Source organism: Hypanus sabinus, chromosome 1 (assembly GCF_030144855.1).
Source record: "Hypanus sabinus isolate sHypSab1 chromosome 1, sHypSab1.hap1, whole genome shotgun sequence".
Lineage (NCBI taxonomy): Eukaryota > Metazoa > Chordata > Chondrichthyes > Myliobatiformes > Dasyatidae > Hypanus > Hypanus sabinus.
The window spans coordinates 172,455,055-172,599,233 of record NC_082706.1 but is presented as its reverse complement, the minus strand read 5'-3'; the positions used below and the strand labels follow the sequence as shown (position 1 = coordinate 172,599,233).

Here is a 144,179-nt window from a genome sequence, read left to right as displayed (position 1 = left end):
CACAACAACCATATCTACCTCAGCATGTATGAACTGAACTGAACTGTATACTTTTATATTACAATTCATTATCGTCTAGACATCGATAGAGCTTGTATATTATTGCTTATTATTATTTCCACACTTTTACGTTTATTATTGCTAACGTGTATTATCTATATATTTGCATTATTGATATTGATTTGCTTTTTTTTACTAATAAACACTTTTGAATATAGTACCACCAGACTCCAACGGATTCTTCTTTCTCAGCTGGTTAGACACCCAGTTACAGGGTACGTAACAGTTTCTACATCGGCCATTTTAGTAAACATTCAAAGATCTACCTACAGATCTACTTACTTACAGATTTAAAAGAAATCAAATTCAGTGAGTTTCTCTTTGTAACTGAAATATTTAAATTCCAACTATATGACATATTGGATTCCAACAATAGCTTTTGAAGGTAAAGTTTCCAAAATTCTACTCAATGTAATCTCACCCAAAGCATCACCAAGTTAAAAATATAGACAAGATTATATGAAATTCAGATGAAGTTCCTTATGTAATTCAGAGTCTGTTCATGGTCATTATCAACACATACAGTGAAAAGAATTCTTCTTAAAATACAGTAGCAGACAAAGGGAACTTAGTTTATCCTACTTCTAATCTCCTCAAAGAATTCCAACAGATTCGTCGGGCAGTATTTTCCCTGAAGGAAACCATGCTGACTTTGTCCTATCTTGTCCTGTGACACCAAGAAATCCATCACCTCATCCCTAATAATTTACTCCAACATCTTCCAACCACTGAGGTCAGGCTAACTGGTCTATAATTTCCTTTCTGCTGCCTTCCTCCTTTTTTAAAGAGTGGAGTGACATTTGCAGTTTTCCAACCCTCTACACCACACAGTCCAATGATTTTTAAATGATCATTACTAATGTTTCCACAATCTCTATTGCTACTTCATTCAGAACCTGGTTGTAGTTCAACTGGTCTGGGTAACTTATGTACCCTTAGTTTTTTCAGCTTTTTGAGCAACTTCTCCCTTGTAATAGTAACTGCACTCACTTCTCTTCCCTCACACCCTTCTACATTTGGCACACTGCTGGTGTGTTGCACAGTGAAGTAAATTTTGTCAGTATTCAGTCGATTGGCCATCATTGACCACAGTCACTTGGAATCAGTTGAAATTCTGTGCCTACAAGTTATCCTGTGGTGAAGGACTCATCTCTTGTCATCTACAAGGAACAAGGCAGGGCTATGATGAAATCATCTTCCCTTACCTGGATGAGTTCAGCCAAAACAACACTCAGGAAGCTCAAAACTATTTAGAACAAAGCAACCTGGTTGATGGGCACCCCATGAAACACTTAAAATATTCATTCCCTCCACTTACAAATTCCTGTAGCTGCGGATTATACAGTAATATCTGCAGAAGTTCTATGGTTACTCTCCTTGGCCTCTCCAGAAACACTTCTCAAATCAGTGACCTCTTTCATCATGGAAAGTATCAGGAGCATGAGAACATCATGTGTACTGAACGTTATGCTTCACACTGCCCTGACTTAAAAATATATCGCTGTTATCTTTACCATCTTGGAGTCTAAATTCTGGAACTCCCAACCATTGGCATTGTGGGAGTAGCTTTATGGGAAGGACTATAGATTCAAGAAAGCAACTTATCAGCATCTTCTCAGGGGCCACAAAGAATAAGCAATAAGTATTGGCCTTGCAGTGACACTGTGAGAAATATTCTCAGCTCAAGCCATCCAACCATACTGTGTCATCACCTGCAGTTCTCAACATCTGCACTAATGTGGGTTAGATCTAAGTGTCTTTTTCAATGGATTTCTGAATCATGCAGCTTGCTCTCAGGTACGGCTGTGTTTCTGACTGTGTGAAGGCAAGGACCCTAATCCAAATCACTGTCAAGACAACTTCAAGACCTGGAACAGTTTGGAGAGGAACATTGCCAACTATAACAGTTGTAGTTGGTTTAACTATTTCACAAGTAACGTACATTCAGAGACATTTAAAAATAAATAAATGGTTAAATTAGAAAATAAAATGACATAAAATTATTATTAAAAAAATGAAGTATTAAAGTAGAAAGGTATAATTTTAAAGCTAACAGCTTCTCCTTTGCCTTCTAAATCATTCTCAGCTATGTGGAGTGCAATGATGGAGCACATTAATTGACTTGGCCTTCTACATCTGTTAATAACTTCCAGACTTCATGTCAGTCCTTACATGCACATAAGCCCATGACTTATTGCAGTTTCAACAGCTCAACAACAACATGAGCAAGCAAGATCCAGCCCATAATATTCCTAAAATGGTACCGAATAGAATCCAGTATTCTGCAGATAACAACATCGTCAGAGATTCACTAAGTTTGCCCAAGCATACTTCATTCCAGATTGAGTGGAAACTTTCATCCCCTATCTGGGTGCACAAATAACAGAAAGCTGATTAAGTCATTTTCTTCATATTTGTTTTCTGAGTTGTTGATTCATTCAAGTATCTTATTTCTTTCAATAGTTTTTGCAACTAACAGCTGATATTTGCCTCAGTTTACAAATCATCTTTCATTTGAATTATCCATTTCACAAATACATATTTAACATAATTGCTTTTTTCTTGTAAACAGAAAGAAATACATTTTCTGAAATTATCATATCAGGAATCAAGATGTCATTATGCTTTTAATACCAAAATGTAAATTAGGAAGCATAACTTATGGAATCCATTAACTACCCAGAGAATGAGGCCCAGCAGGCATTATTCAATAAGCATTTGGAAATGTGATCTATTTTACATCCATTGGTCCAAAGAATAAAGCACAATATTGTTAAAGTGAGTTTGCATTTAATCTCACTTGATGATTACAAATATTACTTCCAATACTTCCTCGACATTCAGAGTTCATCAGACTTATGCATCTACATTAATGTCCACAACAGCCAATTTTCATTTCTTATCTCCTCTACTCCTTACTGAAATTGTCAGTGTTAAAACTCTCTTTTTTTTCTGATTATTCCCACTTTCACTCAGTAGCGGTAGCAGGATGGGTACAGTATGAGGCAGGTGGAAGCAAAGCTCTCAACGTAAACTCAGCAAAGTATTAGTATTTGGAGAGATACATAGAAATGACCTTCTATGATATAACCCTCTGAGAGTGTGTGAGTGTGTGTCAGAGAGAGAGAGAGCACTTTAGCCTACCTAGTCCATGCTGAAACCATTTAAACTGGCTACTCCCATCGACCTGCACTGGGACCATAGTCCTCCATACCACGACTATCCACCAACCTGTCTAAACTTCTCTTAAACGTTGAAATCTAGCCTGCAAGCACCATTTGTGCTCTCACAACTCCCTGAGTGAAGAAGTTTCCCCTCATGTACCTCTTAAACTTTTCCCCTTTCACCCTTAACCTATGACCTCTGGCTGTAGTTCCATGTTGTTCTTGTCCAGGATGTATTGTGGAAAATTATCTCTGCTTCCCCACAAAGCAAAGGAAATTGAGCACAGAAAAAAGATCCTGAATAGACTGAAAAAGATATCAAATCATTATGTATACAATCATTTACAACCAATCCTAGGAAAAAACACCTGGATCTTATTTGAGGAAACTAGAATATCAAACTCAGAAATTCTCTGTGTATTTATGGTAACACTGACTGGATATTACAATTTGAAAATACCATATACCAAAACCAAGATCATTATGCAAGATACCATTTTGAAAATCCATTCTACTCATGCATTACTGTCTTCACATTTCGCTCTCTTTGGCTGAACATGACTATTCATTCCCAGGACACTCAGGACACAATAAACACTCTGCAAATACACATGCTCAGAATATCATGTCTGGAATTATAGCTAGCTGATTAAAAGCTACCCCAATTCCCAGAGGTGCATTTTCTAGGAACAGAATGAAAATAGAAGATATCAAAGTCTGGTATGTTCACGACTAATATCCACTGAACACACATTAGACAGGACAACATCATCTCTTCGTGCCCTCTGTTCAGCACTCATAGAATCAGGCTGCACTGATATCTCTCAGATACCAGAGGGCAAAGTTGTTACACAGAGCCTATCAGACATTACCCTCATGAAGAGAGAGCATCTGACTATAACGTCTTTAGAAAAGCATTAAGGTATACTATTTATGAGGCAGTAATTTATTTATAAAACAGAACATTTTACATGTACTGTCTTCAAGTCTCCTGATACACTAACATTATTGCATTATCACAGTACATGTGTGTCAAAAGGAACCAGTATGTCCATACACATAGATGTACAAAACATACATGCATTCTGAAGCACAGCAAAGCCAAATGACAATGATGAATATGGTGAAGCCTGAACAGATTGCGAGTGGGATTCAGCAGATGCAACTTTCTCAATGAAGACACATGGCCTCTACACAATCAACTACAGGAGCTCCCTGTGTTATAAATGACTTCACTTAGGGAAATCCAACTTTACACTAATTCTCCTGTACATTTGAAAGCACTTTTCAAGATAGTGATAATAATAATAGTAGTGGCAGTAATAATTAAAGGTTTTGTAGAATTCAGTAATCTCTGGATGCAATAATATGTTCTGTTACTTTAATTAATGTTAGCGTGATTATTCAATGGAATGAATGTATGTGTAGAGTGATGCAATATGGGTTACTATAAATACTGGACAATTCTGACCTATGGAAAAATGGTATATAGCATTTACCAGGAATAGAACCCTTATGCGACCCAGTGACTGCCTGCAGTGTGTATGCCAGCAGAATCAAACGATCAATCCTCCTAGAGATGCAATGCAGTATCATAATCTACTCTGAAAGATTCAATTCCTGAAGCATTAGTTGTTTATAATATTGGGTGAGGGTCCAATCAAGTCAAGATGAAAAGGATGTAAATGTCTTGAACATAATTGAAAAGAGAAATTGCAAACTCTACTGCTTTCACTTTAAGACCTGGGTGTGACCTCCTAAACAGAGAGATACTGTAGATGTTGATTCTTCAGAATGAACAGGGTGAATGTTCTCTGAAAAGGTATGTATTACATTCGTACAATGAGACATTAAGCAGTGGAAGACATCTGGGCCAGCTCAATGCGCCGTGGCAGATTCACTTTGACAAGAAAATTGCAGCCAGGACCTGCAGTATAGTTACTTTGCTATTTGGCAAAGAGAGGTTGTAACTTATTGCAGAGGCTCAATAAATGTCAGTGATGCAGCAGTTGAACTTTACTCTTCAAATGCAGACCATAAAAATAATGGAAAATAGACAAACAGATGAAGCTGAACAATACTTGTTATTGAAATTAGCAAATAAACTGGGGACTGTAGGGCAGTATTTGAATTTTGTACAAAGGCTAATGCTAACACCAACAAAGCAAACTATTATTTTGGAGTCATCTGATTACTCACTTCTATGGCCTAAATATTCAAATCATGAAGGTACTGGCTCATTTACCCTGCTCTAATATAACAGCAACATCTTTCCAATAATCGGCACTGAAGTCCATGCACAAGAAGCACTTCTCATATTCACCTATTAGTTAGCCACTAAACATGTCAGAAAATTAAGCTGGTGCATCAGGTCAAAATGAATATTTTACAAAGTCATAAAATATTTCCTGCCTTCTTTGCATGGAAAATTGGAGAATATATGATAGGAAGGCTGTCAGAGTTTGCAGCGGGAATTGGACCAGCTGAAAGAACTGGCTGAAAAATGGCAGATTGAATTTAATGAAGTGGTGTCCTTTGGAAGGACAAACCAGGGAGGACGAACAGCAGGACGCAGAAGAGTGCAGTAAACAGAGGAATCTGGGAATTCAGATCCATAATTCATTGAAAGAGGCATCACAGATAGATAGGGTTGTAAAGAGAGCTTTTGCCACATTGGTCTTAATAAATCAACCTATTAAGTGCAGGAATTGAGATCTTATGTTGAAGTTGTATAAGGTGTAATGCTGAGGCTTTGTAAGGCATTGGTTGGACTGTATTTGCAGTATTGTGAGCTGTTTTCAGCCCCTTGTCTAAGAAAGAATGTGCTGACTCTGGAGAGGGTCCGGAAAATGCTCAGGAGAATGGTCCTGGGAATGAAAGTGTTAACATATGATAGCATTTGATGGCTCTGGGTCTATACTCACTGGAATTCAGAAAAATGAGGGTTGTTCTCATACAAAACCTATCAAATATTGAAAGGCATAGATAGAGCGGACATCGAGAGGATGTTTCCTACAACAGGGGAATCTAGGATCTGAAGGCACAGACTCAGATCAGAACGGCAAACCTTTAGAAGAGAGATGAGGAGGAATTTTGTTAATAGAGTGTCATAGATGGCTATGGAGGTCAAGCTATTAGATGTATTTAAAGCAGAAGTTCATAGCTTCTAGAGTAGTAAGATTATCAAAGTTTACGGGGAGAAGGCAGGAGAATGCGGTTGAGGGGACTTGATAGCCCAACTGCCTAATTCTGCTGTGAGTCTTATGGTCTATGATGTTGGTAAGGCCAAATTTAGAGTATTATGTACAGTTTTATCAAAATCAATAAGATTGAAAGAGATTTACCAAAATTATGAGCAGTATCGATAAAGTTAATGCCGCAGGTTTTTTCCACTGAGGTTCTGTGAGACTAGAATGAGAGCACATAGGTTAAGGGTGAAATGTGAGGGAATCTGAGGGGAACTTCTTCACTCAGAGGGTGGCGCGAGTGCAGAACGAGCTGTCAGCGGAGGTGCTGGAAATGAGTTCGATAGCAGCATTCAAGAGAAGTTTGGATGGGAGGATGGGAGGAGGATGGAGAGCTAAGATCCAGATGCGGATCGATGGGACTAAGCAAATAATGGATCAGCATGGATGGGATGGACCAAAGGAGCTTCTTCTATGCTATAGTGCTTTATGACTCTATGACTGTAATGGAAATCAATCACTCATGTCACACCTGTTAACTTCTCCCCATGTCCCGCAGTCTCATAGTCAATGGGAGTAGGAAGAAAAATAGTTCTGCATGGGCCTGTTTCTGAGCTGTAATGCTCTATGACTTCATAATGTAATAGTTCTTATTCTTTCAGCATATATTAATTGTTGGAGTCCTGGAATCAATTAAATATTCCGATTTATACTTCATGGTACTGACTCTGAGGGGTAGAAATTCTTCTACAGTTGATTGTCCTAAATGCACAATATGACAACGGGCTGTTTATTTAGTCTCATTCACTTCATATAACCATATAACAATTACAGCATGGAAACAGGCCATCTCAGCCCTTCTAGTCCGTGCCGAACGCTTACTCTCACCTAGTCCCACATATCTGCACTCAGCCCATAACCCTCCATTCCTTTCCTGTCCATATACCTATCCAATTTTTTTTAAATGACAAAATCGAACCTGCCTCTACCACTGCTACTGGAAGCTCGTTCCACACAGCTACCACTCTCTGAGTAAAGAAGTTCCCCCTGGTGTTACCCCTAAACGTTTGCCTTTGAACTCTCAACTCATGTCCTCTTGTTTGAATCTCCCCTACTCTCAATGGAAAAAGCCTATCCACGTCAACTCTATCTATCCCCCTCATAATTTTAAATACCTCTATCAAGTCCCCCTCAACCTTCTACACTCCAAAGGAGAAAGACCTAACTTGTTCAGCCTAAAACTTCAAGACAATAGGTGACTGGAAATGCAGGGTCCATTCCTACACCAACTGCGATAAAATGCAGGGTCATCTGAAACCTCAGAAGAAAAAGTGTGCAGAGGAATCAATGGGCAATAGAGTATAGGTAGCAACAAAGAGCGACAGCATAAAGAAATGTGTTCAGTTATTTAGAGACACAGAGCTGAACTGGCCTTTCTGGCTCAATGAGTCGTGCCACCCAGCAACCTGCCTATTTAACACTAGCTTATTCACAGGACAATTTACGTACATCTTTGTACCATGGGAGGAAACCGGAACACCCGGATGAAACTCATGTCGTCACGGGGAAAATGTAGAAACTCCTTACAGACTGCACCAAAACTGAATACCAAGCTCCAACACCCCAAGCTGTAGTAGCAATGCTCTAACCACTATGGCACCCTGGGAGAGGACATTTATTTAAAACTAAAACTGAATACAAATATTATTCATTATCTGTGGTCAAAAATATAGCGGGAGTGAAAGGATAGAAGACCGTTAAGTTTTTTAAGTTCAGTTGAACGTGGATCTGTTTTCACGCATGACGGAGTCATATATGCTCTATATATTTGGAATACTCCAGACAACATGTCAAACCATAAAGATAGAGTTTATAGCAACTACTCTATACCTCTGTGTGGACACATTTATCCATGCTAGTTCTGAAAAGCAAGTAATCTTTTAACCCTGTTTTTCTAAAGATGACAAAGCTTGTCAGCCTTTCCTAGCTGATAGAACGTGGCAGAATTCTGGTCTTCAGCTCCTAAAGGAGCCTCATGAAGATAGATAATCTTTGTTTGGGAACATCTTGGGTCCTTGCCAAATTTCAACCTTCAGATGGAAAGATTTTCAGTGAAGGTTTACAGGAAATAATATGGATAGTCCTGGATATTACTCAGATAAACCATCCACGTTGAGAGAACTGAAGACTGCATTCGTCCACCTTTCTCTGTTAAAGGTAGAAGGGATGGAATCTGAAGCAGGTTAGACTTATGTTGCAAAACATTTCTGTTTTATCACCAAGACTGTCAACCTGGTATTTCAAATGTAATTTTAAGATTGTGTGGGGGTGTTTATTGTTATTGTCTAAAGTTTGTCTTGACCGACCAGGAAGGAATGTTCTAAGTACCTCCCCACAGTCACTGTGACCCATCAAAGTTAAGAGCATGTTCTGAAATTCCAGTCATTGTACTTATCAGCTGGCCCTAGGGTTATGACTACCCCTGAAGTGGATTCCAATCAGGGCCACCAGCTCAGTTCTCAAGCTGGAAAATTAAAAAGGAAAAATGCGTCTCATCAAATTCAGAGCAAAGCAACCAAGCTCCTACATAAATACCAAGTGTGTAGTGCGGTATCGGAGTGTTAGCAGAGCTGCTCCCCCTTCTAGGTCCCTGTCTTTTTCCTATCACCCTTCCTCACCTGCTCCCCTCCTCCCCTTCTCCTGCCTTTCCTTATTGACTCCCTCTCTTCCTGCTTTTCCTCTTCTCTCCCAGGGAATGATATGGCTTCATATGGATGTAGTCCAGGGGCAACGTTTGCTATTGGGAGTAATTTTGTGGGCCGGGCTTTTATGGGTGTACGGGGTGTCTAGGGAGGGGTAGCTCCTCTGGTGGGGGGGGGGGTCTGCTGTGCCCTTTTTCAGGGCAGCTCGTCTACTTTGGTCCCCACCTGGCGCTCAGCTCTCACCTGTGGCTCCGAGTAGCTGTAGCACGTACAGTGGCCACACCCCGGTGAACCGTCTCGGCGGACGGGCCAAACCAGGTGAGGGTAGCCATTGGGTCTTCGACCCTCGGTGAGGTAGGGGATCTGCCTATCCCAGCGTGTGAAGTCTGGCCCTGGCAGATCGAGCAGAAGAGACTGACTAATGTTCCAACGGTAAAGAAGGCAGGCTCGCAGGCGTTGGAACGCTAAGAGCACGACAAGGCACTTAGACGTCCTGGTCAGCCACCGCAAGAGGTAGTGATTGCTTTAAATTCACCTGGCAGAAGGCAAAGGCAAACCACTGCTGTAACCTGCCACGTACACAATTTCCCAGTATGTTAGAGCGACGTGGAGGGAAATTGTCCACCAACTGGAAATTCCAGATGCAACCTAACGATGGGCTTTTATGAGCAGAGATTACCATGTGTATATTTTTGGTGTAAGTGTTTTTAGTTGGTAAGGTTGTTGGAGCAAGGATCATTGGGTGCAGTGAGACTGTGCTTGAGGCTTCTCATAGCCAAGGCTTGTAGTAGGCAGCTCTTTTGTGGATGAGGTGTTGTTGTGGGCCTGAGCTTATGGCCATGGATTAATATAAGAGCTTTCGTAAAAGTGAATTGTTTTGGGAAAGGCTTACTGCAGACAAGATCTTGTGGCAGGGATCTCTATGGGCAACTGAAAACCAAAAGACTGCAGACACTGGAAATCTAAAATAAAAACACCCAGCAAATCAGGCACCACATGTGAAAAAGATGTAGATATATCACTGATCTGATGAAGGACATTCAACCTGGAATGTTAAATGCTACTCTTTCCCCAGATGCTGTTTGATGTTCAAAGTGTTTTCAGCATTTTATGTTTTTGTTCCCTATGACAAAGATTGTTTTGGCAAGGATTGTTGTGAGCAGGGAATACTTTGTCTTGCTGAGCAGTTCCTCTCCAGCAGATCCCCCCTGTTAGCTATAAGCAGATTTTGATCTCTGACTGGAAAATCCCAGGCCAAAGACTCCTTCCAGGCTCAGGGTTTGACCTTGTGTGCCAGGATGCAAAAACTCATCATTGAAATACAGAAGGGAAACAGGCCCTTTGGCCCAGCAAGCTTGTACAGATCATCAACTACTTATTTACATCAACCCTGCATTAATCCCCATTTGTTATTCACACATGCTCATTGTCTCCCCAGAACTCTAACCCCACACCAATATGTTACTGGGGCTGATTAACCTGTCAAGCTGCATGTCTTTGTGATGTGGGTGGAAACCGGAACACTGGGCAGAAATCCACAGTCACAGCACGTGCAAACGCTACACAGACAGCACCCGAGGCTGGTATTGAACTTAGATCTCCTGGGCTTCAAGGCAGCAGTGCCACTGTGCTATTTAATTAAGGGATACCCATTCCAGATCAGACTGTTGCCAATCATACACATTGTCCTTCCATCTTGGGGAGTTAGGACACAAGTCTATTAATAGTTTTGCTCTGCATATTCATCTTCTGACATGATGTAAAACTCCAGGACTTCTGTTTTTTTTCCCCAGATTTCCATTAGCTACGATGTTTGCTTTTGCCTTTATGATTTATTCCCTAGTTTGCTTTTCCCATCACTTTTTAAATAGATTGAGTTTTTTTATTTTCACCTGTGTAGATCCCTCTCACTTTCTCATTGCAGAATTTAATAACCTATTTTTGATCTTTATTTCAATTCCAATTAAATTGATAAAATATTTTTGTTTTGTATGCATTTGATTATTCTATTTATATCTTCATTCCAAATAAAAAACATTATGCTTTTAAGTATACTGCTTTGGAGATGTTCAGAGAACAAATTTCTTCTAAATGCTTACATTTGTTCCCTTATTCCATTGTACTTAACCTTTGAAATGACATATTCTGCCCCTGGTCTTTGAGATTAAGAATCCTACCTCATAAAATTATATAGTTTTTCATGATGATTAGATTATTTCAAAGTCAAACGGTAATGATGACCCTGCATAAAATTTTAATGAAGTTTGAGTTCTGTATAGCACCAGCCTCCGTAAAATTGAGGCTTGAGAGTAGATATAGTGTGGATTCATTTAACTTTCCAAGATTTTAAAAGATCTAATCTACACACTTGCACAGGCAAGAATATTGAATTCTACATTATCCAGCATTTGGCTTTTGAAGATCTGTCTGCAGTGGCCATTTATCGTAGTTAACTCACTTTTTAGTACCTTCACTGGCGATTGCCAAGACATTGCACTCGAGACTTCCGCACTTACGGACTGTGGCGTGGAACTGTAAAACATGACAGCCAAATGCAGGCACATCTGCTTAATTTCCAGGTTTGTTCCCTCAACTGGCACATCCAGCACTGCTCTTAGAAAAGATCAGCAAAGGTAAGTGATTGTTTCTCTTCTGCTTTCTTTCATTTGATTTTATTATTTTGACTAACTTACATAAATTAATTGTAAACACGAGGAAATCTGCAGATGCTGGAAATTCAAGCAACACACGCAAAATGCTGGTGGAATGCAACAGGCCAGGCAGGATCAATAGGAAGGAGTACAGTCGACGTTTCGGGCCAAGACCCTTCGCCAGGACTAACTGAAAGAAGAGATAGCAAGAGCTTTGAAAGTGGGAGGGGGAGGGGGAGGGGGAGATCCGAAATGGTAGGAGAAGACCGGAAGGGTTGGGGTGAAGCTAAGAGTTCGGAAGGTGATTGGCAAAAGGGATACAGAGCTGGAGAAGGGAGAGGATCGTTGGACGGGAAGCCTAGGGAGAAAGAAATGGGGAGGGGAGCACCAGAGGGAGATGGAGATTAGGCAGGGAGTGTCTTCTCCTATCATTTTGGATCTCCCCTTCCCCTCCCACTTTCAAATCTCTTGCTATCTCTTCTTTCAGATAGTCCTGACGAAGGGTCTTGGCCTGAAACGTTGACTGTACTCCTTCCTATTGATGTTGCCTGGCCTGCTGCATTCCACCAGCATTTTGAGTGTGTTGCTTAAATTAATTGTACTTGAGGATAACTTACTTTGTTTTCAGTTCTGCGTTAATAGATTTTAATTTCTTAAATTACTTCATTTCTTTCCTAAATGTTTCTGATTATTGAAAAGATAAAGGAACTGCATTAACTTTCAGAAGGCCAACTAGGGCAACCTAGTCCCAGTCAATACCAGTGGACAGCTTCAATTCACAGGCAGTCGCAGTGGTGTCACCTCGAATTCACTGGCAACCCCACACAATAGTTGGTGCAGATGTGGAGCTAGCCTGGGGTATGGGGGTGACTGCAAGGCAAATTCTGGGACCCAAGTGCGACCCAGCCCAGTGAAGCAGAGATGCAGCAAGAAGTAGTCTGTGAGTTTACAGCCAGAAACTTTGTCAGTGCAGAGATTGAGCTTTCATTAATGTTCAGACAGTGAAAGCAAATGCAAAACAATACCAAAGAATAACTCCTAATAGACAAACAGGGTCTAGTATTTTCCCAGCATATATGATGAATAAACTCTTCTCTGGCTTCCAGCTGGATACAGGTATGGACTTTAACTGTCATTTCAAAGACAAACTCTGAAGATGGCAGAGTTTGTCATCAAAACGTTGGTTAAAATTAATACCTGTACCCAGCTGGAAGCCCAAGAAGAGCTTATTCATCCTAACAGACAATTCCAATACCAGATATTCTTTCTTCTCACTTCACAAATCAGGCAGAAAACCACAAATTTCTCAAAATACTGAATGTCCGTGGCATTAAACCTGATTATGATCCTGATAAGAAATACAAAAGCGCGGAAGCACGTACAGTACCTTCAGCCCCAGGACAGCTTCTATCTTGCTGCTATCAGACTCTTGATTGGACCTAATTCAATGGAGCTGGGGACGAATTTCTTTCGCCAGAGTGGTGAATTTGTGGAATTCAGCGGTGGAGGTCAAGTCATTGACTATATTTAAGGTGAGGTTAACAGGTTCTTGATTGGTTGGGACATGAAGGGATATGCTGAGTAGGCTGGAGACTGGGGCTGAGAGTGAAAGCGGATCAGTCATGCTGAAATGGAGGAGCAGACTCGATGGGCCAAACGGCCTAATTCTGCTCCTATATCTTACGGTCTTATGATATGCTGTATGATGACATGGACTTGACCTCACAACCCACCTTGTTGTGAACGTCCACTTTATTATTTACCTGCACTGCACTTTTTCTGTAGTTTTGACACTTTATTCTGTATTGGTATTGTTTTACCTTTTTCTACCTCAATGCACCGTGTCTGGACTTGATGTGGATGAACAGTATGCAGGACAAGCATTTCACTGTGTCTTGGTACATGTGATAATAACAATCCAATACCAATACCATACACCTTCCAGGTCTGGATAAAGACCCAGGTGTAGTAACTGTTCTTGGAAGCAAAAACCCAATGAGGAAGGAGTCTTGGATGTCTGTGATCCCCAGAAGCTCACTCTTGCTGTGTGGAGATCAAAGTGTGTGTTTAAATCATTCTTCAGGTCAATTCCTCAGCTCTCTATCATGACAACAGAAGTTCAAAGTAAAATTATTACCGAAGTACATATTGTATATGTCACTATATACAACCCTGAGATTTCCTTTCCTGTGGGAGTACTGAATAAATCCAATAATCATAATGGAATCAATAAAAGATCACACCCATCAAGGCAGACGACAAACATACAAAAGACAACAAACTATGTAAATACATAGTTTGGCAGCTGTTGGAAATCAGAATGTAAGTGCAGGGATTAAGGTAGAAGGACAAGGACATGATGCTAAGAGTTCTGAGTTGATGAGGAAGGACAGGCAGGGACAGAAGATAATTGCAACCAGTTAAAGGGGTTGAAATGTGTCTATTTCAATGCAAGGAGTATTAGGAACAAGGAGGATGAACTTAGAGCATGGATTAGTACATGGAATTATGATGCTGTGGCCATTACTGAAACATAGTTAGACGAAGGGCGGGATTGGATGATGCAGGTCCCGGGGTTCAGGTGTTTTAAAAGGAATAGGATGGGGGGTAGATAAGGGGGGGAGTGGCATTTCTGGTCAGGAGTAGTTTCACGGCTGTAGAAAGGGAGGATGCTGCAGAAGGAATGTCCACGGAGTCAGTCTGGGTGGAAGTCAGGAATAGGAAGGGATCAATCACTGTGCCGGGAGTAGTCTATAGGCCCCCAAATAGCCCTCGGGACACCGAGGAGCAGATAAGCAGGCAGACAAGCAGGCTGACTTTAGGATGGTGCAGAAAATACAGGGCAGTAGTTATGAGTGATTTCAACTTCCCTCATATTGACAGGCACCTCCTGAGTGCAAGGGGGATAGATGGGGCTAAATTTGTCAGGTGTGTTCAAGAAGGATTCCTGACACAGTATGTGGACCGGCCAACGAGAGGAGAGGCTAAGAGGCTATACTGGATCTAGTTCTGGGTAATGAACCTGGTCAGGTGACAGACCTCCTGGTGGGGGAGCATTTTGGTGAAAGTGACCACAACTCCCTTAGCTTCAGCATAGCTATGGAAAGGGATAAAATCAGACAAAATGATAAAGTGCTTAACTGGGGAAGGGCTAACTTTGAAGGGATGAGGCAGGAACTAGCTAGAGTAAATTGGAGAGTAAATGGTAGGAAAAGGGAACTGTGACTGACAAAACATGTGAGGCAACTCTTCAAGAGGAAAAAGGAAGCATATGTTAGATATAAGAAGCAGGAAGTAGGTTTATGAGAAATATAGGTTAGCCAGGAAGGAGCTAAAGAAAGGACTTAGGAGAGCTCAAAGGGGGCATGAGAAAGCCTTGGCATGTAGAATTAAGGAGAACCCCAAGGCTTTCTATGCGTGTGTGAGAATCGGAGGATGACGAGAACGGAAGTGGGACTGCTAAAGAATAAAGAGGGCAACATGTGCCTGAAGGCGGAGAAGGTTGGGGAGGTCTTAAATGAATACTTTGCTTCAGTATTCACAAGTGAAAAGGATCTTGATCAGGATGAGGTCGAAGTAGAGCGGGCCTGTGTGCTGGACAATGTGGAGATTAAGGAAGAAGAAGTGCTGGATCTTCTTAAAAACATTAAGATTGATAAAACCCCAGGGCTGGATATGATACACCCCAGGTTGTTGTGGGAATTGAGAGAAGAGATTGCAGGAGCATTGGCCATGATCTTTGAATTCTCTTTGGCTGCAGGGGAAGTGCCAGAGGACTGGAGAATGGCAAATGTAGTTCCCTTGTTTAAAAAAGGTAATAGGGAGACACCTGGGAACTATAGACTGGCGAGTCTTGTGTCGGTGGTATGCAAACTACTAGAAAGGATTCTTAAGGATAGGTTCTATGAGGATTTAGAGAAGTACAGTCTACTTATGGAGTGTCAACGTGGCTTTGTGAAGGGAAGATTGTGCCTCACGAGCCTGATGGAGTTTTTTGAAGAGGTAACAAAAGAAATTGATGAGGGTAGGGCAGTGGATGTGGTCTACATGGACTTTAGCAAAGCATTTGACAAGGTCCCTCATGAGAGACTCATCCAGGAAGTCATGAGGCATGGGATAAGTAGAAACTTGGCTGTTTGGACAAAAAATTGGCTTGGGTTTCAAATCCATACATCCCCCAAGGTCGCTGCACAGGTTGATAGGGTAGTTAAGAAGGCCTATGTATTGCTAGGCTTCATTAACAGGGGCATTGAGTTCTAGAGTAGAGAGGTCATGTTTCCCAGGGCACCAATATCAAATACAGAGGGCATAGGTACAAAATTAAGGGAGGGAACTTTAGGGGAGACATCAGGGGTAAGTTTTTTACACAGAGGGTTGTGAGTGCCTGGAATGACTTGCCAGGGATGGTGGTGGAGGCTAAAACATTAGGGGTATTTAAGAGCCTCTTGGACAGGCACATGGATGAAAGAAAAATGGAGGGTTATGGGATAGTGTGGGTTTAGTACTTTTTTTTAAGGATTATATGGGTCGGCACAACATGGAGGGCTGAAGGGCCTGTACTGTGCCGTAGTGTTCTGTGGTTCTATGGTACAAAAGAAAAGAAAGAAATAATAATAACAAATAAATAACCAGTAAATATCGAGAACATGAGACAAGAGGTCCTGAAAAGTGTGTCCATAGGTTGTGGCAAGTTCAGTGATGGGGCAAGTGAAGTTGAGTGAAGTTCTCCTCTATGGTTCAAGAGCCTTGTAGTTGAGGGGTAATAACTGCTTCTGAACCTGGTGGTGTGAGCCTTGATGGCAACAGCGAGAGGAGATGGGATTCCTGATGATGGATGCTGCTTTCTTGCGACAATGCTCCTGTTGTGTCTGTGCACAACAACATATCAATTAAATAAGAGCATGCACACGGGAGATGGCTCTATAGGTAAATGATGATGATGATGTTGACTCAGGCCTGAGAGGCCAGCATTGGGCATTTTCATGCCTTACAAGGCACGGAACGAAAAAATGTGCAGCACGCCACTCCTCACACAGACACCTCGCAGTATATTTCTTTATTTTACGAGATTGAGTTGTGAGCTCAACACTCAACCCAGCAGGGATGGAAAGTGTACTCGGGAACAGCCCCACTGGATTTGAACCCAGGAACCTCTGTTCCAGAGTCCAGCGCTGATGTCGCTGCGCCACCGGCCAACCAAAAAGTGGCATCAAATCAGTAGAAAGATGTGACATAGGATCAGAAGATATCGAATCTGTGGGTTGAGTTAAGAAACAGCGAGGGTTAAAAGATCCTGATGGCAGTTATATAAAGGCCTCCAAACAGTAGCTGGGATATGGACCACAGATTACAATAGGAAATAGGAAAGGCATGTAAAAAAGGCAATGTTATGATAGATATGTTTAATATGCAGGGTGATTGGGAAAATCAAGTTGGTAATGGATCTCAAGAGAGAAAGTTTGTTGAATGCCTAAGAGATGGCTTGTTAGAGCAGTTTGTTGTTGAGCCTACTAGGGGATCAGCTATACGGGATTGAGTGTATGAACCAGAGGCGATTAGGGAGCTTAAGGTAAAAGAACCCTTAGGAGACACTAATCACAATATGCTTGAGTTCAACTTGAAACTTGATTGGGAGAAAGTAACGTCTAATGTAGCAGTATTTCAGTGGAGTAAGTGAATTTAAAATGAAAAGAGAGGATCTCACCGAAACCTTTCAAATGCTGAAAGGCCTAGACAGAGTTGATGTGGAAAGGATGTTTCCCATGGTGGGGGAGTCTAGGACAAGACGGCAGAGCTTCAGAATAGAGGGGTATCCATTTAAAACAGAGGTGCAGAGAAATTTCTTTAGCCAAAAGGTGGTGAATTTGGGGAATTTGTTACCACAGACAGCAGTGGAGACCAGGTCATTGGGTGTATTTAAGGCAGAGATTGAAAGATTCTTGATTGGACATGGTGTCAGAGGTTACAGGGAGAAGGCCAGGAAGAGGGGCTGAGGAGGGGATAAAGGATCAGCCATGACTGAATAGTGGAGCAAACTCAATGAGCCAATGGCCTAATTCAGCTCCTTTGTCTTATGATCTATGGTCTTTAACTGGGTGTATTCACATTGCAACGAGAGAATGAAAGAGCAATGCATATATGTAGACAACACATCAATACTTAATGCTAAGGGGGGTGTGGTCATTGCTTTAAAAAAATTGATTCATACATTACACTTCCTCCTTAAATAAATGCAACATAAAATGGTATATGTACGAAACACTGAATTTCCCTTTCACAACCCATATTCCAAATAAATATGCTTACACAGTAACAGTCTTTCACTAACTTTACAGTTCTACAGATTCAGTCTTTTGGTTGGCGCTCTGTTTCTTTCAGGATAGCACCTGTGGACCAGTGGAGTGGCATCAGGTGTGGTTGGTGTCTTGTCTATGACAATATTCTCAGGCTCTGATGTCATGTTGCTGGAAGTGACATCATCTCTGAGAGGTAAGTCCAGTGACTATATGTGTCTAGCTTGTTGGATGCAGTCGACTCGGGTGTATTCTTTGGTTGAGCATCCTGTATCTGGTCCATGTGATTTCTCCATGTCTAATCTCAACATCCACCGTGTAGATTAGTGGTCTGATTCTTGTAGCTATCCTACCTGGTGTCCATTTGTCTTCTCGGTAATCACATGCTAGAACTTCTTGTCCAGTCTCAAAACTCTTTGCTGCATCACTTGGCAACTGGATGAACTGTTTATTCTGCACTTACCTCCATAGGTCTGGTTTCAGGGTGTCAATGCAAGATCTCAGACTCCTGTTCATGAACAGCATTGCAGGAATTTGACGTGTCATTGCATGAACAGAGTTCTGATAGACAAAAAGGAAGTTGTGCACTTTGTATTGTAGAGAAATATCTGCCTTGTCCATCACTTTAATGGACTTTGTTACAAAGCCCCGTAACTGGGTCACTTACCAGCAAAGATAGAGAGGTCTGTTGAAGTCTGATGGTACTATTTTTATAAGTATTTATTGATAAAGGGGCACAAAAATAAGATGAATGTAAACATACAGATAATATACGTCGTCAATACCAAATCTAAAAACGCGGGTATAATAATAACCAATAAGAAATAGCTCTGTCGTTGTCTAGGGGATAATGTATTGTCCGATGGAAATATAAAAGTCACTGTTAGTTCATTCAAGCTGCAGCATTTTGGGTTTAAGAGAGAGACGGTTTAACTTGCCCAGGTCTTTTATGATGCCAATCCTTTGAGTCAGGGAGTTGGTTTCCCCGTTGTTAGCTAAAAGCCGTTTTCCGTGTTACAAGCCACCAGTCCCAAGCAACGGAACTGAACGCATATGGCCTCCTTCAAATGGCTTCCCGTTATCACGAGAGTGCTAGCATTTCTTCTGGTGCGTCTGAGGGGCCGTTCCCCCAGACCCTCTTTTATCCTGACTCATAGGGTCGTAGATGTCAATAAGGTTGGAGGTGATGCAATCTCTCCCTCAACCAGCCCACTTTGCCTGAGGGCATCCACGTAGTACAGTCCCCAATCCACAAAATTGGCCTTCCGGAGACAATGATCATGTCATTGTAAAGCCCCGGCTTTACATCGCCGGGGGAACGAGACATTCCGCATGTCTCTCTCTTATTCTCCTGGGCCCCCTGACCCAACCCAACAGTGATCTTGCGATCCTCACAAAGGAGGGGGCTGCAGGCATAACACCCCCTTTCTTCAATGCATTTTTACCAGTGGTTAAAACGAAGTAGTCCAGAGTCTTACAGGATTGTGGAATCTAACACCATACAAAAGCTTTTCCATTTCACTACAGAGGAATACAGTTATACAGTCAATTCAGCATCTAAACAGTTAATGATTACAGTGTCACTTCCTTTAATATCTTAACATCTTGTACCTTACTAAAGTCTTGTAGTATCAGACTTCAATTTAATAATCACCTATTTTATTTCCTCCCCTCAGCAACAAAACTAAGGAGTTGTGATCTTAGCTTACGTGCATCTACAAAAGTTTATGTAAATACTAATCTTTCGGTCGCTTTCAAACTTAACAGGCAGGCTTCCATGGGGTTGTCTTTATATTCACATGCTTTGTCGAAATCCCGTACAACTGGCTTTGCTATTTAAAAATGGCGTCCCCATTAACCGTCGCCTCTTTTCAGGTTAGTTCCCACGTGGGGAGCTTGGGTACTTTGGCGAACTAAACTCTCGCCCGCTTTTTCCATAGGAATTATTTTATCAACACCGTGTCCCAAACTTAGACCATCTTCTGAATTTCCACCCAACTCTTTAATTTTACACAGGTGGCTAGCCCTCTCATCAGGACCCTTCAGGCCATGTGTTTTCAGTTCGAACTCTTTGTTCAAGCAGCATTTCAAATTCTGCCTTTTCACACCACACTCAGGAATAACAATAGCACGGGGGGGGGGGGGGGGGGGGGCCCTGTCATCTCCTGGCTTAATCTGTAGGCAATCTGCAGGGTTTAAAATTTCTTTGTTCAATTTGGGAACTACAGATTTTCCGTTTCCTTCAATAATATTATTTAACTCCCCATTTTTGAGCTCCACATTAACTTTTAACACACCTTCGAGCACAAACACCTGGGAACTCTCACTTCCCACTATTACCAAGGTTAACCCTTTCTTCACTGAACCAAGTCTATCTGACTCACAAGGACGGCCGTCTCGTTCCATTGAATCAAATACCCCAGACTTTTTCTGAGCTCTGTTACTAGGTTCAGTACCACGTACATCCCCACCTTGGACACACTCAAACGGGACATTGGCCTCTTCCCGGTTTTCAATACCCGTACCCTTTTCAAATTCTAAGTTCCCCCGATCCTCCCAGTTACTCTCTGGGCGACTCCCTTCCGGAGTAAACTCAACCCCGCGGGCTGAAACAACCTCATCTGCCAATCCAGCAGACTTCTTCAAAGCAATGGCATCCTTTTCATCTAGGACTGCCCTCATTTCATTATCGGGAACACCTTTAGAATTTTCAACTTCTTCAAACAGTTTTGCCAAACCAGACAGATCTTTATTTTATTCTTTATTTTCTGCCTCTAGAACCTTTCTCCTCGCTAAGAGCAGATCTACCTCCTCTCCCTCTTTCACTTTACTACTCTTCGTTTTACCACCCTCTAAACCCTCGTGGTACAGGGTCAGTAGAAGGGTCTCTGCCAAATCGAAACTGGCCGGATTTAAACTGCTCTCGTTCTCGGCTGCCTCTCTCGGCAGGCTGCGAGTGACCTCGCATGCGGGATAGATCTTGGAATCTAGGGGCGGGACCGCAACACTCACCAGCCGGCTTGTCATTGTCATTGCTGCCCAAACCTTACCACCTGCTAAATCGTTACTGAGAAGGATGTCCGCGTCAGTTCTCGGGAAGTCTGATCGCACCCCTATTTCAACCGGTCCAGATACCAGCTTACAATCCATAATGACCTTATGTAAGGGCACCATTTCAGTCCCTTTACTCATTCCCTTCACAGCTACCATTCTCGTCTTGCGACCAAACTCTAGTACCTTACTGCTGATCAACGACAGCTCAGCCCCCGTGTCTCTCCAGATCCGTACTGGAACTGGTGTGTCTCCCTCCCTCACAGACACGGTTCCGTGTGACAGACAAGTCTCAGACCCTTCCCGTACTCTGTCTACCTGGGGCTCTCTTGTTGATTTACTGATTACCACGGCACATCCGACAGGGACTGCTGCTTTCCCTTTCCCTGTCTCTTTCCTCGGAGCAAAGCACCGAGTTGCAATATGCCCCCCCCCTTTCCACAATTAAAACAGGTCAAGCCCGGAAATCTCTGGCCGTCTGTCCTTTCCCCCTCAACCTTACCACTAGCTCCCGGCGGGACCTCTGCCTCAGCCGGCGGACTTTCTCGATCGTTCCCACGGTCTCTCTGGGAACTTTTATTCAAGGAAAACTTTGTCTTGTGGGTTAGGGCATATTCATCTGCGAACCTAGCAAATTCTGAGATGGACTTATTCGGCTTCTCATTCAAATACATCTGGATATCCTCCAAAACACAACCTTTAAATTCCTCAATCAGAATTAACTCCCTGAGACGCCCATAATCCTCTGCCACTATCTCTGCTGTGCACCAACGGTCCAAGAGCACACCCTTCTCATAGGCAAACTCGGTATACGTCTGATTCCACCCTTTCTTTAAATTTCTAAACTTTTGTCTATAAGCCTCAGGTACTAGCTCATAACTCCAGAGAATGGCCGCCTTTACTTTGTCATAACTCTCCTCCTCTTCCTCCTCCATGGCCAACGCTGTGCCCGCTGTGCCTTCCCTTTTAACACACTTTGTAACAGCGCCACCCACTGATCTCTGGGCCACTTCTGATTCACTGCCACCTTTTCAAAAAGCAAGAAATAACTATCAACATCCGTCTCCTCGAACGGAGGTACTAACCTCAACTCTCGACTAACATTGAACCGCTCCTCTCGGTCTGACCCCGGAACTCGTGGCTCTTGCCATAACTTCTCCATCTCCAAGTCATGTTTCCTCTGTTTCTCTCTCTCAGCTGCTTCCAGCTGTTTTAACAGCATTTCCTGCTCTCGTTTCACCTCTAACTCCTTTAGCTGGAGCGCATACTCCCTCTCTTTCTCTCTCTCAGCTCGTTCATTCTCCTTCTCAGCTGCCGACAGCTGCTTTAACTGAATTGCCTGTTCCAACTTTAATTTCTCCAACTCTAACTGAGCCGTCCCACTATCTGGTACCTTTTCAGGGATATTTTCGAATACATCAGCTGTAAACACATTCTTCCCAACATAATACTGAGTTATTGCCCTTTGCACCTCCCGCTTTTTCATTGACAACCTCACCTCTACGAGGTTTAACCCCTTCGCCAAACTTATCAAGTCTGATTTGGTGGCCGCCGTTAGCGCTTCCAGAGTCGGGTTTTCTATAAATTCTCCCACATCCATCTTTGCTGGTTTCCTGTCTGGCTACCCTCGTAACCAGATCCAAGTTTCGACTTACAAGCCCGATTCACTGCCCCCCCCCCCCAATTTGTTGTCAAATCCCGAGACGAGAACGCCACTTTGTTATGAAGCCCTGTAACTGGGTCACTTACCAGCAAAGATAGAGAGGTCCATTGAAGTCTGATGGTACTATTTTTAAAATTATTATTGATAAAGGGGCACAAAAATAAGATTAATGCAAAAATACAGATAATATACGTCGTCAATACTAAATCTAAAAGCGCGGGTATAATAATAACCAATAAGAAATAGCTCTGTCGTTGTCTAGGGGATAATGTATTGTCCGATGGAAATATAAAAGTCACTGTTAGTTCATTCAAGCTGCAGCGTTTTGGGTTTAAGAGAGAGATGGTTTAACTTGCCCAGGTCTTTTATGATGCCAATCCTTTGAGTCGGGGAGTTGGTTTCCCCGTTGTTAGCTAAAAGCCATTTTCCGTGTTACAAGCCACCAGTCCCAGGCAACGGAACTGAACGCACGTGGCCTCCTTCAAATGGCTTCCCGTTATCACGGGAGTGCTAGCGTTTCTTCTGGTGCATCTTTTATCCTGACTCGCAGGGTCGTAGATGTCAATCAGGTTGGGGGTGATCCAATCTCTGCCTCAACCAGCCCACTTTGCCTGAGGGCATCCACGTAGTACAGTCCCCAATCCACAAAATTGGCCTTCCGGAGACAATGACCATGTCCCGTAGCTTTACATCGCCGGGGGAACGAGACATTCCGCACGTCTCTCTCTCATTCTCCTGGGCCTCCTGACCCAACCCAACAGTGATCTTGTGATTCTCACAAAGGAGGGGGCTGCAGGCATAATGATTTCTTGAAGGTTTGGATAAACCTTTCAGCTAACCCATTCATTGCTGGGTGGTGAGGAGCTGACTTGAAATGTCTGATGCCATTTTTCTTCATGGAAGGTTGGAATTCTTCTGACATCTATTGTGGTCCGTTGTCACTCACAATTTGTTCTGGTAAGACACTTCTGGTGAAGATAGTCCTCAGAGCAGATACAGTCTTTGTTGAGGTGGTGGACTTCATTGGTATAACATCCAGCCACTTCAAACGAGCATCCACAGCAATCAGAAACATGGTGTCCAAGGGAGGCCCAGCAAAGTCAATATCTACTCTTTTCCATGATGACAGCGGCTACTCCCACAGATGCAACAGTACATGAGGGGGTGCATTTTGATCGTTTTGGCAACCCAAACAGCTTTTGGCTAAGTTTTGAAAGAATACTCTAAAGTAAAGCGAGTACTAAAGCAAAATAAGATTAGATTTCAAACTCCGTACCCTGCTGAACTTCAAGTGTTTTATGACAACAGGGCACGGTTGTACCCCAGACAGTGGAAGAGGTGACTACAGACATGAAGGCCAGAGGGTTGCCTGTCAGCATGACCAAAATGAGGGAAAGGCTGACTGAGGAATTATCCCCCTCCGCTTGGGAAATAGTGCGAGAATCGAGAAGGCAGGAGACGGGAGGAGGCTGTGAGAAATATATCAGGAAGAGCCCAGGAGTTTCCCAAAGACAGTCCTCACCCCCTTCAGAAGAGCCATAAGGTTTGGCTAACTTTAAAAATGTTGAGAATCTAAATGGAAGCAAAAGTACACGGTGATATACCTATCTCAAGAAATACTTATTATAATGTGGATTTTATATTACTTAATTGTTATTCTTTATTCGTTCACTTACTCCTTTTCCCCCCACCAAAATGTGTATATATATATATATATATATATATATGTGTGTGTGTGTGTGTGTGTGTGTGTGTATATATATATATATATAGTGCCCAGGGAAATCTTTTCTGTGTAATGGATTTGTTCACTGACTTTTATGAATACTGCAATGGGGTCCCTCAACTCACAAGTAGGAGGGGTTATCTCCCACAGCTAGACATTTCCTCTAGCTCAACGCAGGGTCATCTACTAGAGACCTCAGCCTTGGAATTACCCCTTTGTTGCCATTTTTGTTGTTTGCATTTCTTGGTTCTTATTTGTTCAGGGAGTAGATCAATTAAGTTTTATTCTAATTCCAATGATACATTGACAGATAAGTACAGATGGCTAAGGACAAGGTAAAATTCATTTCTTTTAATGTCAATGGGCTATTAAATCCAATCAAAATTAAGAGAATTTTATCCAAAATGAAAAAAGAATAAGCCCATGTAGTATATTTACAGGAAACTCATTTAAGTGATAATGAGCATAAAAAACTAAAGAAAATGGGTTTCATTAATCTGTTTTTCTCATATAAATCAGGACATAGGAGAGGAGTTGCTATTCTTATCTCAAGTAAGCTAAATTTTAAAAAAGTATTCAAAATGGGAAAAAAAAGAGGGCAGATATATTCTGGTAAGGGGGAATATAGATGGCAATTCAGTTACTCTATTGAATATATATGCACCCCTGGGAAGTGATATTGGTTTCTTTCAGAAAATTATTGATATTATGGTAACAGAAACAAAAGGTCTCCTGATATGTGGGGGAGACTTAAATTTACAATTACAACCAAACGTAGACTCTTCCAATAGAAAAACCTATGAAACAAAATCTTTACATAAGAAAGTTAATACACTTTTTGAGGATGTTGGTTTAATTGATATATGGAAGGACCTTTTCCCTGACAGAAGGGATTACACTCATTATTCTGCTCCCCATTTTATATACACAAGAATAGACTATTTCATAACATTTGGAAAAGACAAACACAAAATAAACACCTGTGGAATTGGGACAATAGATGTAAGTGACCATGCATCTATATATTTATCTATTGATTTTGACCTACAACCAAAGAATACTATTTGGAAACTAAATTCAAGTCTACTCAATGATCCGTACTTGAAGGAACAAATTAAAAAAGAAATTGGTCCCTCCCATTTTATGGGATACTCTGAAGGCGGTCTGAAGAGGGGAAATTATAGCAATATCTTCATATAAGAAAAAAATAAGGAATAAAACATTAGAGGAATTACAAAATAGGCTGAAGGAACTAGAGAAAAAAACCAAATTGAATTTGGCACAGGATACATTAAGGAAATTCAAAGAATTAGGAATGAAATAAATAATTTGGCTACACAAGAAATCAGGAAAAACTTAATGTTTCTGATCAGAGGCATTATGAAAGTAGATTGAAATCTATGAAAATACTGGTGTGGAAACTGAAAAAAAAAGATAGCAGAAAATACAATTCATAGAATTAGGGACCCAAGAATGAAAATGATAAAAAATAAGCTAAGTGAAATTCAAGAAGCTTTTGAAGTGTTTTACAAAACTCTATATTCCAAAGTTCCAGGGGGAAGCATAACCCAAATTGACACCTTCTTGAATTCTCTAGAGTTAACCACTTTAAGCGAAGAACAAAATAGAATGATGACTGCTGACATAACTGAAGTTGAATTAAAAGCTGCAATTAGTAGGCTTAAATTAAGCAAGTCACCAAGATCAGATGGGTATACGACAGAGTGGTACAAAGAATTAAAAAATGAGTTAATTCCTGTTTTACTCCCCACTCTGAACTGGGCTCTAAAAAAGGCACAAATGCCACCCAGTTGGAAGGAAATGATAATCTCAGCTATACCGAAAGAAGGCAAGGATAAAATGGAATGCGGGTCATTTAGACCAATATCTGTTCTTAATGTAGATTATAGGTTATTTACCTCCATCATGGCCAAATGATTAGAGGATTTTCTACCCACACTGATACATAACGATCAGACAGGTTTTATACGGCAATGCCAGACACAAGACAAAATACCAAGGATACTTCACATTATGGATCATATACAAAAAAAATAAAATCGAACCAATAGTGATAAGCGTGGATGTTGAAAAAGCATTTGATTCGGTTAATTGGAATTTTCTTTACAGAGTTTTACATAGATTTGGTTTCCAAGACACAATTATTAAAACTTTACAGACACTATATGACAATCCTACTGCTAGGATTAAAATCAATGGATATTTATCAAACAGTCTTACCTTAGAAAGGGGCACGAGACAGTGTTGTGCATGGTCACCACTACTCTTTGCATTATATCTGGAACCATTAGCTCAATACATCAGACAAAATGCAGATATCAGGCGAATTACTATTAAAGGGACAGAGCATAAATTGGCTTGTTACATGGATGACATTTTGATCTATCTAGGGCAACCAACATACTCTTTGCCTAAATTGATGGAATCCTTTGAACAATATGGTCAATTATCAGGATAGAAGATCAACATAGATAAAACCCAATTATTTTCATATTACTATAGCCCACCAAAAGAAATTGAAAGTCAATACCACTTGACATGGCACACAGAATCTTTCAAATATTTGGGCATCATTATGCCAAAAGATTTGGCAAAATTATCAGAATGTAATTATCAGCCTTTAGATATAAAAAAATAAGGAAGATGTGGCAAGATGGAGCCTGATTCCTTTTTTCAGTCTCAGTTCAAGGATTGAGTCTATTAAAATGAATATACTGCCCAGACTGTTATATCTCTTTCAGACCCAACCAATAGAGATTAATCAAAATCAATTCAATGAATGGAACAAGATGTAATCAAGGTATATTTGGCAGGGTAAAAGGCCTAGAGTTAGTCTCAAAACTTTGCAATTAGCAAAGGAAAAGAGGGGATGGGGCCTACCTTCTCTTAGAGATTATTATTTTGCAGCACAGTTGAGAGCTGTGATATGATGGTGCAACCCATCATATGACGTTCAATGGAAAAACATTGAGGAGTGGGTACTTCCCATCCCCATACAAGCAATTTTGGCTGATAACAACCTGCAAAGGTACACAAATACTATTGATAACCCATGGGTGAAATTGATTCTTAAAATATGGAAAACTACTATAAAAGAATATAATCTAGAGGGAGATATTGAAATTCTTCAATGGTGTGCATATGACTCAGATTTTACACCAAATAAATTAGATGCTAGATTTAAGAACTGGATAGCTAAAAGAAAAAAAGTTCTTTGCAACATAAGGAAAGAAGGAACACTGTTCAGTTTTTGAAATGCTTAAAGAGAAACTCTTATTAGAAAAACAAGAATTTTTATCGGTATTTACAGATGTGACAAAATGTTAATAAGATGCTCCAAGGCAAATACATGCTTGATAGAGCTCTTTAGAAAAACATATAATTCAGATAATGGTAGTAGAATCATTTCAAGCATGTATAAGGGGTTGTCAAATCTTAAAACACATTCCACTTTATACATTAAAACAAAATGGGAGAAGGAGGGATAATTATATCTGAGGAAGAATGGAAAACCATATGGAGATATCAATGGAAGTGTACCAGTTCACAGAAATGGAGGGAGTTTGGATGGAAAAACTTGATATTTTATTACACCCTCTCAGAAATCCCATTATGATAGTAACCTCCCTGTTTGCTGGAGAAATTGTGGAAATCAAAATGCAAATTATTATCATATTTTTTGGGACTGCCCTGTTATCAAAAACGATTGGAGGGGGATACACAATACCCTACAAGACATCTTTAAATGTGAAATACCCTTAGAGAGTAAGACCATATATTTTGGATATATAGCTCAAGAATGGTTGAAAAGAGATAAATATTTAATGAATATACTGTTGGTGGCTGGTAAAAAGACTCTTACTAGGAAATGATTATTACAGCAGAGCCCAACTTTAAATACATGGATGGAAATTACAATGGACGTTTACAAAATGGAGAAGATAACAGCATCTGTTAACCATAAACTGGAACAATTTGATTCATACTGGGAAAAATGGTTTAACTACATAATGCCTTATAGGCCTGATTTTATTCTCACAAATCAACGAATATGTTGTAAAAAAAGAGATCACTCCCTACTTGTACATAATTCTTTCCTTTTGCTTGCTTTTTCTTTCCACTCTTTTCTATAAGTGTATACCCGAGATAAATACTTTGTGATTTGTGATATATATGATATATATGTACAATATTTGAAATACATCTTATGGAAATATTTGAAGAACTTCAATAAAAAAATTACAAAAAAAATCCCAACACTAAACCAAACTGTACCAAGGAGAATACACATTTTAAGCACCCAAATGTTCAAATCCTGGTGAAAATATTGTAGTACAACAGGTTATATAATCCATTCAGGATCAGATTTATTATTATTGATATATGTCATGAAATTTGATGTTTTGTGATAGCTATACAGTGCAAAACATAAAAACATTACAATAAAATAAATACATTTTGCAACATAGGAAGAGCGAGGTAGTGTTCATGGACTGTTCAGGAAACTGATGGTAGAGGGGAAGGTGTTCCTAAAATGTTAAGTATGAATTTTCAGGCCCTTGTACTTCCTCTCAGATCCCAGAAATGAAAACAGGGCATGTCCTGAGTAGTGAGAGTCCTTAATGATGGATGCCGCCTTCATGAAGCGCCGCCTTTTGAAAATGTTCTTGATGGTGGAGAGGATTGAGCTGGTGATGGAGTTAGCTGAGTTCTACAACCTCTGCAGCTTCTTCTGATCCTGTGCATTGGAGCCTCCATACCAGGCAGTGATGCAACTAGTCAGTATGCTGTCAATGGTACATCTATAGAAATTTGCATGAGCCTTTGGTGGCTTTCAAATCTCCTCAAACTCCGAATGAAGTATAGCCACTGGCAGGCCTTCTACAGAGTCTTGGCCCAAAACATCGCCTGTTTTTTCCTCTCCCTAGATGCTGGGTTCCTCCAGCATTTTGTGTGTGTTGACTTCCTCATGATTGTATCAATATGTTGGACCTTGGATAAATCCTCTGAGATGTTGAGCTCAGGAACTTGAAACTGTTTACCCTTTCCACAGCTGACCCCTCAATGAAGACTGGTGTATTGTCCTCTAACTTCCCCGTCCTGATGTCCAAAATCAATTCCTTGGTTTAGGCAGGAAAACAATGATCTGACCAGGATCAATAATAATGAGCTTTGGTGCTGTATGCCCTGCAAACCTCTATTCTGATTACTTATTACTTCCTGTGGCTCTCTACATCAGCAATAAATTCACCACTCCCCTTTTTTGACTTACCACAGAAATCCCTCAGAATTTACTTTATTTTAAAGAGAGAGAGTTATCCACCAAATGTTGGGCATGGCTTTAAGGGTCAAGGACAGTCTGTTATTGTATGTTAATATATTGTATTTGTAAACACAAACTCTATGCTAGAATTTGCATATTATCAGTGAACTCAACCTTTCAACTTACTTATTCATGAAACAGTCTTATGGGTATTTCTATTAGATTTTCTAATGAACATAATCATGGCTTCTGAGCAATTCCAACAGTTTCTGTTTTTTAAAATTTCACTGTCATAGTTCACTTCAGATTTTGTTTTCTACATTTTTTTAAAAAGACCATTTGCTTGTCCCTCTAAGAACCAGAACTTCTAAACATTATTTTATTAATTCAATAGTTTAATTAAGATTATGCCTTGTTTTGAAATTACTAAATATCATCATTCAGGTTTTAATTTTAAAAAGAGTCTCATAAGTTGTTGCAGCAGTCATTTTTCATGTACTATTTTTGAGAGCTGGTAACATTCATTTCATGGAAACTGCTAGAATACAAACAGAAGCAACATTAATCATGACATATGTTTTAAATACATGAAGAACAGTTCATTCTATAAATAACATTGCCAACAGGATGCTTTTTTTGAATTTTATAGCTCTCACATCAGGATATTCTAAACTTGTATACAACCTTTAACATGCATAATTAAGTGAAAAACATCATCTCCAGATGCAGGATTAAGTTGTTTTTGGAAAATAATTTAAGTAAACCTTTCAGAAACAGTAGTAGTTTTAAACAAGGATTCAATATTAATATAGCTTGAACATTTCACTTACTGGTAAACATTTCTAGATAGCAATACAGACAAGGATTTACATTTGAGAATTAGTAGTTTTGCACATAATAATAGTTCATTTCATGTTTACTTCATTGTTCCCATTAGTTTTCCACAGGCAACGAAGATAATCCCTTGCTGCAAACCACAGCAGACTTCATTTATGTGCTAAAATGGTTAGGAATATAATGGCCATTTTATCAGTGTTTGCCATTCAGCTCAGTTTCAGTGCACTGAAAGATTTGCAAGCTTTGTCCAATTCTGTATGGTCTTACATAATCTAAAGTGAAGTTACTTCAAACGCTGAACAATCACCGCATTTAGCAAATTGGCTTCTTGCAGAGTTTGCTCTTCATCTGTCAGTTGTTTATTTGGAAATGTGGTCATCAGTACAAAGGAGGCAGCAGCAAAGACAGGATGATGTTGAATAATAAACTGGCGGATATCACTAATTCTGTAATTAAATCAGAATATTCTGATTAATTCACAAGTTCAGAAACTATCAACATTTACTGAAAGAAAATTGATAAATGCATCCAATCCAAAGATCTATTACACCAGAACTGGCATCCAAAGACACCAGTATAGATAGAATACAGGGTGACTGGCAGGAGTGGGAATAAAGGGTGCCTGGTGATGTTCCACAGGGGTCAATGTTCAGACTGCTTATTTTCACGCTATATCCCAATGATTTGGATGATGGAATTGACGGATTTGTGGCCAAGTTTGAAGGCGATACAAAGATAGGTGGAGGGGCAGGTCATGTTGAGGAAGCAGGATTGGGAGTATGTCCAAAGAACTGCCAGATGGGATTTTAGGTAGGGAAGTGTATAGTTATGTACTTTGGTAGAAGGAATAAAGGCGAGATTATTTTTTAAATGGAAAGAAAATTCAAACATTAGAGATTGAAAAGGACTTGGGAGTCCTCATGCAGGATTGCCTAAAGGTTAACTTGAGTGTTGAGTAAGTGTTAAGGAAGGCAAGTGCAATGTTAGCATTCATTTCAAGAGGATTAGAATACAAAAGCAATAATGTAATGCTGATGCTTTATAGGCATTTGGTCAGACCAGACTTGGAATTTTGTGAGCAGTTTTGGGCCCCTGATCTGAGAGGAATAATAAACCAACTATGATGGGATGGTGGAGCAGACTCAGTAGGCCGAATAGTTTAATTCTGCTCCTATGTCTTATGGTCTAACTGCTTGATATTCAGGGACACATCAGTTAAATGAGGAAATGTGCCAGGAATTGTATATTCCTTATTTCCACTCTTAAGGACTGGCTTGAAGTAATAGGTTGCTCGTTAACTCTTAAAGTCTCAAACAAAATATGTATTAGCAATCAATTCATTTTGAAATGAACAAGTCATTAGACAAAATCATCCATTACCTTTTCAGAGCTATATTCATTACACTGAGCCAGAATAGGTAAGTTGTGGATGACATCACATGAAAATATCTGCAATGATATCAGTCTCATTAGGAGAGAAAAAAGGCGACTTCCCGGTTGAGCACGGAGTGAGTAGGTGCGTGTAAGTGTGGCTCCCGATTTTTATTTGAAATCTACCTGTTTATCTTTGTCGTATGAATATTTAACATTGTGAACAATCCGGGATGTTGCTGGACACTGACATGGCAAACAAAATGCACCTTCAAAGTAAAACTGGGGAAAAAGATAGCGAAGCCTCAACCAAGAAAGCTGATGTTACAGTAGTGGCGCCTTTGCAAGCTGCTGGACCAGCGCTACCCAATGACTTGGAGAGGCTTCGCTTAGTACTTCTTACTGACATGACGCAAGCGGTGCATTCTGCCCAAAAATGAGAACTTGAAGATGCTTTGTCACATGAATGCTACCATGGAACAAATTACGTCTTATTACGAGTCACATGACAAACACATTCGTGAGGTTGAAGATGGCCTGAATGATTATAGTGACCGACTGGCAAGCGCCAAGGCCGCCACTGCAGAGTTGCAGAGGGAAAACGCATTTTTGAAGGGGAAACCAGCTGACCTTGAAAATCGGTCGCGGAGATCCAATTTGAGAGTGGTTGGCATTCCTGAAAATTTGGAAGGTTCGGACCCTGTAAAAATTTTTGACCGAGTTTTTTGACAAAGTGCTGGGAACAAATTTCTTCCCAAGGCCTCTCATACTTTCGCGTGCTCACCGATTCCGGCCTAAACCATCCGGTGTCTCTGAAGCCAAGCAAACGAGGCCAAGAACTTTCCAGGTTCTCTTTCACTTCTTTCAAGATAAGCAACGTATCATCAATAGACGGAAGCAGGAGCTGTATTTCCGCGGACATCACGTGTTTTTTCATGAAGATTTTAGTGCGGAGCTCGGGAAAAAATGAGCAGCTTTCAAGGAGGTGAAATCCCTGCTTTACGGGAAAGGGGTCAAGTTTGGCCTCTTGTATCCTGCCCACCTCCAGTTTATCCATGAAAGTAAAAAGCATTATTTCGATACACCAGAGGTGGCCGAAGAGTTTTACCATTCGCACTGGGGAGAAGAACGAGAAGAGCAATGACTTTTTTTTAAGGTTATTCATGCAGCATTCAAGGGTCCTCCTGCCGAAGCAAACTGTTAATCTTCGCAACTCACTTCTTTGATCATTTTTTTCCAGTTTAATTTGTGGAACGCGATCACGTCAAACTGCTATGCTGAGGAATCTGATGAACAAAAACTTTCAACCAGCAAAATGTAAATATTTGGGATTTGTATCTCTGGCATTCAGTTTCCTAGTTTTTTCTGTGTTTTTAATGCTTTGCTTGACCTGTGTTATCTGTAGCCAAATATATATTAAAGGTAGAATAAGTGTTGGTATAAATTCTAAGGAGGGAAGCCACCCCAGATTAGATTGAAGGTTTGGTTGTATGGGGAACGCTTTGGAAGTTTTTTGTTTGGTAATGCCTGCGATCATCCTCAGTTGGGGGGATAGATCTAGGTTTCAGAGTTTAACTGTTTTTTCTTGTTTGTGTAAAGGGGTGGGGGGGAGTGTTTTGGGGGATTGCCATGCCAGTTTATTCTTTTGTGTGTTACAGATTGGCCAGACTTTCTTTTCATTGTGTTATCGTGTGCAGCTTGTGCCCTCGTACTGTTTTGGTTTGTGGGCCCTGTGTGTCTTTTGATTTGGTTAACATGAGTGCTGCTGATGGAGGCCACCCTGTGAGGTTTATTTCTTGGAATGTAAAGGGGCTCAATGGTCCTGTTAAAGTTGATGAGAGCTAAAGTTTTCTCTCATCTGAAACAATTAAAAGCAGATATACTATTTCTACAAGAGTCACATTTAAGAGTGGAAGACCATAATAGACTCTGTAAAGCATGGATTAGTCAGGTTTTTCATTCCAGATTTTATAGTAGATCCGAGGGTGTGGCAATATTAATCACCAAAAGAACGCAGTTTACACCATCTGATGTAATCAGTGACCCTAATGGTCGCTTTATTATAGTTTCTGGATTTCTCTTTCAGATACCTGTCATTTTGGTAAGTATTTATGCACCTAATTGGGACGAAGTCCACTTTGCAAATAAGGTTTTGTCATTAATACCTAACCTGAATACACACCAGCTAATCTTTTCAGGAGATCTGAACTGTGCCATTGACCCACTGCTTGATAGGTCTAGCTCTAGAGAACATCTTTTGGTATGGCAAAGGCCTTCTCGATGTTTATGAAACAAAATGGTTATATGCATCCTTGGAGATATTTGAATCCATCAGTTAGGCAACCCTCTTTCTTTTCTCATGTTCACCACTCCTATTCCAGGCTAGTCGATTTCTTTATAGATAGCTCCTTGAAATCAATGATCAGACAAATTGAGTACAGTGCTATAGTTATATCTGATCATTCGCCCATGAAACTGGACCTGTGTTTTCCTTTAAACATTAGAGAATAACCTCTGTGGAGACTTAATCCCCTTTTGCTTTCCAATGAGAAATTTTGTAGTTATATAATCGGCTAACATTGACACATTCTTCGAGACTAACAAAACTGAGTCGGTATCCTACTCTTTACTTTGGGAAGCTTTAAAAGCTTACTTGAGTGGTCAAATAATATCTTATACGTCACATGCCAATAAAGAGCGTAGGAAGGAAATGCAAGTGTTGTCACAATCTATTTTGGATCTGGATAGGCAATATTCTGAGGCACCCACTGTGGAATTATATAAAATCCGGGCTGATTTGCAAGCGGTTTAATCATCTATCTACAAATCTATCAGAACAATTAATTCTTAAGACATGTGGCCTCTATTATGAATATGGTGACAAGGCGAGCCAACTTATCATCAGTTGAAGCATCAAGCTGCATCACAACTTATTCCCCAGATACGAGACACGCACCAAAACTTGACAGGCCATCCAAAAGAGATTGATAACATGTTTGCAACTTTTTATTCCTCCCTGTATACCTCAGAGTTTCCCTCAGATATAACTAATATGGAACTAATATATAACTAATAGATAATTTGGAAATAACAACTCTTGAACCACAGGAGGTGGAAAATTTAGATCGGGTTCCTGGGCAGGAAGAGATTAATAGTGCCATTATGAGCTATGCAGAGTGGTAAGTCCCGAGGTCCTGGTGGTTATCCGATAGAATTTTATAAGAAATTTAAGGATAAGCTCATACTGGTTCTTCTAGAAGTGTTTCAGGAATCTTTGGAGAATGGTTCCTTACCCCCAACTCTTTCACAGGCATCTATTTCACTTCTTCTTAAAAAGGACAAGGACCCGACTCAATGTGGATCATATCGCCCCATCTCACTTTTGAACGTGGATGTAAAAATTTTGGCTAAAGTGCTTGCATGCCGTTTAGAATGCCCCCTTCCCAAGATAATCTCAGATGATCAAACAGGTTTTATTAAAAATTGACATTCTTTTTTTAATATCCATCAACTGGCTGATGTGGTTTAGTCAATCCAGTGATTCTCCAAGCCCAGAGGTTGTTATCTCCTTGGATGCGGAGAAGGCGTTTGATAAGAGTGGAGTGGGTGTAACGTTCTCCTTCGCGTGTAAGTGATAACGTCGAATTTAATGTCGAGATAAACCACAGTCAATGAAACCAGATCGCAGTAAGATTAACCATTTACTGTTCACTCTTCACATTAACATATGGTGAAAACTGTTGATAAAACAATACAAGATTGATACAGTATTTGTTCCTTCCTTAATATCACATTTCAAGTGTAAATACTTGCAAAGGTGACTATAACTACATTACACTAAGGTGCAGTATACAGGGAGAGTTTACCTGCTCCATTGACTACTTTAAATACACTTCCATGCAAACTATCCGCAACTCTTTAACTAACGAAAGCATAAACATTATCTACCGTCGTCGTCGGTTACTTTACGCTTGGTAATGTCTTGTTGTGCTTCTTTAGGGTACACCTCAGTGAGGCAGATCTCGGAACAAGAACGGCTTGACTGAGTTTGACCGCAAACTTCTGTACAGTTCGGGCTGACAATTGTTGTCCTGGAGTGAACCTCTCCCTCCCCGCCGTTCTGTTGTGGGGGTGAAGGAGCGTTGTCGGTTCTTTCATTCTTGACTTCATCACGGAGCCGTGAGGGTAAATTTCCTTCCTCGTATGGATGTGATGCAATCGTGACTCTCTGAGGTTCCTCGTAGCTGGGGAAGTTATCGAATACGTATGGAGAGGGGAGACGAGCCTGCCTGTCTATTTGATATTGTACATAGTCGCTTGTGCGTTCCAGTCTGGTCCCTTCTAAAGTAGATCTTACTGCGGTCAGATCACGCGACCCTTCAGCTTCTTCTATGTACTTTGCTTCCACCATGGCAGCTTCTCCTTCTCCTTCCAGCTGCAGCACTTGCAACTCTGTCGATATTTTTGTCATTTCCAACTGGGTTTCGGCTTCTCTGGCGGCCTTTTCGGCTTCTCTGGCGGCCCTTTCTTTCTGGATTTCGGCTTCTCTGGTGGCCAGTTTCATTTTCAAAACTGCTTCTTGTTTGGCGTAATGCAGTCGCACCTTGGCGGCTTCTGCCTTGGCTCTTGCCTGGGTGGACTTACTTGATGTCGTTCTACTGCCCTTGTCGCTGGGCGCCATCGACTTGATCCCGGATCGAGCTGACATTGCAGCACTTGGAACACCTGATAACGCCTGGGTGGGCTTACTTGATGTCGGTTTACTGCCCTTGTCGCTGGGCGGCGTCGACTTGATGCTGGATTGAGCTGACATTGCAGCACTTGAAACACCTGATAATGCCACTTTTTCACTGTAACGTTCTCCTTCGCGTGTAAGTGATAACGTCGAATTTAACGTCGAGATAAACCACAGTCAATGAAACCAGATCGCAGTAAGATTAACCATTTACTGTTCACTCTTCACATTAACATATGGTGAAAACTGTTGATAAAACAATACAAGATTGATACAGTATTTGTTCCTTCCTTAATATCACATTTCAAGTGTAAATACTTGCAAAGGTGACTATAACTACATTACACTAAGGTGCAGTATACAGGGAGAGTTTACCTGCTCCATTGACTACTTTAAATACACTTCCATGCAAACTATCCGCGACTCTTTAACTAACGAAAGCATAAACATTATCTACCGTCGTTACTTCTAACAGGATCGGCATTAACATCTTAGTTCAATATATCGATTATCTATTAACTTACAGCGTTGCTCTCACTGTGATTTCTCATGCCTGCAAACTGCTTCTGCTCAGGTGTGCCTCGTGGAGAGCCCCTACCCTCGCGCTAATTTCAAACCGGTGTTTTCCCACAAGACGCGGCGAAACCGGATGTGACGTCATCGCATGCCGATATATTTTACATGCAATGAATATACTTTAAACACTCCTAATTCTAACTAGAAAATACTATTGAATGAATTACTAAGCGAAAATATTATAAACTAAATAACTGTCGTAAAGACAGCACAGTGGGTATACTTGTTTAATGTTTTGGAGAAACTTGGATTTGGCAGAATATTTGTAGCCTGGGTTAAGCTATTATATCACTCGCCTTTAGCGTGTGTACAGACAAATTATTTTCGATCTATTAACACGTGGCACTTGCCAAGGCTGCCTATTGTCCCCTCTTCTTTTTGTAATTGTTATTGAGCCTCTTCCTATTGCACTTAAGTCAACTACTTTATTTCAAGACGTTAGGAGAGGGGACATGGAACACCGTGTATCCCTATATGCTGACAACCTCTTACTTTATGTTAGTGGCCCTGTAGGTAGCAGTCCTGCTATCGTGTCATTATTAGGTCAATTTGGAGCCTCCTCTGGCTATAAACAGAACCTTCTAAAAAGCAAATGCTTTCCCATTAATAACCTGGTCCTACAGATCTGACAGGAATCTTTGCCTTTTCCTTTATCTCAAGATGGTTTTGTATATCTAGGAATACATGTTACTCGCTCTTTTGCATCTCTGTTTGAAGCTAACTACAGGCCTCAGGTTAGCCAAATGAAGGCTGATTTTGAGACAGTTTACCCCCTTACTATAGCTGGGAGAATTCAATCAGTAAAAATGACTATACTTCCCAGATTTCTTTATTTGTCCCAGTGCTTGCCAGTTTTCTTACCCAAGTTATTTCTCAAATCAGTCGACCAAGCTACAACCTTTACTTGGGAAAATAAGGTCCCAAGGGTTAATAAGCATATTCTCCAAAGAGGTTGTGACGTAGGTGGAATGGGCCTTCCTAGTATTATTCGTTATAACTGGGCATTGAACATTCAAAAGGCATTATTTTGGCTTCACCAGCCAGATATAAATTGGTGCCTGCTGGATACACGGTCTTGCCACTCCTCGTCTCTCCAAGCTTGTGTATTCTTCCTTGCCATTGAAATCATCTCAATTCACATCCAACCCAGTTGTGCTCTCCACCCTCAAAATTTTTAATCAATTTCGCTGCCCCTGTAAGTTCACATCAGCTTCAGTTTTGGGTCCCATTCATAGAAACCATCTATTTCTTCCCACCACGCTCAATTCAGTTTTTAGACAATGGGGCTTGTACGGTCTTCTGCGTATTAAGGATTTGTACATTGGTAATATATTTGACAGTTCTGAAAACCTGCACAGAAAACATGGCCTACCGCATAATCATTTAAAAAAAAATCTGCAGATTCGCCACTTTGTCAAGGAAAAATTTCTCTCTTTTCTTGATCTACCACCTGCTATGTTGTGGGAAAAACTCACTCTTAGCTTTAATGATAAAGGGCTGATCTCTGTTCTATACTCTCAGCTGATGTCTTTGGGAGTTCAAGATGTAAATAAAAGTAAGACTAGGTGGGAGGATGACCTTGGTATGGATCTGGTTGAGGAATATTGGACAAAAGCATTGAATAGGGTTCATTCCTCATCATCATGTGCTAGACTGGGGCTCATACAATTTAAAGTTTTACAAAGGGTACATTTAAGTGAAGCCAGGCTTGCTGACATATATCCCAGGACAGACGCTGGCTGTGACAGGTGTTCCTTCTATCCGGCTGGTTTAGTGCATGCATTTTGGTCTTGCCCTCAGCTTGATGGCTATTGGACACTGGTTTTTAAAATTATCAGTCAGATTTTGGGGGTGACTCCGAGACCTTGCCCGCTTACAGCTGTATTTGGTGTGACAGATGATACTTTGGGTTTAAATGCAAATCAGTTGGATATCGTTGCATTTACATCGTTTTTGGCCTGTAGGAGAATCTTGCTGGTCTGGAAATCTGCCACTCCCCCATCTGCTGCTGCCTGGTTAGAGGACGTAATGTTTATTCTGAAATTAGAAAAGATTAAATTCACTCTGAAAAAGTTCTATTTGAAATGGGGACCTTTCTTGTCATATTTTGGGAGTCTTAAGGAATTACCTACTAGTTGAGGGCATCTGATTGTACTTGTGAAGTTGCCTCCCTTTTAACACACATATGGTTTACCTCACAGGGTGGTTGATGAATTGTAATATGAGTGTATTTTGGATCATCTGACATGTTGTGGATGTGTGTGGGCTTTCGTCTTGAAGTAGTGTGGGGGTATGGCTGTGAAATGTCCATACTTGTATTTGTGAATTGTTGTATTGTAAATACATGAGCTGCCATGGTATGTTTGGGGAGGGAGGGTGAGGGGAGGTTTGTTTAGGGGTAAGATATAAAAGCAAAATGGAGGAAAATGTAATCCATTATGTATTCTGTATTGTGTCATTCCTTCAATAAAAATATATTTTTAAAAAAAGGAGAGAAAAAAGGCAATGTATCCATATATCTTCTTCACCATCCTTATCAACCTTTGGCGTCACATTAAGACAGGTTTGAACTTGTATCCCCAAATCACGGATCACAGGCAGATCCTTTTACTCCACCTTATGTCTGCATACCACAAAGCTTATCCACACAAATTTCATGTACATATTAGACCCATGAGCTTCTATAGCCTTCCTAAATAAATTTCGAAGTATCATTATTGTGTCTACATCTATTGCCACCTCTGGCAGCTCTTTCCAAAAAAAACCACCGTCACGTGTTACAACACGGCAACAATGAATATCGAACCTAGTCAGGTTTTTATAAACAAATAAAACATTTATTAAACACTGCTCAATAAAAAACCGAAAGTAAACAAACGACTAACTTAACCGGAAGTTAACTGCTATACGGCAACTCAAACAGTTCTTAAAGCGAGAAATGCGAACACAGTTCTTAAAACTAGTAAAGAACTACTAGATTTTCCTAGCAGCAATGAATTCCTTGACGACGCGACGTTACTGCTAATCCCAGCCGAAATATGCCTTGCCTGAAGGATTTACGATGAAGGAAATAAAACTGCTTAAAGGAACTGACCTTTCCTTGGCGAAATCCTGCTCCAGTCCTTTCTGCTCTTTAGCAGGGACTATCTTGGATGCAGGCTACTAATTCCTTCCGAATGAGGATCAAATAGGGTCAAACCTGTTTCACCGCCAACAACACCAACTTTTCTCGATCCTTAGGGTTTTCCGTACTTCAATAAATTCTTCACTCTCCAACTGGACTGCAAAAGTGGGAATCAAAACTGCCAGTGGTTTTAAAATCTGCCGGCACAACTTACAATAGAAAGTAAAACTCCACTTTAAAACAAAATTGTGCCATGAGACGAACACGCAGCATAACGGAGTCACTGATGAATTAAGCCACGAACTGACCTGCGTCACAGCAAGGCATGCTCCTTTTATACCTGTTATGCCATCACATGACCTTTTATACCTGTTATGCCATCACATGACCTCTCACTGGCGGGAAATTACATCACTCCACCGTCACAAGACCATTACATCATGCCCAGCAGAAACACAATTACATTATGGTCATGTGACAGTCACAAGATACCCACGGGGTATGTAACACTTGTGTAAGACAAATCCAGCCCCTCAAAGCTTCTTTAAGTTTCTCTGCTCTCATCTTAAACCTGTGCCCTCTAGTTTTATATTCCCTGACTTGAGAAAGAGACTATTTATCCTACCCATGCCCCTCAGAATTTTATAAACTTTGACAGGTCACCCATCTACCTTCCATATTCCAATAAGAAATCCAACTTATTCAACCCCTCTTTATAATTACAACCTTCTTTGCCCAGCAATAGCCTGGTGAATCTCTTCTGCTGCTCTAATGTGAGCTATAGCCTTGCACCCGAAGGCCTCATGTACATCAAAGCTTCTAAGTCCCCTGTCATTTACCCCATATGTTCAAACAGAATTTGATTTCACCAACAACACATACAAAATGCTCAGCAGGCCAGGTAGCATCTATGGAAAAGTGTATAGTCGATGTTTCGGGGTCAGACCCTTCATCCTGCTGAAGGGTCTTGGCGCAAAACGTCAACTGTAGACCTTTCCAGCACTTTGTGTGTGTTGCTTGGATTTCCAGCATCTGCAGATTTTCTCGTTTCTTGATTTCACCAAGATTATTATCTTTATTATTATCTCCGTTATTTGAATCGGGAGCAAGTTACAGCTTGTGATTCAGCTGGGAGCTCAGAGAATTCGACCGTGTAGGTAGGATTTAAGCCTACCTGGTCAATGCCTGTGTAGGAGGGGGAACTGCGTAGGCGCGAGTGACGTCAGCATTGAGCGCGCACTTTAAAAGGCAGGACTTCTTTTCAGAGCGGGCAGCGGAGTCCGTGGAAGCAGAGTCCTGGGCTTTGGCTAAGTGGGCTTCGGCGTAAGGGGACTTCGGTAAGCCTGTGTGATTGCTCGCTGAGGGGAAGAAGGTAAGGTCGCTAGGTGCTTTTTAGACTTATTCTATTAATTCAGTTCAGGTATGGGGGAGACAGTCAGAGCAGTGGTGTGCTCCGTATGCAGAATGTGGAAAGTCAGGGTCAACACAGTTGTCCCTGATGACCACACCTGCAAGAGGTGCGTCCAGCTGCAGCTCCTATCAGCCCGAGTTAGGGAGTTGGAGCTGGAGCTGGATGAACTACGGATCATTCGGGAGGCAGAGGCAGAGATAGATAGGAGTTATCAGGAGGTAGTCACACCAAAAAACCAAGAAGTAGGCACATGGGTGACGGTCCAGAGAGGCAGGGGGAGCAGGCAGAGAGAGCAGAGCACCCCTGCGGCCATTCCCATTAACAATAAGTATACCGTACTGGATACTGTTGATGGGGATGACCTACCAGGAATGAGTTGTAGTGGTCCTGCCTCTGGCACAGAGGTTGAACCCTCAACTAGAAAGGGGAGGAGGGAAGAGAAGAAAGCGATAGTTTTAGGGGATTCTATAGTCAGGGGGGCAGATAGGAGATTTTGTGGGGCAGATCGGGAGTCTCGGATGGTATGTTGCCTCCCTGGTGCCAGGGTCCGGGACATCTCAGATCGGGTGCAGGCTATTCTTGAGAACGAGGGCATGAACCCAGATGTAGTGGTCCATGTAGGGACCAACGATGTAGGTAAGGTGAGTGAGGGGGTCCTGCTTAGAGTGTTCAGGGAGTTAGGAGTGAAGCTGAAAGGCAGGACCTCCAGGGTGATTGCTATCTCGGGATTGCTACCTGTGCCACGTGCGAGAGGCGAAGAATAGAATGATTATGCACATCAATACGAGGCTGAGAGCATGGTGCAGGAAGGAAGGGTTCAGGTTTTTGGATAATTGGTCTTTGTTCCAGGGACATTGGGATCTGTTTCGAAGGGACGGTCTACATCTGAACTGGAGGGGTACTAACATTCTTGCAGGAGTGTTTGCCAGTGCTGCTTGGGGGGGGTTTTAAACTAGATGTGCAGGGGGCAGGGATCCAGATCCAGAGGGTTGGCCAGAAGGACCATGGGGTTAAATGTGTAGAAGGTTTGGGTGATCTTGAGAAGGTCATCAAAATTCAGGGTGCAATTAGCCCGATGGAAGTTCAAGGAGCTGGGTTAGGTACAGTAGACAGTGTTTTAAGCAAAGAGAGGAGGAATGGGCTCAGAATTCTATACTTGAATGCGGGTAGTGTCAGAAATAAGACAGATGAGCTTGAAGCTCAGATGAAAATGGGGAACTACGATATTGTTGGGATAACGGAGACATGGCTGCAAGGGGATCAGGCCTGGGAATTGAGTGTACCAGGGTATACGTGCTATTGTAGAGACAGAAATATGGGAAGAGGGGGTGGGGTGGCCCTGTTGGTGAGGAATGAGATTCAGTCCTTAGCAAGAGGTGACTTGGGAACAGGGGAAGTAGAGTCTGTGTGGATTGAGCTGAGGAACAGTAAGGGTAAAAAGACCCTAATGGGTGTTGTGTACAGGCCCCCAAACAGTAGCGTGGATATTGGGTACAAGTTGATTAGGGAGTTAACATTGGCATGTGCTAAAGGTAATGCAGTCGTTATGGGAGATTTCAACATGCAGGTGAACTGGGAGAATCAGGTAGGTGCTGGACCCCAGGATAGGGAGTTTGTGGAGTGTCTAAGGGATGTATTTTTGGAACAGCTTGTGCTTGAGCCAACCAGGAACGAGGCTATTTTGGACTTGGTGATGTGTAATGAACAGGAATTGATAAGTGATCTTGAAGTAAAGGAGCCATTAGGAAGTAGTGATCATAACATGATAAGTTTTTATCTACAATTTGAGAGGGATAAGGGCAGATCAGAGGTGTCAGTGTTGCAATTAAATAAAGGAGACTACGGAGCCATGAGGGAAGAGCTGGCCAAAGTTAAATGGGCGGATGCCCTGGCAGGAAAGACAGTGGATCAGCAGTGGCAGATATTCTTGCGGATAATACAAAAGATGCAAAAGCAGTTCATTCCAATGAGAAGGAAGGATTCAAAGAGGGGGAAGGGGCCACAGTGGTTGACAAAGGAAGTCAGAGATTGTATAGCATTAAAGAAAAAGAAGTATGACAGGGCTAAGATGAGTGGGAATACAGATGATTGGGAAAGTTTTAAGGAACAGCAGATCTTAACTAAAAAAGCAATATGGAGAGAAAAAATCAGGTATGAACTAAGTCTAGCCAGGAATATAAAAGGGGATAGCAAAAGCTTTTTTAGCTATGTGAAGAGAAAGAAGATAGTTAAGAACAATGTTGGCCCCTTGAAGTATGAATTGGTAGAAATTGTTATGGGGAACAGGGAAATGGCAACAGAATTTAATGCGTACTTTAGATCTGTCTTCACCAGGGAGGACACAAGCAATCTCCCAGATGTATGGATGGGCCAGGGTCATAAGATGTCAGAGGAATTGAGACAGATTGACATTAGGAAAGAAACTGTGATGAGTAGACTGGTAGGACTGAAGGCTAATAAATCCCCGGGTCCAGATGGTCTGCATCCGAGGGTTCTAAAAGAGGTGGCTCAGGAAATTGCGGATGCATTGGTAATCATTTTCCAATGTTCCTTAGATTCAGGATCAGTTCCTGAAGATTGAAGAGTGGCTAATGTTATCCCACTTTTCAAGAAGGGAGGGAAGGAGAAAACGGAGAACTATCGCCCTGTTAGCCTAACGTCAGTCGTGGGGAAGATGCTTGAGTCCATTATTAAGGACGAAATAGTGGCACATCTTGATGGCAGAAATAGGATTAGGCCGAGCCAGCATGGATTTACCAAGGGCAAATCATGCTTGACTAATCTGTTGGAGTTTTTTGAGGGTGTAACAAGGATGTTAGACGAGGGTAAGCCAGTGGATGTTGTGTAACTAGATTTTCAGAAGGCATTCGATAAGGTGCCACATAGGAGATTGGTGAGTAAAATCAGAGCTCATGGCATTGGGGGCAGGGTTTCAACATGGATAGAAAACTGGTTGGCAGATAGAAAGCAAAGGGTAGCAGTGAATGGGTGTTTCTCGGACTGGCTGGAGGTGACTAGTGGGGTACCACAGGGCTCTGTATTGCGACCACAGCTCTTTACGATTTATGTCAACGATTTAGATGAGGGCATTGAAAACTACATCAGCAAGTTTGCTGACGATACTAAACTGGGTGGCAGTGTGACATGCGAAGAGGACGTTAGGAGAATACAGGGAGACTTGGATAGGCTGGGTGAGTGGGCAGATACTTGGCAGATGTCATTCAATGTGAATAAATGTGAAGTTATCCACTTTGGAAGCAGGAACAAGAGGGCAGAGTATTGTCTGAACGGTGTAGAGTTAGGTAAGGGAGAAATGCAAAGAGACCTAGGAGTCCCTAGTTCACCAGTCAATGAAGGTGAATGAGCAAGTGCAACAGGCAGTGAAGAGGGCAAATGGAATGTTGGCCTTTGTTACAAGGGGAATTGAGTACAAGAGCAAGGATGTCCTTTTGCATTTGTACAGGGCCCTGGTGAGACTACACCTGGAATATTGTGTACAGTTTTGATCTCCAGGTTTAAGGAAGGATATTCTGGCAATTGAGGAAGTGCAGCATAGATTCACTAGGTTGATTCCTGGGATGGCAGGGCTATCTTACGCAGAGAGATTGGAGAGATTGGGCTTGTACACACTGGAATTGAGGAGATTGAGAGGGGATCTGATTGAAACGCTTAAGATAATTAAAGGATTTGATAGGATTGAGGCAGGAAATATGTTCCAGATGTTGGGAGAGTCCAGTACCAGAGGGCATGGATTGAGAATAAGAGGTCAGTTATTTAAAACAGAGTTGAGGAAGAGCTTCTTCTCCCAGAGAGTTGTGGAGGTGTGGAATGCACTGCCTCGGAAGACGGTGGAGGCCAATTCTCTGGATGCTTTCAAGAAGGAGCTAGATAGATACTTGATGGATAGGGGAATCAAGGGATATGGGGACAAGGCAGGGACTGGGTATTGATAGTGAATGATCAGCCATGATCTCAGAATGGCGGTGCAGACTCGAGGGGCCAAATGGTCTACTTCTGCACCTATTGTCTATTATCTATCCTTTTATTCTTTAATCTTCCTTATTGTCCTAACATTCACAGTATATTTCCAAACCTTATTAGGCTCCCAAAAATACATCACCTCACCTTATTAGGATTAAATAAACTATTTCTCAACCCTTTATCTAGCTAATTAATATCATCCTGCACCCTCTGACTATTCTTATCATCAATATTAGCACTAAGTTTTGTGTATTATGTGAATTTACTAATCATATTCCTACATTCACATTTAAGCCACTAACAAGAATCCCAGCATCAAACCCTGTGGCACACGATTGATCACAGGCTTCCAAAGACAAAATCAATCCTTCCACAATTAACCTTCTTCTATTATCAAGCCAGTCTTGAATCCAATTTGCCAACATGACATGGATCCCATGGGCTCTTAGTTCTTGATCCATTTGGGACCTTGTCAATCTCTTACTGAACTCTATGTAAATCACATCAATCATGGTGCCCTCATTAAAATAAATTCCAAATTGACAGATTCTCCCACCTGCAAAGTTGATTATCTCAGGTCAATTTCCATCTTTCCAAGTGATGATTAATCTTGCTCTTCAGAATTATTTTTCCAGTAATTTCACTACCATTGATAATAAATTAACTAGCTTATAATTACCTAGCTTTGTTTCCTAAAAAAGATTAGACATTTTTTGCCTTCAAGTCATCTGACAACTCATCTCTGGTCAGAAAAGATTTATGCATCTCCAAGAGGGTCCCAGTTGATACAGAGACATTGTTGAATAAAATAATGCACTTTACTACAGGTCCAAAATGTTTCATGAATTTCTGAATTAATTGCTTTCAAGACAAATTGGAGACTAAAGATACTATTACTCAATTGCTAGATTAATGAGCAGTGTAGAGTATGACCTCATCTAAATACCTGCTCCGCATTGGCACATGATTTTTAAAAAAGTGCCCATAAATCCCATCTTATCACTCAGACCTCCAAACTCCACAAACTTGAAGAAATGAGCTGACGTCGTAGAAGTCACAAACACTGGTAGAAAATGTGAGTAAAGTTTGATGCTGAGTGAAACTGAAGATATTGGGCTACTTTTATAAACTAATCACAAAGACCTGCCGATCATTCCAGGTGATTTAACATTGGAATAACTGTTCTTTCTCTTTCATCGGCAACAATCATAGCAGTGCCCAAAAAGAGCAGGATAAGCTAGCTCAATCACTTCCTGCCAGTGGCTCTCACATCTTCTCTGAAGAAGTGCTTTTAGAGATTGGGCATAGCCAGAATCAACTCCTGCCGAAGCAAGGACCTGGACCTGCAATTTGCATATTGCCTATTATGACCTATGGCTTATGCAATCTCCCTGGTTCTCCACTCATCATTGGATCACCTGGACAATAGTAATAATGACATCAGGCTCAAAGTTTGAAGTAAATTTATTAGCAAGGTTTATGTATGTCACCATATACAACCATGAGATTAATTTTCCAGTAGGCATACTCAATAAATCCCTAATAGAATCAGTGAAAGATCACACAAACTGGGCGTTCAACCAATGTGCAAAAGACAGCAAATACAAAAAGAAAGAAATAATAATAAGTTGAAAGACTTTGGAACATGAACAGGCTATATATATGTTGTCCTGATAGTAATATCTACAACTGGTGTCATCCCAAAGGCACTACACAATGGCATTAAACAATTAGGGTCATACAGCAATATCTATGTAAATCTTCAGAATGCCACAATACTGACCACCGCTAAAATAGACTGAAAGTTCCAAGCAATTGACAAATGAGCATGCTTGGCTTGGTTTTACCAGCTTGAGTTTAGAAAAATAAATAATTAAGTTGTAAACTCAGCCAGCTCTATCACGGTGCTAGTCTCCCTAGCACCAAAAGGCGATGACTCAAAAAAAGGCACCATTAAGGACACCTATCATTGCTGCCATCTAGGGGAAAGCACAGGAGCCTGAAGACGCACTCAACGTTTGAGGACCAGCTTTTTCCTCTCTGCTATCAGATTTCTAAATGGACAATGAATGCAGGAACACTTTCTCAATTTTTCCCTCTTTTGTTACTACATACATATTATACATGATACGTATATTAAATTTGAGATATTTGATTTCAAACAATCTTAGCCATTCTTGTGCAAGATATATTTCCATTCACTGGAGTGTATTCTTCCTGATGCCCATAGAACATATCCTCATCTTGTGATGATGAGATGTGGAGCCAGCTGGTGTTGGTAAAATCCAAAATAATTTTGGGGAGAACTTTGCATGGCTTGCTAAGCTAGGAGTAATGTTGCTTTGTGACATACAGAATCAGCTTTAATATTACTGGCCTATATTGGGACATTTATTGTTTGGCAGAACAGTATATTTCAGTACATAATAAAAGAAACTATAAATTACAATAAGTATGTGTGTGTGTATACACATATATCTCAATCCCTGAATACCAAAGCCAAATTCTTCAACAGATTGTCTGAGGCCAACAACCTTCATTTGCTTCCTCAATGATACTTCCTCCATAAGGTTAGAAGTGGTGACATTCAGTTACAATTGCACAGGTACAATTGTACTTGCACTTCTTCAACAAATGAAGCACTCAATGCACACACACATCTAGACCAGACAGCATTCAAGATAGGCTAAGAAACAGCAGTAACATTTGTGCCATATGGCTGTCAACGACCAGCTATCTCTCTCGAAGCCAAGCCACCTACCCATGACAATTAATTGTAATGTTGTCAGCAAATCCATCATTTTTAAACTCTTTGAGATCATCCTTGTCAAGAAAATGATATGCAAAGGCAGTTTGTTGATTTGATAATCTGTTGCGAGTTACCCACCTGACAACCAAATCCCTTCCAGAAATTTCAATGCAAAGGTCAGGAGGTCGGTTCACTTTTCTGCATGACTGTAGTTCCAACATGTTCAAGAAACTGACACCACACTGGACTAAGCAACTCAATTAAAATGGTACCACATTCACCACCTGAAGGATTTATTCTTCCACCACTAATGCAGTGGCTGCTGGGAGGACCATCTTCAAAATGCACTGTAGTTACAGTACAGATTTACGAACATCTGACTTACGGACAACTCATACTTATGAAATGAGGAAGGAGAACACCGTCCACCATTTTACATCGTTGCCGTTGACACTGTGTTGAGTGTTTAACTTTGTATTTGGCTTAAATTTTTCTTAGTAAGATTCACCCTGATCCCGCCCCCCCCCCCCCCCCCAATTCCGGTCGGCTGGCGGCACAGTGAGATCAGCGCTGGGCTCGAGAACGGAGGTTCCCGAGTTCGATCCAGTGAGAGACCGCTCCCATGCCGGGTTGATGTCGATCCAGTTGAAAAACACTGCAACCTCCAGTTTAAATTCCCACCCTAATTATTGGAATACATACATTTCTTAAGTGTTTCTATGCATAGAAAGGTAAAATATATACTATATACTAAGACAAACATTTGACTAACTGACACTACTTAATACCGGATGTACTTGTTCTGACTTACGTACAAATCTGACTTAAAGACGGATTCAGGAACAGAACTCATACGTAACCCGGGGATTGCCTGTACATGCTATCCTTGTCATATGTGTCTTCAGACAATGCGGATTCAGTTATGTGAGGAACCTATTTCTACCAACTACTCGTTACATGTGTCCAAAACTCCCAGTTATGCGAGGAGCACTGCTTTCCCGCCAGTACAAGTCACGTGCGCACGCCTCACAGTCTCACTCCCACCAATCTCGCATTGGTTTTGGCAACATGTGGATGTGCAACTTCTGTTGTTTTTACCTACAGGACGCCGCCTCCCGGTTACGGACATGTAAAACTCTGTTGCTTCTTGACTGCCTTTAATCTCTCCCTTTTCCAATTTAAACTTCGGAATTTCAATTTTAATCAGTCGGATCAGTTATAATTATGGCTACTCTCAGAACCGCTAAAAGAAATCCGGACCCAGGCAATGGAAAGTCCAAGAAAACCGAAGAATTCTCGGAGGAACCCCCCTGGGTAAAGAGACTAGAATCTCAAATCAGCAATATCAGCATTGAGATAACTTTTGAGAGAAACATTTGAGAGAAATTCGAAGGAAAAGTCGTCTCTTTGAGACTTGACCTTAAAGAAGTTAGTCGAAATACTGCGGATCTTTTTTTCTCATTTGGAAAAAGCCCAACAACGGATCGTTGACTTCAAGCTCGATCACGTCGGAATAATACTCCAATTGTTGGATTAAAAGAGAAATCAGAATCGGCCGACGCACTGGATTATTTCGCAAAAATGTTTCAGTCTTTATTTCTGGAGGTTTGCTTACAGCCTTCAGATATCGAAATGGCTCACAGAATCGGCACTTTAAAATCTTTGGATTAAGGTAAAAATAGACATTGTTGTACACTTTCTCCATTTTAGAGACAAAGACCGTATTATTAAGCTTACGAGGAAAAAAAGACTTTTTCATTATCAAAATTCAAACATTCGTTTTTTTGAAGATTTTCCACGTGAAATTGTCAAGAAGTGTGCTGAATTTGCAACTGCAATGAAATCAGTGTATGGAAAAAAGCTCTTCCTACTACTTCAATACCCAGCGTAATTAAAGCTCTTTGTTAAAGAGTCTGGTTTTCATATTTTTACTGATCCAATCGAAGAATTGAGTTTTATTAATTCTTTATCCAATGCATCCGATGACGAATCTGAAGCTTGAATGATTTATAATGGCTTGATTGTCTTGCGGTGTAAAGAGTGATGAGATTGGAAGATTTGATGGTCACAGAAGTCTTTAAAATATATTTTTATCTCTGAAAAAGACTGCTTTGGGGCTTCAATTTCTGAAGACAGAGGGAGAACTGTTGAAGACTGTAATAAGTTTGAACCATTTAGAATTTTTTTTGCAGCATGTAAATAATTAATCGTTTTTTAATTGTATGCTTTTGTAAAGATTTTTTAAAGTAATTATTTGGATTTCTTTGTGTTTCAAAGATAGACCGGACAATTTAAAAATGGCGATTGTTTTTCTTCTGTGCAAATATTTCAAAAATTGTTTTGGATGTGTTTTTCTTTCCTTAACTAATGTTATGAAGGTTGCTTTCAATTGAAGGTCATTTTGTTTTCCAAGAAAAACACTTTCCTTCCAAGATAATTATATTGAGATAAATGACGACTGTAATGAGATTTATGTTCGGAGACAGATTATTTTTTTCTCTCTTTTTTTTTTACTTAGGCGGAGTTTGCATCTGTACTGCATCTATGCTTTTCTTGGGGCTTGCTTCGATTGATATTGACTTGTTTCTGGGCTTTGTAGTTTGCGTGGGACTTTTTTTCTTTTTTTTCCCCCCATTATGGAATCCTGGAGCATATGTCAATTATTTTTATTGTTGTTCATCTCCACCATTTTTGACTACCTTATCCTGACATGCGTCTAACTATTGTTTTTAAAGTTCCATGACGATATCTAAACTGCTAAATTTTTTTAACTTGGAATCATCCTATTAAGCGTAAGAAAACATTTAAAGTTATTAACCGATTCCAGCCTGATGTAATCTTTGCTCAAGAGATGCATTTCAGGTTATGTGATAAAAATCGATTTTTTAAATTTTGGAAGGGTCCTCAGTTTCATGCAAATTCCTTGAGTAAAACTAGAGGTGTTTCTACTTTTATTGATTCTAATATTCTTTTTAATCAGGAGGATATTATAGCTGATATTAATGGTAGATTTTTGATTGTTAAAGGAATAATTTGTAATAGGAAAATGGTTTTGGTTAATATTTAAGGACCAAATGTTGATGATCTTTCATTTTTTAAAACTGTTTTTGCTCTATTACCCGATTTAAATGAATATATGTTATTAATGGGTGGTGATCTTAATATTGTCTAAATCATTTAATGGATAAGTCATCATCCAAATATCAACTTCCTAATCGTTCTGCATCACTTATTAATTCCTTTTTAATTGATTATGATTTAATTGAGATCTGGAGGCATATGCACCCTAGTGATAGAGAATACTCCTTTTTTTCACATGTTCATAATAAATATTCAAGAATCGACTATAAAGTTGACCCTCGACTTTTATTCAAAGTTCAGAAAAATGAGTATGATACAATTGCTATTTCTGATCAAGCTCCTTTAAACTTAATATGTGAACTTAAAGATGTTGCTTCTACCAGACCATGTTGGCATTTTCCAGAACATTTATTACAAAGTTTAGAATTTGTTGAGTTTATCGAAGCTCAGATAAGAGTTTTTTTCTCTTTAATAATATAGGAAAAGTCTCTAAGTTAGTAATTTGGGATACATTAAAAGCTTATCTACGCAGTCAAATTATTTCGTATATAGCTAAACTGAAGAAACAAACAAGATTGGAATTAGATAAAGTCTCTAAACAAATTAAAGAATTAGACAGCATCAATGCAATCTCTCCAAATGTTGTTTCATTTAAAAGAGTAGAATTACAATCACAGTATAATTTATTATTAACATATCCTATTGAAGGATATTTATTTAAATTGAAAAGTCAATTTTATATCTTTGGAGATAAAAATAATAAACTCTTAGCTTCTCAATTAAGAGCAGCCAGAGCTAAAAGACAAAAAATATATTTAAAAAATTTGATCGAATTGACTCTCTATTTTCTTCTTTTGTTTGGAACAATAAGAGACCAAGAATTAATAAGTATCATTTACGAAAATCTAAAAAAGATGGTGAACTTACACTTCCTAATTTAAGACTGTATTATTGGGCTGTGAATATTAGACAATTATGTTTTTGGTTATATTGGCTTGATAAGAACCAAAAACCATTATGGGTTGATTTGGAATTAAAAGCTGTTAAACAATTTCATTTGACTTCAATTTTAGGAGCTCCATTACCTTTACAGCTCTCTAAAATTCCAAACTTAAATCTTTATCCGGTTATTAAACAATCTTTACGAATTTGAGTTCAGTTTCGTAATTTTTAAAATTTTAAATAATTTAAGTTATCTAGTTTTTTTATATTGAAATTTCTCATTTAAACCTTCAACAACTGACCCCATTTTTCTTCTATGGAAAAATAAAGGAATTCATTCTTTTACAGATTTATTTTGTGATGGTCGATTGATGACTTTTGAGGAGTTAATTAACAAATATTCTCTCGCTCATACACATTTTATTGCAATATTTTCAGGTTAGACATTTTTTACAATATTTACCTAAGTTTCCATATTTACAAGAATCTGATTTGTTGGATATCATTTTGAAATTGAATCCCTTAGTGAAAGGTTCCATTAGTAGAATTTATAATTTATTTTTGTTACAAAAAGAGAACCTATCACTAAAGATTAAACAAAATTGGGAGAGAGAACTTAATATGACCTTTGTTAATGAAGATTGGCTTTGAGTTTTGAAAAACATAAATTCTTCTTCTGTATGTGCCAACCATTGTTTAATTCAATTTAAAATTGTACACCTTTATTACTTAACAAAGGAGAGACTATCTAAAATATTTCCTAGTATAGATAACTATTGCGATAGATGTAAAACTGAAATAGCTACTTTGTCACATATGTTCTGGTCATGTTCTGCATTAAAATCGTTCTGGAAATCTTTATTTTCTACAATCTCTAAAGCTTTGAAAATTAATTTACAACCTAATAGATTGACTGTTCTATTTGGAATAGCATTATATTCAGGGTATCTCATTTTCAGATCAACATGTAATCGCATTTGTTACACTACTGGCAAGAAGGGCTATCTTATTAAAATGGAAAGATATTTCTTTCCCTACATTAATTGAATGGTTTTCGCAAGTGATGTTATGTCTTAGTTTGGAAAAAATTAGTAGAATTTTGATCCTCGATTTGATTTTGAGAGAAGATGGGGTTCTTTTGCCAAATATTATCATTTAATTTGAATTAAGTTATAAGTTATCCTTCCAATTTTATTTTTTTTACATAAATATGAAATGGTGTTTGATGACTTTGTAAATATATATTTAGATGATGATTAAATGTATTGCTCCGGGGGTTTGATTCCTAATGGGTGTTTTTTTTTTTGTAGTTAGTGGGGGGTTTTTCCAGTTAGGTGGGGTTCTTTTTTTTCCCCTTCTTCTTCCTATATATAAAATTTTTTTCCATTTTTATATTTTAAGATCAGTTTTTTTTCTTCAGCTTTATTAGTTGTATACATATTAATCTGTTTAAGCTTTGTATCATTTTATAGCTGTTGAAGATTATATATCAATAAAAAGATTCTAAAAATGAAAAATGTTTTTACCTATTGTGCAGTGATTTTGTGCTTGAAATATTTAACTATGTCTCCTAAGCATCCGATGTCCAGTCCTGGGCCATCAGCCAAGTGGCAGAGGATGAGCACACCCTCAAGGGGTTTCCTGCCTTCACTGCAACTGTTCAGGATGGTGTGGCCCTGAGCCGTAAAATTGGTGGGGAAGGATTCGCAGATCTCGAGACTGTTGACGTGGTAGAACTTCTGGATTCTTATGATGAACAATTGTATGGATGACCTTCTGCGTTTAACTCAGACTGAAGGTGATAATGAAGAAGAAGAAAATGTTGAGTTGCAGGTCAAGGATTTTACAGTGAAGTAACTGGCAGAATTTTTTAAGGCTCTGGAACACTTGGCACAAATGGCCTTCTTCCCGACAAGCAAATTTATGCTGAAAAACAAAATGCAGTCAAGCAAGTAACCCTCACCACTTTCTTCAAACCGCTGTCATCTCCTGCTGCCAGCAGTACTGAGAGTTCCGTGAGCCTTCCTTCACCCCTTGCTGTGCTTGACTATCCTGACGACACACAACCATCCACCTCATCCACGTAAAGCTGCCCGGTACCACAACCACCACTCATCTCCCGAAGCCAACACACATTTATTACGTAGAATATTACCTTAAATTGATGAAATATAATACGAACGTTGCCTTGTGGTATTGCTTTTGTGTCATATTGGTATGAAAATATGAATAAATTACAGATAAAACATATTTAGGAAACCATCCAGAACGCATCCCTATTTTCTCCATTTGAATAAGTATTCACATTATGCATCGACTGCCAGGAACATATCCCCCGCATATAATGAGGATAGGGTGTATTTACCCATGCCACATCAACAGCATCTCCCAATTACTCATTGAGGTGTGTTATGAGTGATGAACAGACCTGGTGGACAATGGGGTGAAGAGTTAACCATCCCCCCCGAGAACCACAAACTATTACTGTTGCTATGCTGACCATGAGAAAGAGAGACGAAAAACAGGCAAGAACATCTGCGACAGATAAGAGAGAGAGGGAGATTGCTGATTAACTGTATTGTGACTCCTTTTGAATTATTTATTGTTTCACTGCAAGGACAATAGTTTGCTCTGTTATGAACGATGAACAGCTCTGATGGGCAGAAGGGTGCAGAGTTGCCCATGTTCCCCCAACCCCGGGAGAATCACAAACCGTTATTGTTGCTATGCTGCTCATGAGAGAGAGAGATGGAAAAGAAAACATGCAAGAACATCTGCTACAGATAAGAGAGAGGAGAGAGACTTGTTGATTCACTGTATTATGACTTGTTAGGGTTATTTATCTTGTACCATTCTGTTCATTAACATTCCTCAGTGGACAGCCGGAGTGGGCTGGTTTGATGGACACAGCCATTTGAAATTGATTGACAACTGAGACACCGTGAGTAAGGATAAAAGTGAGGTCTGGAGAGACACCTTTCAGACACACCAGGAGACACACCATTGAGCACTGATTGAGTGTTAGAACCCAAGGGAAGGTGTGGGGCGTCGGAGACCGAACAAAGAGATTGGTCAATTAAACTCACAGTGTTATAGCAGGGCTGGTGGGGACTTGTGTGTGTGTCCACTCATGCCAGAGTGACGTCCACCACAGAAGAACGGTCCAGCTGAAGGACAGAGGGGTCATAACTGAATGGCCACAACCACACGATGGATCAAGAACGCAAAGGAAGGTTTGCCTGACTGTAGCTGTTACATCTCGCTCGCTCTCTATCTCTCTCTCCAACGATTACAACACAACAACCATATCTACCTCAGCATGTATGAACTGAACTTTATACTTTTATATGACAATTCATTATCGTCTAGACATCGATAGAGTTTGTTTATTATTGCTGATTATTATTCCCACACTTTTACGTTTATTATTGCTAACGTGTATTATCTATATATTTGCATTATTGATATTGATTTGCTTATTTTATTAACAAACACTTTTGAATATAGTACCACCAGACTCCAACAGATTCTTCTTTCTCAGCTGGTTAGACACCCAGTTACAGGGTATGTAACAGCTCATTAACATTCCTCAGTGGACTGTAGGAGTGGCATGATTTAACAAAAACGGTCATTCAGGATTGATGGATAGCTGAGACCCCGTTAGTAGGGATAAAAAGACAGGTCTGGAGAGACACCCTTCAGACACACCAGTGGACACTGATTGAGGGTTGGAACCCGTAAGAAAGGTGGGGGCTTCGGAGACTGAACCAGGAGATCGGTCAGTAAAACTCAGTATTATAGCAGGGCCGGTGGGGACTTGTGTGTGTGTCCACTCATGCCAGAGTGACCAGTCCACCACAACAACGGTGCAACGGAATCAAAAGGCAACAGGAAGGTTTGCTGACTGCAACTGTTTAAACTCTCACTCTCTCTCCAATGATTACAACTCAACAAGCATAACTACCTCAGCACTCATGAACTGAACTGAACTTTATACTTTTCTATGACAATTCATTTACCTCTAGACACGGATAGAGCTTGTTTATTATTGCTTATTATTATTATTCCTACACTTTTAGGTTTATTACTGCTACCTTGTGATATATGTATATTTGCATCATTGATATGGTTTTACTTATTTTTATTAAAAAACACCTTTAAATATAGTACCACCAGACTCCAACAGATTCTTCTTTCTCTGCTGGTCAGACACCCAGTTACGGGGTACGTAACAGGTGTATGAACATTGCCACCTGCAGGTTGCCCTCCATCTGCCCAGCCTTGTATGGAAATACACTACTATTCTTCCATTGTAACAGGGTTTAAATCCTGAAAGCCCCAATCTACAGCAAGTGGAAGTACCTTTACGAAATGGACTGAAGCAGTACAGAATGTGGTTCACAACCACTTCCTCAACAGCAATAAGGGATAGATAATGAATGTTAGTCTTACATTGGAGACATTCAGAAAGCTCAGACCAAACTAGGTTTTAGGCACTTGCATGCAACACAATGGATTTCTCTTTTGAAGGTATACAGTACAGCTGATGAAATGAATGACCTCCTTCTGTGCTTTCCAACAAGCACCAAATTTTGTTCGGAGTCTCAGTTGGTTCAGGAATGTAAATGATCTATAGTGCAATATTTTCCAGGTGAAATATTGCAAGTGACATAAATGGACTGAAATTAAGAATATAATTTGACCTGGTGACCTGGAATTATAGACCTGGTGACGTCTATATTGCACGTTTGAGGAAAGAGGAGGAGACCCAATTTGGATCGGTACATGGATGGTAGGGCTACGGTCCCGATGTAGGTGGATGACAGTAGGCAGTTTAAACTAGGATAGATGGCTCCATGGGTCTGTTTCTGTGCTGTACACTCCTATGACTCTAAAATGCCAAACAATATTGATTAATGGATAACAATGGAAACATTCAGAATCTTATGCTCAAAGTTCAAAGTAAATTTATTATCTCATATGTATTTGTCACTATATACAACACTAAAATTCATTTCTTGTGGGCAAAATAGAATAATCATACTAGAATCAATGAAAGAAAGCACCAACTGGGCGTTCAACCAGTGTGCAAAAGACAAATTGTGCAAATACAAAAAGAAATAATAAATAAAAAAGTAAACAAAAACTATCGACAACATGACATGAAGAGTCCATGAGAGTGAGTCCACAGGTTGCGTTAACATTTCAGTGAAGGAGCAAGTGAAGTTATCCCCTTTTGTTCAAGAGCTTGATGGTTGAGGGGTAATACTGTTGCTAAACCTGGAAATGCGAGTCCCGAGGCTCCTGTACCACTTTCTTATTGGCAACATTGAGAAAAAGCTTGACCAGGATAGTGGGGATTCCTGATGATGGATACTGGTTTCCTGCGACAACGCTCCATGTAGATGTGCTCAATGGTAGGGAGAGCTTTATCCGTGATAGAATGGGCCATATCCACTATTTTTTGTAGGATTTCCCATTCAAGGGCATTGGTATTTGCATACCAGACTATAATGCTGTCAGTCAATATACTCTCCACCATACATCTATAGAAGTTGGTCAAAATTTTATATATCATGCCAAATATTTGCAAACTCCTAAGGAAGTAGAGCTTTGCTTTCTTCGTAATTGTACTTATGTCCTCTGAAATGATAACACTGAAGAATTTAAAGTTGCTGACCCTGCTCTATTTACTGACATTGTGTAAGACAAAGTTATGAAAGGCAAAGTGTCTGAATCTCAGTGTGAATACTTCTACAATGCTGGACCTTCTCCTGGGATCATATGTACTATCCAAAGTGCAGGACCAGCAAGGTACATTTAAACAACACCAGCAACTTCCCTTCTGTGCTAGAACAAAACCCTTTAAGTCAACAATATGAATCCTGCTTACAAATACTATAACAAAGAACGTGATTTCTAAATATCTTACAACCTTCCATCTCTACCAAGAAAGACATGGTACAGTCAATTCTACTCAATAAAGCTCCAGCAAAATCACTGGTCAGATACCCTTTGGTAATAGCCTTTCAGGGTCACTTTAATAATAATCTCAGAGATTATTACTTAGCATTCCTTTACTAGTTTAATTATAATCTCAGATTATTATGCTGTATTTTCTACTTGGTATTGCTCTTCAGATAAAAGCTTGAGATCTGTTACACTGTAGATAGCTTGTATAAAAGAAAGCAGAACGTTAAAGTGACATTGTCAGCTCAGTCCTGTCACAAGTGCTCTAATAATAAAACAAGAATTAGTTGACATAACTTTACTTCTGGATCTCTGCAAATCACATGAAAAATATTCTTTGATATTACAAAGTGAGACCCATATAATTCCTTACCTATGAGTTTGATTAAATTTCTGCACTAAGCGACTCCCATCTGCAAGACGAATTTGAACATTGGTAGTTGGCTCAGATTCATTCACGTTCAAAACATTAACGAAGTATTTGAATTCCTCTTCTGGGGAAGACGGAGTGCTAACTATAGTTGGAGTGGGGCTATATAAAAGAACAAAAGGTGATTCAAGATTGCCACAGGCACAAAGCATTTTCTGGATAAGCAATACTTTTTAAAAAGAATACAAAAAATATAAGAAGTATTCCTTTAATATACATGAGACATGGATTATATTTTTAAATAATACTAGTCCAGAGTCTGGGTCAATCATTTATCTTCAGAACAGATAAAAAGCTGTTTTGACTTCCACCGGACATTGGAGGAATTGAGATAAGAAATATATGTTATTAATTTAATTAATTTACACAGGGATGGATTAAAAATTAAAAGGGAAAAATACAAGAATCAAATACAGTAAAACAATGAAAATCCACTATAAGAATGTATGGAAATACAGTGTTTTAGTAGTTAATTCACCGGGTACCGATTCCTGTGCTTCTATTAATACATCAGTGCCTCTACTTCCATGCTCCCATGAACACAATGGAGCCCCAGCTCCTACGCTCCCTTTAAATACATTGGGGCAGTTTCCCACACTCATTTTAAATGAACTGGATTTGTTAGAAAATACATGATGCTGATGTGTAACACTACTGAAAATGAAAAGTGAATTAAAAATGTAAGGGTATTAATTGGAACAATATCCAGGAGTCAGAAAAATTTGCCAAACTGGCCCAAAACTTACAGCATGCCAAATTAATGAAGTTTTACAACATAACTAATTCACATAAGAAATACTGCTCCTCAGCAAAGTAATTCATGTTAATACAACACACACAAAATGCTGGGGGATCTCAGCAGGCCAGGCAGTTATCTACGGAAAAGATTAGAGTCAAAGTTTCAGGCCAATACCCTTTAGCAGGACTAGAGAGGAAAAAAAAGAGATGAGGAGTTGAGTTACCTTTTAACTCTGACTCCATCTTTTTTTCTCCAGTTCTGCTGAAGGGTCTCGGCCCGAAACGTCAACTTTACTCTTTTCCATAGATGCTGCCTGGCCTGCTGAGTTCCTCCAGCATTTTGTGTGTGTGTTGCTTGGATTTCCAGCATCTGCAGATTTTCGCTTAATGTAAACACAACTTATTTTAAAGAAAGACCCCTCCCCGAACCTAACATTATTTTTTTGACTCCATACAAAACTCCAGTTTTTAAACTCTTGTAAGTAAATGTTATGCATATTTACCATTTTCAAGGATCAGGACCCGAGTAACAATTGCTTCATATATAATGAACTGCCACAGAAAGTGATTCAGGCAGGTACGATAATAACATTTAAAATACATTTGGATAACTGCATGAATAGGAAGGATTTAGAGGAATAGAGGCTAAATGTGGGTAATTAGGACTAGCTTGGTGGGCACCATGGTAAGGATGGCTGAGCTGGGGCAAAAGAACTGTTTTCATGCTATATTACTCAATAACTAAGTTGGCAGTTGTTTTGATTTTTACTTACTTACTTATTGCCCATTACACCACAGGCTTTTAGGGCAGCAATAAAGCCTTTTTCTCCCACTGCTGTTTCTGTAACAGTGTTTTTTTAAAACCAGTTAAGAGTTGTTAACCCTGAGCTGAGCCCCCGAACCTGGAGAACCAGTGGACCACAGTCTGGCCTCAACTCTTTGACGTGTTTAGCATGGGTGATCCTACCAAAAGTCAAGGCTCAAGGACTTGACTCCAGCCAACATAGCTCTCGGGGTCACTGAGGCACACAAACCTCCAAACCCTACGGCAAGGTTGTGGTCCTCTTGGAAGAAGTTGATTTTTAGCTTGGGGTTCATTGCAATTTTTTTTTCTAGCAAATTTCTAATAAAATTCTATAGAGTTAATAATCGACAAAATGGAATATAAAAATGCCAGATACTTGTTTCCTACCTTCCCAATTTTTGTCCATCTCCAGAAAATGCCTTAAACTTCAACTTGTGCTTTAAATATTCTTCACTTCTGTGATCCTCCATATCCAAACTTACTTGACTTCTATGAACCAATTTTTGGAGCTCTGCAGGAATTTCCCTGGATAGGATGCACACAAGGAACAAAACTTTAATGCCTTAAATGTCAGACAAGCTTGAAGTTGTTGCAAACATCCCAAAGTAATTAAACTCGGACTGAATGAGCCATGAGGAGAATAGGACAAAAGTGAAAGAAGAATAGCAAGGGAAGGGAAAATAAACATTAGTAAAACAGATAGTACACCACATAATGGTCAAGGAAGGTTGACTGGACATGACCCATAGCACGTTTGGTATAATGACAGGGAAGCACTCAACTATAACCAGAAGTCGATGGAGACGTTACGTGATGACATAGGATCGAGACGTGGAAATCCAGCTCTCCCGTAAAAAACTAATAAATTAATGTTTAAGTGAAGAAAAGTTAGTAAATATTTTCTAAAAACTACGTCTAAACTACTCAGGATTTTCCTTAGATATGCCTCCTAAACAGACGCAGAAGAAAACTACTACTTTGAAGACAGTACAAGCTGGGCCGGCCATCATGAAGAAGCCTCGGACTCAAGTGCATCTTACCTCCGGTGATACAGAACAGGTATCAGTGGCAACATCAACAGTCTCCAAGAAGGAACAACAGGAACTGCGCGTGCGCGAAGGAAGGGGCATGTGCAAACATGAGCAATTTGAACTATAAATCCCAGCTACGATTGGAAATGGAAGTGAAAGTGAATCCGAGGTGGATTCAGATTCTCTGGAACATACAGATGAAGATGAGGAGGTAAAAGAAGAACAACAGGAAGAGGCTGGAGGTGGAAGGTGGAGACATAAGAGAAGCTTTGGCATAAAATAATGTATGAATTAAAAGAATTAAAAACATTAAAAATAATAAAAGAAGATATTAAAAATATAAAGACTATGTTTGATAAAATGGTGAGAAAACAGGAGAAAATGGACAAGAAAGTTAAAAAGTTGGAAGAAATAACGGGAGACACTATTGATAGAGTGAATAAAATGGAAGATAAAATTCTTGCCTGGACATCAGAAAGAAAATGACTGTTGGAAAAAATAGACGTGCTTGAAAACTTTAGTAGATGAAATAATATTAAAATTGTTGGTCTTAAAGAAGGAATAGAGGGAGAGGATCCAATAAATTTTTTTCAAAAATGGATCCCGGAAAATTTAGAAATGGAAGAGGGAACCCAGTTGATTGAAATCGAAAGGGTCCACAGAGCCTTAAGACCAAAACCTCAACCTGATCAAAACCCATGACCAATCTTGATAAAATGCTTAAGATATCAAGATAAAGAAAAGATCCTGAAGGCGGCTGCCCAATGTGCCAGAAAGAGAAATGAGCCATTGATGATAGCAGGGAAAGCAGTTCGTTTCTATCCTGATATAAGTTATGACTTTTTGAAGAGAAAGAAGGAATTTAATCCAGCGAAAAAGGTTTTATGGGAAAAGGGTTATAAATTTATATTGCACCACCCGGCAACACTGATAATTTTTTTGGATGACGGAAAAAGATTTTTTACTGATCATCGGGATGCAGAGGAGTTTGCACAAGAACTCCCAAATATTCGCTAGACCAGTAAAGATTTAAAAGTGAAACAGATTAAAGATGAAGACAGGGGCAGTGAAGTGAGTTGATGGACATTAAGGACAGAAGAATATTTAAATATACTTTTAATTATATGATACATGGGGAGAAAGGTAAAAATTTGAGAAATATTAATCGGGAGCAGTGATATTATCTTTTCTTCTCTTACATATACTTTTTTCATGCTACAGGGGAGCTGGGGGAACTTCGGATCGATCGCTATGGGATTCACGTGTGTAATCATAGCGTTTGCCATGACCCGCACAATGGAGGGGGGTAATGTTTTTTTTCATTCACAACATTATTGGGGGGTTTTTCGTTGTTTTTTTCTTTATAATCTATTTTTCTTTTATCTTTCTTTCTTTGCCTGGATGATCGGAGGGGAGACACATAGCAACATGGAGAATTTAAAAATAATTCCCCAAGGTACTACGAGAGTTGAAATATTATGTATTATTATAGATTGGAGTAACCCCATTAAAAATAATGACAAATTTACTGAATTTTTTAAGTTTTAATGTTAATGGGCTTAATGGACCAGTGAAAAGAAAAAGAATTTTAACATACATTAAGAAAATGAAAATAGATATAGATTTTATACAAGAAACACATTTAACAGAGATAAAACATCAGAAATTAAAGAGAGATTGGGTCGGAAATGTTATTGCAGCTTCATTTAATTCAAAAGCGAGGGGAGTTGCAATTTTGGTCAACAAAACTTTACCAATTAAAATACAAAATGTATTAATTGATTCTGCGGGAAGATATGTAATTATACATTGTCAAATCTTTTCAGAACTATGGACTCTTATGAATATTTATGCACCAAATGAAAATGATGTAAAATTTATTCAAGAGGCTTTTTTGAATTTGGCTGACGCACACCATAAAATATTAATAGGTGGAGACTTTAACTTTTGTCTCGACCCAGTTTTAGATAGGTCGACAAAGGTTGTTACAAAACCAAAAGTAGCAAAATTAACTTTATCATTGATGAAAGATTTAAATTTGATTGATATATGGAGAAGAATTAACCCAAGAGAAAGTGATTATTCATTTTATTCAAATAGACATAAAACTTATTCAAAGATAGATTTTTTCCTACTATCAGCGAATATTCAAGACAGAGTGAAAAATATGGAATATAAAGCAAGAATATTGTCAGATCATTCCCACTTGATAATGACAATGATAATGATGGATAAGGAGGAATCGATTTACAGATGGAGATTTAATTCAATATTATTAAAACATCAAGATTTTTGTGATTTTATGAAAAACAGATTATTTTTTTTTAGATACAAACTCACATTCAGTTGATGATAAATTTATATTATGGGAAGTGATGAAGGCATATTTGAGAGGCCAGATAATAAGTTATATTTCTAAAATAAAGAAGGAATATATGGTAGAAATAGATCAATTGGAAAAAGAGATTACAAAATTAGAAAAAGAATCTCAAAGATATATGACAGAAGAAAAACAAAGACAACTTGTTAATAAGAAGCTACAATATAATACACTTCAGACATACCGAACAGAAAAAGCAATTATGAGAACTAAACAGAGATATTATGAACTAGGTGAAAGATAACACAAGGTTCTTGCTTGGCAGTTAAAAACAGACCAGGCTTCCAAAACGATAAATGCAATTAGAACAAGTGTAAATAAAATTACTTATAAACCTTTAGAAATCAATGAAACTTTAAAATTTTTTAATTCTGAACTGTATCAATCAGAATCGCAAAATGATATTGTTGAGATAGAAAGGTTTTTATCACAAATAACTCTCCCAAAATTGAATTCAGAAGAACAGAAGGGATTAGATGTGCCTTTTACATTCAAAGAGGTCGAAGAAGCTCTAGGATCACTTCAGAGTAATAAATCTCCAGGAGAAGATGGTTTTTCACCTGAATTTTACACAGAGTTTAAAGATTTATTAATTCCTCCTTTTATGGAGCTAATACACCAAGCGGGAAGAACGCATAAACTTCCAGAATCTTCTTCGACAGCTATTTTAATAGTATTGCCAAAAAAAGACATTTTAAAGCCGACATCATGTAGATCTATTTCTTTGTTGAACACAGACTATAAAATAATAGCAAAGATTTTATCTAATAGATTATCTAAATACTTACCAAAATTAATACACATGGACCAAACAGGATTTATTAAAAATAGACAATCGGCAGATAATGTAACTCGGTTACTTAGCATAATTCATTTGGCACAAAAGAGGGAAGAAATGAGTGTGGCAGTTGCTTTGGATGCAGAAAAAGCATTTGATAGATTGGAATGGGATTTTTAATTTAAGGTATTGGAAAAATATGGATTAGGAGTATCTTTTATAAAATGGATTAAAACCTTAAATACTAACCCCAAAGCTAAAGTGGTGACAAATGGCCAAATTTCAACACTATTTCAGTTAACAAGGTCAACTAGACAAGGTTGTCCATTATCACCTGCTTCATTTGTGTTGGCGATAGAACCATTAACTGAATTAATTAGAACTGACTCAGATATTATGGGTTTCAGAGTTAATCAGGAGGAATACAAGATTAACTTATTTGCTGATGATGTTCTGATTTATCTAACTAACCCATTGCATTCGTTGTGTAAATTATCTAGATTGGAAGAATATGGGAAAATATCAGGGTACAAAATAAATTGGGATAAAAGTGAAATTTTTCCCCTTACTAAAGGAGATTATAGTCAATGTCGATTAATAACTCAATTTAGATGACTGATAAATGGTATAAAGTGTTTAGGCATAAGAGTTGATAATGATATAAAGAATTTATATAAACTAAATTATTTGCCATTATTGAAAAAAATTCAAGAGGATCTTGATAAATGGATGATGTTACCAATAACATTAATAGGTAGAGTCAATGCTGTAAAAGTGAATATATTCCCTAGATTACAATATTTATTCCAAACACTACCAATACAATTACCGCACAAGTTTTTTCAAGAGTTAAATAAATGTGTGAGGAAATTCCTTTGGAAAGGTAAGATGTCAAGAACATTGTTGGAAAAATTGACATGGAAATTTGACCTAGGAGGGTTACAATTACCAAATTTTAAGAATTATTACAAAGCAAATCAACTTAGATTTATTGCATCTTTTTTTGATGAAGATAAACCAGCATGGATTAAAATAGAATTAGATAAAATAGCAGAAAATATACCAGAAGATTTTATATATAAATGGGAATCTAAATGGATACGGGAAAAGAAAGAATCTCCTATACTAAAACATTTGATTGATTTATGGAATAAGATAAATGTTGATGATGAGATAGAGAAATCTTTATTAGCAAAGAAACCTTTAATTCAAAATAAACATTCCTTTTACAATGGATAATCAACTTTTATATAACTGGTTTCACAAAGGGATTAGATATATAGGAGACTGTTTTGAAGGAGGTATATTAATGTCATTTGACCAATTAAAGAATAAATATAAAATATCAAATAACACTCTTTTCTGTTATTTCCAATTAAGGGTTTATTTAAGAGATAAACTGGGTCAAACAATGTTATTGCCGAAACCTAATGAAATAGAAACTTTAATTCATAAAGGAAAAATTAAAAAAATTATTTCTAGTATGTATAATTTGATTCAAAAACAGGCAATTAAACAAGGAATTCATAAGTCAAGACAAAAATGGGAAACTGATTTGAATATTAAAATTGATGAAACAAGTTGGTCAAGATTATGTCTTGACAGTATGACAAATACAATAAATGTTCGACTAAGATTAGTACAATATAACTTTTTACATCAATTATACATTACTCCACAAAAAATAAATAGATTAAACTCAAATTTATCTGATCAATGTTTTTGATGTAATCAAGAAATTGGTACTTTTTTTTACATTCTACTTGGTTTTGTTTTAAAATTCAACCTTTTTGGACAAATTTAAGAGTTTTACTGGAACAAATTATTGGAACACAACTTCCACACAATCCAATATTATCCTTACTAGGTGATATTGAAGGGATAAAACCGAAACCCAAATTGAACAAATATCAGAAAGAGTTCATAAAAATTGCATTGGCAGTAGCCAAAAAGGCTATTGCAGTTACTTGGAAATCGGATTTATACTTAAGTATAGATCGTTGGAAGAATGAAATTTTCAGCTGCATTCCACTTGAAAAAATTACTTATAATTTAAGAAATAAATATGATATATTTCTGAAAATTTGGTGCCCTTATTTACAAAAGATAGGATTAAATATATAGGTACTCCGAAGATAAAATTATTGGTCATCTGGGGAAAGAAACATATATATACACATTAAAGCTAATTTGAACTCCTTAGAGCATGTGGGGATCTTCCGATATCCAGGCATTCTTTCTTTTTTCTTTTTTTTTCTCTTTTTCTTATACATAGGGATATGTTAAGGGGAGGGTTGATATACATATATTTTCTTTTCCTTCTATTTTGTAACCCATTTGAAAATTCAATAAAAAAATTTAAAGAAAACTATAACCAAAAGTCATGGGTTAAGGATGAAAGGTGAAATGTTTAAGGGGAACATAAAGGGAACCTTCTTCACTCAGAGGGTCATGAGCGTGTGTAACAAGCTGCCAGCACTTGTCCTGGTCCTAGTCGTGGGACAGGTTGATGGGAGTAGGCAGTTTAAATGTTTCAGCATGGACTAGATGAACTGAAAGACTGTTTCTGTGCTGTACTTTTCTATGACTCTCTGTCGTAACATAAATTATTCTCGTATTAATTTTTTTCACATCAGAATCATCCCATGAACAAACTTACCCCCTGCTAATGGATTCCAAGAACTCTGCGTTTTTAGGGTCTGTGTAGGTTCTGAGTTCTCCATCGTCCAAACTGAAGCCATTTTTCCACAACTTCAGCAAAATCTGAACCTGTCAAGAGTCAAATGCCTACACAAGTCACACAAATTTTTGGGAAAAGAAATCCATACACACAGAATAATTGATGATCAAGAATTAAGATCACTTTAAAAAACAAAAAAAAGAACAGTCAGCTGTGATTTTTGTAATGGGATCTGCTCAAATAAACAATGGCTGAATAATTGAGATGGATCTCAGAAGCAACAGCCGGACTGACAGTACCTGTGGTATTGATGGCAGATAGAGAGGGAGGCACGTAGAGGGGGAGCAGTCATCTAAGGAACTGCTTGGATGGTATTTTCCCTTCATAGACCTATAAGAGACCAATGGGGACATCATCCTCTCAAAGACAATGGCGACTCCGATCACCACACTGATTAGACCACATCTGCGGTACTGTGTGCAGTTCAGATTGCCATGCTTTTTTAAGAATAAGACTACACTAGAGAAAGAGCGGAAGAGATTAAATACTCTTTAACAAGTGAGGAAGGCAAAGGAAAGGAAATTATAGGCCAGTTAGCCTAACCTCAGTGGCTGGGAAACTGTTGGAGTCTATTATTAAGGATGAGATTTTCGGGTACTTGCAGACTAATAATAAGTCAAAGTCAGCGTAGTTGCTATGAAGGGAAACCTTGCCTGACAAATCTGTTTGTTCTTTGAGGATGTAACAATCAGGATGGACAAAGGAAAGGCAGTGGATGTCACCTACGTGGATTTTCAGAAAGCATTTGATAAGGCGCCAAACGTGAGGCTACTTATCAAGATAAAATCCTATGGCATTACAAATGGCATGGACATAGGAATAGCTGACAGGCAGAAGGCAGCAAGTGAGAATAAAGGGGGCTTTTCTGTTTGGCTGCCAATAACTAGCGGTGTTCTTCAGGAGTCAGTTACTTTCTGCTTTGTTTGTCAATGATTTAGATAATGGAATTGATGGCTTTGTGGCAAACTTTGCAGATGATACAAAGATAAATGTAGGGGGAGGTAATGCTGAGGGAGCAATGTGATTGAAGCAGGAGTTAGACATGTTGGAAGAATGGGCAAAAAAGTGGCAGTTGGATTACATTGTTTGGAAATGTATGATGATTGATTTTGGTAAAAGGAACAATAGTGCAGACTGTTAACTAAATTTCAGAGAAAATTCAAACATCAGAGGGGCAGAAGGACTTAGGAGGTCTTGTGCAAGACTCCCAATAGGTTAATTTACAGGTTGAGTTTGTGGTGAAGGCGGCAAATGAAATGTTCGTATTTCTTGCAAGGGAAAGAGATTATAAAGGGAAGCTGATAATGCTGAGGCTTTATAAAACACTAGTCAGGCCACACTTGGAGTATCGTCAACAGTTTTGGGCCACATATCTGTGAATGGACGTGTTGTCTTTGGAGAGAGTTTAGAGGAGGTTCACAAGGATAATTCTGGGAATAAAGGGGTTAACATATGAGGAGTGTTTGGCAGGTCTGGGTCTGTACTCACTGGTACTTAGAAGAATGTGGGGCGATCTCATTGAAACCTACCGAATGTTGAAAGGACTAGATAAGGTGAATGTGGAGAGTATGTTTCCTTTGGTGGGGTATCCAGAAATGGAGGGTACAACCTCAAAATTGAGAGGCAACCTTTTAGAACAGAAGTAAAGACGAATTTATTTTAGCCAGAGAGCAGTGAATCTGTGGAATGCTCTGCCAGAGACTGCAGTGGAGGCCAAGTCCATGGCTATATTTAAAGTTAAATTGATAGTTTCCTGATCGGTCAGGGCGTCAAAGGATATGGAGAGAAGATAGGTGTATGGGGTTGAGTGTGATCTACCAAAATGAACCACCTCATTTGGGTTGAACTCCATCTGCCATTTCTTAGCCCAGTTTTGCATCCTATCGATGTCCTGCTGTAACCTCTGACAGCCCTCCACACTATCCACAACACCCCCAACCTTGGTGTCATCAACAAATTTACTAACCCATCCCTCCACTTCCTCATCCATGTCATGTATAAAAATAACGAAGAGAAGGGGTTTTAGAACAGATCCCTGATCACTGACCTCCATGCAGAATATGACCCGTCTACAACCACTCTTTGCCTTCTGTGGGCAAGCCAATTCTGGATCCATAAAGCAATGTCCCCTTGGATCCCATGCCTCCTTACTTTCTCAATAAGCCTTGCATGGGGTACCTTATCAAATGCATCTACTACTCCACTTTCATCAACGTGTTTAGTCACATCCTCAAAAAATTCAATCAGGCTCGTAAGGCACGATCTGCATTTGACAAAGCCATGCTGACTATTCCTAATCATATTATGCCTCTCCAAATGTTCATAAATCCTGCCTCTCAGGATCTTTTTCATCAACTTACCAACCACTGAAGTAAGACTCACTGATCTATAATTTCCTGGGCTATCTCTACTCCCTTTTTTGAAAAAAGGAACAACATCCGCAACCCTCCAATCCTCTGGCATTTCTCCCATCCCCATTAATGATGCAAAGATCATTGCCAGAGGCTCAGCAATCTCCTTCCTCACCTCCCACAGTAGCCTGGGCTACATCTCATCCAGTCCCAGAGACTTATTCAACTTGATACTTTCCAAAAGCTTCAGCACATCCTCTTTCTTAATGACTATATGCTCAAGCTTATCAATCCACTGTAAGCTATCTCTACAATTGTCAAGATTCTTTTCTGTAGTGAATACCGAAGCAAAGTATTCATTAAGTATCTCTGCTATCTCCTCCGGTTCCATGTACACTTTTCCACTGTCACCCTTGATTGGTCCTATTCTCTCATGCCTTATCCTCTTGCTCTTCACATACTTCATACAGCTGTGGTAGGACTTACATACTGTAACAAGTTACAAACATACTATAACAAGTTACAAAATGAAGTGAAGCAGCATCAATGACAACAGAACATCCCTTCCTGATGAGCTTAACACATTCTACACATTTTGAACAGAACGACAACGGGTAGCTCACGTCCCACCCGGACTGTCTCCATGCACCCAAATCTACAGTCGCTACCACAGACGCAAGATCAGTTTTCTGGAGGGTGAACCTGAAGAAAGTGTCGTGTCCAGATGGTGTCCTAGCCCATGTTTCTTAGTGCAGATCAGCTGGTGGGTGCATTTGTAGATATCTTTAACCTCTTGCTGTTTCAGGCTGTGATTCCCTCCTGCTTTAAAGGCACTGTCATTCCAGTACATAAGGAAAACAAAAAAAATGCCTTAATATCTACCGTCCTGTGGCTCTGACATCTATCATTATGAGGTGCTTTGAGAGGCTGATCACATCAACTCCAGCTTTCCATTAAATCTCAACCCACAGTAATTTACCTAATACAGAAACAGGTCTATGGCAGATGCTATCTCCCTGGCCCTACACTCATCTCTGGAGCATCTGTACAGTAAAGGCACCCATGTCACACTCCAGCTCGGCCCATGATTCAAAGCAAACTCATCACCAAACTCCAAACCCTGAGTCAATGACTTCCTCTGCAAATGGATCTTTGACTTTCTGACTAACAGACTGCAATCAGCAAGGACAGGAAGCAACAACTGCACCACAAACATTCTAAATATTGGTGCTCCACAATATTGCATCCTCAACCCCTAACTCTGCTCCATGTACACTCACCACTGAGACCAGATTCTGCTCCAACTTCACCTACAAGTTTGCAGATGATACCAGCATAGTGGGCTCCATCTCAAATAACAACGAATTGGAGTACAAGAAGAGTATAGAGAGCTTAGTGACATGGTGTCAATGACAATAACCTTTCCCTCAATGTGCACAAAATAAAAAAGCTGGTCAATGACTTCAGAAAGAGGAGCGTTCACATGCTCTTGTATAGATCAACAGTGTTGAGGTTGAAAGAGTTAAGGGCTTCACATTCCTAGGTGTGAACATGACCAATAGCCTGTCCTGGTCCAACGAGGTTGATGGCACAGTGAAGAAAGCTCATACATACCTCTGTTTCCTTGGGAGGCTAAAGAAATTTTGCATGTTTCTGTCAACCATTACCAATTTTGTGAAATCAATGGACCATACAAAATATTCTGTTTGGATACATAAAAGCTTAGTATGGTAACAGCTCTTCATGTGACTATGGGAAACTGCAAAGCTGTGGACACAGCTCAACATATCACAAGAACCAGCCCTTCTCTGGACTCTGTCTATGCTTCCCGCTGCCTCAGTAAAGCAAAGTATAATCAAAGACCCCACCCAACCCAGGGAATCACTCTTCTCCACTCTCTCATTGGGAAGCCTGAAAGTATATTTCATCAGAAGGTGAAATCAAGAAGGTGAGTTGTGAGTGGTGTTCCTTTCCCCTATCAATTTCAAAATCTGAGCTACTGCCTTAATTGCATTTTCTTGAGGTTTACTCTTGAAAAATTAGAACCTTTTAAAACTTGGAAATATGTCCTCATTCCTTCATTATATTTACGTCCCAAAACTCCCTCCTTAATAATGCTGTGGAACGTGGATTCCTGAGGTTCAGGAAGGAAACTTTCTTGACTACCACCTTGACTAGAATAAGGGATCAATAAATACTGATAAGCCTACGATCTGGTTCTTCAGGTGGAAAACAAAGAAAACACCATTTTCACTCTAATATTTGTACACAACCTGACCACAACCTTAATTCCATGCAGCAACACACGCAAAATGCTGGTGGAACACAGCAGGCCAAGCAGCATCGATAGGGAGAAGCGCTGTCAACGTTTCGGGCTGAGACCCTTTGTCAGGACTGGTTTTGTCAGGTCAGGACTTAATTCCATGCCACAGTTTCCATCCTACGTTAACTCACGTGTTCACATTAAGGTCTTCCAAACAAAGTTGGCAATTGATGTCTAAGCAGACTATATGAAAGGTACAATTCCCATTGAGGGTGCAGATTATAAGACACTACGCAAGCAGGTTTGAGAAATAATTAATTCCCATGGCCTCCTCTAACCTCCAGCCATAAACTGTCACAACTTACATCAAGGTTAGAATCTTGTTTTTTATCTTGTGAAACATATTCAGATGATTCTTGTGACGATGCTCCCAATCGGTATCCACCACCAGCAAATGGCTGCAAAGTAAATTTTAAAAATTGCAGTAACTGCTACCACATATATCTTGGTCTCTGTTCTCATTACTTACTGGAGCATTAAAAATCTTTAAGTATCAATAAATAAATATTATTTGGATTAGCAAATGTGAAGATCTCTCAATGCCAGCTTGAAGGAGTGCAGAGAAACTTTACATGGATATAGACAGGATGTGAGCTCCTGAGTCACAAGAATAGGCTGAAAAGTTTAGGAGTGCAGGAGAATGAGGGAAGATGTATTGACATAAACAAAGTTATGAGGGGTATAGATAAGGTGAATGCCTGCAGGCTTTTTCCCCTCTGGTTGAGTGAGACAAGAACAACAGGTCATAGGTTTAAGGGGAAAGGCAAAATACTCAAGGGGAATCTGAGATGGAATTACTTCACTCTGAGGGTGGTAAGAGTGTGGAATGAGCTGTTAGCGATGCAAGTCAAATTGCAGCATTTAAGAGATGTTTGGATAAGAACATGAATGAGAGGGGTATGGAGGACAATGGACCCTGTGCAAGTAAATGGGAGTAGGTTAAAAAACCAGGACGGCATGGATTCGGTGAGTCAAATAACCTGTTGCTATGTTGCAGTGCTCTAGGATTCTGACCAGAGCTTCCATGTGAGGCAAACATTTTAAAATGAAAGACAACAGGTGCAGTATAAAATTAGAGAATATAACCCTTCTACATTATTACCAAATTTTATTTCCAAATGAAGGCAGAATACAAAATGCATCAAATTTCAGTAACCTGGCATGCTCAAGACATTGGTGGTGCTGAAAATAGGATGTTACCTCTATAATGAACAGTATTAAGAGGACAATTTTAGATGCTAGCAATATGATGGTAAACTTTCCAGTGAAGCAGCTAAATTGAAAGGGGAGTGGGAAAGGAAACCATTACCTGGCGAGTAGATGCTGAATCATTGGTATTTCCAAATGTTCTAGAAGCTATAAAAGTTTTCCTCCAACCAAATTAATTATATTTTAATGAAGGTTTCTTTTATTGGAGCCATGAGGAATTTCTGCCCTTTCCAGGACCCACTTGGCACATGGACAGTCTAACATCTTTAGATTACACTGCAGTGCTGAGATAAAGTCTTTCACTCTATAGCTTTATTATTTTTAAGTCTATTAACCTTCAAAGATATATGTTAACAAACTTGACTTCTGATTTATGCTTCTTCACTCCATCAATTTCCCTTTTTGCTGTTAATATTTTATATTACTTAGCTACTTTTGAAATGCTTGAATGAAAATTGGATCTAGAATCATAACTGGGAATGAACTGTCCGTAAGAATTTGAAAATGGAATGGCACAAGCACCCAAGGAAAAATGGGGAAAGTAGTTTATTGGGAAAGAGATGGAAAATAGGATAGAATGGATGTCTCTCCAAGGACTGGCATGAACTTGATGGGCTGAGTAATCTACTGTTCTACATGCCTACATTGGCAGTTACTAATAATATTTTACAGGCAGCATTAAATTTTTAGAACATTTTGAATGCATGAAGCTCAAATACTATTCAAGTTTCATGGTATTCAAAATTTCATGGACTTTTCTTAAATTTATTTGGCTACAAAAGTAAGTTTTACAAGCAATTTGCACATTAGCCTACATTAAGGACTACTAACTGATTAAGATCATTGCTCGTTACCTTAATGGGACAAATATCACATGATATGTCATCACGCTGTTGTGAAGCAGGATGTTGGAACTTTTTAGAACCGATTATAAAAACAGATAATGCTAAATTTTGACAAAAATAAAATTTCTTTTCAAAAACCAATTCATTTCTTCCACAGATGCTGTCTCACCTGCTAAATGTTTCCAGCATTTTCTATTTCAACTTCAGATTTCCAGCATTTGCAGATCTTTTTATTTTGCTTTGGAGAACTAGTCACTTGCCATCTTCTTTCATCCATAAAGGTTCTCATACTTAATGCCATAAGCTAATTGTTCTATCCTTCTATTGAATTGAATTGACTTTATTACTTACATCCTTCACATACATGAGTAGTAAAAATCTTTACATTACGTCTCTATCTAAATGTGCAATGCTTAGTAATTTGTAATAAATAGTATTTACAACAGGACAGTCAATATAACATCGAAATACAATTGTATAAGCTTGAATTAATCAGTCTGATGGCCTGGTGGGAGAAGCTGTCCCGGAGGCTATTGGTCCTGGCTTTTACGGTGCGGGATGGTAGCTGCTAGAACAGTTTGTGGTTGGGGTGACTCAGGTCACCAATGATCCTTTGGGTCCCTTTTGCAGCAAAAAAAAAATTACCTCTGCTTTACAAAAAAAAAATCAGCATGGTAACTTTTTAAAAAATAGCTAAAAAGAGCAAAATACTATTGTGAGAGCCGTGAATTCAGAATGTCTCATAAGGCATTCCAACATTCCCTTACCACAGCTCTGTTTGCCTCGCTGCCACTTTCTGACCACTGATCCACTGGAACTGCCCCTTGTTCCTTAGCTCCTTTGAAAAGGTCATCCACAATGTCATTTAGGTTCTTCTTCTTTGGCGGTTCAACTATTTGTTGGCCACTGTGTTCAGAACCACCTGCGTAAAAGCTTAAAAAATTAATGTATACTGAGTGAAATCCAGTGCTTTCATAAATTAACAGAAGCAGCACATTAATAAATGACAATGTCTATCATCACATTTGACTGCTTCCTAAGCTGGCGGAATACACATCACTTTGAAACATCCATTGTAGTGCAAAGCAATGAAACATTGCTGCCTCAGGAAAAAAAAGTTTCATCTTTTGTAAGTCTAAATTAATCACCTAATGCAAGCTATATAATTACATTTACTTAAATAGTTACAACATTGCTGAATACTTCCTTGTATACATCCAAGTAAAATTAGGAAGAAAAAATATTTAATGTGTTAGATACCGATGATTTTACAATTAATCAATAACTTCTGCAGTACAGCTATTACATGGCTTAAACAAAGTCAATTTGCAAAGTTTTCCACCAACAATACGCAAAAAAAGTTAATATAACCTAATGGTATTGGTAGAGGGTGCATTAGTAAGATGCTAGGAGCCTATTAATTTGACATCAGCTGTTCAGAGTTCTTCAAGGCTATATTGTTTTTCGGACTTCCTAGTCTAATCAAGGGAAATATGTCAACTCAAGACAGTTCCCAAAACAATTTGTACTGTAAAACATAGCTGAGTTTTTAAAGTGGCACTCCAAGCCAAAACTTCTGCTTAGCAAATGCTCTGTCCCTTAAATACATATTTTACCCTGGTGCACCTTTTCCTTCCCTTGCTACCATGATCCACGCTCCTCTCATCAGATTTCATTTTCTTCAGCCTTTTACCTTTTCCATCTATCACCTCCCAGCTTCTCACTTCATCCCTCCACCCACCTACCTTCCCCTTCACATGGCTTCACCTATCACCTCCCAGCCTCTCACTTCATCCCCTCCACCTACCTACCTTCCCCTTCACATGGCTTCACCTATCACCTCCCAGCCTCTCACTTCATCCCCTCCACCTACCTACCTTACCCCTCACATGGCTTCACCTATCACCTCCTTCCCCTCCCACCTTCTTATCTGGTTTCTTCCTCCATCATTTCCACTCCTGAAGAAGGATCTTTGCCCAAAACTGGTTATTCCTCTCCATAGATGGTGCCTGACTTGCTGAGTTCCTCTAGCATTTTGTATGTGTTACTCTGGATTTCCATCATCTGCAAAATCTCCTGTTTTACATAGGTTACATAGTTATGTCCCTCATAATTATTTATAAATATGAAAAATTGTGGAACAATTAAATTTTATTTGAATGTTTCTGATATTTTAATTACCTTAATCTTGCCTATAGGCTCATTTCTTTGTTTTGTACTCTAATTGCTTATCTTAAATATCAGGTTAATGCTTAATGCTGTCTGGTATATGGGACTTGGTAATCTTCATGGGCTGGGGCAGGGACAAGAGAAAGGAAAGTGGGTAAAAGTTATTTTGGAATTAATAAAGCCATATTATGTTATGTTTCATATACAGTTATCTGTTCAAAACTACTCATCATATGAAATTTATTGTTCTTAATTCTATCTCATTATGTGAAATAATATCTCCATTCCACTGCTGGCAAAAAATTAAATACAAATTATATTCTATTCAATTAATTGGATGATTCACACTTTACCCCAGAAATCACCTCAGCAAAAGTATTAGTTATTTGACATTCAATACTTCTTGTTGTCTCCGATGCATTGTTAATTTCAAAGAAATGTCACAAACTCTTACTGTTCACCCTCATCAGCTGAGCTGTTATTCTGTTCCTTCTTCAAGTCTTTCAGTGAAGATATCCGGGAGGTACCAGAGCTTGAAGTAGAAATAAAATAATGTTGTTGGATCTTTAGGGCAAAAGCTTTTAAATAATATACAGTTCCAGCTTGTTATTTAATTCAACTATTCACTGTCATTCAATTTTTAATATTCTATTATGCTGGTTGAAAAAAAGAGAAATTAGTGAGTACTGACCCTTCCTCACACCTCCAACTATGGAGAGCCAACACTTAAAGTCAGGTCACTCTAATACCTCTCGTTTCTACTGGAGGACTTCTAGGTTCTCAAGCCACTATTTAGACACAACCATCTTCTACCTCATCAAGGTACACTGGCAAGAATGACTGGGCACACCAGCTATTTCCAGCTCTTCCTGTTCCTCAGAATTTACTTTTCCTACCCTAACTCTTTTCTCTCTTCCTTTATCCAGTCTCTTCCCATTTGTGTCTGTAAATTTTCATCATAAGCTGAAGAGTAGGAACTGCAGAGAATAAAATAATCCTAACAATCTATTCAAGGATACCAGAAGCTATTCAAGGTTGCAAGGTTTGCCAAGCATGGAAGGTAGCGAGGAAATACTTAAGCAAAGAGAGATTAAAACCATGAATATTTAATGATGATGAGAATTAGTAAATAAAATAAATTTGTATCTGATTACTTTATTATGCTTGTATAGAAAGTAAATGGGTTTTTACTTTACAATAAACTTGCATATAAACTGAGACCATTCTCCTGGATGTTAGAAAAACAAAGTAATAGTGAATTTAAAGCACATTTTATTCTTGTTTGGTCAGACAAAATCTATAGTTAGTGGTTAATGCAAAAATGCTTTAAATGTCACAAAATGACAGCTGGTAGTCAAGTTGACTAACTTCCAATAAATTGAGAGATTTGTACAAAAATAACTAATTAAACTTGCTGCACTGGATAAGACTGGATTGCCACTCAACCTATTGCTGCCAGAAAAGGAATTTTTGAAAATGTAGAGTATAATTTCTTCAGATACTTAATTTTTTTTATTAAGAATACGCATAAACATTTTGTATTCTCATTTGTCTGTAATATTTCTAACAGCAAAATACAAGTTACTTTCCCATTCAATTGGAAAACTATCATGATTTAAAAGACTTATTGTAGAAGTCTGGAACAAAAATTGTATGCAAAAACAAATTACACATCATGTAAGATAGTGATAATAAATCTGATTCTGATTTTAGTCTGATCAGAAAAGAGGGACGGGCAAAAGTCAATAGATTTAACCATAACTAACTTGGCTATCTAGGATATTTTATAAGATAATAGATTTTGGAATTTTTAAGCTTGTTCCTACTCAAGTGCAACTTCTATTGCCTCTACAATGAAGCTCATCTAATAACAAAGTATTTTTCAATACATCAACAATAAGTTAATGAAAGAAAGTCATACAAAATTCACAAGTTTGATCCCTTTATGAAAGATGAAAAGAAGTGCTTTGGAAGGTAATTTTCCTTTTCAGATTTTTGAAGGTTGTTCAAACCCACTAACTATTATAAAGACAAATAAAACTCTCATTAAAGTTACAAACATTTTTCTTTACCTATTTATAGAAAGTGGACGCTGTTGCTTATCATTTATTGTTACTTCCCAAATTTCTCCTGAACTGAAATGGCAATTAAAACCATGCTAATAGGACTGAACTCATAGGCCACGAGGCAACAACAGCAGATTTCTTACCCTGAAGATCACTGAACAAGTTAAGGTTTTACAACAATCTAATAGCATCATGGTCACAATGCCTAAAAAATATCCTTTTAAAATAATGATTCTCTTAGTTAGTTGAAGTTTATTTCCAGTGATGGGATCTGAAGTCATGTTCACACTGCATGTGCAGAGACTCAAGGGCTTCAATATCCAATGAAATAAACGTAAAGCAGTTGAAAAGATGTATCAAACATTTGCAAAAAAACTTTAGTACAACTAGTCATTTCTTACCTACGAACTGCAGGTCTGAAATTAGAGGCATTAGACATTGGTACATCTTGAACTGGTTGATTGTCACCGCCATGCTCAAAGAAACTAGATAATGCTAGCTGCACAAGAAAACACAGCAAAAAATATTATTTAGCCATATTTATATATTAGTATTATGTAATTTATTTTGTTAAACTCATTAGAACATAGCTGAAAAATATGTTCTCAGCTTTGCAATATACTCAAAGTAGACAAAGCACAAGTTAATTCTGAAAGTATACTCCAATCATAATCATACTCTAATCATACATAACAGACTCTAAATTCAGGTGCATGTTTGTTAAAAACTATTTTTAAAACACACAGCAAAATCTAGAATTAGTTATCAGTAGTTTTTCATGTTTGATTTGTTTAGATACAACATAGTATCTGCAGCCCAATGAGCCCATGATCCCCTATTACACCCATGTGACCAATTAACCGACTGATCCATATGACTTTGAAATGTGAGAGTTCCATGCTGTTTGAGTTTGGGCAGATGGGGCTCATCAGCCATGGTTGGCAGCTCGTCTAGGAGAAGAAAAACTCTGACCTCAAGCTTCAGCCGCCTTGCGGCTATATCCGCTCATGGGGAAGGCTTTGGAAGTTAAGCCAGAGGAAAAATACTTTAGAGTCCCTAAGGCAGTCCTACGTTGAATTCAGCACCGACTGGCAACTCCTGCAATGCCACTGGTACCAAACTGCATTGGTCTCTACCATTCCTTTGGATTCATCAGCTGCTTGGAGTTGGGGGAACCAGATGCATGGGCAACAGCTTGTCCTTCATATCATACTGTCCTGGCTTGCATATTGACTTGAACAGCTAGGGCACAACATCTATAGTCAACTCTGACAACAGAAGCCATCAATGCTGCTTAGATAAATATTAAAATAAACACTTCCAGTGTATGGAAGGAGGACCATTCAAAACAACCACTGATTATAAAAACTCAGATTTATTGAAATTGATGAAATTTCCTTTGTAACATGCTACAGAGTAAAAGTACATTAAATTCTTCAGTTAAAAGTCTTATTTGTGTTTATAAGACTGTTAATGTTATTAAGATGATTAAGAGAAGAGCATTATAACTGGCTGCATCAGCATCTGGTATAGCACAGGATCGGAAAAAACTGCAAAAAGTTATAAATGTTGCTAGCTCCATCATGGGCACCAACCTCTCAAGCATCCAGGACACCTTCAAAAGGCAATGTCTCAAAAAGGCAGGTTCCATCATTAAAGACCCCCATCATCCAGAACATGCCCTCTTTTCATTGCCACCATCAAGGTGGTGGTACAGAAGCCTGAAAATGCACAGTTAACATTTCAGGAACAGCTTCCTCCCCTCTGCCATCAGATTCCTGAATAGACAATGAACCCATGAACACTACCTAAGTATTATTCTTCCTCTCTTTCTGCACTACTTATTAATTTTTAAAATATATACTTATTGTAACGTATAGCTTTATTATTTGTATTACAATGTACTACTGTGACAAAACAACAAGTTTCACATTTGCCAGCGATATTGAACCTGATTCTGATTAAGCTTTCTTTTCCTCTTCCGGGTTCTCATTCTAGCCCCAACTTTGAAAAGGTATTAGCCAGCGAATTTTTAAGAGTTCCCTATTCAACGTAATTTCATTTTCTCTAGATTCACTTCAAAAACCAGAGAAAGGACAAGAAATAAGTACAATCCGTTCATATACAGCAATAAAGAGGTTTCACAGCTGGTCTCTTTACAGTGCACCTAGCCAAGGAGCTGTCCATGGTATGCTTTCTAAACAAGATGAAGTTCAGTGGTACAGTACATCTAACAAAATGTCAGCAAAAACAGTTCACTGAATTAAAAATATGGCAAGATCAGAAAACCTGCTCTGTTTTCAACCTACATGGGTTCCCAATGAATGAGATGTAACTGAATCTTTAAACACTTTGCTACTCAACAACCTCTCACAAGCCTATTAACTTGACAGATGTGGATATGTACACATACACACAGTCATTTTTCCAGAGCATCCAAAATTATTAAACTTTCAAAAATTGTTTAACTTGCAATGTTATTTTTAATATTTTAAGTTTTGATATTCCAATTTATTAAAAAAAATGTATTTTCCTTTATTAGTGAAATCTTTAGTTTGAGCGATCTTTCAGGCACCCTGATAACATCACAGTTACTGATTCCCAAGACCCTCTATTGATATCTTCTGACTACAAATCATACTTGAATGGAGAAAGAAACTAGAGCCAATTTAGTTTTTCCAGGCAGTTTTGATATTGGTCGTAAGCATTATCCCTTTTAGGATTATTCTGGAGATACAGAATTATGTGAATATTGGATCATCTGCTCTTACCTTTGATTTTAAGGTAAAAAAATGCATAAAAATCAGTTTGGGAGACTCTAGTGAGAAGGCCTCCTTGGAGAATGCCTGCTTATAGTGATGAATAAAGACTTATATATCATCAGCTTCAAAGTCTCCCCAGTGACTTGGATCACAGTTACAAAATCCCTTTGTTCCTGACTTGAAAACCGAGAGCTCCTTGAAAAGCAAACAAATACCATACAAGTTGGCTATATTTCTTTCTTTTTCAATATTTTTATTGATTTCTTACATAAAAGAATACAGAGTACAGTAGGATATATAATATATAGAGATTTCAATATATTGGAATCACAAATATAGTCTCATTACCCCATATCCATATAAATTAAATTTAAATGTAATACTGAAAAAATAATTATACAAAAATATCTAAATTCACTACCAGAAAAAAAAACAGCTGTTTGGTTAAAAAAAGGAAAAAAAAATCCTTATCATATAGTAAAACATATTCTTAGCCAACATCTGTGCTTAATAGCAAATCAAAGATTTTGAAAATAATTCAAAAAAAGGTCCCCACAATGTTAAAAGATCTTGTCTAGGTTCAGAAATTGAACAGCGAATCTTCTCTAAATTTAAACATGACACATCATCATTTAACCAATGAGTATGAGTAGGTGGAGTGGTATCCTTCCACTTAAGCAACAATGCCCTCCTGGCTATAAGAGAAATAAAAGCAACAATGTGCAAATCATGTGTCTCCAAAATAATATCATTTCCTCCAACAATATCAAATAAGGCAGTCAAGTGATTAGGTTTAGAATTTACTTTAAAAAGCACCAAAAAAGTTTGGAACACTTCCTTCCAATATTTTTCAAGACTCTGACAAGTCCAAAACATATGAATTAGTGAAGCTTCTCCATTGTTACATCTATCACAATAGGGAGATATATCAGAATAAAGACGAGACAGCTTATCTTTAGTCATAGAACAATACAGCACAGTACAGGCCCTTCAGCCCACAATGTTGTGCCAAACCTTAAACCCTGCTTCCCATATAACCCTCCACCTTAAATTCCTCCATATACCTGTGGGCCCTATGAACCACTTATGGGCACGTAACGATGAGACATTAACCAATTAAAAAATTTCATTCCAAGTATCTTCAGAAATTGGAATCTGTAAATCTTGTTCCCAGAGATTTTTAATTTTGTCTAAAGGAATATTTCTCATTCCCAACAACATACAATAAATATTAGATATAGATCCATTATGGAAGGGTTTCAAATTAAAAATTGTATCAAGAAAATTCTTATCTAGACTTTTAGGAAATGTATGTACTTGAAAACGAAAGAAGTCTCTAATTTGTAAATATCGAAAGAAGTGGGTTTTGGGTAGGCTATACTTAGCTGATAGTTGCTCAAATGTAGAGAGACCATCTTCAACAAATAAATCCTGAATACATTTAATACCCAATCTATTCCATTCTTTAAAAACTATCATAGATTTAAAAATATAGAAAAAAAATGGGACTTGAAAGTGAAAAACTCAATAAACCAAAATATTTTCTAAATTGTACCCAAAACCTCAAAGTGTGGTTAACTACAAAATTATCAGTTAAATTACTTAAAGATAAAGGAACTGAGGATTCTAGAAGAGAAATTATAGAAAATTTATTAACAGAATTAGCTTCTAAAGAAACCCTGACTGGACAATCCTGTTGATTAATATAATATAACCAAAACATAAGATTTCATATATTGACAGCCCAATAATAAAACCGAAATTTGGGTAAGGCTAAACCTTCATTCTTTTTAGCTTTTTGAAGATGAACTTTATTTAAATGAGAAATTTTATTTTTCCATATATAAGATATAATAGAATCCAGAGAATCAGAAAAGGATTTAGGAATAAAATCAGGTACAGCCTGAAATAAACATAAAAATTTAGCCAAAATATTCATTTTAATAGAACAAATTCATCCAATCAACGATAAAGAGAGGGGTAACCAATTTGACAGTGCCTTATTAACATAATTCAGAAGTGTAAAGAAGTTTTCTTTAAAAGGGAATTCCTAGTAATTGTTACGCCCAAATAAGTAAATTGATTTCTTACAATTTTAAAAGGAAGGTTAGAATTAACTAATACCAAATTATTCAAAGGAAAATGTTCACTCTTATGAGTTAAGTTTATATCCTGAAAACTGATTAAAGCAGGAGAGTAAAGAAAGTACTGAAGGTAAAGAAGACTCCAAATTAGAAATGTAGAGCAAAAAGTCATCAGCATAAAGTGAAGCTTTGTGGATAATACCTCTACTTAAAATACCAGTAATATCATTAGATTCCCGGAAAGCAATAGATAAAGTTCTAAGACCAAATCAAAAAGCAAAGGACTCAAAGGACACCCTTGTCTAGTTCCATGTTGAAGTTTAAAAGGTTTAGAATTCTGAGAGTTATTAAGAACCTGAGTGGAGGGAGATATATAAAGTAATTTAATCCACTGAATAAAATCTGGCACAAAGTTAAATTTTTCTAAAGTTTTAAATAAATAATTCTATTCAATCTGATCAAAGGCTTTCTCAGCATCTAAGGATATCACACATTCTGATATCTCTTTAAGAAGGAGAATAAGTAACATTCAATAAATGACGAATATTAAAGTGGGAGTATTCATTTTTGATAAATACAGTCTGGTCAACAGAAATAATAGATGGCAAAATATTTTCAATCTTGCAAGCCAAAAGTTTAGATAAAATTTTAGTACCAACATTACGTAAGGAAATTGGTCTAGAAAAACATTCAGTTGGACCTTATTCTTTTGAAGAATCAGCGAAATAGAGGCTTCATAGAAAGATTGTGGGTTATAATTCTATTGCTTCTAATACACATGAAATTGCTTTACATAATTGAAAGTACCATTGGCTATTTAAGTAATTGTTGGGATAAGGGTCAGGTTCTCTGATCATTTCAAGTTTACTTAAATATATAAAATGATCCAAGAGGTGGTTAAATACTCCACAATAGATTTTCAATTTTTCCCAGGTTTACTAATCATACTTGATCATTAACAGTATCAATGTTAGTAAAATTTCTTGGAAAAGCTTTCCAGATTTTCACTTTGTAAATTAAACTGTTTTTCTATGCAGTTTTCAGGATAAAGGTAAAAAGCCCTATAGACGACGAAGTATTAGGCCAGCAAATTATCAATCCCCAGCAAAAATATGCACCAGTGTACAGAATTTCTAAGTACTTTAACAAATGCTTTCATGACTTAAACATATTCCTGTATTATTCCACCAAAACAGGCAGTAGTTTGACAATATAATTTAGCTCTGTATCATCAAATAAATGTTTAAATTGTTCAAACATGCTTCAAAAAGGTTCAGGCATGAGAGGGCTAGGAAATGTGTGTATTCAAGTAAAGTACATTGAGATGACTTTTAAAGAGAGGTACAAAAGATTATGGGTTTAGGTCAGAGCTCCGAAGAGCAAGGCTGAAGCAGCTGAAAGCAAGTGGGCATCTCAAGGGTGAACTGCTGAAACCAAATGGTAAAAACGCAGGTTTCTCCATATTCACTTACCCATGTCCCATGGCTTCACACACACACATTTCCACATTCATTATTAAGGGGACTCTCTCCCTAGTTATCCCTCTGCTCTTATTAATAGTTATCTTGGGATTCTCCTTTGCCTTATCAGATAAGGATATCTTATGTCCCTTTGGCCTTCTAATTTCTACCTTAGATGTACTCCAACAAACCTTGTACGCTAGAGATTTTCTTAATCCCAATTATCTAATTCTAGCGTGAATACTTTTTCCTAAGCAGAGCCTTTCTCTTTCTTTCTTTTTCAATCTTTTTATTCAGTTTCATATATATAAGAAAAAACATAACATAATAATGAATAGGTTATAAATACAATAGACTTGAAATTACATTAGTAATAGGATAATAATATCCTATTAAACATCAACAAAAAAAAGTACATTAATCAATCAAGTCTATATAATTATATATGAAAAAAAAACAAAAATAATCATCAAAAGAAAAGGGAAAAAAAATTTGAAAATATATAAAAGAGAATATATATTGAAAAAAACACTAAACTAAACTAACATGGGCAATAATAACAGTTTATAAGTATATGATAGTGTCAAAAAAAACTCCGGAACTCCATACCTGAACAAGAATAAGCGGAGAGAAGGTCTGAAAAAGGCCAAATTAATTCATATGAAAATGTCGAATGAACGGTCCCCAGGTTTCTTCAAATTTAATTGATGAGTCAAATATAGTGCTTCTAATTTTTACCAAACTCAGATAAGAAATAGTTTGAGAAAACCACTGAGACGTGGTAGGAGGATTTACTTCTTTCCAGTTTTGTAATATAGACCTTCTGGCCATTAATGTTACAAAAGCAATCATTCGTCTGATTGGAGGGGAAAACTGATTACCATCCTCATTTGGTATACCAAAAATTGCAGTAATAAAATGAGGTTGTAAATCGATATTCCAAATTGAGGAAATGGCACCAAATATGTCCTTCCAATAGTTGTGTAAAGTGGGACATTACCAAAACATGTGGGTCAATGAAGCCACTTCTAAATGACATCTGTCACATTGAGGGTTAATATGAGAATAGAATCGAGCAAGCTTATCTTTAGACATATAAGCTCTATGTACAATTTTAAATTGTATTAAAGCATGTTTAGCACATATAGAAGAGGAATTAACCATTTGTAAAATTTTTTCCCATTTATCCGTTGATATATTGTATCGAAGTTCTTTTTCCCATTCTTGTTTAATTCTATCTGATATTTCTGGTTGTATCTTCATAATCATGCTATAAATAAAAGCTACTAATCCCTTCTGACAAGGATTAAAGGTGAAAATCAAACCTGAAAAATCCAATGGAGTTGAATTGGGAAAAGATGGTAGAACTTTATGTAAGAAATTTCTAATTTGTAAGTATCTAAAAAAATTAGATTTAGGTAATTTAAATTTGTTGGAGAGTTGGTCAAAAGACATCAAAGTACCTTCAAAAAAAAAGATCACGAAAACATTTTATACCTTTCCTTTTCCATATGTTAAAAGCTTGATCTGTCAATGAAGGTTTGAAAAAAAAATTAAGTAAAATAGGGCTATCAAGAACAAAGTTTTTCAGAGTAAAAAACTTACGAAATTGAAACCAAATTCGTAGTGTATGTTTGATAACTGGATTAGATATCTGTTTATTGAATTTAACTAAATCAGCAGGAAGAAAAGAACCAAGAACGGAGAATATAGAATATCCCTTTACCTCACTACATTCCAAATTTACCCACTGTGGACACAATGGTGAGTCCAAATCTAGTTTCCAATACGTTAGGTTACGAATATTATTCGCCCAATAGTAAAATCTAAAGTTAGGTAAAGCTAAACCACCATCTTTTTTAGATTTTTTAATTGCCTTTTACTTAGCCTGGGGCTTTTATTTTGCCACACAAATGAGGAAATTTTTGAATCAATGTTGTCAAAAAAAGATTTAGGAATAAAAATTGGTAAGGCTTGAAATAAATATAAAAATTTCGGTAAAATCATCATTTTAATAGCATTAATCCGACCAACTAATGATAGGAATAAAGGAGACCATCTTGTAGTAAATTGTTGAATTTGATGAAGCATAGGTAAAAAATTCAGTCTAAATAAATCTTTATATTTCTTGGTGATTTTTATACCTAAATAGATAAAGTTATCAGTAACAACTTTAAATGGTATCCTGTCATTCAATAAGGTTTGCGCGTTTAAGGGGAATAATTCACTCTTATCTAAGTTTAATTTATAACCAGAAAAACTACCAAATTGAGCCAACAAGGATAAAATAGCGGGAATAGACCTATTAGGATCAGAAATATATAACAAGTCATCAGCATAAAGTGATAATTTGTATAACTTCTCATTACGGGTGATACCAAAAATATTAGGAGATTCACGAATAGCAATGGCTAAAGGTTCTAATGCAATATTAAATAATAAAGGACTTAAAGGACAACCTTGTCTCGTACCACGAGATAATTGAAAAAAAGAGGATCTATAATTATTTGTAAGAACGGAAGCAACAGGTTTATAATATATTAATTTAATCCATGATATAAAATTAGGACTAAAATTAAAGTTTCTCAATGCATTAAATAAGTATGTCCATTCAACTCTATCAAAAGCTTTTTCAGCATCTAATGAGATAACACATTCTGGGGTTGTGGGTGATAGAGCCTTTCTTAGTTAGGGTTCCTTAATCATGCCTACTTTGCCTTTCACATCAACAGAAGTACGCTGGCCTTTAACATTTCTCATTTCATTTTTCAAAGCCCCCCCCCCTTCTCAAACATCCCTTTACCTGATGTCAGCAGGGTCAATTTGACCAAATATAAAATGAGAATCAGAGAGATGGTAGATAGTCAGTTTCAGCCTTATGTCAATAATGGAGAAGTTACTGGAAGGGATTCTGAATGCAAAAGTTATTTGAATTTGTAAAGAAAAGTACTGATTAGGGATAGTGAGCATGTTTTTGTGCATGGGAAAACTATAAAAAGAGGTGACCAAGAGAAATTACAAGGGTGGGCACTAGACATCATGTCTACCTTTGACAAGCTAGGCTGATCCAGAAGGTTAAAACACCTCCCAGGATGAGCTAGCCAAATGGACATAATATTGGCTTGGTGTTATGAGGCCATAGTGGAGGGTTGCGTATGAGATTGGAGGCCTGAGACCAGTGGTGTGTTGCAGGGATCATTGCTGGGTCCTGTTCTTGTAGTACACATTAATGATTTCGATATGAATAAAAGATGTATAATTAGTCAATTTGCAACGACACCAATATTAATGTTACAGTACACAGGAAAGGTGGTTATCCAAGGTTACAACAGTGAGCTTCTGGGATGTCATCCGGGAAAGAGAGGAAAGGCATGGAATTTATTTCAGACAAGTGTGAAGTGAAGCAGTTTGGGAAGTTAAACCAGGCCACGGCACACGCAGTTGATAGGAGGTGCCCTGGCGGGCGTTGTTGAACAGGAAGACCATGGAATACAAGTACATAACTCTCTGGAAGTGGCAGTATGGGTTAATAGGGCAATGATAAAAGCATCAGTATTGGAATTGAGTAAAAGAGTTTATGTTACTGTTGGTTATACCATACGGAGTATTGTGTAAAGCTCTGGTTGCCACACTACAGGAAGGATGATTAAGCTTGAGTGGTGCCTGGACGGAAGGGCTTGAGCTACAAGAGCAGTTCAATAGGCTGAGACTGCTTTTCTTAGAGTAAAGGAGGCTGAGGGGTGATCTTATAGAGACCTATAAAATCATGAAGAGCATACAGCTGGGCTGATAATCACAGTCTTTTGCCTCAGGGTAGAAGACCACAAAACTAGATGGTTTAGGATTAAAGTAAGGAAGAGAAGATTTAATGAGGGTCTTTAAAGGTAGTGAATGTATGAAACTAGCTGTCAGAGATGGTGACAGAAGACAGGTACAATTTTAAACATCGCTTGGACAGGAACATGGAAAGGCTTAGAGGAACATAGGCCAAAAGCTGGCAAACAGAGAGAGACACCTTAATTGGCATGGATGAGTTGGACAAAGGCAGGGTGGATCCCTTCCTTAATGGTATTGGCCCGTGGCATAAAAAGCATTAGTAACCCCTGGGTCAAGGGTAGTTTCCGTGTGGTTTATCCATTTTAGAAACTATTAAAAATATTACAGTGGGGTATTTTGGAAAATTCATGGTTATCAGGCAAACTCAACATTGCTTTATAATAAGCACATCATGTTTCATAAATGAGAAAGACTGTAGATGCTGGCTACCCAGAGCAACACACACACAAAATGCTGGAGGAACTCAGCAGATCATCTATGGAAATGAATAAACCGTCAATATTTCAGGCCGAGATCCTTCCTCAGGATTGAGAATGAAGGGGGAAGACACTGTTAGTCTACAAAATAGCAATTATACATCCTAATCCAATATCCCCTCCCTTGATTCTAGATCATTACATCTGAAAATTCAGAGGCAGAAGAACTTGTGGTATATATGTTAAGTATAAAATAATCAAAAAAAAATCACCCAAATGATGGATCCATTCTCCAACACTATTGAACTTCCTAACATTCTTCGTGTAGAACCATTTTTCCTGGTTAGAGCATTGAGTTTGCATCTCTCAAATATCTTGTATATTCGCTGCTAATACAGAGTCCAACTTCAGTTGTCAGGTTCACTGTCTATGTTCTCAGTACTTCTTTTAATTCTCCTATCCATTCTGCCTTCTTTTGCAAATTCATCTGTGAATGCATTCCCATGACTCTCCATTGTAGTCATCTTGGAGTGGTTTTTATATTTTGCTACAGCAGTAGCAAAATTATATTTCTGACAACAGTTGTATGACATCCATGAGTTCTTGTACTAGTTGGCCATCCTTGATTGAGGTTCCTACAGCCATAAGAAATGTCCTTTGTCTCCATAAGTTTCCAAGATCATGAACAACTCCAACAGCGTATCAAGAATCAGTGTGAATATTAGCCTTTCTTCTTTCTGCCACTTTACAGGCTTCAATCAGAGTTTTCAGTTCCACCTGTGTACAAAGCTACCAGGAGTCAGCACTTCAATTTCAGAAACAATGGACCATCCAGCCTTTCAAATTGTTCATTTGTTGAAGCGTCATCAGTATACAGAAGCAGATCTGAGTTCAATAGAGACATTTTGTTGTAATAATTTTGCTTCTTCATGGCTCGTTATTATTCTTGCACAGTCATGGTCATCAAAACCTTATCAAGAATTTGGCACATTTATTCCCAACTAGTAAGTTAACATAAAAGCTATCTAGTATTTGCTCTATCAAGGCAAGGGCTGCAGTGAATGGTGTGGTTGTTTTTGAATGCAACGTCTATTACATCTAACATTGCTTATTGAAACCACTTCATCAAATTAGAATCTTGTGAGGCAGGGGATTGAACTTGTTGTTGGGCTCATTTCTGTTGTCCACTTTGTTTCCTGTACCAATGCTTCTAGCCCAATGTCCTTTCTTACTACAAAAAAAAACATTTTTCTTTAGGGAATTGGCTTCTGCACTTTGACTCAAACTGAGATTGCAGCAATACACATGGTGAATTTCAGCCCACCATCTTCTGTTGACTAATAGTTGACTTACCTGTAGCAGCTATTAATAGCAAGCAACGACAGTGGACCCATGGTCAGTGACTGTTGATCGACAGGTAACTGACCGACCTGTAATGATCTTATTCAGATTTTGATACCCCAGTCCACTTGTTTAGCGGCTCGCAGTAGCTCACTATATGAAACATCGTCCCCACTCTAATTCAGCTTTGCCAGCTTCACGATGTTGGCAAAATCTGGCTTCCTGTCATCTGTAAACGTGGACTTCAATGAACCATATTTAGAGTCCTCTACTTTAACTTCATTTATTGCTGGAATTACTATAACTTAACCACGCTGTCCTGTACCTTCCTCATATCCAGAAACATCCTCAGAATATATTTTCTTGCAATCAACCACTTTCCTCCATTCAATATATATTGGGACCTGTTCTTCTACAACCTCTTAATAGAATTCCAATATTCTGGTATATTCTGTTTATTATCCTCCATGTAGTCATCAACTCCACAATTCAACTGTCTAATTTACTGTGAAGACAACATAGTAGCCAAAGTTGGATGCCATCATATGACTGCAATTTGTATATAATCTTAATACACTGAAGCTCAGCCCAGTTCTATAAACTTCTTTTTTTAGGATGTGGAACTTCATTGGACCTTTTATCAATCTTTTTCCATTTTAGGTGGTTGATGGAAAACCATCTGTCTCCTTTCATAGATCCACCTTCAGTTCTGTAGGCCTTCACTTCCGTGGTCTTTATTGGAGCACGCTGTGACACCGCTGCCAATCCTGTGGTTTCATCACTGTCATCCTCACTTGAGTCATGAGAGGTCGTTATGGTTCCAAGTCATTTCTATACTATAATTCATCGGAGTTCAGAAGGTGGCACTGCTTGAAGGATTGTCCAATGTAGGGCCAAGAAGTGTCCGTGGCAAGACTGACCACTTCAGTTCCTGCTGAGCACATTGCCTCACTTTACTTCGAAGTCCCGTACAATACATTTCAATTCAATTACATTTATGTTGTTGCTTCACTTAAAGCAAAAATTTGCTCTTTAGACTTTTTATTACCGCTGCCATAACGTTTTTGTCGTTTATTACACATTCCTCTTTCCTTTCCCAAATGATCTGTTAACTTCTTCACTTGCTCAGTTAACCTTTCTACTTGTTCACATATGCAATCAAATTGACCACATTCATATCTTTAAATTCCAGTTTTTTCCCTTTCCCCTCAAGCATTCTCTGGATCTCATCATGTCTTCTTAATAAACAAGACATTGATGGTACATTTCATCCAGATTTTTTCATTAATCTCATCAAACTGAAATATCTTATTCAGTTATGAACTCAAACCCTTAGTCATCAATAACTGGAGATTCAATTCCCCCTTTTTCTGTGGTAGGTTTCTGTAATAAATTTTGGCTATTGTATTAATTCAATTTCACACTTAATTTGTATGTATTTTTTATCACTTGGACTGTGATTGAAATATTATGGATTGCAATTGAAACATCTTTTTACAAATGCGATCAGACTCACTGCAGATTAGAATTGAGATACCTTAGGAACACAATATTTTATTTTAGAATTACAATAGAAAATTTGTAGGGTTGCAAATGACAGGTTTTTCCGCACATGACTGTAATCTAAATTGTTTTTAAGCAACAGATCACAATTGGAAGGTTACTTAGAAACTCTACTAGTTTCTATAAGTTTAATCTGAGCACAATGTTTTTGCTCCCAGAATAGCAATATATAATAGTTTCCCTACACTCTTACACTTCCATTAGATAGTGTATTGAGGCAAGAACTGGGCGATTTCACAGACAATTTGGAAAATAAGGGAGGAAGGTCTTAACTCCTTTTTAAATATGCACACTGAATGTCTCTACTTTGTCTGGGATTCTTCCAGTCAACTCCAATCTCCTGCCTTCTTCCCACATCCCTTCATGCCCTAGCCAATCATGAAACTATCAACCTCTGCCTTAAATACACATAAAGATTTGCCCTCCACAGCTGTCTACGGCAAAAAAAATCGAGGATCCAGTTGCAGAGGGAGATAGAGGCCCAGGTTTTGAAGCTTGTTTATTAGAACTGAGGGAACGACGGTGTTAAGCGCCAAGCTGCAATCAATAAATAGCATCTTGTATTTTGCCGTTATCTAGGTGCTCCAGAGCATATTGGAGAGCCTGTGAGATTGTGTATGCAGCAGGTCCAGGTTCTTGTTCAGGTAAGTGTTAATTCTTGCCATTACTAACCACTTGAAGCATTTCATTTCAGTAGATGTGAGTGTGCTAGTCAATGTTTCAGATTCAGCTTTCCACACGTGCATCAAAACAGACAGTGAAATGCACCGATTGCCTTAACAACCAGCACACTCATTGGATGTGCTGGGGGCAGCTCACAAAGTGTTACCACACATTCCAGTGTCAACGTAACATGCTCACATCACAAGCTGCAGCAACAACAAAACAACGGCAACAAAAAAAAAGACGTTTTCCCATCCCTCACACCCACTCATGTACTCAAAAATCCTTTAACCCCAGGCCAGGCTATCTCTGGGTCTCCAGTGTTTCTCACCAGGTTCTCAGACATTGGGCCTCCAACCTCAGACTTCACCCCAAGATGCCATCACAGGTTTGACCTTCAGTCTTCCAGAATGGCACCAAGATTGTGGGTGTAGTGGACTGCAAGGAAGACAACCAGGGCTTGCAGCAGGATCTGGACCAACTGGAAAAACGGGCTGAAAAATAGCAGACAGAACTCACAAGATGTTGCACTTCAGTAGGACCAAGCAGGGTAGGTCTTGCACGGTGAATGGTAGGGCACTGAGGAGCGCAGTAGAACAAAGTGAATAGGCCCATAATTTGTTGAAAGAGGCATCACAAGTTGATAGGGTCATAAAGAAAGCTTTTGCACATTGGCCTTCACAAATCAAAGTACTGGGTATAGGAAATGGGATGTTATGTTGAAGTTGTACAAGTCATTGATGAGGCCTAATTTGGTGTATTATGTACATTTTGGTCACATACCTACAGGAAAGGTGTGAAAAAGGTTAAAAGAGTACAGAGAAAATTTACAAGGATGTTGCCAGATCTGGAGGACCCGAGTTATAAGGAAAGACTGAATAGGTTATGACTTTATTCCTTGGAACATAGAAGTTTGAGGAGATTTGATACAGGTATACAAAGTTACAAGGGGTACAGATAGGGTAAATGTAAGCAGGCTTTTATCACTGAGGTTAATTGGGACTACAACTAAAGATCATGGGTGAAAAGTGAAAAGTTTAAAGAGATGATGAAAGTCATGAGACTGCCAGCACAAGTGGTGCATGTGAGTTTGATTTCAAAATTTCAGTGAAACCTGGATAGGTACAAGGATGGTAGGGGTACAAAGGGCTATGGTCCCAGTGTAGGTCGATGGGAGAAAGCAGTTTAAATGGCTTGGCACGTACTAGATGGGCTTGAGAATGTGAAGAGGGTAAGGGGTACGTGTAGGGGGGGTGGGCGAGGGGTAAGTGTAGCAAAATATGTAGTCAGGACAAGAGAGAGGTACGTCATTGGGGAAGTAAGGAGAGGTAGCTAAAATAAGGTGCCAGGCCAGACGTGGAGACCACAAGGAAAAGGGAACCTACAACCACAAGACAATATGCTTGGCAAAATATTTTAAGGATACCCATTTCAAGTGTCCTGAAGTACGTCAGTATTAATTCTAGGTATTACACTTTAACCTTTGCTAAATTCTGAGTATTTTGCATGCTTAGCTATGCAATAGCCAATCAATTGATGAATTCGAATCGGTAACTATATTTGCGAATGTAGTACCCTGTTTTTGGGTATAAGTATGACCTTTGTAAACTGACAAATTGGGAGTTGGCTACCTCAAGCCCGAAGTGCATGGGGCTGTGAACTCCTCTCTGAATAAAAACCGTTTCAGAGGTAATTTCGTGTCTCTGGTGTTTTTCCTCAACTGAGCAGGTAACAGTTACAGGTTGACAGGCTGAAGGGTCTACTTCTGTGCTGTACTTTTCTATAACTCCAGATGTCACAAGAAGTTATTATAGAAGATTAGAACACATGGCGTAATATTCAAAGAACCAAGGATTGATTAACAAAGAGAAAACATTAGCAACAAATTAGTGGCTTTCAGGCAGTAATCGTTGGGTTCCTACAGGGATTGGAACTGGAACCCCAGCTGATTATAATTTCTTTCATCTAAGTTATTGATATAAATGAGTGGAGTATGTTCAAATATGCTCATGGAAAGAGAATGTAGGGAAGATTCAGTGTGGATATAAAGATATCAGGTGATGACATAACAGATTAAATATAATGTGGAAAATGGAAAGTCATTTTCTTTTCTAATTTTTTGACAGCTTTTTTTTAAGATGAAAAGCTGGTGTTTAGAGGAAGCTGAAGTACAGAAAGCTAATGTGCATTCATAACAATCAATAGGAAAGTAAACAGTACATTGCCTTTAACTGCAAAAGGATTTGAGTTCTTTCCAACGCATCCAGATATTTTTTGAGTCTGGGGGAGTGGACCTGTCCTTTGTATGTGCTTGTTGTTGCTGTATTCATGCCTATGTGATTTTGTAAATCAGCCTTGCATGTTGCGTCCCACCAATTGCTAAGCCTGATATTTTGGCTGACTTCCAGGACAGTAAGTACGTCAAGACCAAAAGACACATTAATACCTCAATCATAAAAAGGGAATTGAAAATAAAATTATGACAAAAAATCACTGTCTTCTTGGTAAAGGAATTTTATCCATTCAGACAGCTCTTAACTTTAGATGATGAGCCTCAGGTTCCAGACATCACAGTCCAAGGGAAATATTATTCTTGTTTCAATGCAATAAGCTCTCAGTCTTCCAAACCTTAGAGACCCCAGACCCAGAATCCTTCATCTTTCCTTATGAGACTTTTTTTCCTCTATCCTGGGAATCAATCTGATAAAATGTTATTGCATTCCTCTCTATCACAGGTATATTGTTCCTTAGATAGGAACCAAACCTGCATAAACTCTTTTGCAATTGTAGTCACGCTTGGGTATTAAAATTGCATCTCAGATTTTTGAATTTTCTCCAGTTTAGAAAATAGTCCACATATTTATTTCTTATCAAAGTGCATGACCATGCATTTTCCAACATTATATTTCATTTACCACTCTCTTGCCCATTCTCCTAATCTGTCTAAGTTTTTCTGCAGCCTTCCTGTTTCCACAACACTACCTGCCCCTCCACCAATCTTCATAACATCTCAAACGTGGCAACAAAGCCATTTATTCCAGCATCTAAATCATTGATATACAGCAGAAGACAAAGTATCTCAACACCAATCCCTGCAGATCACCACTAGTCACTGGCAGCCAACCAGAAAAGGATCCTTTTATTCCCACTCATTGCCTCCTGCCAATCAGCCATGCCAGTAACTTTCTTGTAATGCTATAGGCTCTTAGCTTGATAAGGAACTTCATGTGTGGCACCTGGTATATATGGATTTTCAAAAGGTTTTTGACAATATCCACAACATCCCCTTTATCTATCCTACTTGGAATCTCCTCAAAAAATTCCAACAGGTTTGTCAGGCAAGATCCTCCCTTAAGGAAATCATGGTGGTTTTGTCCTATCTTGTCCTGTCTCACCAAATACTCCACAACCTCACCCTTAACAAATGACTCCAACATCTTCCCAACTACTGAGGTCAGGCCAACTGGTCTATAACTTTCTTTCTGCTGCCTTCCTCCTTTCTTAAAGAGTGAAGTGATATTTGCAATTCTCCAGCCCTCCGGAACCATGCCCGAGTCCAATGATTCTTGAAAGATCATTACTAATGCCATCACAATCTCTACCGCTATCTCTTTCAGAACCTTATGGTGCAGTTCATCTGGTCCAAGTGACTTATGTATCCTTGGGTCTTTCAGCTTTTTGGGCACCTCCTCCCTTGTAATAGTAACTCTCATAGACTTGAAAAAGTTTTTTCTATCCACCTAGATATTATTTGCTAGCTTGCTTTTGTATTTCATCTTTTCTCTCCTAATGATTATTTTAGTTGCTTCTGTAGGGTTTGAAAAGCTACCCAATTCTCTATCTTCAATCTAATTTTTCCTTTGTTGTATGCCCTCTTTTTTGCATTAGCTTTAACTTCCCTTGTCAGCCAGGGTTGTAATATTTACCATTTCAGTATTTCTTTGCTTTTGGAATACATCAATCCTGCACCTTCCTCATTTCCCCCAGAAACTCATGCCTTTGCTGCTATGCTGTCATCTCTGCCATCATCTCCTTCCAATTTACTTTGGCCATTTCCTCTCTCATACCATTGTCATTTCCCTTACTCTGCTGAAATACTGCTATGTCAGACGTTACTTTCTCCCTATCACATTTCAAGTTGAACTCAGTCATATTGTGATCACTGTCTCCTAAGGGTTTCCTTTCCTTATGCTCCCAAATCACCTCCAGTTCATTACATAACATACAATCCAGTACAGTTGAACCCCTAGTAGGCTCAATGACAACCTGTTTTAAAAAGCCATCTTGTAGGCATTCAACAAACTAACTCACTCTCTTAATATTCATTACCAACTTGATTTTCCCCAATCGGCCTGCATGTTAAAATCTGCCATGACTATCATAACATTGCCCTTTTGAGACACCCTTTCTATTTCCCATTGTAATCTGTGGTCCACATCCCAGCTACTATTGGGAGGCCTGTCTACAATTGCCATCAGGGTCCTTTAACCCTTGCAGTTTCATAACTCAACCCACAAGGATTCAAAGTCTTCCAATCCTATGTCACATCTTTCTAATGATTTGATGCTATTCTTTATCAGCAGAACCACGCCACTCACAATGCCTACCTTCCTAACCCTCTGGACATTCATCTCCCAACTACAGCTATCCTTCTAGACAAGCTGTATGGGTCCTAATGCCCTTCCCTTGGATAACATTGGTGATGTGAAGAGGGGAGACTTGCAGCTTAGGCAACTGCCAGTCTTCCATTAAAAGAAACCTTGCCCTGGAAACTTTCCAAGGTGCAAATCCATGGTCTACCGAGACTAATGGAGGCCTACATACAACTATCCTTCAGCCACGATTCAGTAATGGCCACAACATCATACACGACAATTTGTAATTGTGCAACAAAATCATCCACCTTTTTTCTTACACTCCGTGCATTGAGTTAAAACAACTTGAGTACTGTATTTGCTACCGTTTTAGATTCTGCATCCATAATACACAGCTGGCTGCAATTTTGTCCTAACTGACAATCTGACTGCATGCTTAGTTTTTTTTTTAACCAACCGTGCTATCCTGAGACCCTTCACTCTAGTTCCCATCCCATCAAATTAGTTTAAACCCTCCTTAGTAGCTCAAACAAGCCTGCCCGCGAGAATATTAGTCCTCCCTCGGGTTCAGATTTTCAATTCTATGTAGGTCTTCTGATTTCCTATCTAACTCAGCAGACAGATAAACCCGTTGAACAAGTTAAAAACTAGCAGCATGACTGAAATACTTAAAATAGATCACCTTGGAGTAGGTTGGTTGCCTATGCAGCCCCACCTCTACCAAACCCAGGGGTGGGTAGGCTGGGTTTAACTTTTTATTTTGACTTCTGATTTATCGGATTAAAATATCACACATCCAAGAAAGAAATATTTTATCTGATTGATCAAGGATATGCAGAGACTCTAAATCAATCCAATTTACAATCTAAAAAACATTTATGTGAACACAAGAATACTCTGAATGAGTTGAGCTCCATTCAAGTGTATGATTCTAATCTATTTAATATAAAAAAAGGTCAAAGTCAACAGAGTGGTATCAAAATCAGATAAGTAAATACTTAAGAATGCAACCATATACAAACAGGCTTGGTACACAGAAACAGGATCACAAAATTATTATCAACATGAAAATGTCTGCAAGTGCTGGAAATGAAAAGCAAAAAACGCAAAATGCCGGAGGAACTCAGAAGGTCTGACTGCATCTAGGGAAATGAATAAACAGTCAATGTTTTGGGCCTATGTATTCACTTCCATAGATGCTGTTTGACCTGCTGAGTTCCTCCAGCATTTTGTGTGTGTTGCACAAAATTATTTGCCTCAACGTCAGTAAGGGAGGACAAGTCGGACCAGTCCTCATAGAGGGTTCAGAAGTGGAAAGAATGAGCATTTTCAGGTTTCTGGGTGTCACATCTATCCTGGTCTCAACATGTTGATACAGTTCCAAAGGAGGCACAGCATTAGGTGTTTGAGATTTGGTATGTCACCAAAGGCATTCGCAATTTTCTACAGATGTGTTGTGGAGAGCATTTGAACTGGCAGCATCAACGAATATGTACACAACGCTGGAAGAACTCAGGAGGTCAGGCAGCATCCGTGAGAAAAGAGTAGCCAACATTTCAGGCTGAGACCCTTCATCAGGAATGCCCCATTCCTAGCCAAATAAAAAGACATGAAGGTAAAAGTAGAGGAAAAAAGAGCTGAACATCATGCTGGATTCAAAACTCAGTCATGATGAAAACAATCTGGCTTGGGCAACTGACAAATTTGCAGAGAGGTGTCTAAAATGTAAAAGAGGATACAAGAAGGAAGATAAGGCAGGAAAAGAAACACTCTGTGGGACAAGAACAAGCTGAATAACCAAAGTGAACCAATGGATGAGGATTTATAGCTGGGCTGTTGGCTTAGGAGAGATCTCCCAAGGATGTGAAATTGGTGAAAGTCTGGGTCAAAGAATTTCAGTGGGGGGATCATGATCCAGGGAGAAGTATGAGAGCTCATGACCAACCTCTGCAAGATAGAGATGAGATCACTAAACCCCAAAACAGTGCTGTCCTTATTAACAGGTTCCTTACAAAGAGTTCTTCATCAGACAACAGATCTCTACTTTATCAACTTATGTACACACACTCCTGTGCCTAGCATCACTTTATGGACATATAATCAATGTACAAGTTATCTTTATGTATTTAATTTATTGTTTCATAATTGTGTTCTTTACCATAATTGCATTTTTGTGCTGCACTGGAACTAGAGTAACAATTATTTTGTTCTCCTTTACACTTGTGTACTGGAAATGACATAAAACAATCTTTCAGGATCTTATAACAGTAGTATACAAGCTGTCCTTGAGCTTGGTAGTACATGCTCCCAAGCTTTTGTACCTTCTGCTTGATGGAAGGGAAGAAAAGAGAGAACAGTAGGGGTGGGCAGTGTCTTTTATGTTGGTGGCTATTCCAATGCAGAGGAATGTATAGATAGTCAACAGGCAGGAGAAAAATTATTTTTTATGATAGGCTAAAACAACTGAGGCAAAATATTCTGTCCAAAAAAACTAGATATGAAGACAACAGTACAGGAAGAAAACAGAGCATCATATTGAGCTCAGAATTCATGGAAATAGGAACACAAAGAATGAAGCTGAGCAATGATTATGTTGGCTGTCTCTATTTTATTATTTAAGTTTTGCTTCTCCAGTGTTTATCTTAGTTACACCAATTTTTCCCTTTTCCATTCCATTTACCCATTTTCATTTATTTCTATTTATATGTCCTACATACAGATCAACTAAGCTTTACCACCATGTGTCATTTAGTTTCCAGCCAGCAAACATTCCTGCTGCTCTACCATGTTCAGTGTTTATCTAATGTGTACATTTCAACATCATATTGCTGGCCGTTGCTAATGGAGAATCTTTCAGAGAACAGCCACCACAGAAAAGTAAGTACAAAAGCAGGGCAACTCTGACAATAATTTCCAGCTTGCTGTCTTTGTGCAAAATCAGGCATCAGAATGATATCAGTTATTTTGATCTTTCCTTTGTTCCACGGGACCCTGGTTAACCCCTTCTGTGCCGATACAGCGATTCAGATCTACTGGTTTACTATACACCGTCAGGATAGATATACAGAATCTCTCAAGAGCAGAGGTGAAAGAGTATACCACATGATCAACTCTTCTTGGTGCACCAATATATCAGTGTTGTCCGAATTCTGCTCACCAGACCTGGAATATCTCGCAGTTAAGTGCCGTCCATTTTACCTACCTCAGAAGATTTCCGGGATCATTTTGGTAGTGGTATACATTCCACCCAAGGCCAATGTCAATCAGGCTTTAGATGATCTGAACAATGGGATCAACATGCACGAAACAGCGCACCTAACACCTTCAGCATTGTTTTTGGGGGATTTTAACCAGGCCAGTCTGAAAAAATTACTAAGCAATTATCATCAACAGATCACTTGCAATACCAGAAAAAAACAACACACTGGATGATTCTTACACGACGATCAAGAATGCCTACTGTGCTTTTCCACATCCTCACTTTGGGACGTCTGATCACCAAGCTGTACTTCTACTCCCTGAGTATAGGCAGAAACTAAAGACTGCAGCACCAGTAGCGAGGATCAAGAAGATGTTAGGCAGTCTTTAAAGAGGGTGAACCCTTGCAAGGCAGAAGGTCCTGATGGAGTACCTGGTAAGGCTCTGACAACTTGTGTCAACCAACTGGCGGGTGTATTCAAGGACATTTTCAACCTCTCACTGCTATGGGCGGAAGTTCACACTTGCCTCAAAAAGGCAACAATTATATCAGTGCCTAAGAAGAATAATGTGAGCTGCCTTAATGATTATCACCCAGTAGCACTCACATCTAGAGTGATGAAATGCTTTGAGAGGTTGGTCATGACTAGACTGAACCACTGCCTCAGCAAGGACCTGGACCCACCGTAATTTGCCTATCACCACAATAGTTCAACAGCAGATGAAATCTCAATGGCTCTTCACACGGCTTTAGACCACCTGGACAACTCAAACACCTATGCAAGGATGCTGTTCATCAACTATAGCTCAGCATTTAACACCATCATTCCCACAATTTGGATTGAGAAGTTACAGAACCTCTATACCTCAGGGCCTCTATACCTCCCTCTGCAACTGGATCCTTGACTTCCTAATGGGAAAACCACAATCTGTGCAGATTGGTGGTAATATCGCCTCCTCACTTACGATTAACACTCGTGCACCTCAAGATAGTGTGCTTAGCCCATTGCTCTCTCTCTCTCTCTATACCCATGACTGTGTGGCTAGGCATAGCTCAAATACCCTGTATAAATTTGCTGATGATAAAACCATTGTTGGTAGAATCTCAGATGGAGGCGAGAGGGCGTAGACGAGTGAGACATACCAACTAGTGGAGTGGTGTCGCAGCAACAACCTTGCACTCAGTGTCAGTAAGGCGAAAGAGCTAACTGTGGACTTCAGGAAGTGTAAGACAAAGGAACACATACCAATCGTCATACAGGGATCAGAAGTGGAGAGAGTCAGCAGCTTCAAATTTCTGGGTGTCAAGACCTCTGAGGACCTAACCCTGTCCCAACATATCGATGCAGTTATAAAGAAGGCAAGACAGCAACTTCATTGTGAGTTTGGTATGACAACAAATACACTCAAAAACTTCTATAGATGTACTGTGGAGAACATTCTGACAGCTGCATTACCAGGGGTACTGAACAGAACTGAAAGAAGCTGCAGAGGGTTGTAAATTTAGCTGACTTCATCTTGGGTACTAACTTACAAAGTACCCAGGACATCTTCAAGGAGTAGGTCATGCCCTTTTCTCACTGTTCCCATCAGGTAGGAGGTACAGCTGAAGGCACACAGTGATTTAGGAACAGCTTCTTCCCCTCTGCCATCCAATTCCTAAATGGACACTGAACTCGTGAACACTACCTCATTTTTAAAATATATTTTATTTCTGCTTTTTGCACGATTTTTTAATCTATTCAATGTGTATACTTAATTGATTTACTTATTATTTTTTCTTCATCTTCTATATTAGCAGCGTTGAACTGCTGCTGCTAAGTTAACAAATTTCACAACACATGCCAGTGATAATAAACCTGATGCTGACTGATTCTAATGGTGGCCACTGATTGTCTAACTTTTAAGCTTAGTGCAGGATCTGGACCAAGAATGCAGAGATAACTTTTACGCACTGGGGAAAAATTACTAACAGCCTGAGAAATTAATATCTGTATCACTGGGAATAGGAGAGATCTGTTAAAAGAATGCACTAATGTTCTGATAAATAACATTGCTGAAATGAGCCAATAAAAGAAAGAAAGCAGAATTAGGCATTTGGCCTTTTGAACCTGCTTCACCGTACAACAAAATTATGGTTGATCTACCTCAGTAACAATTTTCTGTTGCATTGACCCTATCTCCTTTGAATCCCCGATAACCGAAAATCGATCATTTACCGAACCTCCACAACCTTCCGAGATAGAGAATTCCAATGATTCACCGACCTTCGTGTCATGAAATTTCAGCTGCTTTCAGTGCTAAGGGACCAGCCTTGTTCTGAGAATGTGAGCTTTGGCTCTAGTCGAGGGGCAACATCTCTCTGTACTTACCATGAGACATTTTACATTAGCATCAAAACCAAAACACTGCTGCCAAGCAAGCCTTCACTCTTTGTATGTGCTGACGGATCTGGAGTTGTGGATCATGGTTGAGAAGGGCACGTCTCTCACACATCAAACAGTGCTCCGGGAACAGCTGCACCGAGCTCCGGACCCGGCTCAGAGTCCCGTCGGCCCGTATCCGCCAGCACCCAAGCCACATCTCATAGTCCGAGGAGAAAGCGAGCCCTTTACCTGAACGTCCCGGCCGGTCGCCTCCAGACGGGCGTTGGCGCTTTCCTCCGCCGCCCCGGTCAGCCGCACCATCCGCCGCGCCCGCTCCTCACGCTCGGCGCCCTCCGCCATCTTCGTGCAACCGCGCCTGTGCGCTGCGCCCCGCCCGGGCACGGTCAGGGCTTCCCGGAGAGCTCGGTTCAACTCCACGGCCAGCGATGCCTCTCAGCTTCCCACCCGCTGCCATGGTGCTTTCCTCTCCAAAGTCCTTTAACCCTTCCAAAAAGCCTACTTGCCAAATTCCCAAGTCAGCACACCCGACATTTCAACAATGTTTATCCCTGGTCTTCATGTTCATGAAGAACATCAGGTACGCGTCCACACGAGCCTTGAACATAAATTGCAACACCGTTCCACATTTAATTGGCTAGAAATTGAAATGCAAGCTTGTTTTGGCAAGTCTCATAAAATATGATATGTAAAAGACTAACCATTGTCAATTTCTCATTAAATTGTTAGAGAATTTGCTAAGTTAAATTATGACGTCATTTTAATATCTGTCCCCTCAGTATTGTCCTTTTAATTGAATATTTTCATTCCTTGCATTTCTCCCAATATGCACCACTCCTATCTCGCTGCCAATCCAACTCACTAAAGTTATTTCAAATATTGCCTACTACCTTGTATTTCTTCCTCCATTCCCCTCACCTTCTAACTCTTGAGTCCTCATCTTTTTTTCTCCACTCCTGATGAAGGGTCTTGGCCTGAAACATTGACTGTTCACTCTTTTCCATAGGTACTGCCTGACCTGCTGAGTCCCTCCAACATTTTGTGTGTGTTGCTTGGTTAATTACCAACCAATCACTATTACTCTTAATCATCCACAAAGTAGTGTCATAGAGTCATAGGAAAGTACAGCACAGAAAAGTCCCTTCGGCACATCTAGTCCATGTCAAACTATTTTAACTGCCTACTCCCATCGACCTGCACCAGGACCGTAGCCATCCATACCCCTACCATCCATGTACCTGTCCAAACTTCTCTTAAATGTTGAAATCAAGCTCACATGCACCACTTGCACTGGCAACTCATTCAACACTCCCACCAACCTCTGAGTGAAAAAGTTTACCCTCATGTTCCCTTAAACTTCACACCTTTCACCCTTAACCCATGACCTCTAGTTCTAGTCCCACCCAAACTCAGTGGAAAATGCCTGCTTGCATTGACCCTATCTATACCCTTCATAACTTTGTATACCTCTATCAAATCTTGCCTCAGTCTTCTACGCTCCAAGGAATAGAGTTTTAACCTATTCAATCTTTTCTTATAACTAAGATCCTCTGGTCCCGACACCATCCTTGTAAATTTTCTCTGTATCTCAACATTATTTACATCTTTCCCATAAGTACATGACCAAAATTGCACACGATATTCTAAATTAGGTCTTACCAACACCTTATACAACTTCAACATAACATCCCATCTCCTATACTCTGATGAAGGGTCTCGGCCCAAAACGTCGACAGTGCTTCTCCCTATAGATGCTGCCTGGCCTGCTGCATTCCACCAGCATGTTGTGTGTGTTGCTTGAATTTCCAGCATCTGCAGATTTCCTCGTGAAAGAACATGAAGGTTATTCAGAGAGAAACATCAAACTACTCCCTGTGCAAAAAAAGAACAGCATGCAGATTATCAACCCCCTCTCCCCCCCCCCCCCACACACAACATGAAACAGGAACATCGGCTCCCAAAAAACAAACCCTCTCTGCACAAAAAAACTAGCAGAACACAAGCAGAACATCAATCTCAAACACCCTCCCCTTGCACAACAAAATGGAAGAGCAACAAATGATAAAAAACACTGAATATAGAAGCCATAAGTCTGAAAAGTACATAAATGCAATAGTCCAATCCAGAAGCACAGAACCACAATGCCATCCCACGATAGGTGGAACTGGACTCTCTGACGGTGGTGACTGAACAGAGGATGCTGTCCAAGTTGCTTGCCATCTTGGACAATGACTCCCATCTACTCCATAATGTACTGGTTAGGCACAGGAGTTCATTCAGCCAGAGACTCATTCCACCGAGATGTAACACTGAGTGTCATAGGAAGTCATTCCTGCCTGTGGCCATCAAACTTTACAACTCCTCCCTTGGAGTGTCAGACACCCTGAGCCAATAGGCTGGTCCTGGACTTAATTCCACTTATTATTATTTATGGTTTTATATTGCTATATTTCTTCACTATTCTTGATTGGTGCAGCTGTAACGAAACCCAATTTCCCTCTGGATCAAGAAAGTATGTCTGTCTGTATCACCGACATTCTTCAAAAGAGAGGGACAGCACATGAGCCAGAGAGGCCTACCCGCATGCCACAATGAGCCACGTAGTGAAAGGCCGCTCACAGGCTCCTTTTCTGGCAGCAATCAAAAGGCAGGCAGTCAGTGCTGAAACTCTCGCTCACCTTCTGCATTCACCACAATGTCTCAGTCTTCCTCGATGCTTTTATTGTCGGTTAATGGATGCTTTAAATGACAGCACAGAGTCAAACATCTGCTCCCTGTCTCGAAGTTTCTTCACATCAAGGCAGTCCAAGTACGCATTCACTTCCCAGAATTTTCTTGGAGCCAGCAAACAATCTCCAAGCTACGATCACTCAAATGATCTCCAAGCTACAAAATGCAGTCTCTAACAGTCCCAGAAACACCTTTAAGGTGAAAAACAGATGTAAATGTAGTATAAAAACCTGTTTTCATTTGCTATTTGGAAGATGTTAACTAAGGGAGCATTGTATGCTGACGACATCTTCACCAGTTCTTCCCCCTATGTTTTCGTGACTCTCAGCTTCCTCTATCATCCCAAAAATATATTGATATGTTAACTGGTGAATGTAAATTATTTTTGATGTAGGTAATTGGCAAAATAATCTAAAGGGGAGTTGGTGGGCAAGAGAACAAGAGAGGGAGAAGAAATTAATGTAGTGCGGGTGAAGAAAAAGAATGCAGATGGTGCTGATGGAAGTGCTCTGGGAGAGGGCATTGAGCTGAATGGAGTTGGAATTGGTTTATTATTGTCATTTGTACCAAAGTTCAGTGAGAAGCTTGTCTTGCACACTGTTCATACAGATAAATCCATTACAAGGTGCATTGAGGTGGTACAAGGTAAAGCAATACCAGAATGTAGAATGAAATGTAACAGCTACAGAGAAATTGCAGTTCAGATAGACAATAAGGTGAAAGATCATAATAACTTAGGTTGTGAGGTCAATAGACCATCTTATTGTACTGGGAAACTATTCAATAGTCTAGCAACAGCAGGGTAGAAGCTGGTGCCATATGTTTTCAGGCTTTTATATCTTCTGCCTAATGGGAGGGGGGAGAAGAGAAAATGTCTGGGGTGGGCCTTCACTTTACAGAGGCAGCTAAAGAAAGTTCAACAAAAAAAGTGCTCATGGGGCTGAGGAAACATAAACTCAGTGTGAAACGAATGTTTACTACTTCCATCTTTTAAAAATGAGCACCAGTGAAAAGATGATGTCTATGTTGTTCAGAATCTCTTCTCACCATGACTGGGATGACAAGCCATCGAGAAGCTGAACTTCATTGGTTGTATTCAGTGGCAGGAGAACTATCTGGAGTTGTTCACAGGCCTGGGGTACTGAAAGAAAAGTACCTTATCCAACTGAGGCCAAGAATGATGCCCTACTCTCTGACCACAGCGAGGTATATACCAGTCCTATTGATGAACAAAGTCAAAGGTGATTTTGAGAGAATGGAGGCACTTGAGAATGGAGGCACTAGAGTGAATGGACCTAGCGACTGCCAGCATTGTTCCTGTTCCCAAGCCAGATGGAACAATGATGATCTGTATTGATCTTATGAAAATTGAATAATGCAGTGAGGCAGGAGAAGTTTATTCTGGCCTCTGTTGAGCATAGATTGGGTATGCTGTGTGGAGTAAAGTTCTTCACTAAACTAGATGCAGACTCAGAGCTCTGGCAGATCCATTTAGCTCCTGAATCACAGAAACTCACAACCTTTATCTCACCATATGGACATCATGCTTCAAGAGACTCCCTTTTGACATTGCATCAGCCCCTGAACTCTTCCAGATGAGGAAGAAACAAATTTTGGAGGGACGGGAAGGAGTAGTCTGCCACATGGGCAATAACCTCATCTTCAGAGGCTCAAGTGAGGAACATAACTAAAGAGTGGAAGCTGCCTTGGAGAAACTGAAACAGGTTGGAATCACTCTGAACAAAAACAAATACAAAAAGTATTTTCAGAGTTAGAGGTGAAATTCTTAGTTAACCAACTGTCCTCAGAGGAATGCAACCAGATTCAAACAAAGTAGCAGGTGTTTGGAATCTGGAACAACCTACGAATGTGTCAGAGATCCATAGTTTCCTTTGCATGGTAAACCAGCTGGGAAGGTTAATTCCAGACTTGGGAGAGAAAACAGCCATTATGTGACTTCCTCTCTCAGAGAAATGTTTGGACCTAGGACATACAACAGGAGAAGTCATTCTCATCACTTAAAGCAGAACTTCTCTCTCCACCAAGATTGACATTCTTTGATCTGAACAAAGCAACCAAGGTCTCAGTAGATGCCACTTCCTTTGGCCTAGGGGAGTACTCATGTAAAACTGCAGTGGTGTATGGAAACCAGTGACATATGCATCAAGAGCACTGACTCCAGCAGACCAGTGTCACACCCAACCTGGAAAGGAGAAGCTGGCTCTCGTGTGGGCTTATGAACGTTTCAGTTCCTGCTTAATAGGCACCAAATTCCTACTTGAAACAGACCACTAGCCACTTATTAGCCTCCTCAGTTCGAGATACTTGGATGACTTACCTCCACGCCTACAAAAATTCGGAGTGAGGCTTATGTAATACTGTTATGAGACTGAACATATCCCCGGCAAATCTTTCATAACACCAGACACTCTGTCAAGGATGCCATGCAGGAGTGAGTGGATGAAAGGTGCCCGTTACTTTTCGATCTGGCCACAGAGCCACTGGCGACTGCGTTCCGCAGTTGTGCGGATCCGACGGGAATTTGGAGGGAGGGAGTTGAGCACAAAGCCTCCCTTTATGCTGACGATCTTTTACTTTTTATATCAAACCCAATCACCAAATTACACCCCCCCCCCATGTTCTCACTCCTTAACAAATTTACCCTGTTTTCAGGATATAAACTGAATTTACACAAGAGTGAACGTTTTCCAATAAATTGAGAAGCACAAGCATCAGAGTTCCAGAACTTCTCTTTTAAGGTAGTGAATAACCAACTTACCTACCTTGGCGTCACAATAACAAGGAAGCATAAGCCTCTTTTTGGAGAAATTTTCATTAATTTGTTAAATCATACAAAGTAAAGACTAGCACAGTGGTCACCCCATCCATCTCCCTGATGGGCCGAATTAATGTACCTATCGTGGTACCTAACCTGGCCAAGTCAGACCAGACCTTGCTATCCAAACACTACTAACATTACTTGGCAGAGGGTATGGAGGAAAAGTATTTTATGAAGAATTCAGTGTAGTGGGGAGGATGTCGATGAATTTCCATGCCTCATCTACTGAGCATAGCCGCTTCTTGTCACTGCTGGGAAGTGTGATGCAGAGCCATGCAGGATATAGTAGGGAAGGCCTAGGACCTCGGTTGTATAGCTCCATCATTACTTCTCTGTACTCGGCTTGCAGGCACAAAACTTCGGGAGAGTAGTCCTCCACAACCCGAATCTGCTGGCTGCAGTATTCTAGCTTCCCTCTCTGCCGGGCCTCTCTGACCAGGAGATCTTTAATCTGGTAGCGGTGCAGGCGAAGAATGACTGGGTGCGGCCTTTGTCCTGGGGCTGATTTAGCTGCTAGTGAACAGTGGGCTCTATCAATCTCCGGCGGGGCTGGGAGCATCTCCTTCCCAAAGATCTCATAAAGCAGACTGGAAAAAAGTTCCGTAGGACGCCTGCCTTCAATAGATTCGGGCAGGCCCAGGATGTGTAGGTTCTGCCGTCTGCTCTGGCCTTCCAGGTCAGTAACTTTAGCCATTAGCTTGGTATTGTTTTCACATAAGCTGGAGTAGATGCTTTCCAGTTCTCTGGCTCAGGTTGTCCAAAGCAAGCTCGAGAGAGGGTAGGCGGTGGCCATGGTCCTCCACTTTGTATTGAATTCGGTCATTTCATTTCCAGCAGGCTGAAAGATTTAAATTTGACCACTGATGCCTTACGGTGTTGGTCTAGTAGCGTGGAGACAGCCTCTACTGTCAAGCCAGCCTCTGAAACGCCTTTTTTTCCTGGATTTAGTACTCTTTGAGGTCATTGTGAAGCGAACATAGTCACAGGCAAGGGGAAGAGCAAGGAGTCCAACAGTTTGGTGTGAGAAAAGGGGGAAAAAAGGAGAGTAGAGATAAAAAGTAGGAAGGAGTGCTCGTTCTCTGTGACAAATCCATTTAGCTACCAACCAGAAGTCCTCACATCTAGGCATTTTCTAAGTGAAAAATGACAAATACCTTCCGACTGTGGATTACTACACATGGAATTTTGAGGTGTCCAGGCTGTCCTCTACAATGTCAGCAGCAGTTATACAGCACCTGAAAGCTGCATTCATTCACCAGAGACACTTTTGTCAATGGTCCACAATTCAGCTGCTCAGATTTCAAAGCCTTTGCTAGGGACTATGAGTTCTAACACCAGACAAGCAGTCCACAGTACCCACAGAAAGAGCAGAGCAAATTGTTAAGAGTCTCCTACTGAAAGCAAAGGGCCCCTAAAACACTGCTAGCTTATTGCTCCATGCCTCTTGCAAACGTCTACAGTCCATCAGAGCTGTCAATGGGTCAGAGACTGAGAATAAGCCTGCCTGTTCTTCTTTCCCTTCTTCAACCTCACTTAGCAGACTCAGGCAAAGTGAGAAGTTTTGAGACAACACAGTGTGAGAAAATGAAGAACATACATGATCTCATTCATGGAGCAAAACCTTTGTTGCTGCTCAGGAGTCGTGAAGCTGGTTGGGTTTCAGACCAATCTACCAAAGGAACAATAGTCTGGCAGCATGCATCACAATCATTTGGGATCTGAGCACCACAAGGTGAAATCAGGTGCAATAGGCGTCCACAAAAGATAGAGAAAGAAATAGAGTGGTCTGATCCTTATGACAAGGACCACTTACCTGAGGTGGACACACCTCTTTGGGAATCTCCATCCCTCCACCACTTCCAGGAACATATACTAGGTTGGGCCATTTACTTGTCCCACGACAAAGATATACTCCATACCCTGATAGCTTAGGGCAAGTGACTAAAGAGGCAGAATAATCATTTCACTTTTCCTGGGTGTTCTGGTCATCTATCCTAACCTCCACTATATTTAGTGCCTTATAAAAAAAGAGTTCTAATGTTGAAAACATTTCACAAAATGAGACTGTTCTTAAAAAAAAGGAATTGGTGAAAAAAGGAGGGAGAGAAGGGGGAGGGGTGAGAAGGGGAGAGAGGGAGAGAGATAATGCTGGCAATTCTATTTTATAAATTGTGTGCTGTGGGCAAAGTGAACTGAATCGCTCAATTTCAGTGACTATAATTTCAATGCCGTTCTATTGTACAAGCAGTATTATCAATGAAGTTCAGCTGAGTATCCAGCAAGGCTGGCCTCTCGGTGAGTGCTCTGCACTATCCCTCAATATCAAACACAGGCTCTGTTAGTGGAGACAGGAACATGTGCACCACCCTATTTCCTGAAGTCAGTGACCATTTCTTTTGTTTTGTGGACATTGTTTTGAGGTTGTTGTCATGACTAAGCTCTCCATTTCCTTGTTTGAGCAGAATCTGGTTAGGCAGTCACGTGTGTGTAGTGTGGGGAATATACTCATGACTGCCTGGCCAGATCCTGCTCTAATTCCATCTACATACAAGTTTGCAGATGATACCACCATAGTGGCTTGGATCTCAGATAATGTTGAGTTATAGTACAGGAAGGAGAGGTATTGCTGTCTATCTTTCTGAATGTGGTCTGTTGATCAGGAAGTCAAGAATGCATTGGCAGAGTGATTTGTTGACTCCAGGTCTTGGAATTTGATGATGAGTTTGCTTGAAATCATAGTATTCGTGAAAGCAGAGATGTAGCCATTCAACAATAGACTAATGTAGGTGTCTTTACTATCCAGATGCTTCAGAGATGAGTTTGCCCATGGTGTTTGTGTCCATTATTGACCTATTTCAGCTGTTGGCAAATTGCAATGGATCAAGTCTCCTTAAGTCTTGCATTAATTTGAAATGAAGGCTCCGCAAAAGTATTCAATTGAAGCAAGAGGCTGAGAGTGGAAGACTGAAGCATTGCGGAGGGAAGCTCAGTTTTCTTTTTTTTAACTGATCGGGGAAAAGAGGCTAGACTACGCAGGCGCGTGACGTAGCGCGCCGAGGTTAAAAGAAAGACCGCCATATACAGCGGCCATCATCGTAGCGGCCATCGTTGGAGTGGGACGGCTTTGGCTCAATCAGGCTTCGGCGAGATACAGGCAGAGGCGAGGTTAGGTCTCGGTGAGTTTCTGTTTTTCTTTTTTTTTGTTCAGACTAGAGAATATGCCAGGCAGGATGTTGGAATGCTCCTCTTGCAGGATGTGGGAAGTCAGGGAGACCTCTGGTGTCCCTGACAACGATACCTGCAGGAAGTGCATCCAGCTGCAGCTCCTAACAGACTGTGTTAGGGAACTGGAGCAGGAGCTGATGACCTCCGGATCATTCGGGAGACTGAGCAGTTTATAGATAGTAGCTTCCAGGAGTTAGTTGCACCTAAGGAACAGGGCACATGTAATTGGGTTTCCGTCAGGTGAGGGAAGAGGAAAAGGCAGGTAGTGCAGGGTTCCCCTGAGGCCATTCCCCTGCAAAACAGGTACACCGATTTGGATACTGTTGGGGTGGATGGCTTAACTGGGACAAGCTGCGGCAGCTGGAACTCTGGCACTGAGTCTGGCTCTACAGTGCAGAAGGGAGGGAGGGAGAACAGAGGGTAGTGATAGGGGACTCCATAGTCAGGGGTACAGACAGGAGATTCTGTGGTCATGACAGAGACTCCCGGATGGTTTATTTCCTCCTGGGTTCCAGGGTCAGGGATGTCTCTGATTGCGTGCACAGCATTCTGAAGTGGGAGGGTGATCAGCCAGATGTCGTGGTACACATCGGTACCAATGACATAGGTAGAAAGAGTCAGGAGGTCCTGAAGAGTGAGTACAGAGAGCTTGGTAGGAAGTTGAAAAACAGGACTTCGAGGGTAGTAATCTCCGGATTGCTGCCTGTGTCACGTGACAGTGAGGGGAAGAGTAGGATGCTCTGGCAGATGGACACGTGGCTGAGAAACTGGTGTAGGGGGCAGGGTTTCAGATTTCTAGATCATTGGGGCAAGTGGGGCCTGTACAAGAGAGATAGGTTACACCTGAACTACAAGGGGACCAATATACTTGCAGGGAGGTTTGCTAGTGTTGTTGGGGAGGGTTTAAACTACAAATGTTTGTAGATTTGCAGGAGGATGGGAACCAGAGTGCTAGAGTAGATAGTGGAATGGGGGTAAAAATAATTGATGTTAGTAGTTCATGCAAAGTCACAAATAGTAAGGTTGTGTGTGGTAGTAACAATCTTCTGAGGTGTGTATATTTCAATGCAAGGAGTAATGTGGGAAAGGCAGATGAGCTGAGGGCCTGGATTGACAAGTGGAATTATGACATCATAGCCATTACTGAAACTTGGCTACAGGAGGGGCAGGACTGGCAGCTCAATGTTCCAAGGTTCCGGTGCTTCAGATGTGATAGAGGCAGAGGGATGAAGGGTGGGGGGCTGGCTTTGCTAGTCAGGGAAAATATTACAGCAGTGCTTCGGCAGGACAGATTAGAGGGCTTGTCTACTGAGGCCATATGGGTGGAGCTGAGAAACAGGAAAGGTATGACCACATTAATGGGGTTGTATTATAGAGCACACAATAGTCAGCGAGAATTGGAGGAGCAGATCTGCAGAGAGATAACAGACAACTGCAGGAGATAGAAAGTTGTGATTGTAGGGGATTTTAATTTTCCACACATTGATTGGGACGACCATACTGTTAAAGGTCTAGATGTGTTCAGGAAAGTTTTCTAAATCAATTATACAAACGTTTGTAGATGTACCAACTAGGGAGGATGCAATATTAGATCTCCTATTAGGAAATGAGTTAGGGTAGGTGACGGAAGTGTGTGTAGGGGAACACTTTGGTTCCAGTGATCATAACATCATTAGTTTCAACTTGATCATGGGTAAAGATAGATCTGGTCCTTGGGTTGAAGTTCTAAACTGGAAAAAGGCCAAATTTGAAGAATTGAGAAAGGATCTAAAAAGCGTAGATTGGGACAGGTTGTTCTCCAGCAGGGATGTGACTGATAAGTGGGAGGCCTTCAAAGGAGAAATTTTGAGAGTGCAGAGTTTGTTTGTTCCCAACAGGGTTAAAGGCAAAATGATAAAGAATAAGGAACCTTGGTTCTTGAGGGATGTTGGAACTCTGATGAAGAAGAAGAGAGAGATGTATAACATGTATAGGCAACAGGGAGGAAATAAGATGCTTGAGGAGTATAAAAAAAGTAAGAAAATACTTAAGAAAGAAATCAGGAGGGCTAAAAGAAGACATGAGGTTGCTTTGGCAGTCAGGATGAAGGATAATCCTAAGAGCTTCTACAGGTATGTTAACAGCAAAAGGATAATAAGGGATAAAATTGGTCCTCTTGAAGATCGGAGTGGTCGGCTATGTATGGAACCAAAAGAAATGGGAGAGATATTAAATGGGTTTTTTGCATCTGTATTTACTGAGGAAACTGGAATGGAGTCTATGGAAACAAGGCAAACAAGTAAGGGAGATCATGGAACTTATACGGATTAAAGAGGAGGAGGTGCTTGCTTTCTTGAGGCAAATCAGAGTAGATAAATCCCCAGGAGCTGACAAGGTATTCCCTCGGACCTTGTAGGAGACTAGTGTTGAAATTGCAGGGGCCCTGGCAGAAATATTGGAAATGTCGATATCCACGGGTCAGGTGCCAGAGGACTGTAGGATAGCTCATGTAGTTCTGATGTTTAAAAAAGGCCCAAAAAGTAAGCCGGGAAATTATAGGCCAGTAAGTTTGACATCGGTAGTAGGTAAATTATTGGAAGGAATACTAAGAGATAGGATCTACAAGTATAGACAGGGATTTATTAGAAAAAATCAGCATGGCTTTGTACGTGGTAGGTCATGATTAACCAATCTATTAGAGTTTTTCGAGGAAGTTACCAGGAAAGTGGATGTTGTATACATGGAATTCAGTAAGGCCTTTGACAAGGTCCCGCATGGGAGGTTAGTTAGGAAGATTCAGTCGCTAGGTATACATGGAGAGGTAGTAAATTGGATTAGACATTGGCTCAATGGAAGAAGCCAGAGAGTGGTAGTGGAGGATTGCTACTCTGAGTGGAGGCCTGTGACTAGTGGTGTGCCACAGGGATCAGTGCTGGGTCCATTGTTATTTGTCATCCATATCAATGATTTGGATGATAATGTGGCAAATTGGATCAGCAAATTTGCTGATGATACAAAGAGTGGAGGTGTAGTGGACAGTGAGGAAGGTTTTCAAAGCTTGCAGAAGGATTTGGACCAGTTGGAGGAATGGGCTGAAAATGGCAGATGGAGTTTAATGCGGACAAGTGTGAGTTATTGCACTTCAGAAGGTCAAACCAAGGTAGGACATACAAGGTAAATGGTAGGGCACAGAGGAGTGCAGTAGAACAGAGGGATCTGGGAGTACAGGTACATAATTCCCTAAAAGTGGCTTCACAAGTAGATAGGGTTGTAAAGATTTGGTACATTGGTCTTTATAAATCAAAGTATTGAGTATAAGAGTTGGAATGTTATGGTAAGGTTGTATAAGACATTGGTGAGGCCGAATTTGGAGTATTGTGTGCGGTTTTGGTCACCTAATTACAGGAAGGATATTAATCAGGTTGAAAGAGTGCAGAGAAGGTTTACAAGGATGTTGCTGGGACTTGAGAAACTGAGTTACAGAGAAAGGTTGAATAGGTTAGGGCTTTATTCCCTGGAGCATAGGAGAATGAGAGGTGATTTGATAGAGGTGTATAAAATTATGATGGGTATAGATAGAGAGAATGCAAGCAGGCTTTTTCCACTGAGGCCAGGGGTGAAAAAAACCAGAGGACATGGGTTAAGGGTGAAGGGGGAAAAGTTTAAATGGAACATTAGGGGGGGCTTCTTCACACAAAGAGTGGTGGGAGTGTGGAATGAGCTGCCAGATGAAGTGGTGAATGCAAGCTCAGTTTTGACATTTAAGTAAAACTTGGACAGGTATATGGATGAGAGGGGGTTTGGAGGGCTATGGCCCAGGTGCAGGTCAGTGGGACTAGGCAGAAAAATGGTTCCGCACAGCTAAGAAGGGCCAAAAGGCCTGTTTCTGTGCTGTGATGTTCTATGGTTCTATGAATATCAAGAAAAACAGAATTACATACAATTTCTGAGATTATTTAAACACTAGATGGCAGGCAACAACCATATAAGAATAATGCATATTTACTGTATAGCTGCACGTAACCACATTAACAGCCAGCTGTAGTGCTGACGATTGGATGATTTCTCCAGTCATACAGCTCGGTGATCACACAACATGTGTCTTCCTGTCCATTTCTCACAGCCAGTGAAGTTCATCTTCAGATGGTTCTAGTTGATTCATGAGGCACAAGAATCTCAAAACAAGATGTGTCATCTTTATCCATAGGCTGCTCACAGAATGCCTTTCAGCAATTTTCTATAAGATATTTTTGTATTCCAGAGAGCACAAGAAATAATACCTTGAATGCAATTAATTATTGTTTATAGCCAATGTTTTTGTATTACATTACTTCCTTTTTGTCTCAGAAAGAGTAATGGAAAATTAACAAGTATGTAAATACAATGGAGTCCGGTTAATTAGGACACATTGGGACCAGTATGTTTTAACCCAATTAAGTGGCTGCCTCAATTATCTGTAGTTTCATGGAAATAGTTAAAAAGGTCTTAAAGAAGACAAACTACCATTTAACTGCATGTCTCTGAAGGTTCTTAGTCATCCAGAGCATTGTATATCAAACAGTATAGCTACAAACACACTCTGACACACTCCATCTCAAGGATCCTAACAGGGCAATATTGTATATTAGGTTTCAATAGGTACATTTAATGTCAGAGTAACATATACAATATACATCCTGAAATTCTTTTTCTTCACAAACATCTACAAAAACAGAGGAGTGCCCTAAAGAATGAATGTCAGTTAAATGTTAGAACCCCAAAGCCCAGCAACCTCCCCAGTCTCCTCTCTCACACGCAAGCAGGAGCAAGGCAACGACACCCCTCCCCCACCCAGCACTCAAGCATGCAGCAAAGCATCAATAAAGACACAGACTTGCAGTACCCCAAAGACTACTCGTTCACCCAGTAATTCGACGTACCGCAGGCACTCTCTCTCTTCCTAATTAGGGAAAAAGAGGTGTCCCCGTTTCACAGCACGACGGGAGACATAACAAACAACTCGCTGATTTATGATGTTAAAAGTCCATTGCGTCGCTTTTTCTGAGCTCTGTGCCCAGAGAGCTCAGGTGTCTGGACACTCAGCCCATGGCATCAGCCCACTGATCCCGATATCCCATGTTCTCCCATGATGCCTCCATCGGGGGCACCGGCCTTGAATCAGCCCATCTCCAGAGCCACAAAAATCCAGCGCCCTAAAGGTACACTCGTTTTCCAGGCTGCGTCCTTGGGATATGAAAAAGTGGCCGGTCTTGACAGCGGGTCCCATTCCCGCAAAAAAAAAAAATGAAGTCAGAGTGTAACTCCAGATCAGGGTCTTCAAAAGAACCTTGAAAAAGAAAAAAATGAGATATCAAAGATAGAACTAGAGCTGTTTGTGGAGATGCAAGCGAAGGAGTTGCCATTTAGTGCCATCATCACTTCGCTCCCAATGCAATGAGAACTGTCCAGATCTGTGTGTTGGTGAGACAAGACAACCACTTCAGAAACAGGCGACCCAACACGGGAGAGTGGACACATCAGGTAAAAACACTACGCCGGATAAATCCATAACTGAAGCTTTTTCTCTTTCCCTCCATCCACACCAAAACAGCGTTTTCATCCCCCGAAACCAGAGCTTTTCTGAAACACTTTCCAGGATGTGTATTTTTGAAAACGTCACTCGGGCAGATCAGTGTGGATGGGGTAACCGGAGAAATCTGAAAACGCTGTCAGACCGCAGCACGCTATTTCATTGTTTTCCTGAACACAACCTAACAATTTCAGAACAGATGGCAATGAGACTGAAGCCAGAAGACTTAGAAATGTACTCACCAAATACTCTGATCCATAGCTTACTGAATAATTAAGTATACTCACTTTGTCCGGTTTTCTGTCCTTGCTTGTATGAAGGTGGTTTACCTATTTATGCAAGTACTTCTCTGACTATAGATGTGTAACAGCCTAATGTAACATTGTATGGAAATACAAGATAACACTGATGCAGACATGTTCTATACATTTAACAAGGTGCTTTATTAATGCAACAGAGTTAGTCAGTTTCTTGATGTTCATCGCCGGCTGGGTCAATCTGTCCGTGAACTCCCTGTCCGTTGCCTCCATACGCTCCAGTATTTGTTTTTTTTTTACTTTTAAGGCCTCCTGCGCGAGAGCCAACAGCTATCTGTCATTATAAGTTTTCCTAGTCTGTAACTACACAAATGCGCACTGTCTTTTACCGCGAGATTCGACACCAAACATGTTGCTTGTTTTTAGGAGATGTGTCCTGCACATGCACAGTAGGAGGAGATTCGCCAAAATATCTGTTTCAATGTGGACAGATATTTTCAAAAACACATAGCGTGGACGCCTATTGTTTTTATGCGAAACCAGCATTTTCAAAATTATCCAGTCTAGTGTGGATGCATATCTACACCAAAGGGACAAGGGACGCTCCTTCATGATAACAATGTGCATATTTTGGACAGGGAGGACAGGTGGTTTGAAAGAGGGGTTAACGAAGCCATTTTTGTCAAACCAGGACATCACGTAGTCCTAACATCTCTATCCTGGTGTCACCACAACAATTCACACCTCCATTCATGCAAAGATAAGGCTATTGATCCTCTCATTACCTCTATGTCTCTTAATGGCCCTCATGTGATTGCTATACCTTTAAGTACCTCACAGAGTTCGTAAACTGGAAAACTACCCACCACGGATTAGGTCTGAAGAAGCCTCTCAGATCTCTTCTCGACAACACAGCAAGTCCAATTGCCTTGATTTACTACTGCTTGGTATCCCATTTAACACACGCACAAAATGCTGAGTTCATCCAGCATTTTGTGTACATTGCTTGTATTTCCAGCATCTGCAGATTTTCTCTTGGTTTGTGATTGATATACTATTTAACTGATCTCCATGCTACTGTGCATATGCATCTGCACTACCCTTCTCGTCATGTGCTTTCTTAATGTGGTGCCTACACTTCCATCGCGACAACCTTCTATCTGTTGAGGTAAAATCTTCATGACTCAGCTTCTTAGCTAGCTCCTCCAAAGTTTCTTTTAACATTGGTCCACTGACATGCACACCTTGTGCAGTTACAATGGAAAACCATTGTTTGAGGGCTTCTTCAACACCTGGATCCTTACCTTCACGTTTTCAGTTTTGGGATGTTCCCTGATATCCCTTGTGTAATGCCTATTCTTCTCTAAGCAAGGTGCAAGGTGTAGTGTCCAGTTGCACAAGTGTACTTGACTGACTGCCTCCTGCCCCATTTAAGCAGCACAGTGTCCCAAATAAATGAAGAGAATCCTGGCTATTTTCTCAATTTGTTTTTGTTCTGTAAGAATTGTCCCAAATAAGCGGCTGCCCAAAGTAAACGTTGGTCCAATTAACTGGAATCCACTGTATATCTCATTTTATGTTACCTGATACATTGCTTTGTATTCTACCCATGCTGTTAGTATTGCTTGTGTTCCCTGTTTGGTTAGTAGATTCTTCAGATTATTGGCTCATTGAAACTCACACCAGCAACATCACAGTCTTCTGTCTTGCTCTGAACAGTTTCATCAATGCTGCGTTTGCTGAATACCAACTGAAGCTGAATTCCTTACTTTTCCTACTATATGTGATACAGTTTACACTCATTCTTAACAGCAAAATGACCATGCTTTGGAATGATACAGTTGAGTATTGGTGATTCATTTTGGCGCTGTTAATCTAACACATGTTGATCCAAGTTTCTTCTCAAGCAAAATAAAAAGAAAACACTTTTATAAATCTGGTATTCTTTGTTCATTTGAGTCTAAGATACAATTACCTTGGTTGATATGCTACAGAATTCTTAGCAAAAGTGGCAGATTTTAAATACTTTGTGAAAATAGAAAGGGCATGAAGGCCTTAGTTATAAGCTAGTTGTGATTCTGCCGATTTCATTGGCTCACATTTTCAAAATTCAAAACAGATGTTCATGGTATGTTGGTCTTTATTTCAAGACATCAGGAACACAAATTTAAAGAAGTGATGCTTAGGTTATACTGAGTAATATAGTCATGGATCTCTAAACAGGCCTTTCGGCCCACTAGATCTCTAGAACTACTTACATGAATCTCATTTTATTCTCACCACATTTTCAAAATCTTCCTCCAGATTTGTACCACACATTTACATTTTGGGGGGGGGCACTTTGCAGTAATCAATTAATCTATCAACTTGGACATCTCTGGGATGTGTGAAACTGGAGCATCTAAAGGAATTATATGCAGTCATGGGAAGTACAAGGGACTGCCGTTGCTGGAATCTGGAGCAACCCACAAAAAGCTGGAGGAGCTCAGGGAGTCAGACAGCATTCAAAGCGAGAAATGAATTGTTAGCACTTCATGTCAAAACCCTTCATCTGTAATAATAGAGGAAAGATAGTCAGTAATAAAGGGTGGAAGGGAAGTGTGGAGAGTAAGAGCTGATAAGCGATAGACAGCTCCGGGTGAGGAGAGGGTGAGAAAGGCTAATGATATGCAGAAGAGTTTCAAAAATCACCCTAGAGGAAGTGAAAAACTACAGATTAAGCAATTAATAAGCTCAAAGAAATCCATATTAGTGAAAACAAAATAGACACTCTGAAATCACTGGGAATGAAAGACAATGGATTCCCAAGACCCACATCCTATGTTTTGAAGAAGGAGGTCACAGAATAAAATGGATCCAGTGACCATCATTCCAAAATTCCATTAATGCTAGAAAGCTTCCAAAAATTGGAAGCTAGCAAATACAGCTCCATTCTTCCTCATTGTGAAAACAGAGAAATACAGACTAGTAGGCTGGAGATTATTAGGTAAAATGTTCCATTTACTTTTCTTATTAAACATAATTAAAGTGCACAGAATTAGGGAGAATTATATTGCCATGGATTTCAAATTTTGTTAAGAAGCAGAAAATAAATGGTTGGGAGGTTATAGCAAATTTGGTACTGCAAAGATCAGTGCAGGGCACAGTTATTCACAAACCACATCAATGATTTGTATTGGGACTTAAGTGAGAACTATCCAAACTTGCTGATGATACCAAGTGGGTTGGCAGTTTGGGCTGTCAAGAGATGCACAGAGGTTTCAGTGAGATTGGAGATGTCACGCTCCAGTTATAAAGGGGCCCGATGAATCTGCATTATTTACAGGTAAGAAAAATATGGTAGTGATAAAGGAATTGCAACAAAGGTTGATTAGCTTGATTATAGAAATGGTCGGGGCTTTTTTTATACATCATTTTCAGTAACATGGGAATCTGAGCAGTTATTGCCTATCCCTAAATGCCTTTCAGAAGATGATGGTGAGTTCCAGCTGAGCTGCTGCACAACCTCTGCTGTTTTCCTTAATGGTATGGTTCTAATTTATGAGGGTGATTGATAAGTTAGTGGCCTAAGGTAGAAGGAGTCAATTTTAGAAAACCTAGCATGTTTATTTTTCTAAGTGTGTAAATGTGGGAGAGGATTATGTTGAAAAATAAATGTGCTAGGTTTTCTAAAATTGACTCCTTCTACCTTAGACCACAGACTTATCAATCACCCCTCGTATATATGAATTTATCTGTCTATTTACTTACTTACTTACACAATTTGGCTTCTTTTGCACACTGGTTGTTTGTCCGTCTTTGTTCAAAGATTCATTTATTATCGAAGTATACAGCTCTGAAATTCTTCTTCTCCAGGTGGCCACAAAAACAAGGAAGAAAAGAACGGCAGCATGATCATCAACCCTCAAATCCCCCTCCCCACACAAAAAATAAACAAAAATGGAGCAGGCACACTGGTCCCCAAATCCCCCTCCCCACACACAAAAAGAGAAAAGTCAGATGAAAAAACAGAGAATATTAAAAAAACTTACTGAATGAAAAAGAAGTCCATAGTCCAAGTCCATATCCAAAATGCTGAAAACCTGGATAGTTTTCCTTGAAGTCTATTGTATTCCTTTAGTTTTCTGTAAATGCCTACAACAAAGTTAATCTCAAGCTAATAAATGGTGACATATACTTAGTTTGATAAATACATTTATTTTGAACTCTGTACTAATTTTAAGATTATGCATTCATGTTCTTAACATATCCATCAGAGTATTAGTTTATATTTGTTGTGTCAAATGCTATTAACTTATGAGATATCTTAAATAAGCTGATTTATCTAGTTTCTGTATACAAGGAAATGCAAGTCATGTTTTGAAATGTGTTGAGTAAATTATGATTAGTTGAAAATATTGATGAGATATGATTGAATGTAGCTAATGTAAGTGAGGTACAAATTGGCAATATTGCAGTAGAATGGTAGAATAAATTTGAGATGCTGAATAGCCTACTGCTGTCCCTATATTCTTAAGTTGCAATAATGCCCTGACTACATCATGTGAAAATTCCTTTGTGGGCAAAGAACAACTGAACTGCACAGTGCCAAGCTTTACGGTCGAGAATATTCTTCAAAATGGCTGTGTCCTTGTCCTTGCATGATATGAGCACTTTGTCCAGTGTAGTATCTGCTGAAATGTCAATGTAGTTCATGTACTCTATTCATTGAAATGTAGCTTCAATCTACTGCTCTCCTACTGAGAATTTACAATACCTTTTGAGGCAGCTGACAACCAGATCAGAATGTTTTGTTTCTAAAAGCTGCAGAGGCTAGAAGTTAGTAAATACTGGAAATGTTCAGGTTGGGCAGTTGTGTGGTGAGGGAAAATGGGTTAATGTTTTATGTTAATGACTTGTTCCAGGTCATTTCATTGATTTGAATTGTTAACTCCTTCTTTCTCCACCCAATGTTCCTTTACCTGTGAGCTTACAACTTTTATTGTTTTCAAGTGTTTTTCTTTGCTGCCTTTTGCCTCCAAGTAGTCAGCTAAAGTGAGCACTTGAGACTCCGTTGGAGTCTAGGTGGACTTGGAGAGTTGGGATAAACAACACAGAGAGATAACTGAAACAAAAACTGTTCAAGTACTAAAATCTTTGAGAAAATGTTATGTCAAAATGTCAGTCATTTTGTTGTCTCCTTCAAATTTCATATTGAACACCAGCAGCAAAGTTACAAAATAAGGAATCATTACTTATTAAAAATGTTTCTTTTTTCCCATACATTAGGTAGAGTCACTGACTCTGTTTGGGTCATTGGTGAAGTAATCATCCTCTCTCGATTTGTTTTTTTCTAATTAAGTAATTGAACAGCATTCTCCCTTGACTGACAGAAGCTGCAGCCCTGATGTTCACTAGTGACTAATTTGCTGCATAATTAGCTAGTCTTCATTTATCACTGGAAAGATACAGTTCAAAGAGATCAGCTGGAACACAGCAATTTTCTTCCCTTCTCAGTTAAAGTCAATAATGTTAGTGCAGTAGATTCATTCCAAAAAACCCAAAGAACAGTACAATATGACATGCATATTGTGACAAAACTTCAGATGTTCTGAAGTACACTTCAAAGTCAAAGTCAGATTTATTATCAAAGTTATATATTGCCACATACTACCTTGAGCTTCACTTTTATGCAGGGATTTACAGGAAAATAAAGAAATACATTCGAGTACAAGCTGGACAAAAAAACTTGGATCAGTTGGTGGGAACATCAAATTAAACCACTTAAAAATAAAGTTAATACATTGGATTTACAGCTAATCTAAAAGCTGATTCAAGAACAGAAAGTGCTGCAATGATTTTATTGGAGTGGAGAGCATATTCTGACATTTCATTAACAAAAAAGCACACAAAGCCAAAACTTACAAATAAGTGATTCTGTTGGTGAGCCTGAAGGAACTCAGCTGGAGTCCAATGGGTCCTACGATTTCTAGACTCTTAATATTTCTGCACTAAGATGCTTGGCCTACACAATTCTTGTATTCCCAACGTACGTTCCTGCTTGCTGAAACACCAGACCAGAACAAAAATGAAACAAATTGTTTTTTGAGAATGATTATTGCAATGAAGGAAAGAGCGCACTATTGGGAAGTTTGTACCTTGTGAAAGAGATTTTGAGGCTTTTCGCCCAGTCATCTGAGAATATGGCAGTGTAGTTTATTACTCTATTCTCAGCCTCTTGCAGTTGATATTCTGATTCTCAAAGGATTTTCTCCTGATTGAGATCGTAACTTCTATAAATAAATTAATAAGAAGGACAAGTAGCATATACAAACAAGAGAAAATCTGCAGATGCTGGAAATCTGAGCAACACTCACAAAATGCTGGAGGAACTCAGCAGGCCAGGCAGCATCTATGGAAAAATGTACAGTTGACATTTCAGGCTGAACCCCTTCAGCAGGACTGAAAGATTCAAACATCTTCAGTGTAGGCATCCCTGGAAGAGACTTTGTAGTGTAGTAATCCAATCACAAATAAGAGAAAATCTGCTGACGCTGGAAATCCAAGCAACACACAGAAAATGCTGGAGGAACTCAGCAGGCCAGGTAGCATTTATGGAAAAGAGTATAGTTGACATTTTGGGCCAAAACCCTTCCTGAGTCCTGCCGAAGAATGTGTTTGAGAGGGGATTGGTCAACTCAAAGGCATGAAGGCCAGAATGGAATTGAATAAAGCAGCAACACCAAGATAAAATAAAGTGCATCCAATGCCTTTTTCACTATGCCCTAAAGTGGATGCTGAACTTCAGAGCTTGGAGGTGTCTGGAATACTCTCCAAGTTTGAGTGGAGAGATTGGGCCATGCCCATTGTCCTGGTGATCAAGAAAGGGAAGGTCAGAGCTGTTCACATATGTGGGGTTTTCAAAGTGAGCATCAACCCAGTGCTGCGTGCTGTGCGGTATCCCCTGCCATGAATAGGAGACAGTTTTTTTCATCTTTGGTAGGTGGGGAGAAGTTTTCAAAGTTTGACTTGTCATAAGCCTATCTGTAAATGGAGATTGAGGAATCAAGCAGGAAGTTCCTCACAATCAACACTCGACTGATCGACTGAGAGGCCCTTAGTTTAGTATGTTGAATAAAGAAGTTGCACCATTATCTCTATGGACAAAAGTTTACACTAGTGACAGACCACCAGCCCCGTGTGTCCATTTTCAATCCCAGTGATGACTGCTAGCCAGTTGCAGTGTTGGGCACTGTTCCTAGGAGCCCACTTTTATGCCATAGATTTCAAGGGTACCAAACAACACAGCAACACTGATTGCTTGTTATATATTTCACTGTCGACAATTGAAGAAGAAAAGGCTTCTTACTCAGACCCAGCAGAAGTGTTCCACACTGCATTGGTGGACCAGTTGTTGGTAACAAATTCCGAAATACAGAGGGAAACCAGGAATGACCCAACATTGTCAAAAGTCTATGAAATCACCATGCAATGAGGGCCAGCTCATGGTAACCCTATGTTTCCAGAGTTCTTAGCGAGATAAGACCAACTGTTGGTATGTCTAAGAATGCTGATGTGTGGATCTCGTGTTGTGGTTCTCTCTCAACTGCCCACCAAAGTGTTAGAGAATCTGCATGAAGGACACCTGGGTACAGTCAGAATGAAGAACCTCACCCGGAGCAACGTGTGGTGGCCAGGAATAGATCAACCGATTGAAAACTTAGCCAAAAGCTTTTTGGATTGCCAAAACGATCAAAATGAACCCCCTATTGTACTGTTGCATCTGTGGGAGTGGCCGCTGTCATCCTGGAAAAGAGTAGATATTGACTTTGCTGGGCCTCCCTTGGACTCCATGTTTCTGATTGCTCTGGATGCTTGTTTGAAGTGGCCGGATGTTATACCAATGAAGTCCACCACCTCAACAAAGACTGTATCTGCTCTGAGGACTATCTTCACCAGAAGTGTCTTACCAGAACAAATTGTGAGTGACAACGGACCACAATAGATGTCAGAAGAATTCCAACCTTCCATGAAGAAAAACGGCATCAGACATTTCAAGTCAGCTCCTCACCACCCAGCAACGAATGGGTTAGCTGAAAGGTTTATCCAAACCTTTAATAAGTCCATTAAGGTGATGGACAAGGAAGATATTTCTCTACAATACAAAGTGGACAACTTCCTTTTTGTCTATCAGAACTCTGTTCATGCGATGACACATCAAATTCTTGCAATGCTGTTCATGAACAGGAGTCTGAGATCTTCCATTGATGTCCTGAAACCAGACCTATGGAGGTAAGTGCAGAATAAACAGTTCATCCAGTTGCCAAGTGATGCAGCAAAGAGTTTTGAGACTGGACAAGAAGTTCTAGCATGTGATTACCGAGAAGACAAATGGACACCAAGTAGGATAGCTACAAGAATCAGACCACTAATGTACACGGTGGATGTTGAGATTAGACATGGAGAAATCACATGGACCAGATACAGGATGCTCAACCAAAGAATACACCTGAGTCAACTGCATCCAATAAGCTGGACACATATAGTCACTGGACTTACCTCTCAGAGATGATGTCACTTCCAGCAACATGACATCAGAGCCCGAGAATATTGTCATAGACAAGACACCAACCACACCTGATGCCACTCCACTGGTCCACAGGTGCTATCCTGAAAGAAACAGAGCGCCAACCAAAAGACTGAATCTGTAGAACTGTAAAGTTAATGAAAGACTGTTACTGTGTAAGCATATTTATTTGGAATATGGGTTGTGAAAGGGAAATTTAATGTTTTGTACATATACCATTTTACGTTGCATTTATTTAAGGAGGAAGGAAGTGTAATCTATGAATCAATTTTTTTAAAGCAATGACCACCCCCCCCCCTTAGCACTAAGTATTGATCTGTTGTCTGCATGCACATTTATCTGTTGTCTATGTATATGCATTGCTCTTTCGTTCACTTGTTGCAATGTGAATACACCAGTTAAAGACCATAGATCATAAGACAAAGGAGCCGAATTAGGCCATTGGCTCATTGAGCTTGCTCCACTATTCAGTCATGGCTGATCCTTTATCCCCTCCTCAGCCCCTCTTCCTGGCCTTCTCCCTGTAACCTCTGACACCATGTCCAATCAAGAATCTTTCAATCTCTGCCTTAAATACACCCAATGACCTGGTCTCCATTGCTGTCTGTGGTAACAAATTCCCCAAATTCACCACCTTCTGGCTAAAGAAATTTCTCTGCACCTCTGTTTTAAATGGATACCCCTCTATTCTGATGCTCTGCCCTCTTGTCCTAGACTCCCCCACCATGGGAAACATCCTTTCCACATCAACTCTGTCTAGGCCTTTCAGCATTTGAAAGGTTTTGGTGAGATCCTCTCTTTTCATTTTAAATTCACTTACTCCACTGAAATACTGCTACATTAGACTTTACTTTCTCCCAATCAAGTTTCAAGTTGAACTCAAGCATATTGTGATCAGTGTCTCCTAAGGGTTCTTTTACCTTAAGCTCCCTAATCGCCTCTGGTTCATTACATAACACCCAATCCAGTATAGCTGATCCCCTAGTAGGCTCAACAACAAACTGCTCTAACAAGCCATCTTTTAGGCATTCAACAAACTTTCTCTCTTGAGATCCATTACCAACTTGATTTTCCCAATCACCCTGCATATTAAAATCTAACATATCTATCATAACATTCCCTTTTTTACATGCCTTTCCTATTTCCTATTGTAATCTGTGGTCCATAATCCCAGCTACTGTTTGGAGGCCTTTATATAACTGCCATCAGGATCTTTTAACCCTCGCTGTTTCTTAACTCAACCCACAGATTCGATATCCTCTGATCCTATGTCACATCTTTCTACTGATTTGATGCCACTTTTTGGTTGGCCGGTGGCGCAGCAACATCAGCGCTGGACTCCGGAACAGAGGTTCCCGGGTTCAAATCCAGTGGGGCTGTTCCCGAGTACGCTTTCCATCCCTGCTGGGTTGAGTGTTGAGCTCGCAACTCAATCTCGTAAAATAAAGAAATATACTGCGAGGTGTCTGTGTGAGGAGTGGTGCGCCACACATTTTTTTGTTCCGTGCCTTGTAAGGCATGAAAATGCCCAATGCTGGCCTCTCAGGCCTGAGTCAACATCATCATCATCATTTACCTATAGAGCCATCTCCCGTGTGCATGCTCTTATTTAATTGATAGGTTGTTGTGCACAGACACAACAGGAGCATTGTCGCAAGAAAGCAGCATCCATCTTCAGGAATCCCATCACTCTCCTCTCACTGTTGCCATCAAGGCCCACACCACCAGGTTCAGAAACAGTTATTACCCCTCAACTACAAGGCTCTTGAACCATAGAGGAGAACTTCACTCAACTTCACTTGCCCCATCACTGAACTTGCCACAACCTATGGACACACTTTTCAGGACCTCTTGTCTCATGTTCTCGATATTTACTGGTTATTTATTTGTTATTATTATTTCTTTCTTTTCTTTTGTACCATAGAACCATAGAACCACTGAACACTACGGCACAGTACAGGCCCTTCAGCCCTCCATGTTGTGCCGACCCATATAATCCTTAAAAAAAGTACTAAACCCACACTACCCCATAACCCTCCATTTTTCTTTCATCCATGTGCCTGTTCAAGAGGCTCTTAAATACCCCTAAAGTTTTAGCCTCCACCACCATCCCTGGCAAGTCATTCCAGGCACTCACAACCCTCTGTGTAAAAAACTTACCCCTGATGTCTCCCCTAAAGTTCCCTCCCTTAATTTTGTACCTATGCCCTCTGGTATTTGATATTGGTGCCCTGGGAATCAGGTACTGACTATCCACCCTATCTATGCCTCTCATAATCTTGTAGACCTCTATCAAGTCCCCTCTCGTTCTTCTACACTCCAAATAGAAAAGTCCCAGCTCTGCTAACCTTGCTTCATATGAATTGTTCTCCAATCCAGGCAACATCCTGGTATATCTCCTCTGCACCCTCTTCATAGCTTCCACAGCCTTCCTATAATGAGGTGACCAGAATTGAACACAATACTCTAAGTGTGGTCTCACCAGAGATTTGTAGAGTTGCAACATGACCTCTCTACTCTAGAACTGAATGCCCCTGTTAATGAAGCCTAGCATCCCATAGGCCTTCTTAACTACCCTATCAACCTGTGCAGCGACCTTGAGGGATGTATGGATTTGAACCCCAAGCCAATTTTTTATCCAAACAGCCAAGTTTCTACTTATCCCATGCCTCATGACCTCCTGGATGAGTCTCTCATGAGGGACCTTGTCAAATGCTTTGCTAAAGTCCATGTAGACCACATCCACTGCCCTACCCTCATCAATTTCTTTTGTTACCTCTTCAAAAAACTCCATCAGGCTCGTGAGGCACAATCTTCCCTTCACAAAGCCATGTTGACTATCCATGAATAGACTGTACTTCTCCAAATGCTCGTAGATCCTATCCTTAAGAATCCTTTCCAGTAGTTTGCATACCACCGATGCAAGACTCACTGGTCTATAGTTCACAGGTGTCTCCCTATTACCTTTTTTAAACAAGGGAACTACATTTGCCATTCTCCAGTCCTCCAGCACTTCCCCTGCAGCCAAAGAGGATTCAAAATCATGGCCAATGCTCCTGCGATCTCTTGTCTCAATTCCCACAACAACCTGGGGTGTATCATATCTGGCCCTGGGGTTTTATCAATCTTAATGTTTTTAAGAAGATCCAGCACTTCTTCTTCCTTAATCTCCACATTGTCCAGCACACAGGCCCGCTCTACTTCGACCTCATCCTGATCAACATCCTTTTTACTTGTGAATACTGAAGCAAAATATTAATTTAGGACCTCCCCAACCTCCTCCGCCTCCAGGCACATGTTGCCCTCTTTATCCTTTAGTGGTCCCACCTTCGTTCTCGTCATCCTCCTATTCACATACACATAGAACGCCTTGGGGTTCTCCTTAATTCTACATGCCAAGGCCTTCTCATGCCCCCTTTGAGCTCTCCTAAGTCCTTTCTTTAGCTTCTTCCTGGCTAACCTATATTTCTCATAAACCTACTTCCTGCTTCTTATATCTAACATATGCTTCCATTTTCCTCTTGAAGAGTTGCCTCATATGTTTCGTCAGCCACAGTTCCCTTTTCCTACTATTCTTTCCTTGCCTCAGTGGGACAAACCTATCCTCCCAGCTCAAGTGGTCCCTAAACTTCTCCAACATTACATCTGTGCTTTCCCCTTTGAACATTTGTTTCCAATTTACTCTCGCTAGATCCTGCCTCATCCCTTCAAAGTTAGCCCTTCCCCAGTTAAGCACTTTACCATTTTGTCTGATTTTATCCCTTTCCATAGCTATGCTGAAGCTAAGGGAGTTGTGGTCACTTTCACCAAAATGCTCCCCCACCAGGAGGTCTGTCACCTGACCAGGTTCATTACCCAGAACTAGATCCAGTATAGCCTCTTAGCCTCTCCTCTCGTTGGCCGGTCCACATACTGTGTCAGGAATCCTTCTTGAACACACCTGACAAATTTAGCCCCATCTATCCCCCTTGCACTCAGGAGGGGCCTGTCAATATGAGGGAAGTTGAAATCACCCATAACTATTACCCTGTATTTTCTGCACCATCCTAAAGTCAGCCTGTTTGTCTGCCTACTTATCTGTTCCTCGGTGTCCCGAGGGCTATTTGGGGGCCTATAGACTACTCCCGGCACAGTGATTGATCCCTTCCTATTCCTGACTTCCACCCAGACTGACTCCGTGGACACTCCTTCTGCAGCGTCCTCCCTTTCTACAGCTGTGAAACTACTCCTGACCAGAAATGCCACTCCCCCCCTTATCTACCCCCCATCCTATTCCTTTTAAAACACCTGAACCCCGGGACCTGCATCATCCAATCCCGCCCTTCGTCTAACTATGTTTCAGTAATGGCCACAGCATCATAATTCCACGTACTAATCCATGCTCTAAGTTCATCCTCCTTGTTCCTAATACTCCTTGCATTGAAATAGACACATTTCAACCCCTTTAACTGGCTACAATTATCTTCTGTCCCTGCCTGTCCTTCCTCATCAACTCAGAACTCTTAGCATCATGTCCTTGTCCTTCTACCTTAATCCCTGCACTTACATTTTGATTTCCAACAGCTGCCAAACTATGTATTTACATAGTTTGTCGTCTTTTGTATGTTTGTCATCTGCCTTGTTGGGTGTGATCTTTTATTGATACCATTATGATTATTGGATTTATTCAGTATGTCCACAGGAAAGGAAATCTCAGGGTTTTATATAGTGACATATACAATATGTACTTCGATAATGATTTTACTTTGAACTTCTGTTGTCATGATAGAGAGCTGAGGAATTGACCTGAAGAATGATTTAAACACACACTTTGATCTCCACACAGCAAGAGTGAGCTTCTGGGGATCACAGACATCCAAGACTCCTTCCTCATTGGGTTTTTGCTTCCAAGAACAGTTACTACACCTGGGTCTTTATCCAGGCCTGGAAGGTGTATTGTATTGGTATTGGATTGTTATCATCACATGTACCAAGACACAGTGAAATGCTTGTCCTGCATACTGTTCATCTACATCAAGTCCGGACACGGTGCATTGAGGTAGAAAAAGGTAAAACAATACCAATACAGAATAAAGTGTCAAAGCTACAGAAAAAGTGCAGTGCAGGTAAATAATAAAGTGGACGTTCACAACAAGGTGGGTTGTGAGGTCAAGTCCATGTCATCATACAGCATATCATAAGACCGTAAGATATAGGAGCAGAATTAGGCCATTTGGCCCATCGAGTCTGCTCCTCCATTTCATCATGACTGATCCGCTTTCACTCTCAGCCCCAGTCTCCAGCCTTCTCAGCATATCCCTTCATGTTCCAACCAATCAAGAACCTATTAACCTCACCTTAAATATAGTCAATGACTTGACCTCCACAGCTGAATTCCACAAATTCACCACTCTGGCGAAAGAAATTCGTCCCCAGCTCCATTGAATTAGGTCCAATCAAGAGTCTGATAGCAGCAAGATAGAAGCTGTCCTGGGGCTGAAGGTACTGTACGTGCTTCCACGCTTTTGTATTTCTTATCAGGATCATAATCAGGTTTAATGCCACTGACATGCAGTATTTTGAGAAATTTGTGGTTTTCTGCCTGATTTGTGAGGTGAGAAGAAAGAATATCTGGTATTGGAATTGTCTGTTAGGATGAATAAGCTCTTCTTGGGCTTCCAGCTGGGTACAGGTATTAATTTTAACCAAAGTTTTGATGACAAACTCTGCCATCTTCAGAGTTTGTCTTTGAAATGACGGTTAAAGTCCATACCTGTACCCAGCTGGAAGCCAGAGAAGAGTTTATTCATCATATATGCTGGGAAAATACTAGACCCTGTTTGTCTATTAGGAGTTATTCTTTGGTATTGTTTTGCATTTGCTTTCACTGTCTGAACATTAACGAAAGCTCAATCTCTACACTGACAAAGTTTCTGGCTGTAAACTCAAAGACTACTTCTTGCAGGATCTCTGCTCCACTGGGCCGGGTTGCACTTGGGTCCCAGAATTTGCCTTGCAGTCACCCCCATACCCCGGGCTAGCTCCATATCTGCACCAACTATTGTGTGGGGTTGCCAGTGAATTCGAGGTGTCACCACTGCGACTGCCTGTGAATTGAAGCTGTCCACTAGCATTGACTGGGGACTAGGTTGCCCTAGTTGGCCTTCTGAAAGTTAATGCAGTTCCTTTATCTTTTCAATAATCAGAAACATTTAGGAAAGAAATGAAGTAATTTAAGAAATTAAAATCTATTAACGCAGAACTGAAAACAAAGTAAGTTATCCTAAAGTACAATTAATTTAAGTAACACACTCAAAATGCTGGTGGAATGCAGCAGACCAGGCAGCATCAATAGGAAGGAGTACAGTCAACGTTTCGGGCCCAGATCCTTCGTCAGGAAATAACTGAAAGAAGAGATAGCAAGAGATTTGAAAGTGGGAGGGGGAGGGGGAGATCCAAAATGATAGGAGAAGACACTCCCTGCCTAATCTCCATCTCCCTCTGGTGCTCCCCTCCCCATTTCTTTCTCCCTAGGCCTCCCGTCCAACGATCCTCTCCCTTCTCCAGCTCTGTATCCCTTTTGCCAATCACCTTCCGAGCTCTTAGCTTCACCCCAACCCTTCCAGTCTTCTCCTACCATTTCGGATTTCCCCCTCCCCCTCCTACTTTCAAAGCTCTTGCTATCTCTTCTTTCAGTTAGTCCTGGCGAAGGGTCTTGGCCCGAAACGTCGACTGTACTCCTTCCTATTGATCCTGCCTGGCCTGTTGCATTCCACCAGCATTTTGTGTGTGTTGCTTGAATTTCCAGCATCTGCAGATTTCCTCGTGTTTACAATTAATTTATGTAAATTAGTCAAAATAATAAAATCAAATGAAAGAAAGCAGAAGAGAAACAATCACTTACCTTTGCTGATCTTTTCTAAGAGCAGTGCTGGATGTGCCAGTTGAGGGAACAAACCTGGAAATTAAGCAGATGTGCCTGCATTTGGCTGTCATGTTTTACAGTTCCACGCCACAGTCCGTAAGTGCGGAAGTCTCGAGTGCAATGTCTTGGCAATCGCCAGTGAAGGTACTAAAAAGTGAGTTAACTACGATAAATGGCCACTGCAGACAGATCTTCAAAAGCCAAATGCTGGATAATGTAGAATTCAATATTCTTGCCTGTGCAAGTGTGTAGATTAGATCTTTCAAAATCATGGAAAGTTATATGAATCCACACTATATCTTCTCTCAAGCCTCAATTTTATGGAGGCTGGTGCTATACAGAACTCAAACTTCATTAAAATTTTATGCAGGGTCATCATTACCGTTTGACTTTGATATAATCTAATCATTGTGAAAAACTATATAATTTTATGAGCTAGGATTCTTAATCTCAAAGACCAGGGGCAGAATATGTCATTTCAAAGGTTAAGTACAATGGAATAAGGGAACAAATGTAAGCATTTAGAAGAAATTTGTTCTCTGAACATCTCCAAAGCAGTATACTTAAAAGCATAATGTTTTTCATTCAGAAATTATGATATAAATAGAATCATCAAATGCATACAAAACAAAAATATTTTATCAATTTAATTGGGATTGAAATAAAGATCAAAATTAGGTTATTAAATTCTGCAATGAGAAAGTAAAAATAAAGCAAAAATAAAAATACTTAAAAACCTATTTAAAAAATGATGGGAAAAGCAAACTAGGGAATAAATCATAAAGACAAAAGCTAACATCGTAGCTAATGGAAATCTGGAAAAAAAACAGAAGTCCTAGAGTTATACATAAGGTCAGAAGGTGAATATGCAGAGCAAAACTGTTAAATAGACTTGTGTCCTAACTCCCCAAGATGGAAGGACAATGTGTATGATTGGCAACAGTCTGATCTGGAATGGGTATCTCTTAATTAAATAGCACAGTGGCACTGCTGCCTTGAAGCCCAGGAGATCTAAGTTCAATAACAGCCTCGGGTGCTGTCTGTGTAGCGTTTGCACGTGCTGTGACTGTGGATTTCTGCCCAGTGTTCCGGTTTCCACCCACATCACAAAGACATGCAGCTTGACAGGTTAATCAGCCCCAGTAACATATTGGTATGGGGTTAGAGTTCTGGGGAGACAATGAGCATATGTGAATAACAAATGGGGATTAATGCAGGGTTGATGTAAATAGGTAGTTGATGATCTGTACAAGCTTGCTGGGCCAAAGGGCCTGTTTCCCTTCTGTATTTCAATGATGATTTTTTGTATCCTGGCACACAAGGTCAAACCCTGAGCCTGGAAGGAGTCTTTGGCCTGGGATTTTCCAGTCAGAGATCAAAATCTGCTTATAGCTAACAGGGGGGATCTGCTGGAGAGGAACTGCTCAGCAAGACAAAGTATTCCCTGCTCACAACAATCCTTGCCAAAACAATCTTTGTCATAGTGAACAAAAACATAAAATGCTGAAAACACTTTGAACATCAAACAGCACCTGGGGAAAGAGTAGCATTTAACATTCCAGGTTGAATGTCCTTCATCAAATCAGTGATATATCTGCATCTTTTTCACATGTGGTGCCTGATTTGCTGGGTGTTTTTATTTTAGATTTCCAGTGTCTGCAGTCTTTTGGTTTTCAGTTGCCCATAGAGATCCCTGCCACAAGATCTTGTCTGCAGTAAGCCTTTCCCAAAACAATTCACTTTTACGAAAGCTCTTCTTATATTAATCCATGGCCATAAGCTCAGGCCCACAACAAAACCTCATCCACAAAAGAGCTGCCTACTACAAGCCTTGGCTATGAGAAGCCTTAAGCACAGTCTCACTGCACCCAATGATCCTTGCTCCAACAACCTTACCAACTAAAAACACTTCCACCAAAAATATACACATGGTAATCTCTGCTCATAAAAGCACATCGTTAGGTTGCATCTGGAATTTCCAGTTGGTGGACAATTTCCCTCCACGTCGCTCTAACATACTGGGAAATTGTGTACGTGGCAGGTTACAGCAGTGGTTTGCCTTTGCCTTCTGCCAGGTGAATTTAAAGTGATCACCTCCTCTTGCGGTGGCTGAACAGGACGTCTAAGTGCCTTGTCGTGCTCTTAGCGTTCCAACGCCTGCGAGCCTGCCTTCTTTACCGTTGGACCATTAGTCGGTCTCTTCTGCTCGATCTGCCAGGGCCAGACTTCACACGCTGGGATAGGCAGATCCCCTACCTCACCGAGGGTCGAAGACCCAATGGCTGCCCTCACCTGGTTTGGCCCGTCCGCCGAGACGGTTCACCGGGGTGTGGCCACTGTACGTGCTACAGCTACTCGGAGCCACAGGTGAGAGCTGAGCGCCAGGTGGGGACCAAAGTAGACGAGTTGCCCTGAAAAAGGGCACAGCAGACCCCCCCCCCCCACCAGAGGAGCTACCCCTCCCTAGACACCCCGTACACCCATAAAAGCCCGGCCCACAAAATTACTCCCAATAGCAAACGTTGCCCCTGGACTACATCCATATGAAGCCATATCATTCCCTGGGAGAGAAGAGGAAAAGCAGGAAGAGAGGGAGTCAATAAGGAAAGGCAGGAGAAGGGGAGGAGGGGAGCAGGTGAGGAAGGGTGATAGGAAAAAGACAGGGACCTAGAAGGGGGAGCAGCTCTGCTAACACTCCGATACCGCACTACACACTTGGTATTTATGTAGGAGCTTGGTTGCTTTGCTCTGAATTTGATGAGACGCATTTTTCCTTTTTAATTTTCCAGCTTGAGAACTGAGCTGGTGGCCCTGATTGGAATCCACTTCAGGGGTAGTCATAACCCTAGGGCCAGCTGATAAGTACAATGACTGGAATTTCAGAACATGCTCTTAACTTTGATGGGTCACAGTGACTGTGGGGAGGTACTTAGAACATTCCTTCCTGGTCGGTCAAGACAAACTTTAGACAATAACAATAAACACCCCCACACAATCTTAAAATTACATTTGAAATACCAGGTTGACAGTCTTGGTGATAAAACAGAAATGTTTTGCAACATAAGTCTAACCTGCTTCAGATTCCATCCCTTCTACCTTTAACAGAGAAAGGTGGACGAATGCAGTCTTCTGTTCTCTCAACGTGGATGGTTTATCTGAGTAATATCCAGGACTATCCATATTATTTCCTGTAAACCTTCACTGAAAATCTTTCCATCTGAAGGTTGAAATTTGGCAAGGACCCAAGATGTTCCCAAACAAAGATTATCTATCTTCATGAGGCTCCTTTAGGAGCTGAAGACCAGAATTCTGCCACGTTCTATCAGCTAGGAAAGGCTGACAAGCTTTGTCATCTTTAGAAAAACAGGGTTAAAAGATTACTTGCTTTTCAGAACTAGCATGGATAAATGTGTCCACACAGAGGTATAGAGTAGTTGCTATAAACTCTATCTTTATGGTTTGACATGTTGTCTGGAGTATTCCAAATATATAGAGCATCTGTGACTCTGTCATGCGTGAAAACAGATCCACGTTCAACTGAACTTAAAAAACTTAACGGTCTTCTATCCTTTCACTCCCGCTATATTTTTGACCACAGATAATGAATAATATTTGTATTCAGTTTTAGTTTTAAATAAATGTCCTCTCCCAGGGTGCCATAGTGGTTAGAGCATTGCTACTACAGCTTGGGGTGTTGGAGCTTGGTATTCAGTTTTGGTGCAGTCTGTAAGGAGTTTCTACATTTTCCCCGTGACGACATGAGTTTCATCCGGGTGTTCCGGTTTCCTCCCATGGTACAAAGATATACGTAAATTGTCCTGTGAATAAGCTAGTGTTAAATAGGCAGGTTGCTGGGTGGCACGACTCATTGAGCCAGAAAGGCCAGTTCAGCTCTGTGTCTCTAAATAACTGAACACATTTCTTCATGCTGTCGCTCTTTGTTGCTACCTATACTCTGTCGCCCATTGATTCCTCTGCACATTTTTCTCCTGAGGTTTCAGATGACCCTGCATTTTATCGCAGTTGGTGTAGGAATGGACCCTGCATTTCCAGCCACCTATTGTCTTGAAGTTTTAGGTTGAACAAGTTAGGTCTTTATCCTTTGGAGTGTAGAAGGTTGAGGGGGACTTGATAGAGGTACTTAAAATTATGACGGGGATAGAAAGAGTTGATGTGGATAGGCTTTTTCCATTGAGAGTAGGGGAGATTCAAACAAGAGGACATGAGTTGAAAGTTAAAGGGCAAAAGTTTAGGGGTAACACGAGCGTGAACTTCTTTACTCAGAGAGTGGTAGCTGTGTGGAACGAGCTTCCGGTAGAAGTGGTAGAGGCAGGTTCGATTTTGTCATTTAAAAAAAAATAGGATAGGTATATGGACAGGAAAGGAATGGAGGGTTATGGGCTGAGTGCAGATATGTGGGACTAGGTGAAAGTAAGCATTCAGCATGGACTAGAAGGGCCGAGATGGCCTGTTTCCATGCTGTAATTGTTATGTGGTTATATGAAGTGAATGAGACTAAATAAACAGCCCGTTGTCATATTGTGCATTTAGGACAATCAACTGTAGAAGAATTTCTACCCCTTAGAGTCAGTACCATGAAGTATAAATCAGAATATTTAATTGATTCCAGGACTCCAACAAATAATATATTCTGAAAGAATAAGAATTATTACGTTATGAAGTCATAGAGCATTACAGCTCAGAAACAGGCCCATGCGGAACTGTTTTTCAGCCTATTCCCATTGACTATGAGACTGCGGGACATGGGGAGAAGTTAACAGGTGCGACATGAGTGATTGATTTCCATTACAGTCATAGAGTCATAAAGCACTATAGCACAGAAGAAGCCCCTTTGGTCCATCCCATCCATGCTGATCCATTATTTGCTTAGTCCCATCGACCCATATCTGGACCTTAGCTCTCCATCCTCCTCCCATCTGTGCCTATCCAAACTTCTCTTGAATGCTGCTATCCAACTCATTTCCAGCACCTCCGCTGACAGCTCGTTCTGCACTCGCACCACCCTCTGAGTGAAGAAGTTCCCCTCAGATTCCCTCACATTTCACCCTTAACATATGAGCTCTCATTCTAGTCTCACAGAACCTCAGTGGAAAAAACCTGCGGCATTAACTTTATCGATACTGCTCATAATTTTGGTAAATCTCTTTCAATCTTTTTGATATTGATAAAACTGTACATAATACTCTAAATTTGGCCTTACCAACATCATAGACCATAAGACTCACAGCATAATTAGGAAGTTGGGCTATCAAGTCCCCTCAACCCCATTCTCCTGCCTTCTCCCCGTAACCTTTGATAATCTTACTACCCTAGAAGCTATGAACTTCTGCTTTAAATACATCTAATAGCTTGACCTCCATAGCCATCTATGATACTCTATTAACAAAATTCCTCCTCATCTCTCTTCTAAAGGTTTGCCGTTCTGATCTGAGTCTGTGCCCTCAGATCCTAGATTCCCCCGTTATAGGAAACATCCTCTCGATGTCCGCTCTATCTATGCCTTTCAATATTCGATAGGTTTTGTATGAGAACAACCCTCATTTTTCTGAATTCCAGTGAGTATAGACTCAGAGCCATCAAATGCTATCATATGTTAACTCTTTCATTCCCAGGACCATTCTCGTGAGCATTTTCCGGACCCTCTCCAGAGTCAGCACATTCTTTCTTAGACAAGGGGCTGAAAGCTGCTCACAATACTGCAAATGCAGTCCGACCAATGCCTTACAAAGCCTCAGCATTACACCTTATACAACTTCAACATAAGATCTCAATTCCTGCACTTAATAGGTTGATTTATTAAGACCAATGTGGCAAAAGCTCTCTTTACAACCCTATCTATCTGTGATGCCTCTTTCAATGAATTATGGATCTGAATTCCTAGATTCCTCTGTTTACTGCACTCTTCTGCATCCTGCTGTTCGCTGTGTAAGTCCTCCCTGGTTTGTCCTTCCAAAGGACACCACTTCACACTTATCTGCATTAAATTCAATCTGCCATTTTTCAGCCTGTTCTTCCAGCTGGTCCAATTCCCGCTGCAAACTCTGACAGCCTTCCTATCATATATTCTCCAATTTTCCATGCAAAGAAGGCAGGAAATATTGTATGACTTTGTAAAATATTCATTTTGACCTGATGCACCAGCTTAATTTTCTGACATGTTTAGTGGCTAACTAATAGGTGAATATGAGCAGTGCTTCTTGTGCATGGATTTCAGTGCCGATTATTGGAAAGATGTCGCTTTTATACTAGAGCAGGGTAAATGAGCCAGTACCTTCCTGATTTGAATATTTAGGCCATAGAAGTGAGTAATCAGATGACTCCAAAATAATAGTTTGCTTTGTTGGTGTTAGCATTAGCCTTTGTACAAAATTCAAATACTGCCCTACAGTCCCCAGTTTATTTGCTAATTTCAATAACAAGTATTGTTCAGCTTCATCTGTTTGTCTATTTTCCATTATTTTTATGGTCCTGCATTTGAAGTAAAGTTCAACTGTTGCAACACTGACATTTATTGAGCCTCTGCAATAAGTTACAACTTCTCTTTGCCAAATAGCAAAGTAACTATACTGCAGGTCCTGGCTGCAATTTTCTTGTCAAAGTGAATCTGCCACGGCGCATTGAGCTGGCCCAGATGTCTTCCACTGCTTAATGTCTCATTGTACGAATGCAATACATAGCTTTTCTGAGAACGCTCACCCTGTTCATTCTGAAGAATCAACATCTACAGTATCTCTCTGTTTAGGAGGTCACACCCAGGTCTTAAAGTGAAAGCAGTAGAGTTTGCAATTTCTCTTTTCAATTATGTTCAAGACATTTACATCCTTTTCATCTTGACTTGATTGGACCCTCATCCAATATTATAAACAACTAATGCTTCAGGAATTGAATCTTTCAGAGTAGATAATGGTACTGCATTACATCTCTAGGAGGATTGATCGTTTGATTCTGCTGGCATACACACTGCAGGCAGTCACTGGGTCGCATAAGGGTTCTATTCCTGGTAAATGCTATATACCATTTTTCCATAGGTCAGAATTGTCCAGTATTTATAGTAACCCATATTGCATCACTCTACACATACATTCATTCCATTGAATAATCACCCTAACATTAATTAAAGTAACAGAACATATTATTGCATCCAGAGATTACTGAATTCTACAAAACCTTTAATTATTACTGCCACTACTATTATTATTATCACGATCTTGAAAAGTGCTTTCGAATGTACAGGAGAATTCATGTAAAGTTGGATTTCCCTAAGTGAAGTCATTTATAACACAGGGAGCTCCTGTAGTTGATTGTGGAGGCCATGTGTCTTCATTGAGAAAGTTGCATCTGCTGAATCCCACTCGCAATCTGTTCAGGCTTCACCATATTCATCATTGTCATTTGGCTTTGCTGTGCTTCAGAATGCATGTATGTTTTGTACATCTATGTGTATGGGCATACTGGTTCCTTTTGACACACATGTACTGTGATAATGCAATAATGTTAGTGTATCAGGGGACTTGAAGACAGTACATATAAAATGTTCTATTTTATAAATAAATTACTACCTCATAAATAGTATACCTTAATGCTTTTCTAAAGATGTTATCGTCAGATGCTCTCTCTTTATGAGGGTAATGTCTGATAGGCTCTGTGTAACAACTTTGCCCTCTGGTATCTGAGAGATTTCAGTGCAGCCTGATTCTATCAGTGCTGAACAGAGGGCAAAAAGAGATGATGTTGTCCTGTCTAATGTGTGTTCAGTGGATATTAGTCGTGAACATACCAGACTTTGATATCTACTTTCATTCCGTTCCTAGAAAATGCACCTCTGGGAATTGGGGTAGCTTTTAATCAGCTAGCTATAATTCCAGACATGATATTCTGAGCATGTGTATTTGCAGTTCTGTTTATTGTGTCCTGAGTGTCCTGGGAATGAATAGTCATGTTCAGCCAAAGAGAGCGAAATGTGAAGACAGTAATGCATGAGTAGAATGGATTTTCAAAATGGTATCTTGCAGAATGATCTTGGTTTTGGTATATGGTATTTTCAAATGGTAATATCCAGTCAGTGTTACCATAAATACACAGAGAATTTCTGAGTTTGATATTCTAGTTTCCTCAAATAAGATCCAGGTGCTTTTTCCTAGGATTGGTTGTAAATGATTGTATACATGATGATTTGATATCTTTTTCAGTCTATTCAGGATCTTTTTTCTGTGCTCAATTTCCTTTGCTTGTGGATAATTTTCCAAAATACATCCTGGACAAGAACAACATGGAACTACAGCCAGAGGTCATGGGTTAAGGGTGAAAGTTTAAGAGGTACATGAGGGGAAACTTATTCACTCAGGGAGTTGTGAGAGCACAAGTGGTGCATGCAGGCTAGATTTCAACGTTTAAGAGAAGTTTAGACAGGTTGGTGGATAGTAGTGGTATGGAGGACTATGGTCCCAGTGCAGGTCGATGGGAGTAGGCAGTTTAAATGGTTTCAGCATGGACTAGGTAGGCTAAAGTGCTCTCTCTCTCTCTGACACACACTCACACACTCTCAGAGGGTTATATCATAGAAGGTCATTTCTATGTATCTCTCCAAATACTAATACTTTGCTGAGTTTACGTTGAGAGCTTTGCTTCCACCTGCCTCATACTGTATCCATCCTGCTACTGCTACTGAGTGAAAGTGGGAATAATCAGAAAAAAAAGAGAGTTTTAACACTGACAATTTCAGTAAGGAGTAGAGGAGATAAGAAATGAAAATTGGCTGTTGTGGACATTAATGTAGATGCATAAGTCTGATAAACTCTGAATGTCGAGGAAGTATTGGAAGTAATATTTGTAATCATCAAGTGAGATTAAATGCAAACTCACTTTAACAATATTGTGCTTTATTCTTTAGACCAATGGATGTAAAATAGATCACATTTCCAAATGCTTATTGAATAATGCCTGCTGGGCCTCATTCTCTGGGTAGTTAATGGATTCCATAAGTTATGCTTCCTAATTTACATTTTGGTATTAAAAGCATAATGACATCTTGATTCCTGATATGATAATTTCAGAAAATGTATTTCTTTCTGTTTACAAGAAAAAAGCAATTATGTTAAATATGTATTTGTGAAATGGATAATTCAAATGAAAGATGATTTGTAAACTGAGGCAAATATCAGCTGTTAGTTGCAAAAACTATTGAAAGAAATAAGATACTTGAATGAATCAACAATTCAGAAAACAAATATGAAGAAAATGACTTAATCAGCTTTCTGTTATTTGTGCACCCAGATAGGGGATGAAAGTTTCCACTCAATCTGGAATGAAGTATGCTTGGGCAAACTTAGTGAATCTCTGACGATGTTGTTATCTGCAGAATACTGGATTCTATTCGGTACCATTTTAGGAATATTATGGGCTGGATCTTGCTTGCTCATGTTGTTGTTGAGCTGTTGAAGCTGCAATAAGTCGTGGGCTTATGTGCATGTAAGGACTGACATGAAGTCTGGAAGTTATTAACAGATGTAGAAGGCCAAGTCAATTAATGTGCTCCATCATTGCACTCCACATAGCTGAGAATGATTTAGAAGGCAAATGAGAAGCTGTTAGCTTTAAAATTATACCTTTCTACTTTAATACTTCATTTTTTCAATAATAATTTTATGTCATTTTATTTTCTAATTTAACCATTGATTTATTTTTAAATGTCTCTGAATGTACGTTACTTGTGAAATAGTTAAACCAACTACAACTGTTATAGTTAGCAATGTTCCTCTCCAAACTGTTCCAGGTCTTGAAGTTGTCTTGACAGTGATTTGGATTAGGGTCCTTGCCTTCACACAGTCAGAAACACAGCCGTATCTGAGAGCAAGCTGCATGATTCAGAAATCCATTGAAAAAGACACTTAGATCTAACCCACATTAGTGCAGATGTTGAGAACTGCAGGTGATAACACAGTATGGTTGGATGGCTTGAGCTGAGAATATTTCTCACAGTGTCACTGCAAGGCCAATACTTATTGCTTATTCTTCGTGGCCCCTGAGAAGATGCTGATAAGTTGCTTTCTTGAATCTATAGTCCTTCCCATAAAGCTACTCCCACAATGCCAATGGTTGGGAGTTCCAGAATTTAGACTCCAAGATGGTAAAGATAACAGCGATATATTTTTAAGTCAGGACAGTGCGAAGCGTAACATTCAGTACACATGATGTTCTCATGCTCCTGATACTTTCCATGATGAAAGAGGTCACTGATTTGAGAAGTGTTTCTGGAGAGGCCAAGGAGAGTAACCATAGAACTTCTGCAGATATTACTGTATAATCCGCAGCTACAGGAATTTGTAAGTGGAGGGAATGAATATTTTGAGTGCTTCATGGGGTGCCCATCAACCAGGTTGCTTTGTTCTAAATAGTTTTGAGCTTCCTGAGTGTTGTTTTGGCTGAACTCATCCATGTAAGGGAAGATGATTTCATCACAGCCCTGCTTTGTTCCTTGTAGATGACAAGAGATGAGTCCTTCACCACAGGATAACTTATAGACACAGAATTTCAACTGATTCCAAGTGACTGTGGTCAATGATGGCCAATCGACTGAATACTGACAAAATTTACTTCACTGTGCAACACACTAGCAGTGTGCCAAATGTAAAAGGGTGTGAGGGAAGAGAAGTGAGTGCAGTTACTATTACAAGGGAGAAGTTGCTCAAAAAGCTGAAAAAACTAAGGGTACATAAGTTACCCAGACCAGATGAACTACAACCAGGTTCTGAATGACGTAGCGATGTAGATTGTGGAGACATTAGTAATGATCGTTTAAAAATCATTGGACTGCATGGTGCAGAGGGTTGGAAAACTGCAAATGTCACTCCACTCTTTAAGAAAGGAGGAAGGCAGCAGAAAGGAAATTATAGACCAGTTTAGCCTGATCTCAGTGGTTGGAAGATGTTAGAGTAAATTTTTAAGGATGGGGTGATGGAGTACTTGGTGACACAGGACGAGATAGGACAAAGTCAGCATGGTTTCCTCCAGGTTAACTTACAGGTTGAGTCAGTGGTGAGGAAAGCAACTGTAATGTTAGCATTCATTTCAAGAGAACTAGAATACAAGAGCAGGGATGTGATGCTGAGGCTTTATAAGGTACTGGTGAGACCTCATCTTGAGTGTTGTGAACAGTTTTGGGCTCCTCATCTAAGAAAAGATGTGCTGGCATTAGGGAGGATCCGGAGGAGGTTCACAAGTATGATTCCAGGAATGAAAGGGTTATCACACGAGGAATATTTGATAGTTCTGAGTCTGAACTTGATGGAAATTAGAAGTATGAAGGGGGAATCTCATTGAACCCTTTCAAATGTTGACAGGCCTAGACATAGTAGATGTGCAAATG

The 144,179-nt window shown here is 39.8% G+C and overlaps 1 protein-coding gene across 1 annotated transcript; it reads right to left on the bottom strand.

Annotated features, from left to right (window-relative positions):
* Positions 1 to 28,885: 28,885 nt before the first annotated feature.
* On the bottom strand, positions 28,886 to 103,274 carry LOC132400509 (NSFL1 cofactor p47-like). Its single transcript, XM_059981522.1, has 9 exons — positions 102,956 to 103,274; positions 78,823 to 78,920; positions 76,810 to 76,887; positions 74,954 to 75,119; positions 72,438 to 72,530; positions 67,378 to 67,487; positions 60,917 to 61,054; positions 58,930 to 59,088; positions 28,886 to 31,062 (listed from the first exon to the last, which is right to left on the bottom strand). Exons 1-9 carry the CDS (start codon positions 103,064 to 103,066, stop codon positions 30,900 to 30,902), a joined length of 1,116 nt encoding a protein of 371 aa, XP_059837505.1. The 5' UTR covers positions 103,067 to 103,274; the 3' UTR covers positions 28,886 to 30,899.
* Between the last annotated feature and the right edge of the window lie 40,905 nt (positions 103,275 to 144,179).

Excerpts from the sequence above, each read along its gene's own strand:
- LOC132400509 (XM_059981522.1), bottom strand. The coding sequence starts at position 103,066 with ATGGCGGAGGGCGCCGAGCGTGAGGAGCGGGCGCGGCGGATGGTGCGG. Across the intron at positions 59,089-60,916 it reads GATGGACAAAAATTGGGAAG|CCCCACTCCAACTATAGTTA; the intron begins GTAGGAAACAAG and ends TCTTTTATATAG. Across the intron at positions 31,063-58,929 it reads AAATTTAATCAAACTCATAG|AATTAGTGATATCCGCCAGT; the intron begins GTAAGGAATTAT and ends ATTTAATTACAG.